The sequence below is a fragment of the Carassius gibelio genome, chromosome B18 (assembly GCF_023724105.1).
Source record: "Carassius gibelio isolate Cgi1373 ecotype wild population from Czech Republic chromosome B18, carGib1.2-hapl.c, whole genome shotgun sequence".
NCBI classification, from domain to species: Eukaryota; Metazoa; Chordata; class Actinopteri; order Cypriniformes; family Cyprinidae; genus Carassius; species Carassius gibelio.
Window position 1 is genome coordinate 5303680 of NC_068413.1, and position 144179 is coordinate 5447858.

General features: G+C 36.3%; 4 protein-coding genes and 1 pseudogene across 16 annotated transcripts in view; 2 read left to right on the forward strand and 3 right to left on the reverse strand.

Annotated features, from left to right (window-relative positions):
- Positions 1 to 11886: 11886 nt before the first annotated feature.
- Positions 11887 to 21019, reverse strand: LOC127977086 (RNA-binding protein 28). Its single transcript, XM_052581773.1, has 19 exons — positions 20462 to 21019; positions 19595 to 19762; positions 19394 to 19515; positions 19218 to 19293; positions 19012 to 19104; positions 18726 to 18797; positions 18533 to 18572; positions 18254 to 18447; positions 18021 to 18084; positions 17802 to 17911; positions 17639 to 17712; positions 17414 to 17549; positions 17220 to 17284; positions 16276 to 16431; positions 15100 to 15249; positions 14393 to 14467; positions 14049 to 14290; positions 13850 to 13967; positions 11887 to 12564 (listed from the first exon to the last, which is right to left on the reverse strand). Exons 1-19 carry the CDS (start codon positions 20625 to 20627, stop codon positions 12427 to 12429), a joined length of 2259 nt encoding a protein of 752 aa, XP_052437733.1. The 5' UTR covers positions 20628 to 21019; the 3' UTR covers positions 11887 to 12426.
- A 22011-nt stretch (positions 21020 to 43030) lies between these two features.
- On the forward strand, positions 43031 to 108846 carry LOC127977121 (protein-methionine sulfoxide oxidase mical3a). 10 transcript variants are annotated; one of them, XM_052581818.1, is made up of 49 exons: positions 43031 to 43457; positions 59224 to 59601; positions 59746 to 59953; positions 60384 to 60500; positions 60663 to 60764; positions 61882 to 62037; positions 62482 to 62582; positions 64606 to 64863; positions 65291 to 65406; positions 66126 to 66252; positions 66782 to 66875; positions 67011 to 67037; positions 67415 to 67562; positions 69734 to 69930; positions 70069 to 70187; positions 70264 to 70335; positions 71234 to 71410; positions 73137 to 73223; positions 74234 to 74317; positions 74929 to 75039; positions 76029 to 76121; positions 76678 to 76797; positions 77127 to 77225; positions 77416 to 77526; positions 78163 to 78261; positions 79072 to 79179; positions 79837 to 80023; positions 80754 to 80851; positions 81021 to 81111; positions 83465 to 83660; positions 84641 to 84873; positions 85971 to 86060; positions 87388 to 87564; positions 88286 to 88348; positions 89459 to 89536; positions 89927 to 90040; positions 90261 to 90343; positions 90460 to 92320; positions 92918 to 93012; positions 93104 to 93322; positions 94172 to 94222; positions 95591 to 95698; positions 95823 to 95916; positions 97186 to 97236; positions 97909 to 97959; positions 100641 to 100706; positions 105173 to 105272; positions 106914 to 106987; positions 107079 to 108846. In XM_052581818.1, the coding sequence occupies exons 2-49, from the start codon at positions 59326 to 59328 to the stop codon at positions 107261 to 107263; spliced, it is 7572 nt and encodes a 2523-aa protein (XP_052437778.1). In that variant the 5' UTR covers positions 43031 to 43457; positions 59224 to 59325; the 3' UTR covers positions 107264 to 108846. The 10 variants fall into 10 exon arrangements, with proteins under 10 accessions (XP_052437778.1, XP_052437769.1, XP_052437771.1 ...); XM_052581809.1 differs by lacking the exons at positions 93104 to 93322; positions 97186 to 97236; XM_052581811.1 differs by lacking the exons at positions 93104 to 93322; positions 97186 to 97236; positions 100641 to 100706.
- Positions 108847 to 112224: 3378 nt separating this feature from the next.
- LOC127977087 (tetratricopeptide repeat protein 38-like) lies at positions 112225 to 121499 on the forward strand (annotated as a pseudogene).
- tspan33b (tetraspanin 33b) lies at positions 121129 to 130842 on the reverse strand. The gene is made up of 8 exons (XM_052581819.1): positions 130747 to 130842; positions 128970 to 129027; positions 128747 to 128874; positions 128102 to 128176; positions 127248 to 127343; positions 126424 to 126552; positions 123414 to 123575; positions 121129 to 121197 (listed from the first exon to the last, which is right to left on the reverse strand). Exons 1-8 carry the CDS (start codon positions 130840 to 130842, stop codon positions 121129 to 121131), a joined length of 813 nt encoding a protein of 270 aa, XP_052437779.1.
- Positions 130843 to 132570: 1728 nt separating this feature from the next.
- LOC127977529 (tetraspanin-9-like) overlaps positions 132571 to 144179 on the reverse strand; it is a 175839-nt gene continuing 164230 nt past the window's right edge. For 3 of the 4 annotated variants that reach the window (XM_052582435.1, XM_052582434.1, XM_052582432.1), the window contains 4 exons: positions 142928 to 143029; positions 142693 to 142824; positions 141267 to 141350; positions 132571 to 138808 (listed from right to left, as the gene is read on the reverse strand). In XM_052582435.1, coding sequence (XP_052438395.1) covers positions 138737 to 138808; positions 141267 to 141350; positions 142693 to 142824; positions 142928 to 143029 — 390 coding nt within the window. In that variant the 3' untranslated portion in view covers positions 132571 to 138736. Of the gene's footprint in view, positions 138809 to 141266; positions 141351 to 142692; positions 142825 to 142927; positions 143030 to 143848 lie in introns of those variants that run through there. The other variant, XM_052582436.1, reaches the window with a different exon arrangement.

The window sequence follows — 144179 nt, forward strand, 5'->3', positions numbered from 1 at the left end:
GCCATCATGCAGAACAGTTTTTTTTTTCTTTTTTTTTAAAGAACAACCAGAAGCGGCTAAGATCAGGGAAAAAAGGTATTTAAATTTTTCATAAACCAAGGATCGGAGAATATCAGTTAGTAGTGTAATTCAATATTCATATTCATAAGTGACGCTATTAAACTCAATGTAATGCCTGACAGAATGTGAGTTAGTTGCTAAAACTGGACTGTGAGTGCACGTGATGCGAATGATGACAGGCAGGAATACAAACATGTGTGGTGATATATAAGAATACGATGCCTTTACGATTTTCTTTTGAATATTTCATTAAACATACGTGCTTAATGCCATTCAGTGCACATTTAATACATCCACAGCTTTTATTCGTACTATGTTTAAGTATAATGATCAACTGACCCTGATGGACCAGCCAACAACAGATGCTTGTGAACGCACGAGACATTTTGTTTGGAAAAATGTGCAGTATTGTGAACAGGTCGTGTGCATGGCTTTACATGTGTGTTGGAGGCGTGTAATAGTAATTGCTGCTGTCATTCAAATGTGGGTGCTGGAAAACGGGTTTTGCGTTATTTTCCTCGTTCGTTCTCATGTGTAGGGCGTTACCGACGGGTTCAGCACCACAGACAGTTCCCTGACACTCCGGCACATACACACACTCCATCAGTCACACACGCTGACACGGAGTGAGTAATTCTCATCATGCAACATCACACTCCTAGTTTAAATAAGAATGAAAAGATATTGCTTGTTCATATGCAGACTAAAGTCAAAGTCAAACAGTAAATCGCTGCTTCCCAATCATATATATGTAAATCTTAGTGGAATAATGAAATAGATGTGAAATGCAATATTGCACCTTTCAGTGAAGTAAAACTAGTCATGTGTTATTCTTGCAATGCTGTTCAATGTCAAAATCTGTTTATCACTGATCATCACTTTGTGTTATTGTAGTCACAAAAGAGAATGCTGAGATATTTGACCATTTACAGTGCAATGTAAATTACAATTAAAACCAACTATATATATATATATATATATATATATATATATATATATATATATATATATATATATATATATATATATATATAGTCATAAAAGCAAATGGAACAATCCTTTTAATCATCAAATCAAAGATTGTTCTACTACATAACTATTGAGGCCTGATCTACAGTAGTGGTGTTTCTCAGCAGAACTAGATTCACCTACCTTTGTTACACCACACCTGGGAAATCTTTTAATGTAGTCTTTATTATTTTAAAATCTACTTTTTAAAGACAAAATATGTTTCAAAGAGAGAAGTTATCTTTGGATGCTCTTTAAACATAGCATACAAAGTGTCCATCATGGTTTAGTTTAACCATTGTGTGTAACTGATGTAAATGAACCTTACCTTTATTTCACTCTGTATATTTTATCAATAATAAAATGACGGCTGATCATACAGCATTCTGTTCATACATATCTACCCAGAGGGGTTCAGTCTTAGTTAGTGTAACTTGGATCAGTACATCTGAGACTGTATGGAGTATTTAAAGTTTTTATGAAATTTATGAAATTTCTCAGTAATAATGTTAAGGGGAAAAAAAATAGAGACAGCAAGTATCCTAATAAAAAGCAGTATATGCATTTGGCAGAGTGTCAGAGAAGAGTATGGCAGAGAAGTGACTTCAAGTTATTTTATCAGACACAGAAAAGACATAAGCCTTGACATTAAATAAATTACACTTACACATTTATTTATTTTTATTTATTTATTTTATTTTTTATACATATGTCACTAACCTGTACTAAGTAATGAAAGTGTAAAAATGTTTGGTGTGATAAGCCATGCCTCTTAAAAATAAAGGTTTCTAAATCAGGTTTTCACAGCGATGACATAGAAGAACCAGCTTTGGTTTCCTTCAACTCAAAAAAAAAAACTTTTTTTTCTTAGTGTGAAGACCATTTTAATAATCTGAAGAACCTTGTACTACTATAAAGAACCGTTTGTGTGGCGGAAAGTTTCTGTTTCTTCTTCATGGAACCATCAGTACCGATAAAGAGTCTTTATTTTTAATATAAGCAGGTTACACTGTTGTTCCTTGATTATAGTCAGTGCAACAGATACAAATCTTGTTAAACCCTTTTTTGTTTGAAAAAGCCTCTCATTCGCATTGTTTGTTCTGTTGTTCTGTCATATAATGTTTGTAAAATATCCCAGTATTTACAATATAAATGTCCCAATTTTCTCATCTTTTGTGCATACTGGTGGAAATAAAGATAACATTTCATACATAAATACTCAGAAAAATGTTTTTAGTTTGTTTACAAGACCGGTTACACCTCCTCCATAAAGACTCTAGAATAAGAATGTTGTCACTTTTTATTTATTTACTTTTTTATAGTGTTGTATTTAACCAAGTATTTGGTTATCAAAATACACCATATTTCACAAGATAATGTTCTCTAGACGAGTTACACACCAGCACTGCATGTTTCCACTGCAATGGGGCTGCTAAGTGTGGTACAATTACTGCACACATTGATCATTTGTGCTTTATGTGTTTCAGATGAATGGACGACTTGTTTCACTTCTGTTGCCAGCTCCTTTCCCTCTTTACCTCTCTGTCTCTCGTTTGTCCTTCACGGGTCTTTTTGCGGTCTGGGCTTGCTGTTCCAAAACTCACTAGTCAGGAAGCCCTTACCCCAAAAAGTATCTGTGTGGGGTACTGACCTCTGAGAATGGGATTTAATATCTTCTTTCTTTTGGGACTGAGGGTTTGATCTTTCTGATACTTGATTTCTACTCTTGACATTTAAACACCTGATCTATCTATCTATCTATCTATCTATCTATCTATCTATCTATCTATCTCTGTCTGTCTGTCTGTGAAACATTTTTCTACAGGATGTACAGTTCACTTATGTGATATGTTCTTAGACATCAAAACTTACTGTTGTCTATGCTGATTTGAAGCATGTCTTAGTATGTTATGACAAAATCAACCACATGGTGGTGATATTGTCCTTGTAATAATAAGAAAGTCATTTTAATAACTTGTCCCATTTTGGATAATGAATCACATCGTGTCTGTCAGCCTTCTAAATCTCAGTACTGTGGTGTGTGTGTGTGTGTGTGTAAATCTATTCAAGCTTAAAGGCCTGTCATAGAAAGTGTATCCTCTGGTTCATTCAAACAGTGTTGTCTGTATGATAATTATTGTTTATTTTATATTTAATGATTAAATAATTAGACACAAATATTGTTGGACAGTAGTTAAAAGATTTACGCAATCAAACTGGTCTGAACTGTGTAGATAATTGACTCTTTTTTTTTTTTTTGACATATTTTATCACATATTTATTTTACCCATTATCACAAGCAGGTCGTCCCACCCACAAGCCCACATGATTGGTTGAGCCAGATGTTTACAAACTGGACAGTTCATACAAAAAGTGCAAAGTTTTTTTCAGTGTTTCTGTACATTAAACAGGTACGGACAGGATTGATTGATTGATTGATTGATTGATTGAAAATGTAATTTCTACATTTATTATTAGGCAGTTTTTGTATTATATTTGTAATATCTAAAAATGTTATTTTAAATATATTATATATTTAATATTTACAGTAAAAAATATTCATGGTTTTTTAAAAGTCTATTTTGGTCAACATTTCACAACAGTTTAGATAGTTTCCAGAACTCAATATAATAAATCCTTACAGAGAGTTGGCTGCCTGTAATATTTACTCAGCATATAAATAATATTAACAGCTTCCGAGTTTTGAAACTTTTTTTTTTTTCAGTTATTTAGGGTTAACAAGGTCAAACTGATACTGAACTGACAAGTGACAGTGTGTTACTTTTTCAAGCAATGTTTACAATCCATGAGCTTTACCACATCAAATCTGGTAGCGATTATGACATTCCTAAAAGTAAGAGCTAAAATATTGTCGTGATGACAGTGATTTTGGAATGCTCACATGGTTCAGCTGGAATAATGCGTGTGGTTGCTGGAAACCACAAACCTGGAGAAAAAACATAGCATGCATTTTCTGACTAAGAGTAAGACTTCATTTATTATTCCCCAATAAAACTCAACTACTTTTCTTTTTATTACTACACTGTCATACAGTTGCTTTAAAAAGCAGCGTAAAAGTTAATGTATTACCAAAAAGTCAGGGTTATAAAAAATGACCCCATTGACCCCTGCTGGTTAAAAGCATATATATATATATATATATATATATCACTGAATAATGCTGGAAAAATAAGCTTTCCATTGATGTATATTTTTTAGGATCTGACCATATTTGGCCGAGATACTTGAATATTTGAATATATCTTCATGGAACATGATCTTTACTTAATATCAAAATGAGTTTTGGCATAAAAGGAAGATCTGTAATTTTGACCCATATTGCTACAAATATACCTGTGCTGCTTATGACTGGTTTTGTGGTCCAGGGTCTTACTATATATATATATATATATATATATATATATATATATATATACCTTTGTTTATTAAGTAGGTTTTTTTTTTATATTTTAAACAAATTCCAGATAAATTCACTTGAGAAGCAGCACTGCATACAATTGTTAGTGTAAAAAGCCTGACGGTGCAGTAAGATAAAGTACACTTTCTCTGAATTAATTGGAATATAAGATTAAATACTCAAAACCTCTTAATACTATAAACCGCTTTAATTCATTCCAAATATAACTTAACCCAGTTGTTTGTCATGGTTGAGAAAAGTTACTTTGTATAAAAACATCTAAATGACTACTTACTTACTGTAAAAGTTCAGCCAGTGCTTTTTCCATTGTGGGTCAATTTGTAGATTTGGGTTTATATTATGAAGCAATAATTTTGTGCTACATTACTTATGTTCATGGGGGACTGAAAAGGTAACTAAACACATCATTTCCTGTCCTGTATGACGTGAAAAGACGGAGTAAAGCTCGGCAATGATGCCAATCAAAGAAATCATTGCCCAGTCTCAGGCTTTTATAATGGGTCTCATGGCTCCTCTTTGTTTTTCTTTTGTCACACTTTCCACACTCTCTCGCTTTCTTGTAAATCTATATTATGGATATCTTGTGAGCAGTTCTGAGAAATGCTTGGCCAATCCAAAAAACTTCTTATGCCTTTCCAGAATCAACACGGACGTGATCTCAAAGCCAAATTGTCTCTGGAATTTTTTAGCTGGTGCTTTGACTGATTTTATCAACGATTGTCCGGTTTTAATCAGTTCAGTATGTTGATTCAGAAGATGTGTGGGAGGCTGAAAAACTCAGTATAATTTAAATTGATATAGAGATGTTCTTTGCACATCTTAACTGAATGGAGTGTTTTCCATTTCAGTACATTTATATTTGCATAGACGCTAACGTAAATATAAAAAAAAATGTTTTTGAGTTTGTAATGGGGGATATACCAGTTAAAGTATCATGATACCATGTTATATTAGTGAGATCGCTCATTTGTTTTGTTAGACTCTTGTTATATTCTTTAGTTTATAGAATTTCTTTTTAATGTCTTAAATGCAAAATTAAAATAAAAGGGTCTGTAGTATAAGAATAATCCAAATCCAATTTTTTCTTCTTTTGAGTTTCATGTAGTATTGCAAAAGTTATTTCCGAATTTAATTTCTCACAACCATTTTTTTATTCCATGGGGAAAGAAAAAAAAAAACAGACTTTGAGATAAAAAGTCACAAATACCTGTCATACACTATGCTGCCAGATGGAACACTGAGCCGAGAATAAATCAAAAGAGTCTTTATTAAACCAACATGGGGAACAGGAGGAAGACACATTTACTTGACTGGTTGACCCGACCAAACTGAAAGGACTGGGGCTTATAAAGACAGGATAATGAGGGAACTAAGGAGAGACAGAAACTGGGTCACAGGGGCAAAAACACACAGACTATAGACATTACATTGCTTTCGGTTTGAGTCAAAAATGTACAAATAAACCATTTTTAATTGTGAATTGTAGTAGTTTGATTATGTTAGGACATTTAAAATCATAAATTAAGCTACTACATAATGAAGGTATTACTAAAACATTATGGTATGGTTAGATAATATTATAGAATAGCATAAAAATACTATGATTTATGGTACCCATTCAGAACCATATGCCCATCATCACTGAACCATAGTAAGGACTGTAACTACAGGTAATTTACTCTTCTTCCTTTTTTACATTGTCTGCTGAGCCACAGTGTGTAAAAATATACAGTAATGTTTTGTGTGTAAAATCTGAATGACGTTCATAGCAGCATTCCTGAACAATCTGTGTTCCTCTCACTCTCAGTCTCTTGAGACATAGAGAAAACTCCAGCTCCAGGAATAGAAACACACATACAGTTAACCCCCCTGAATACCAGAAATAGCACACACTACAAGAATAGAAATATTTCCTCTGTGTCTTGTTCGCTGGATTCCCGTAAAATTGGCTGTGCGTGAAGAATCACGCGTTCATTATGAATGGCGGAAACTGGGTGTCAGGTTTAAACTATGAGTACAACACAGAGCATATGTGACGCAACATCTGGTTAAGTGTAATGCTAATGTAAAAAGAGAGTCTGAAATGGTAAATGCATACACAGCTGCACATGTTTAGCTGGACGCATGTGGCTGATCCTCCGGGGAATTGCTGTGTGCTGCTGGATGTAGAGTCAATAATACATACTGGTGAGGACATTTCCCAGTGGTTCGTTCCATTCCAGCAAGTTAAATAAATCATTGCATCTTCCTCCCTTTTTTTCTGTGGAAACAAAACTTTACTCACAGCCAAAATTATCGGAATCCAAGTAATACATATCTGAAAAAGATGTAAATATTACTTTTGCAATATTACTTAATCTATCTATCTATCTATCTATCTATCTATCTATCTATCTATCTATCTATCTATCTATCTATCTATCTATCTATCTATCTATCTATCTATCTCGCAACAATATTTATAGAGCACATTTAAACACAACCAAAGTGGATTGCTCAAGGTTGGGTGCTTTACAAAGAATAATAGGACAAAAAATAAAATAAAAAATAAAAATCACACTTTAAACTCGAGTCGAACAGAATGCCTAATTCACAGCAAACTGTGTATATATGGAGTAAGGAATACAAGATTAAAAAAAGCAATGTTTTTCTTGGACCAAACAAAATAATTTTAGAGTTGTTTTCATTTAGGTGTAAGAAATTACTTGAAAGCCATAACTTAAGTTTGTTTAGAGAGTATACGTTATTACGCCATACAGGAAACTTAAGCTGGGTATCATCGGCATATAGATGAAAAGAGACACTATGTTTTTTGAAAAATTGAAGCCAAGGGGAGCAGATACATGGAAAACAACACAGGCCCAATGATTGAACCTTGAGGAACCCCACAATCAAGAGGAATGACAGAGGATGAGTAATGCCCTAATCAAACAGTAAAACAAATACTTGAAATACAAATAAGAGCGAAACCACCGTGTTGTGGTCAACAAAGTCAAATGCAGCGCTTAGGTTTGAGATACTATCTATCTATCTGTCTGTCTATCATTCTATCTATTATTCTATCATCATATGTATCCTCCTTTAAATTGTGTCGTTTCAATGCATTTTATCCAAACTGTTGCAAAACTCAGTCACAGTGTATTCATTGTGGGGGCTCTGATAACTCGCTTGCAAGTGACACCACAAGAGATGTACATTACGACAACCTGACCACCCACAGTTGGGCAGTCCCATGACTCACAACACCAACACCTGAATATATAATATGCTAGATCAATCTCTATGAACCTGGTTCCTGGAAGACCCAACACTGCATCATTTGAATGTGTTTATTAACAGACACACCTGAATCTACTGATTAGCTCATTAAAGGTGAATTGGCTTTGTAAACTAGAAGGAAACATTGCTGATGTGCAGTTTTGGGTGAACAGGGATGCTAAATAATGGCAGTGCCATCTGCAATGGTGGATAGCCAGGAAAGTGAAGCTCTTTATGGGAGCTTGCTGTGAACACAAATCTCACTGCCACACCATAGTTAGCTAAATGAAATGACTGTGAGATTTCAAATCTCTATATATAGGTTAAAAAAAATAATTTAGACATTTCGACATTTGATTCCTAGTAAAAGGAGTAAAAAGGAGATATAACAGTTCAAACCAGTTCATCTTGTGAAAATGGTATCACAAAGTTTAGAACTGTTGTTTTCTTAGTGTGAAGAACATTTTAAAAATCTTAAGAAGCTTTTGTGGAATGCCAGAGTTCCAATAGATGTCCGGTGAACTTCATGGAACCATATGCCAATAAAGAACCCTTTTTTTGTATAGCGTGTAACTGGCACCAGAACTGGTCTGTCTAGTACTTCTTCTGTCTATCTAATTTGAAACCTTTTGGGTTTAATTCATACAACTGCAGCTTTACATTATTACAATATTTATATTATTTCCCAGATATTCTCCTCTCCATCTGTTCAGCATTCATTGCTATATTAAATGACACCACGTAGTTTCTGGCCCTGACTGTCAGTGTTGTAAAGCTACTTTTTAACTGGCAAAAGACCAGCAAGAAATTCATGCAAGTCATTTCAGCAGGGAAAATATTTCTCTTTATTGCACTGATTAAACTAATAATACTACATGTACTAATATTTCCAAAGTCTATACACAGTATGCATTTGTATAAGAATCTACTCAATAAGAGGATATTAAATTGTTTTATTAGTTTGGAGAGTTCCTCAACGAAGTGCATCCCTTTGGGGACAATTCTGTTGTAAGACAATCTTCTTGTTTTACAAGCTACAAATCAAAGTGAATTGTGTCGTATCCCACCACAGTTACCATGTGATCAGTATGTTTTACAATGACAAATATTTGTAGTACATGCATGTGTGAGACGGGTTTGTGTTGTGCATGAGGTGCCAGCGGAGGTGTTGTCCCACCTCATGCTGTTCTGCACTGGGAGAATCAGGGAAGGAATGGCTGAGGTGATTCACACATGAGTCAACAGCTAGCAGCTATATAAGCCTGACCACTCATGGAGCCTGGTCATCATACAGACCTCAGATCGCAAAGGTAAGACCCCTTCGCTCTCTCTCCACTCATCTGCAGCTCTGATACTGTACACTGGCATTCTCACTAATGATGTGGATTGTATCCTCTGACTTTGCATTTATAGCCTTTGAATTGCTATTTTTATTATGGAGAAACTAAGTTTAAATATTCCACACATGGAATACAACAATGGTTTATAATAGGGGCAAAGTGTTTTGGGGGGGAATTCACCAGATATCGAAATCCAAACTTGGGCACAGAGGCTGTCATTTTGTATATTTGGAAGTGAGGTTGAACATGGCAGAATGCTTAATTGCTTTATGTTGCACACTGAAGAGGCCTGGGATTTGCTGACATGCTCATTGTGAGGGATGCAGGCAGCTTTCATGTGCAAGGAATCCACTTTTTATTGTCGTATCATTTTATTGAGTCTGTTTTAATTGGAATTAACAGTATGATTTAAGAGAATCTGATGTCAGAGATTAAATGTCTTGTACAATCCTGATCAACAAAAATATCAAGCCAGGATTTCAAGATTGCTCAATGATTAGACACCGCTTCAGGACTAGACAGAAAATACACTTTTGTAGTAGAATTTTACTACAAGTGATGCATATTTTGAAAAATTATGCATTTTTCAAATAATTTGTGTTCAGGGGTGTGGATTTAGCCTAAATTAAGCTGTTATTTTATAGAACTAGTTAGTGAGGAACCAAATCCATTCGCTTTGTATATGCACACTATTATAGTACTTTTATTTAGTAAGGGTGTATTAACAGGATGCATTTTAAAAGTGTTTTTTATAAATAATTTAAAAAAAAATATTAAAATGTTTATTTTTTATATAAAAAAACCCAAAACATTATATATATATAATAATAAAATTATTTTTTTTTTTCATGAAATTTGGGGGAGGGGGGCAAATATTCCAATAAAATATTTGGAAATAATTGTTAAGAGATCTCTTGAGAAGCAAATCAGCATAGTAGAATGATTTCAAGCTGTGACACTGATGACTGGAGTAATGGCTGTCAAAAGCTTTGAAATAAATTACATTTTAAAACTTACTGCATAATTATCATATAATTTAATACGTTTACTGTTTTTACTGCATTTTTTATTAGATAAATGCAGCCTTGGTGGGCATACAAGACTTCGTTCATATATGTATATGTAATTAAGTCATTTTAATAAATCAAATTAATGCTTATTGCTTTATTTCAGTAGGTATTGCAGCTCTGTTGCAAAGTTAAAGACCACTCAACACAGGAAGCATGTATTTTCCAGCTCTTCTCTACCCCTGCATTTTGGGCATGCTCGGTCTGGTTCATGCCACTCCAGTTCATCAGGACAGCCTGAAAAACTGGGTCAAACCACAGGCAGAGACCATCATCCTCAGAATCAAGGATCACAATAAGGTAACCGGTTAAAACTCAGTGAACTCGTTTGCAAGGCTTCTGTTCTGTTAAAATCAATGAGATGACTCATATAGCCATGCTCATTTGTCTCTTCTCCCACAGCTTAAACTATCTCCAAAAATCTTCATTGATCCAGAACTTTACCCTGAGGTTCCTGCTGATAAACCCATCCAAGGTCTTGGGTCTATCGTGGACACCCTAACTACCTTCCAGAAGATCCTGCAAAAGCTGCCCAATGGGCATGTGAGCCAGATGAGCACCGATTTGTTCACACTTCTGGGTTACCTGAAGGATAGAATGAAATCCTTGCGTTGCACACTCAAGGAGCCAGCTAATGACAGGTCACTGGACGCCTTCTTGGAGAACAACGCCACCCACCCCATTACTTTAGGGTTCTTGGCTTTAGACCGACTGAAACAGTTCATGCAAAAGCTGATAATTAATCTGGACCATTTGAAAAGCTGCTAATTTGGTAGCATTAAAAATATACTATTTATTATATTTATTTAAAACATTGTATATTTATAGTCCAGAGCAGCATTTTGGCAGATATTGATATGTACAAATTTATTCCCCTACATCAAGCAGGGAAACTAAAAACGCTGTCGCAAAGTCATGACATGCCGAACAATCTATCCTTACTACGTAAACACTAGCAATCTGATGCCTGCACACATTGCCATGTATTACTTCATGTTGTCTGCAGGATGACATCAGCATTTGTGGAGCGTGCTCAGTGATGTCACTGTGTTTACCAGAAGCAACGAGGTCAGACTCTGCTGGGAAGCACAAATCATGTTCCCAATCTTGCTGCAACACCAGCCTTGTACACACTCAGAAAAAAGGTACAAAGTTGTCACTGAGGTGGTACCTTTTCAGAAGGTATGAATATGGACCATTATGGTTCTATGTACCTTTAAGGTACTAAGATGCACCTTTTAGTAGTAAATGAGGAGTGCCCCAGTGATTGTTTCTGTCCTTTTTTTCCTCTGCGGGTATCGGGGGGAAGGGTAACTCATATTTTCCTACACAATATGAATCTATGCACTTTGAATAATATCCTTAATATTGTTTTGTATTTTGTGTATTGATGCATTTTTATATATATACATATAAAATGTGACTAATAAATAAATTATATTTTACATGGACACGTTTTTAATATGGCTCTGTTTATGCCAATGCAGTTTGCATATGTTTGTGGTCATTGCACTTTTCCATTTCCCAGTGGAACCAAAAATTAAAAATGCAGCTTTGTTTTTAAAAGATAAATCTATCAAAAACAGGCTTTCTTTCACTATACCGGTCCTTTTTAAATATTGCATTAAATATTATTAGCTGAGATTCAATTTATTTTGGCCTTAAGCAACCCTGCTCTACACATTTGAGTCATATTAAAACACAATCTGCAGTGTTGGATGTTAGTATCAATTTTTTTTTATACAGCAATAAAAAGTTTTGTCAGACTTTATCAACAAGAGTGCATTACATAACTTATTTGACAAGGGATGACAGGAATTGGCCACTGGCATTTAAATCCGGTCCACCTGTTATCAAAGTTTGAGGAGAGAAGTTAAATAATGACAGCTAAACCATGTAGGTTAAGTCCATATTGACAACAGTTGGCAATTCATCCCGTCTTTGTCCTGTTTAAAAAAACTCTGTGCCAGAGAACAGCAGGATACATGAAACTTGGCGTGGAACTCTCTTGACAAACATATGTAGTTCAAAAGACATCCCCACAAAACAGTCTGTTACAGTATGTACTGGAACCATCTCTGCATTCTGTTAAATCCATAAAGGAAATACTTCTGAGGCAAACAAACATCATCACATGGTGAAAAACTGACTTTTTCCAAAACTTTTAAAAACTCAAAGAGTCAAAAGTATTCCATTTAATCCTCCTCTGAGAGGTTTTTAAAAAATTTTCACATGTTCTTTCAGTCTCACATCTTCAGCTGAACCACTTGCTCTTTTTGACTGCAGTCTTAGTATTTGATTTCCCCATTAGTTTCTTTTTGTACTGGTTCACCAGTGTGTCAAAGCGGACATCCTCTCTGTTCTGGAACTTTCGTTTTGCAGGTCTGCTATTCTGCAACAGAAAAAATACACACAATAATTAAAACAGACAACAACGAGTTAAACTGGTGGTATAACCAAAATGTATACATCTAATACTGTTCAACACCACGCAAATCCATTCACTGGGTGTTGATGTTTGTAAATGCAGCGATTAAAGACGCCACTGTCAGCCGCTTCAGAGTTCCTGCGGGACAAACTGGTTCTCTAGGAATGACCCTGCTGGCTAGTTCCTAGAACTACGTGGTGCAAAAGTCCATTCATAAAGAGACTTTACTTTATTACTGAATTAATCGCACGTTTGAGCGAATTGAATTAATAAATCAATGACTCAAAGACATTTACCACTACCTGCTGCCAGTTTAGTTTTTTATTTAGAGCATCATTTCATTAATAATAATAATAATAATAATAATAATACATCATTAAAGGGATAGTTCAACCAAAAATCATAATTTACACACCCTCATTTCATTTCAAACCTATATGTTTTTCTCTCTTTTGCACAACAAAGTATTATGAAGACTGTTGGTAACAAAGCTGATTTGGTTATCAATGACTTTCATTATATGAACAAAATTCTGAGATGTTTCTCACTTCCTCTCTTTTATGTTCCATAGTTTTTATTAAGCCGCTGTAGCCTAAATGTTTATAATAAAATAAAATCTTTCTAAAGCTACAATTTGTAATGCCTACTTGATACTTTCTAATTTAAAAAAATAATAGCTTTAAATTATATTTAGTGGTTAATATTACCATATTACCATGTCCCCAGCAGTACTGAAAAGTCTTTCACTGGGCACAGAGGTAGATTTTTGCCATTTTTGCCAGCAGTGGAAATCGCTGCTGGTTTGTCTTGAACCACTGAAGAGGATCCTCTCTAAGAGGAATCAAAAGCTCACCGAAAAAACAACGCTTATCTCCACGTCAGCACCCGATGTGACTAGCTGGCTCTACATTGCTATGGTATAAATCGTCCCAGGCGCTCAAGATTCCTCAACAGTTTAGTTTAGGAGTGAACTGTCGGGCCTTGTTCCTCCTCATATAAAGACCTTCACGCAATCAACGGCCGCGTGACATCGACCAGCGTAGCGCAAGCCTAGGGTTCGGTTTGGTGAAAAATAAAAACTAAGGTTTGGCCGAAACCGAACCCTGTCAAAAAAAGCCCAGTATTCGGTGCATCCCTAATATATATATATAAAACCAACATTTTATATAATAATAATATTTATTTCTATTAGGTATATCATTTATTTATACAATTTAAGTAGCGATCTCTCTTCAACTCTTTGGCTTACCGGTTTCCTGTTCTCGCTGGATTTCTCGATGAAAGTAGACCCCTTTCTCTCTTTCCTGCTGGGCCCTTTCTTCAGTTTCTTGGGTTGTACCATCAGTTGTTTCCCTTTATCACGTTTCCTGAGGAACATTGTGAGGGTCATTGTACATGATAGTTTTTTATTGTTGAATCAATGGTGCCTGTTCTGTTTTGAGTTGTACCTGATCTTTGGGCCTCTGTGTGAAGGCATGTGCAGAACCTTGGGCCGTTTTTTCCCATCCTTCAGTTCTACATGCTCCACCTCTGGTTTGGTCATAAAGCCGCTGTACTGGCTTCCTTGTTCCTTCTCCTGTTTAACAACATCAGCTGCATTTCCTTTGCTCAAGGGTCCTTTCTTCCCCGAATGCTGCTGCGGCAGCGGCAGTTGCTCTCCTTTTTGGCTACTGCCTTTATGGAGTTGTTTCTGTGGAAAAACATCAATTTTGACAGTTTAATTTAAGCCATTTAATTCTGACATTTTCAAAACGTCACATTGATTGGAAACTAAGATGCAGCTGAGCCTCACCTTGCTGTTTTCCAACCGAATGGCTTTAAGTTTCAGCTTTCTTCCATCCTCCAGAGAAAACTCCACTATGGGTCTCTGACGGGAACAACACAGGAAATGACATCATCAAATATGAATACTTCACCACTGGTCTTTCTCAATCCTCAGATGTTGCTCAATGCTAAAATCTTTTTCTAATTTGTAAGTGAAACAGCCATGAGTCTTGGCCACAAGTGCTTGGGAATAGAACGATTCATCTTATTTTTGAGAAGTTACATTCAATACAGACCAAAACACATTCCATTGAGCGTCAGAGGAATGCATGATTATAGGATGTGTGGAAAGACTGATAGACAAAATGTGATTCGATCTGTTCTTTAGTGGATTCCTTTGTCCTCTTTTGCAAAACACTGAAGGGCCACTGCTGTGAAGCTGGCAATAAAGCCCTTAATAACAGGCCCTCAAAGTGTGTTTACACACCAGCAAGCTATAGCTAATATCGTCTAATACCGTTTTCTGATGCAATGACCCTGAACATACTTCTAGGAATAAGACAAACACCTCGGTGGCCCGTTTGTCTTTCTAGGAATAATTCAATTTGATAGAACAACAAACAGGTTATCAAATATCCCTTTTTTCTACCACTTCTCTCAGCAAACAGTGAGAATTTGTTTCCAAATAAGGCCTGATTCTGGGATTTGAGCAACAGCAAATTTTTGGTGGTCTACCTTTTGGGGTCCAAAGATGTCTGGGTTGTTGTTGAGGTGACGAAGGGCTTGTAGAGCATGCTCATGCTCTTTAAACGCCACAAAGCCATATCCCAGAGACTTGCCGATCACCTGACCACGAATAGGCTTCTTGTCATACATCACACGGCACTGTAGGCACATATATATATATATATACACACAGAGAAAGAGACAATCAGGAATTCTTGTTAAATATGCAAAAGTTATGCACAAGTTAACAAATACACTGTTATGCAGTTAAAGATGATGTTGGCGATTTCAGTCAATTAGGTAACACAGGGTTTCTGCAGGTTTTCTTAATGTAAATTAAAGGCTTTAAAAGACCTTTTTAAATTTAAATTAAATTTAAAATTATGCATTTAGCAGACGCTTTTATCCAAAGCGATTTAGTGCATTCAGGCTATCAATTTTTACCTATCATGTGTTCCCGGGGAATCGAACCCCCAACCATGCGCTTCATAGCGCAATGCTCTACCAAATGAGCTACAGGAAAAAATCTAAAATGGAACACATTTTTCAGTATAGCCTCTCAATGTAAAGCTTCAACGTTTGAAACTACAACCTAGGTATTGATCTCAATTATGTTCAAATTTATTTTACACACCAAAAAAACAATCTCAGATTCCAACCCCTAAAATATGGAAATAACCATTACTGTACCTTCTGCTCGCACTACAAACAAAGCTATGTTCTTTATCAGTATTTTGTCGTTTTCCAGTGCAAAAGACTCTTACAACAAAATAGATGTAGTCTAAAAAGCTTTTCATTTTCTGAGAGTTATCAAAATGTAAAACATTAAAAATAAAAAAAAGTTATGATTTAAATTGTATGATTACATTTTAGAGTTTATGATCAAACAAGAACAAATATCTGCCAATGGGCTCAGAAAAATCTACTTCAAAAGGAAAACATGTTTTAATGTACGATCAACAGAAAACTACAACGATTGAGCCTTTTAATAATATATTTTTGGATGACTAACTAACACACTAGACATTGAGGATCCTGATCCTAGTCAAATAACATAGTTCTGCCCTCTAGTGTTACTAGGAAGAACTGTTAGAATAATATTTTATTTATTAAACATCGTTTTGAATGTTGGTTTGCTATTAGTTGTTTTTTTCTAGCTCTTGGAAGAAGAAAGCAGTACTTTACCTCAGTGATGCGGAGCCCTTTCCCACCAGCAGCAGAAACGCAGAGCTTCTGAAGTTTCTGTTGATCCATATTCATAGGCAGGTTATGAACACATAACCGTGTTTTAGACACATAAATGTTCATGTCCTTTAACTTTGCCCTTTTCAGCTCCTCAAACTGACAACACAACAAACAAAAAATGTGTTAAACAGAAAGCATGCAGAAGAAATAATACACTTTGGCCCCCTTTACATCTGGCATCATTATAAAGCACGTAACAGATAACTTATGTTTTATCTGTCAAAATGAAAGAAAGCATCTTGCATTTTAATTGACAATTTTAAGTGTAATGTATAATATGTATGTGCCATCTCTCATTTCGAGTGGGAAAGTGCAATCAGATCTCAAAAATAACAATAACAAAGATTATACAGCCACCATCTGGATACAAAGTGCTTATTAATGCCAAGTTTAAAGAGAGCCTTTTATTTTCTCAGGATTATGAACGAGAAACAGCTTGCAGTATTGATTTGGATTTATAAAATTCAGTGTAATTATACAAATTTTAATTGAGAATTATTTTATTTAACTGAAAGATGAAATAAAACAAATATTAGAGGAAAATTTAAATAATAATAATAATAATAATAATAATAATAAATGTCGCCTTGGCACTAAAATGAGTTACAAAAATGTCTAAAATTAAAATGTGACTAAAAATGTATTAAAGCCACATAAAATATTTGAAACTAAAAATAAAAAAGCAAATTTACTAAACTAATAAAAAACATTTAATTGACAAAAAAAATTACTTAAACTAAAAATTACATAATTAGTTAAGTGATCCATTTAAATAAAATTAAGGAATTAAAAATAACAATAAATACTATTATATATTATACATTACATTAAATTACATATACACACGTATATAAATATACATACATAGATAGATAGAAGATTACTCTTGTTCTCTTGGCCAAGTCCGTTTCTGAAACTCCCTCTGCAGACTTGGATCCAGGACGAATCACTGGAGAAAGTTCAAGAGGTAACGGGTTAAATCAGGTGCACATAGGCCCTTCACTGCTATTAGCTAACTCAATTTAAGCTCTGTGATTGGTCAGCTGACTGGCAGCATTTTGTGACTGGCTTTACTCACAGCCCTCTCTGGCGAGGTAAAGGTTCCTGGAGCCTGTGTGAGTTTTCACTTTCTTGTCCTTGAATTTGACAGCGTCTTCTCTGTTTACTGCAGGCAGAACGTTCAATCTCCGTCCATCAACCCTAATGCCACCGAACTGAAACACATATATCCATCAGCACAATAATCTGTTTACTGATATAATACAGTATAAGTCTAATAACAGCTGCAGGACAACAAACTCACCTCTTTTTCATCTTCAGCAGCAACTATACATTTGTCTGCCGCTTCTTTACCTTTGAACTGAGCAAAAGCACAACCTACACAGACAGACATGGAAAAAGAGAGAATTACTTTAAAGAAAGAACTCTGAATCCAGACAGGCCAGGGTTTTGATGACTGAAGCTACCTTTTGAATATCCTGTGTCTACGCTCATCACCACACGGACGTATTTTAGCTCACCAAACTGCAACAACACTTCTTCCAAACCCTCTTCATCGATGTCAAAGGCCAGATTTCTAACAGGACCCAAATTGAAGATGCGTCAATAAAAATATGAATTCCTACATTAAAAAACATGTTATTAATTAGAAATACAACAAGAGAAGTTCCTTATATGATCATCACCTGATGAAGATGGTTCTTCCCTCATTCACATCTGAAGGAAGCGGGTCTCTTTTCTTTGGAGGAGCTGAGGGAAGGAGATTTATAGTCATTTACAGACGTGAAAAAAAATTGTTAAAACCTTAAAGGTTTATTACCTTAAGGTAATAATTTTCAAAAACAGAAAATATAATTTACTTCTGAATATAAATTAAAAATACAATTTCCATCATATACTAAAACAATAATACTGTTACTTTTTCCCTCTTTTTCATCAGAGTCGTCATCATCATCTTCAGGTTCACTGACATCACTGTCTGAATGCTGAGATTCAGAGTCGTTTTCTGCATCATCCTCTTCACTACTATTGGCTTCATCATCATCATCATCATCCTCGGATGCCTCTTCTTCTTCTGACTCAGAGTCATCCTTTTCTTCCTGTGATGTGGGCCTTCACACAAGACAGACCTTATGTTAATTCCACTGAATTCATCTAAATCCACACACTTTAGATTAGCTGCACTTCCTATACTTACTTTTCCTTGGCCTCTTTTTCTTTCCCATCATCTCCTGCACCTTTAGAATTCACATCCTCTTATTTGATGGTTCCTAAAAGATAGCCAGATACAATTCACTACAAAACCTAGAGGGTTGATGCACTTTCAAAGCTTTTCACAACTACATCCACATAAAGAAGTGATGCTGAGTTTAAATGAAAACACACATTACCAGCTGCTCCCGCTGATTGGTTGGCGAGATACTTGTCTTTTGCAATGGCCCAGTCCACAGCCACCTGTCTGTCTGTGAGAAAGAATTCATATTGTAAAGCTAGAACCTTTGAATGATTAAGATTTTTTTCACGTTTTTGAAAGAGGCCTCTTCAAGGCTACATTTATTTGGTATACAGAATAACCGTAATATTTTGAAATCTGATTGCAATTTAAAAATCAGTTTTAATATAGTTTAAGATGTTATTTAATTCTGTGATGGTCTTCAGTTTTAAGAGAAGACTCACCTTTGATCTCCTTCAGGTTCATCGATGCCAGAGCTTTTCCAGCTTCTGTCATATTCTTAAACTGCACAAATGCAAAACCTCGCTTCTTTCCATCTGCACAAAGACGATGGCATCAAAACAAGGTGGATGGCTGTATGAAAAAATGGTTTAAATAAGCTTAGAAATACTTAGAAACAGTCAGATGCACTTGTTGGACAAGCGTTTACCTGGTTTTAAGGGAATCTTGGCCTCCATCACTGTTCCGTACTCAGAGAAGATCAGTTTTAAATCATCTTCTTCACACTGCATATAAAGCACATCAGTGCATGAGCCAATATCACATTTCAAAAAGTCAAAACTAGGCACTTATCATTTATACAACATCAGAATTTAGTTGGCTTACCTTAAAACTGAGATTTCTGATGATCAGTCGAGCTTTCAGTTTGTTCTTTTTTATGCCTGTACTCTTCACAGGACTTTTGGTTTCTGTCGGTTCATGCTTTGGGTCCTTTTTATCTTCTGAATCTGCATCAACAGTTCAGGTTAATTTATAAAAGAGTGTTAAAAACAATCCAGGAGTTAAATATAAGCATAAACATCTAACCTCCTTCTGTTTTTACTTTCTTCTTCTTTTTCTTATCATCAGGTTTTTTCTTGGCCACGGTTACAAATATCTTCTCGCCTTCATACTCTCGGACTTCTTTTATGGCCCGCTGTGCATCATCTTCCATTGAGAATGTAACATTTCCAAAGCCACGGCATTTTTCAGTCTCTGCAAACAGCACACATAAAATTTACTACTACACCAAATTTAGATCGATACTTTAATTTCACATTTGTGATACATTTTTCTTCTCGTGTTTGATGGGTTGAAAAACAGTAGTTGATGAACACTACCATTCTAAAGTTTGGAGTCACCAGGCTTGTTTATTTAAGAAATTCATTTTTATTCAGCAAGGACTCACAAAATTGATAGTAAATGCATTTCTAATGTTACAAAAGATTTCAATTTCAAATAAATGCTGTTCATTGAACTTTCCATTTAAAGAATAAAAGGTATCTATCATGGTTTCCACCAAAATATTAAACAGCACAGATGTTTGCCGGATTGATAATAAAAAGAAATGATTTTTTGAACATCATATTAATAGTGGAGCTGAAATTCTGCCATTCAAGGATTACAATTTTTTTTATATACTGAAATAAAGAAGTTATTTGACAAATCACAAATCCTGAAAAAAATAAATCATTATTTAATCTCAACAAAGGGTATAATTTATATTAAATATTGGTTTTGTTAGTTTTTACTCAATTTCTTACATATTGCCGGCAACCCCTAATTTTGACAAGTCATTAGGTACCTGGTTATTAAAAAGACAGGTGCCAAAAGATGAAGAGAGAGAGAGAGAGACATTGGTTTGTTCTTTTAAATAACACTCAAACCACTATACTTTAAAACCGTTAAATTTACCTCTGTCCCGGACAACAAAGCTATTCTTCAGCGGTCCTACTTCAGAGAACAGCTCAGCCAGCTGTTGATTGGTGGCTGCTGCAGGTAATCTCCTGACAAATAAAGTGACTGCCGGCATTTTCAACACGAGTTCAGCTCGACTGTTCTTCACAGCAAGCAAACACATCTAAAACAGCGCTCTTGATTACAGACTCGAGCAGATATTCTTATATACAAGTCGCGATAACACAAAAGATCATATAATGTGAATGTCTGTAAACAGTGCGATAGCAATAAAGCACGTTTTCTCACATGCTGATACTCTACAGGAAGTTGTCATGGTGGGGATTCTTCGTTTGTGTGGCACTGCGCGCTAAATACCAACACTGACGCCTGCGGGTCTGGAGAAGAATGATTTTCCGAGTAGAGATAATACCATGACATGTCAACCTCAAATAAGACACAAACGACTCGTGTTGCATATGTTTGTTAGTCGAGAAACGGATCAACTGACTGACCGAAAAGACCCGGATGAATATTTGTATGTACAACTTTTTTACTAAGAGTTGCACGTTCCTTTTACTGTCTATGGGTGCAAGTAAGAACTTTTCATTTAATTATAATTATTATCATCATGATTGTGTTTGCTGATAAAAATGTATATATATTTTAGATATTTTTTTTTAAAGGGGAAAACATCCAGACTGTGGCTAGTTCAACGGAGAACTTCTGAAAACAATTTTTACAAATTTGATGTGCACCTACTGCGTGCTAGTTATATATATATATATATATATATATATATATATATATATATATATATATATATATATATATATATATTACATTTATTTGAAAAAAAGAGTCAGATTCAGATGCTTTTAACATTAAATCTTTCAGCTTTGTGCTCGTGGTCACTAGAGGGCGACAAAATCCATTAAATTTTGGCATGATTTTGCACACTGTAGGATGCATTTAAAAAAAATCACAGATGGAAGTAATTATAAATGTTTTTTTTATATAAATGTATTAATAACTTTGTTTTGTAAAGATATTGTTTATGTAATTTAAATATGATATGGCAGACATAAATACCTTAGAATTTTCCACAAGTTTAGTACACATTAGTTAATAGTTTCAGATTCAATGTTTGTCTTAACACAAAATAGGCTACTTTTATAGGTTACTTCTCTTTTCATTTGTTTTGATATAACTGATCATCAGACAGACAGCATGCTTTGTCCTCTTGTTCTCCTTTGTCATCCTTTCCCCGTAATCCCGTCTGGTAAGTGTCTTAGCCCAAAGTGTGGGATTATCTACCTCCGAAGGACAATTACTAAGATGTGTGCGTAGTGTGTTCATTAAAAGGCTGCTGAGGGTTTCATCATCTTCAATGTGGAGGGGACAAATGCATTCACATTACACGATGGTCTTTATCTGACCTTGGAGAACAGAAAGCAATAGAGAAAAGAGAGAGAACTCACCAGCAGAGAGAGTGAGAGAGACCAAGAGACAACTGTGACATAGCAGAGCTGGCTCCAGGCCCAGTCACACAAGTGCCCTGCAGAAAGGATCTTACAGCACGCAGTGTGATGAGTGTGTTTTCTTCACTTCAGCACACACCCGTCTGTAAGTATCAGCACAACTTTCTTATCATACAGTTTGCCTATCATGTGTATTATTTATCTGAACTCTATAAGGCAGCAAATGATTAATGAAGGAGACTGTGGTAATGCTGTGGATTGGGTAGCTGCATTTCATTGGTTTAAATTGAGATTCTCTCCACATATAATGATAATTTGCTCTTTTTTTAGGCTGTGATTAGAAAGACTAATTCATGTCTTCATAGTGCAGGTTTCTGTGAGCTGGTACTTAGAGTAGACTGAAGGTGAACACTCACAAAATGGTTTTTAAAGCATTTCAGAGTATAACCAGAATGATTTGTTGTGGAAATACACAGAAAATGACAGATTTTCTGTAATTAGCCTTGAACATCACTATAACGTTTTGTTATACTGCCAACAAATTCAGATAAAATTGCAACATTTCGTAAAATGTTGGATATAGGGTTTAGCAAACCTACATTTAGACAGAAACCCCAAAAAATGCTTTGAACATTTTGCAATTCAGAGAATTCAGATTCTATACAGTCTGTTTCTATGTAAAACAAGTTTTATCTTAATGAAATGCTCCAATATCATGGTCATACATTACATCAAATTTGACCATATTAATTGCTTAATGAATGTTGCTGATCTTACTGTTAATTAGTCATAATAATATTAATAATAATATAAAATGTATGGACTGATGGAATAATAATAAATAATTGTTTTAAACAATAACCATAAACTAACCCATTTTTGTTTTCTTGTTAGTGATATAACTGTGTTTAACAGCTAAAAATGTGTTGATGGTTTAGAAATGCTTATGGATGAAAGCATAATTGTTTGATGTTAAATGAAGTACATTTTGGTATGAAAATTATTAGAAAAACAGCTATTGACTCACCACATTTAAAATAAACTGCCAGGCAATATGACCGTGGGTAAGGCATGTTCATGTGTAGATTCATGTTTTCACTGTTTATAGATTTATGTAATATTGAGCAGGATACTGTCGTGCTCCTGGTGTTGACGCAGATTCTGTAAATGGGTCATACAGACACTCTCTCTGGTGGTGCTTTAAAATAAGGTTGTAGGAGGGGAAGTTATGAAAGATATTTTTCTTCCGCTGAATTGAATGACAAGACTGCATATCGCAGAGACACAAACACAACAGTGCTAAACACAGAGGAGAAACACAAAGAACACACTCTCATATGAAGTCTATCTATCTGAATGTAGACTAAGGCTACATTTCTGAATGACCTTGTCGGAGGACAGCAGAGCAGGACAGTGGGATACTGTATGAACCCACGCTGGCAGTGTGTCGAGTGGGAGAGTTCAGACTCATGTGATGAGGGACTGATGAATACAAATGATTTCTTTTCACTGACTGAATCAACCCACCACTACAAACAGCAGAGCTTTTTATTGCCACTGTTGGTAGACCGAAAATGCTTATTAAGCTGCCCTAGTAACTTTATCTGTGCTTTATATATAAAAACAGGTTGCTAATATAGTAGACTATATAAAAGTGACTTGCTGAAACTGAAATTAATTTTAGCTCGAGTAATATGGTTAGTTAGTTACAAAAATCATTAATAGTACATTGTTTAATAATCATAGTAATTTGAGTTTTGTAATGAATTCTAATTGTTCTTTATAGTATAGGCTAATATGAATTAAATGGTCATAGCATTCGACTAATAACTTATTGTTTGAATGTTGTCACTGGGGTGCAATGACTTAAAATGATTTATTACAGTACTGGTGATGTGAGCATCAGTGCTGTTTCTCTAATGACAGCTTTGCTGTAATACTGAAGAGCTGAAGAACAATCATGTCTACAGTACTGCATAATGAACACATCTGAGGGACACACATGCATCAGACAGTTGGTATTTTATTGAGTACAAAGAAAATATAGATGATTACAGTTGTTATAAATTATGGCACACAAATGGTGATAGCATCTTGAATGATGTATGAGCCTCAGTCAAGATGTGTGTGTGTTTTTGTGTCTCTCTCTGTGTGAGGGATACACTCCTCCAAATCGTTTATACCAAAGAAAACCCATGGGACAAACACAATTAGCCTTAAATTCACACCTATAGTCCCATAATGTCTTGATCATTGTTAGTTATTGTGTGGGCATTTCCTGGGACAGAGACCATATGGAGGGTCTCAGTGGTGGATGGAGGGTCTCAGTGGTGGATGGAGGGAGGGTGGGTGTTTACACAAGCGTCTTATGAGTCATCCGACATGAATCTGCAATAAGCGTCATTAACAACTCAAACCTTTCTATTATAATGTCTAATAAGAATTTGCTTTAGATGAGAGGAAAACCTCATCCTAAACTGAATGAACCACATTCCATAAGCCACATGATCGCTACTTTAAACGTGACACTTAGAATTATGGTACATTAATGGTGTCGGCAAGATCAAAACATAGAGCGACTGTTTCTGTTTCTCGAAACATCGAGTTGTTATTGAACAATGTCAAATAGTCTACTTGAATTTACAGGGTCATAGCAAACAAAAACTTGTTTTACCCATTTGTGAATGTGAGTTATCAGCCTCTCTAGATAAGATAATATATTTTAAAAGCAGGCAATCGCGAAATAATGACAAGAAACGTCTTTCTGTTGAGTTGTACGTACATGCTGACGTCACATAAAAACAACATACAACAGACCAAAGTAGTTTGAATCACGAACATGATTCAAAAAAATATAGCGCGACCAGTGTAATTAGATTCAATTGGAAATGATTCTTATGAGTCGGTTCCATTTAGTGAATCAAAACGCCAGTGTAGTCTGATTCCCATTAATTGTTAATAATCATTAATTGAATTAATGATTCTTCGTGAGCTTGTATTTTATAGTAAATCAAAAGCATACAGCAGTAATAGTGAATTAGTATTTTTATTTTATTTAGAATTATATAAAGTTCATAATAATAATGGAGGCCTACTGTATGTGCGCTAAAGCACTAATTAATGTAAGTTACATGTTATACAGTATAACCGATATATAGCCTATAAAAAGAACAATTTAATTCCATTTGTTTCTGTTGTGCTGTGTGTGAAACTATGCAGCTTAAAGATTTATGTTTTGAATGTCAACACAGACGGGACTAGACTCTGTAAGGCTGCTTTTTCCAATTGCCTGTTGACGTGGACAATTCATATTTCATCCTCATCTCTGCACTAACCAGATAGACATATTCTTTCCTTGCCTACAGGCCTTCCTTTGCGCCAGCATTCATTCTCACAAACCCCCAATTACCCTGCCATAACCCTGTCTGTGGCCATATCTTCTACAACTCCGAAGCATTAATCATTCCATGTGGCCGATTCCTTTGTCTGTGGGTCAGTTTCAGATGCCAGTGCAAAGCCATACGACCACATGGAACCAATTTTTATTTGTATTTATTTATTTATTTTTGTCGGTAGAGATTGATTGTGAACCACTGGCTTGGTTGTGACTTTGCGGCAGAGGCCACTTATCCAGAGCTGCAGTAATGTGCTCGGGTTCAAAAGCAGGAGCTTGATAGAAACCAAAGCCATCTCTTATAGCTTATCATTATGAATTAAGCAGCAGATAGGGGATATTATCATATTACAAGTCCATAATCATGGGATTAAATTCTAAACCTGATGAATTGTGGGCATGCTTAGGTTTCAGGCTGAATCGAGCTTTGAGGTTTAACTTGGACTTTTCAAGGTCTGATTCACCCCTAGCAAAGTCTGAGGAAATTGAATCAGACATCTTTGGAGAGTGACAGTTTAATATTGTCCAAGTCTTCCAGGCACACAGCGGGTTGGAAAGGTTTTGTCTGGTTATGATGATGTCTGTGTAAGCAGATCATCTGTGGAAACGATTTAGACTGGGTTTGAGTGGACACAATGTTAATTTGTTTACTATGGTTTAATGCAATCCAGAAAAAGCCTTGTTCCCGATCCCCAATCAATAATGTTATGTTTTTGCACTTGGTTATGCAAAGGGGCATAACCAACTCTCAAAGAAAACAAATGACTTCTGTTTGTTATGTTCTGCATGATATGCAGTTTCACTTTATTGAACATGTTTTCCCACTGAAAAAAAAATTCAGCAAGATCAAAATCATAGATAAATAATAAAATAAAAGAATCTATTTATAAAATATTATATAAAGATAACTAAATGCTGTTCTTCTTGACCTTTCATTCATCAAAGAATCCTGAAACAAAATTCACAACTTCCACAAAAATATTAAACAGCACAACAGTTTCAACTGTGATGATAATAAGCAATAGTTCCACAACACAATCAGCATATCTGAATGATCTTTGAAGGATTGTGTGATACTGAAGCTGGAGTAATGGTTGCTGAAAATAGACTTCTTTCAAAAGCACTAAAATGTTTATGTCTTTTTTCCACCTTTTTCCTGCCTTTTATTGCCCCACATGACTTGTGTTTCTGTTAGTGTGTAGTTAAGAGGCATTGGATAGCTGTGGTGAGTCAGGGCCAGAAACTTACTTCTACCATTGAAAGCCTCAGACAGGGGGCACTTTCTCAGCCAAGGACAACTCCAGAGCCAGTGCTGGGACTGTCAGCCTCTGCCTCTGCTGGCAGGACAAAGCATCGTTTACTGTGTGCACAGCATGCATGAGCCCATAGTCTTATGAAATACTAAATGCTTGTGCTTTTTACTCGGTAAAATGACTCTCAGGAGTTTGTGCGGTTGACATACCTTTGACTTTTTTTTGGCACACAACAGATAGCAGTGAGTCATGTCGACATCACCTTAGGTAAGGTCGGGTGAAGTTGGTTTTAGTATCTTAAAGGGAACTATGCAGTTGAGAGACACTTTTTCATAATTATACAAGTGTATTCATTGATAAATAATTGTTAAATTTACTAGCCATTTGGACTGAAAATTGTTTCTATGACATTGTTTCAGTGCAGTGTATATTTGATATACTGTACTGTATTTAAAAGCAAAACATACATTTTGCATGGATACTGAAAAAAAATGGCAAGAAACATCTTTCTGTTGAGTTGTCAACGAGGTAAGTACAACATAAATGACCAGTTTAGTTCAATTAAAAAACAAATGAGCTGGATCTTTTTAGTGATTCATTAACATACAGAATAAGCACAAACAAGGATTTTTCATTAGCTGGATCTTTAAAGTTCATGAACATATAAATCAGCATCAATGTAATAATTCAGTCCCAAAAGAATGACTCTTATGAACTGGTTCTTTAACTGAATCAAAAACATACAGCATGATCAGTGCAGTCTGATTCCCAAACAAATTTACTTTTCATGATTTGATTTTTTTTAGGTAAATAAAAAGCATATACAGCAGTGATAGTTTAGATTGATTCCACATCAAATGACTTTTTTTCATAATTAAATCACTTCATACTTTATGTACACTTTGTTTGGATGTTGCTAAATTTTAATAGGCTTGATAAGAATTTACACCAAATCTTAAAAATCTACACCGCACCAGTTAAATTGCCTTCTGTATTAATATTTTGTAATGGCCTCTGTGTTTTAATGGTAGTCAGACCAAAGTCTTACACTCTGACCCTGTAATGTTTGCAAACTAATGACTACATTCTACTTAATGCATGGCCATTAACTCATAAAGCATTATCCTGGGTGCCTGAGTGAATACTGAAAGGAATTTTGTATCTTTAAACAACTGGAAAGAGCGTTTGTAATTGGTATATAGCAGAGAGGTCAGGGCTGGAGCTACAGGCACCAAACAGTTGTTCTCCTACAATCCCACCAAGATCACATTTCACGTGTGTATGTTCTCTTTATTGCACCAGCCTTGCTTTTACATATGCACATGTGCGCTTGTTTGTGACATAGGTCATATGCTTTATGCAATGCATGATTAAAAAAGATCCTCGCTCTAATAGATACACAATTTCCACTCTCCACCCACAATACATGAGCCACTCCAACCTGACATCTTTACTCTTAAGTATCAGCATCTGAGGAAGGTACAATAAGATCAGATGATGAAGGATTCCAGTGATGTAGACAGTTAAATGGGATCTAAATCTGATTCACACACCTTGTTGGTCAATATCTTGGTTGGTTATATTTCATCTACAATTTCATCTTTAAGTCAAGACATAAAAACTAATATAAGAACTAATATAAAATAAAAACGATTAACAAACACAAGCTGAGTTTCAGAGTTTCTAAGGCTATAACTCGCGTGAGCAATGTTGATTTCTGGAGTGCATTCTGAAATGTGCATGCTCACAAATCCTTTCATTATAACACACGAATTGTAGACATTATGAAAGCTTCATCGTGCATAGATCCATTGTGTTATAACAAAGCTTTGTGAGATTGCGATGAACTGAGACGTCATCTTTTTAGAGATGCTAAAAGCAGCGCTATTTGCTGGTATTCTGCCATGCAAAATCATGCACACAACAGCCTATTAACTTCCTAATAAAAAAAAAAAATGATAAGTGTTTGGTGAATGTTGATGCTTTAAACACAAATATTTATTGCGAGCATTTATGCTGGGATTTCATGCAAATTTAATGTAGCCACAGAAAAAAAGTAACGTAATTACAACTAATAACGTTTGAAATGAAGTAATCAAAACAGTAACGTGATTATTTTTAAAAGAAGTAATTAGTAATTTAATTACATTTTCAGAGTAACTTGCCCAACCAACACTGCGATTCAAAAATGAGTTTTCATTCTATGCAGCCGTTCAGTATCTGGATCTTTACAGAGATTCTAATTGGATTACAAGGGAACTAAAGATTCCCATCTTTAATCCATGATTGCTCACATTAGGATGATCCTCTTACTATGTTTGCTGTATCATTTGGTTGTCCTGACAAGTCTATGAACAGTTTTGGCTGGGATACCTGCTCTCTCAATGAGTGCTCTGGGTTAAGATAGGCTTTTTATATGGTGGATTCGATGTCTGACTGTCTGATTAAGATAATTAATGATCATTTGGAGACAAACCAGATTTGCCTGTGTGTTTAGAATTATTTATTTATCTTTTGTTTTTTATGAGGAGGGAAGGGATGAATGTTTCTTGGAACCGGACGTTGAGCACAGCATGTTTGTCTGATGTCATATACAGCGCTGTCCGCCAAGTGTGATTCATACAGAATGATCAAGTCACCTCATAAAACCAAACCTCTGAAATCATGTGAAAAAATATCTCACACACAAAAAAACTTAACTAATTCAAAAGGTGATTTTGTGAACATTCTTTGATCGCTTTGTTTCATATTAAGAAAGTGAATGCCTCAAAATAGTATCATATCAAAAAGTGGACCATAAAACCTGTGCATTATATTTTAGGTCTTCTGAGGTGATATGACCAAAATAAGGCCATTGTTAACTGATAATTGTCTCTTCCAGTGGGCTGTTAAGAGCTACGATTGGTGAGTTTCCTATTATATTCATATATATCATATCTTTCTGATCACGTTTCTTTAGAACACTTAAAGTTGAGCTTTCTTACTTCCATCTGTAATTTATTCCAATACTTGGTTGTAACACACTGTGAAAAGAACAATCGTGTTTTATAATAAACAGACACTATTATGTATAAAAAAGTGTTTTCAGCCAACTAGAACACTGTTTGTGCTAAATACTCCAGTCTTTTTACAGTGCTTTAGACATCAAATATAGTTTGAATATTATTATTATTATCCCATAACGAGAGATTTGTGCCCTATTAAAAAGCAGGAATTACATTTTAAGGTCTCCTTAGCTGGCTGACTCATATCGGTTTATATGCATATTTCGATCATGATATCATGTGTTTTCATGTTACTGTTGCAGAACATGTATATACAATTCAAATCTGCTTTTAATTTTCCAAATTTAACCCATTTGGAAGTAATCGTATCTAATGCACATACTGTATCCGAGGTCAAACTGAATGTTTGAAATCTAGTTGCTTCATTAAAATCCTATTGCATGTGTGAAGGCTTGTAGTTTTCATTAGCATGTCAACTCAGTATTTTGATGTGGTGTGTCACAGCTTTAAACAACTGGAACACTTGCCTGTGTTGACCTGGTAGTGGTGTGTCATGGTTATTTTTATGTGGGTTTAACTCTATGTACACTCATAAGACTGCAGTTATTACATGGCCTAATAAAAAGCCATTTAATTATGTATAAAATATACAACAGAGAACACTGCACAGACTGCGGTATCCCACAATGCAGTGCACTTTACTTGACCTTGACCAATGTGATGTATTGAATCAATTTTTGTATCATTATCTGATGGAACTGCCCAAAAGATATTTTTTTAGACCAAATATTTTAAATGTTATTATATTTTAATAATAATTTAAAAAGAAATAATACATTCTGTGCATTTTAGTATATATATTTGAGTGTGTACTTTAGGGATCTTATGTAAGAAAGATGAATCTTTTAAAGATTTAGTTCACCTAAAAAAGAAAATGTGCTCAGCTTCAGGCCATTCGAGATGTAGATCAGTATGTTTCTTCAAACAGATTTAGAGAAATGTAACATTAGTTCAGATGTTCAGCAGTGGATCCACTGAAGTTTATGGGTGGTGTCAGATCTAAATGATGGATTTGTTTCTTACAAACTTGCAGCTTTTCACTTGAAAAGATGTTAAATGATAGACTGGAGTCATGTGGATTATTGGGATGTTTTTACCAGTTGTTTGGACTCTCATTGACGGCACCCATTCACTGCAGAGGATCCACTGGTGAGAAAGACAATGATATATTTCTCCAAATCTATTTCAGTAAAGAAACAAACTCTTCTAAATCTCAGATGACCTGAGAGTGAGTACATTTTAGGCAAATGTTCAGTTTTAAGTTAACTGTTTCTTTAAGGAAAGACATTCTTGGTTGTAAACGTTGATTGAAAACAGTACGTCTTATTCTATGTATCATTGGTAGGCAATGACTTAATCTGAAAATACCTCTGTTTCTTTATCAAGCAAACAGCTGATCATCTGAAACAAAGGGTGTGTCCCAGCATTCCCTCTGTCCGATGCACTGATGTCATGGCATGTGTTGAGCACTGAGGGTATGTGTGTAATCCTGTGCTGTTGGATGGTGTGCAGTTTGTTTGTGTGTGTGTCTGTGGTGTAGTAACTCCAGTGTATTGCTGCGCTGCATGCTGCACAATGCTTTCTATTCTCTGCCAAGATAGAGGACAGTATGATGGTGGACTTGTCCTCCCCTCTCTCCCTTTCGTCCCTCAATTCTTGTTTAAAAAGACCCTTTGTGTCCACTTGAGATCACATGTCACAATATTTGAACAGCTGCAGTGTGTGTTAGTGTGTGTGAGGTGGAGATTATGTACAGTACAACGCTCTATCTACAACTTTACAGTGATGTACAAGTTTTTAGTCCAAAATATGTTTTGCTTCTCGTTTGCATTTAAGATTTTTCAAGCTTTGTATGCATGTTTATACATGACGTTATCATCCTGTAATCAAGTACATTTCGTTGCCTGCAATTACTTCTGAATGCTTGATTTGATTATTGTGCATTTGAGAAATAAACATTGACTTGACTGATGGAATGTAAAATTATTGTTTAAAATTACTGGCCCTAACAAAACTTAATGCCAGGAATAGTTTGCACAAATATTCTGTCATCATATACTCACCCTAAAGTCAATACAAGCCCATATATGATTGTGCCAAGATTCGGAATCAGGACTCCCGTCCGTAGCATAACAGCGCCATATATAGGCACATTGCCCACAAGGCTATCAGCACCTGGCGTGATAAAATTTTAAACAGAACATATGTGACCAGTCTTTAGTGTACATTTTTGGAAATTGAGATAAATAAGCTTTCCATTAATATATGGTTTGTAAGAATAGGATGATATTTGGTCGAAATACAACTATTTGAAAATCATCCCCTTGAAGTTATGGTTCTATCTGCATTCCGAGTAGTTTTGAGATATTGAGCTTCAAAGTTTTTGCATTCCATGCCACTGCGTAGATAGAACCTTATTGTTTTTTTAAATAAAAATCCCATAATGTATACAAAATAAAATAAAAAATCTATCACATAATGTAAATAAGTTGTCATAATAACAATATGGAAATAACTCAATTTTGACAAAAATATCAGATAGAACCTTATAATTCCAAGGGGACGAAATATGGAATTTGAGAGTGCAAAAAATCTAAATATTGAGAAAATCCTTAGCAAACCATATTACTTATTAAAAATAAAAATGTTCTATATATTTATAGTAGGAAATTAGCAAAATATCTACTTGTAACATGATCTTTACTTAATATCCTAATGATTTTTGGCATAAAAGAAAAATTTACCATTTTGACCCATACAATGTATTCATGGATATTGATACATTACAAATATACTAAAGACTGGTTTTGGGGTCCAGGGTCAGGGTCTGCTGAGAGCAGGAAAAAAGAGGTCACCCAAATTTTGCAATGCACTCCGGTTCTATTCATCCAAACATAGAAGCTTATTTAGTACATGTATATTTAAAAAATAATTCACAAAATTTAACTGATTCATTTTAATTAATTATTATTTTTTTCTTTTAATGACATAAACGGGCTGACATTTTTTTTCCCTACTTATGAAAGTCCATAAGCAGAGTCACAAGAATCCTGTGGCTTGTTTACAAGAAATGAACAAAGTGTTTTACAAGCTAGCTGAAACTTTCATATAGACTGCTTGACTTGACCATAAACTGTGATTTAGGGTCATTTTGTAACTATTGACAGCTAAGTAGCAATCAAGTCTCTTTAAAATACTGCTTGTGTTCAAATGTAGTGGCAGCTATTGACAGTGTACTACTTATGTAAGAGTGAATCAAGAGACGGAGGAGAAGACTGGCTACTGGGAGGGTGGACGAGAGGGTGAGAGAGTTTCAACTCATTCAACAGTGAATTGAAGTGCAATTAAAATGCTGTGAATGATCAAACAGAGAACACATAGTCCCAAGAGGGCCATTCTTTAAAAAATGCCAGTTATTTCAATCTGAATACAGGCAAATACTTTGTATTTGTGTTTGTGCTTGCGTAGGCATGACATAAAACATCATTTCGGTTGGCCACACAAAGCAACGATCCATCCAATTATATCATGTGTTTTGACAGGGCATAATTAAAAGTGACTGTGTTATGTAACATATTTTGCACTGAATTAAAGCAATGTTTTGTAAATGAATAGTCTGAGAACCTGTGCTATGTTGTATATGTTTATCTCAAGGTGTCTATATATATATATATATATATATATATATGTATGTATGTATGTATGTATGTATGTATGTATGTGTGTGTATATGTATGTATGTATGTATTTATCTATGTATGTATGTATATACACACACACTACCAGTCAAATTTTTTAAGAATTATTTTCTTCTTATCTGTTTTGAAACTGTTACAGATTGATGACTTGATTGAAAGTAAGTCCTTGTGAGCCCAGATTTTGGCAGGACGGTTCTGCCAATCTGATATTGATCTGTAGCCATGATGCAACCGTCTTTAAATCAATTATTGTCCTCACAGTCTTAAAGACAGTCTCACCCTGATCAATACTAACCAATCCCAACTGTCTTAAACAGTGGGATGTCAGCATGTAGTCCAAATGAAACAACTCATTTGTTGTTACAATGAACATAACAGAAGGACTCGGACACTTACAGTTTCAGTGCTACTAATTATATTCCTTTACTCTTACTTTTTATGTAGGACAGTTGCTTATAAATGATGACATTTGCGCAGCCCCTTGAATCCTTGAAATCTCCTTTAGAATGACTGTCCTAGAAAAATGTGGTTAAATTAATTATCAGCTTGAGGGCATTGTTATGTGTATGAGGAGAGAAAAAACATTTGGAATGATGCATGTTCAGTTTCAAGGAACTCTGGCAATGTTTAGGAAGACATTTTCTGACATATCCAGATATTTAATTCTGTATGCAATACTCCACAGACTGTAATGATGATCTGTCTTAAAGTAAGAACACAAACAGGACAGGAGATGAGAAGCCTGTACTGTTCTGAACTTGATTAGGAAATCTTTGTGCAGGTTATTTGGTGGATTCCATCAGAGGAAATTAAATGTTCATGTTGTAGGTCCACTCAGACCTGCGTTGCTTATAACAGAGAACTTTTGGACCCTTTGACTGGTAGACGATAGGCACACTTAATCTTACCAGAGTGATCCTTTGGATATTTTTTATTTTTCTATTATTTACTGCTTCCTCTGACTGTCACTTTTTTGTCTGTCAAATCTCCTGCAGTTCCCTCATGAATTCCAGTTTTGAAAACCCTGCATTAGATATAAAATACCAAGCAAATTATACTAGAGCTTTTCTCAGAACTTACCTTTTTTTAATCAACTGGTCTTGAGAGAATTTTTGCATGGAGTCAGTTCCTCTCAAGTTCACACAGATGCCGTTGCAGAATAGACACTGGTGTTCATCATATTAACATGAGAACATGTTCCACAACCTTTGCCGACTAGAAAGCATCCAAGGCTTTTTGTCTTCATCTTCATCTTCAACATATCTATTACTTCATATTTTGAAATCTAACAAAGGTCACTTTGTGAAATGTGTTGATTGAAAAGTGTGTATATTTATTCTACGTAAATACTACTTGTTTTATGATTGTGTCATTTATTGCTACATGTACTTTTACAAGTTGTTTGACACAGACCCAGGCCCCTCGCACAATTGTTTGATTGACACTAGTGTTTTACCTTAGACCCACTCTGAGTGAGCTGTCATCAATCCGCCTTTGTTTTGACACTGGAGCAGGTGTAGACAGGGTTGTCTCCTAAGCGATTGAGGTTCCCTTAGGAACCTCCTAATGTTTGTGTGTGAATCATCCGTGATCCAGCCTCACCTACAGAATAAGTGAAATCGCCTTTACTAATGATGCGCTAATTAGCAAGTTTCATGTTGAAAGCAGTTAAAGTAAACAGTCTCTCAGAGAGCAGCTCGAAGAGAGGGGCGGGGTGAGATAAGCTAATTTGCATTTAAAGTGACATGCAAGAAAATTGCTTGCTATGAACAGAGCTGTTTTTGACAGGGTAAAAACTGTTATTCATCAATACCACTGAGAAATTTTAAGCAAACCATGTTACAGACTTTTCATTAAGGCCCTAAAGAATCATATCAACTTGTGGAAAATGGCCATCCGATGATCCCTTTAATACATTTTCAATTGTGGCATACAATTTTATGTACAATATGATGTCGGTTGTAGTTCTCAGTCTCATTGTCTCTGAAAAGCACTGATCTGAGGACCAACATGTCCAGAGTTCTGCTCTGTTAGTTTGATATATGTATCCAGCTCCACCCACTGCTCAATAAACATTCTCGTAAATGGGATCCGTGATGATGAGCGCAGTGACTTTAACATGCAACATCATGAGTCACGGACTGTTAAGCTTTATGCAGAGAGAAACACACTTAGACACACACACACACACAGGCCTTGTTTACTCTAAGAAGGACAAAAAGGGTGCATTGCAGCCTGAGTATGGTCTAAATCGGGGCAAATGCAACGTCATCTCAACTATGACCTTTTAAAGCAGCAGATTTGGTCTAATGAGGAGTGATGGATGGTGTGGAGGACAGAGAGAGAACAAAGAGCTTAAGCAGGTTCATTGCAATCTATTGTGCTTTCTCAGCATGAGAGATTTTCTTGTGGTTATATTTAGTGTGTTGTAATGTTTATTTAAACAAATAGATTCCATAAGATATTCTTTAACTGTACTGATTTGTCTGTAAGGTTATCAAATGTTATAAATAGGGTCTTTTTGTATTTTGATAAATATTTGTTGGCAATCACAGATTAATCTGCAGCTAGTAATATTGTTACGCATTATTTTCTTAGCCGTATGCCCATTGCTATCTGCCAGAGAGAAATAGAAGCCTGATGGTGTTGACAGGTTCTGTATTTTTTATTCATGATTGAGACAAACCTGGCCAATGGCTTTAGAGTAGTGGGATAGACGTCAATACATAATGCATGAAAGAGGAGACACTGGTTTGGACATCCTCTCTGATTCTGTTGGACAGCAATTCAGTGGGAACAGAAAAACAGAAGAACTTCAGCAGTGATGTTCACATGTCAGATCTTTTTTCAATTTAGGCTCAAATCAACATTTATTTATTTAGTTAGTTGTAAAGTTGTAATAAGTTGGATATTGTACAGTCAGCTGGTAATGTTTAGAAAATAAATTCTGAAAGGAAGGGATACAGACCAGCTTTGGAAAGTGTGTATTTTAGGTGCTTTGACTGGATAAAATCTTTAATCACATTTTACCTTTCAGAATAGTTTTCAATGAAGTTTGCCATGTGAGTTTACCACTTAGATCAACTTCGGCAGCTTTATTTATTATTGGCTAGCTTTGGCAGATATTTTTGTATAATGACAACAAAAGTGTATAAAAGTTCTAAACAACTAACTGCACATTTTCTCACATTTCTCACATTCACATTTTTCCAGCATCATAAATAATTTAAACTCAAATAAATCATACTTTGCGTCTATTTATTCATTTGGTAAGTACTCAGGAAATAGATCATATAAATCAATATTATGTCTTGACAGGGGGACCTGCATTCCTTCATTTCCTTACTGTTTCACAACCCTGGACCGATCCGAACCCACAACTCTCCCACTACAATGTATGACCACCGCAGCCATATCTTTTATGTCTTAGTGTAGTCAAAAAGCCACTTCCTACAAACACATTCAAGCTTTTGCAAACCAAGTGTGAAGCAAACAGTAAGCAAACAGTTCCACAGTGTGTAATTTTTTTTTTTTTCTGTTTTCAGCGAGGCATTTAAATGACTTTAACAGCTCTGCTTTCTGAGCGCAGTTCAGGTTTCCTGCCTTTAAAAGTACCACAAATCTGTAGCTTTTTCTTATCATGTAATAGCAGCACTTAAAAGCGTAGTTTCATCTACGTAACTGTTTTGGCATTTTGTCCTGTGTAGAAATTGTTCTTATCTTAGGCTAAAAAAGGCAACGTTTCTGTGAACTCATTCAGTAACAGGTAGCTCTATGTAAAGCTCTTACTTACCATCATCTGATAAAAGAATAATCATTCATTTATTGTTACAGGCCCTATTTAGCTACAGGTCACAAAGGAACAGTTCATGGTATTGGTCACAAAAAAGTTCACCAGATACACACGTCACTGTCTTCGTAATTTTGTCAGGACATAAAACCTTGCAGACTAAACCAGACATGAGCCTCTGCACCTTAGTCTATTTTGAGTATGTGTGTTTCATTTCCCAAACTATTCAATCCTTCTTGAATACAGGATGTAGGGTGCATCTCCATGTCCAGGTTAAAATTTGTGTTTATATATAATTATACATATATATATATATATATATATATATATATATATATATATATATATATATATATATATATATATATATATATATATAAATATACATACACACACACACACACACACACACACACACAATTAATTAATTAATATTATTATTTATATAGTGTATAACATCTTTTATTTACAAGTTTATTTGTATGATTTTATACATTTCTATAGGTTATTTTTAGAACTGTTAAGATTTACATTGTGAAATTATTTTCATGGTAATCAAGTACATTAATTCTCATTACTGTAATATATTTTATAAATGTCTATATCAGAGATTATTCATTTTTCTCATCATTCAATTAATTGCTGAATTGTTGTAAGTCATTCTATTGTAGTTTATTCATTAAAATAAATGGATATTATTTTTTATTAAATGCATAAAAAGAATATAGTAATACTGGTACTTCAATAACAGGCTATTTAAATAATATTCAAATAATTTAAATATTATCATTTTATAAATGTAATAAATACATTTTAATAATACATCGACGGTGTTGATATTATTAATAATATATTATTTTATTATTAATATATAATATTTTATTGTATTATTAATCATATAATATATAAATGTTTATTCATGTTAATAATTTTTATAAAAAAACTTGATTAAAGAATAACTATTTAATAACTATTAAAATGTTTGTTTAATAGTAATGAGAAATTTCTTTGGCATTATGCTTATTTTTTATGAAAAGATTTATTCTTTATTCATAATAAAAACAAATTTTCATATATATATATATATATATATATATATATATATTTATTTATTTATTTATTGTGAAATATGACCTGGCCATGTTCTTGACAGGTTTTGCAAAATCCACCCACATATAATTCAGTCTTCAAACACCAGATATTACACAAAGCTATGCAGCATATGCAGGGTACAGTGTGCTGCTTTTCATATCTGCACTGCCTACATTTGCACACATCATAAAATATCTCTCACAAATCTAGTCTGGTGAATAACGGCACTGCATCTGTCCAGTGTCTGTAGTGATTTAAATAACCTCCCTCGGCATGAGTGCCTGCTCATGGCCAGCGGGTCAAGCTGCCGCACTTGGGAGGGTGCAGGAATGCCTGGCCGTCTTGTTGTGTGTTATTTCTGTATCCTGGCAGTCTGCTGCTGGTACATTTCATACACGTAAGGCGTGCTTAACCCCTGCCTTCCCTCAGATCACCACACCCACCTCAAAACGCCCATTGTGTCTTCACAGGGAGGATTTTCTTTGTAAACCAGTGACATTGTAGGGAGGAGGGGCCACCGCCTGCTTTTGCTTTCCCTCCTGGTCATGTGACACATTCCCCTTCTAGTAACCAAAGCAACCAGCACTGGTCCAGCCTGTATCTTGCTGTTATGAGAAGAGGAGGAAGAGAGAAAGAAAAACCCCAAATTAAACACACTCTTCCCAGCAGCTGTCAGAGATCACAGTAAGTGCCGTTCACTTGGCTTCTTTGCTTTGACTGCGTACTGCTTAGTGTGCGTGCTGGTGAATAAATAAGAGGAATCCTTACTGGCTGCTTTGTTGTGGTGGATGACATCATTACATATATATTTAAATATGAGATGCTGCATGTGCTAGTGTGCTATGCTAGTTAAACAGGGCTGCAAATAAAGATGATTGTCAGAGAGACTATTAGAGAATATTATGGGTGGATCCCTGCGACTACGTTTTCATAACCTGGGATGAAGTCTCAGTGGGATGCATGCTTCCCATTAGCTTTTTATACGCCTCTCTGTTTTGTACGGTTGTGATGGAGGAACTGGGCCTTGTGTGCGCTGTTTAATTAGCAAACCTACTGTGCCAAATACAAGCAGGATTCTGGGTCGCCCTGTTCTGCTGTAGAGCATCCATAAGTGGAACGTCCTTGTGGTGCTGGAGGAGGATTCAATGTTATTATAATGCAGAGAGATCTCGTTATCAGTAGAAGACTCTGATTGGAGGAGAGTGGAGGATAATCTGATTATAAAAACATGAAGAATGAAACATAAGATATTATATTGCATTTAGGTAAACAGGATATGGGGTATAGGTACATAATCCAATAAAAACAGAAGGCATATTACAACAAATGAATGTCTGTATGATCAATGCATAAATTAGTTAATTGTGCTAATCTTTGTAAATCATTTGCATTTTATGTAATTTTGCAATAAGTATCTGTAATATACTGACAAATGTTTTTTATGGAATAATTTCTGCTAACTCTTAATAGAGCTGACAATAACTTCTACAAACAAAAAACACAATGTCAAAGCATAAACATTTCTTTTTAAATTACTAATAAATTTTTCTGCTATTAATTTTATGATAATTCATTTTAATAGTTTATATCAAATTACTAATACAATGACAAACTATTGGAATCATCCGATCTTGATATTGCTTGTTGTAGACCTCAATGGTTTCAAATGCTACTTTATCATAGTAATGTAACGGGATATGATTGATAACAGTAACCGTAATGTTTGATGTCCTGTTCTATTGACTTTTCATTAGAAGTGTTTGTTTTGTCCTCCTCAGTAAATCACATAAAGAATGTTGCATCTGTAAATCTTGCTGTTGGTCCATCGTTTCATCTTTAAAGACAGCCTTTGTTTTGTTGGGCTTCTTTGTTTTACAGGAACACAGGCATTTCTTTGTGGAATGCAGTGTTTGGATTCTCTACCATAAATTATTTTCTTTGCGTAACACCAAACAGGTGTAGACTGTCATCGAGTCATGAGATGAATTATGTGTCTAATAACTTAGAAATAATTCATTTAGATTTTAGGTTGAAAGTCCTCAAATTATCCCTACGAGCAATAATGACCTAATTTGTGCTGACGAAAGGATCATTATTACTAATACTCATCCTTTCGGTTTGGGATTTGGGACTAACTTCATTTGATAATTTTGAAACGTAATGAGTCTCTGCATTGTTTGTGCAGTAGATATGAATTTCTTACACTCAGACTTACACTGAAACAGGGTTAAGAGACTAAGATTGTTTCGACTTGGGCCAGTAAGTAAGCAGCCCCTCAGAACACCCTAGTAAACACACAGCAATGTCCTAAATAAAATCTAGTCGAAAACCTGTAGTGTAATGCATTTTTGAGGAGCACCACAGGAATGTGCTAAGGAATCTAGAGAAAATGATGCTATCTTTCCAACTGACTTCACTCCCGAAGAATGTTCTTTTCACATTAGTTAAGCCATGAAATCTGGCCAGGATCTGGGAGCACTCTTTAAATCAATCTAGAAAAGAAGGTATACTTCAATTTAGTTGAGACAATTTAAGTATGATTGTAAATCTATTACTTTGGAGTTAGAAACTGTTAATATGAATGTGAATTGAAGGTGGGCGGCTTCAGATTTGTGAACAGGACTAATATATTATGGAGATGGTAAATGTACTGTATGTACAGAATGCAAATGTTTTTTTGTTTTTTTGTTAAAGATATCTCTTATCCTCACCAAGGCTGCATTTATTTGATAAAAATATTTGATAAAAACAATAGATTAGATTATAATCAATAATGAATAGATTATCAGATGAAATGTATTCCTGTGATGAAAATTGAATTGTTGAGTTTTCAGCATCATTACTCCAGTACAGCTTCTGTTGATGGATGGCAGATTTAGCGTTGCAGTACAGAGGCAGGATAAAGCTCTGGTTGATGTTTTTGCTCAACATAGAGAGATAAACTTAAACCATCTGCACTGGAATATATGCAGAAAGAAAGAAATAAATTATGGCACATAACCTCGGGGAGTAGTTTTGGCTTACAGATCAGTTTTGTGTTACTGATTTTCATAGCCTGAATCCTATCTTTCAATTAAAACATAATGGCAGATTGAATGTGCAATTTAAAATAGACATTATATAAAAAAAGTTACACCCTTCACCTTTAAGGCTCTGCAATCAGTGCTCAATGTGCTTTTTAAGTGGGTGTTCAGTGAGTGTTGGTGTTAAGAGCTGATAGTATTATAAGAACTCAGCACTCAAAGAGAGGAACAGTGTTTTCCATTTATAGCTATACAATCGCATACTTAGAAACACCTCAAACAGTTGTACATCAACAGATAAGTGGATATTTTTATAATGCTATCCTTGTCTTTGTCCTTTTAGTCATGTTTAAGAACATTCACTATTCCCTTCTGTCATTTCATTAGGGGGCATATTCATAAAAGTTTTGTTTTCTGTTTTATAGAGGTCCTTGCGGAGCAAAATATGTTCATAACATTTGTTTGCTTCAGTTGCATCCTGTGAGCCATGATTTCCCAACAGTCTTTTCTAAAATCATCTGGCATTTTGGGGTTCTTTGAAAGAAAAACAAGTCCTACTGCAGTATGTTTATTTTTTTGTGAGTTCCAGATCTTTGCTTGAGGCCTGTCAACACAATGAATCCAACTCGCTTTAAGTCTGTCGGAAAAATAAATACAACTTTTATAAGATGTCCTCGCCTTTTCTGGGCCTCTATTTGGTTTAGAAAACCATCAAGGAACCAAGCCTTTGTCATTTTCATAGACTGGTTGTTGGATGAAGGGACACTGAATTTTCTCAACCAGCTGGCATTTATAACTCCATAATACTGGGCAAAATCACAGGACATAACCGCTGTTAAAACTGTAAAAGACGACAGTGGCTGTCCTTGCCCAAATAGAGCATGCTTTGCTGAATAACACACTGTACTGTTGCAGTAGGGCATATGTTCATATATCAATCCCCTGATTCATGAAACATTTTATCACTGAGAAAACTTTTTTTTTTCTGGACAGATTTATGAAATGATAAAATGAGATCCAAAATGCCCTCTGTAAAACCTTGAATGTTAGTTTAAAGCAGTGATCCTCAAATCTGGCTCAAATCAGGTGTGTTTGATTAGGGTTGAAGCTAAACTCTGCAGGAAAGTGGATCTCGCGAGCCAGATTTGAGGATCACTGGTTTAAAGTTAAGAATTCTAAACTTGTCTCTATCCATTGATCAGATTTCTGTTCTGGAAATACACACACATTCTGCACATTTAATTCAGCAATGCCTATTTTGCACTTTTAAACATGCCTTTTCAGAACACTTGCGAATGCAAAACAATTGCCATAATTAACTGTGAGTTAATCAACTGTAAGGATTGGGAAGCATGGTGATTTTAGTTAAATTAACCTGTGGTGAAAACTAAAATTTAAACAAAAACAGCAGAAAACTTTAAATAAATAATATATTGTTTGTCATAAATCAGGGGTGTCAAACTCAATGGTAAAAAACTTCATAGTAAATTTTGTGTTTGGAGCAGGGTTGGAACAAAACTCTACAGGGCTCCAGCCCTCCAAGAATTGAGTTTGACACCCCTGTCATAAATAATTAAGTATTAATAAATTATGAATAATGAAAAATTAGGTACTATTGATCCTAAAACAAATGACAGAAATAAAGAGAGAACAAACACTACCTAAACAGAAATGAGGAGTCCCAAATAATGTTTAAACCTGTGAACGACCTTGCCTGGTGACGTCATTTGAGAAAGCCAATCAGATTAAACTGTGGTTCTGTTCCGCCCATTGCTGCCAGGAGTAGGGGGGTAAAGCCAAGAAGTGTACTTTCTCAACTGTCGTGCTCTTACGGTGAAATGCAGAGGAATAAATTCAACATCGACTGAAAGTGATACTTTATTGCATCGTGGACTGTTATCATCTGATACGTGACTGTTTTCTCGTGAGAGCAATATTAAGGTTGGATTTGTTTCCTCCCCCTCTGCAGCTCCATAGTTTGGGATCCTCCGTCTCTCGCGCGCGCCTTTCTGCTGCTGCAGTATGAACGGACACACAGGCGGACCGATTTAGTGCACGCGTATTTCGGTTAAAATGTTTGGCGCTGGAATGGTGTTTTGGGAACGACTTCAAGACTGACACGTGGAATGATAAATAATGTCACTGCTTTAAAATTCGTTCTTGGGAAGTGCACAGGCAAAAGCGTATTCTTGTTTATTATTGGATCCATGAAATAAAGGTAAGTTAAGCACCGACTGCGGTGATAGTTTATTAGAAACGGCTTCTTTTGCTGACTGATGGCGTGAAGTCCGACTCATTTCAGCGAACCGGTTCTTTTGAACAGTTCGTTTTAAAGAACCGGGTCAAAAACCGATTCATTAGTTTTTACGTCATTGTGGTTTAATTGTTTTCGATTAGCTTTTGTTTATTAGCGTGTATCCCAGTTCAGTCATGATTAATCTCATAACAACGAAGTAATTTAGAAGAACCTAGCCCTAACACATATTAACATTCATATTGAAGAAGCAGTTCACGTTTAGATGTCTTGATTTACTCGCATGTTTAACTATGTCAGACCGTACATATAAATTAATTTGTATAATGCTTGTTAGTGTAACCAAAATATAAAATAAAAAAATGGCGCAAACAAATGGTGGTATACTGCCTGTGTGCAAAATGTGAAATGTGATATTTGGTGAATTATGCATGTGTTTGTTTAGAGTGCTGCATTCCATGCAGGATTCCATGCAGGAGAAATGTGTTGTGTCCTCACTGAACTAACCTGATAGTTAAGTTTATTGCAGCATCACCTGTGCTTCTGAAAACCTCATCATGCTGTGATGTTTGCCCATGACCAATCATGAGATAATGCAAAACTTGACAATGATTTGAGACTCTATAATCTGACGTCTGTCTTGCTGACCCACTTTTTCCCATTACATGAAGACTAACTACTTTTTTTATTTATATTTGTTTTATGTTGATATATAACACTGATGCATGCTGTTTACATGCAGTCAGTAAAAAAAGTTAGTTCTTTTGATTGACTGGTATTTCAGTATGGATTGTCTTATGTTAACGTTATAATTTCTTAATATTATTGAGAAGTAGTTACCTTAAAGTAGCAAATGCACTGATGGATGCTTTTTTAACATTAACCATCCTTGCGTCTTTGTTCACGGTCAGGTCAGTGAAAAACCAGAGCGAGAAGACTCTTTTGCTGACTCAGCTCAAACCCAGCTGATTATTTTGGCATCTACACCAGGCTTAGATTAGATTAGATGTTTGACTTTCTAACTGCAGCAAACAGTGGGAGAGAGAGGCTGTTTGTTTTTTTGACCTAGGACAGACATGAAAAGACTGAGCTAGATCTACTCAACTGTGACCAGTTAAATTAAATTTAGGTAACATTTATCAATAAGAAGACCCAATAGATTGCCTTTATAGAGGTCAAGCATGATTTATTGACATCAGAGTTCTCCTTTGCAGGCTGGCAGATCATGCTGTGGGCTCTGAGTTGGCCTTAAAAGGAGACGTCTACAACTTTCGGCTATAGACCTATTGTTTAGGGAGCTGCACTAATTTAAAAAGGGAATTTATGTGTAATCTGTGTATTATCTATCTATCTATCTATCTATCTATCTATCTATCTATCTATCTAAAAAGCAATAAAGGTTGATCTTAACATACAGCATTTGTGCTTAATTTAATTGTAACTTTTTTTTTATTTTGTCCTTTTAAAGATTTCGATTTGTGAAGTTGTGATTATGCTATGATTATTCTGGAAAGTAGAATAATGGCTAGACTGATCAGGCATATTTTCTTAACGTTTTGATTTATATGTGGTATCAGAGATACGAATTGATATCTAGCTTTGTGCAAATCTTATCACTTTTTAGGGAAAAAGTGGATCACGTAGCACACACCCCTTGATGTACTTTTTATATGCATATGGGTGCAAAGGGAAGATGGAAGTGGTTGTCTTCAGATTGACGGGGGCTCTTGGACCTCTAATGGAAAGAACAGCCTCTGCAGCTGCTATGCAGTAGATTATTTCATTAAACTGGTTTTAAATTAGGAAGACTGTATAAGCACTTCCTCTAGTTTGCTGCCCACGGTGTCTGTGGACTTTTGAACATCGCTGGAATCTAATGAGTCACGTAAGATGCCAGAGATGTTAGTCCGGCGTGGTTTCCTGTGACCGCTTGAGTGCAGTTTGAAGATGTTTGCCTGCGTACTGCTGGAATCATGGGAAATGGCAGCTTTTTGCTTTATGCTTGTGATATGAGCAAAAACCTTTGCGAACTAGATAACAAAATAATGTAGTTTCTATTGAAATATCAGATTTATGTGAAAAGGATGTTTGTCCAGGAATGAGTAATGTGTGGTTGTGTTTTTCAAAAGACCTCTGAGCCAATGATAATCAATCAGTGTCATCAAAGTCTTTTTTGGTTTCAAGGAACCTTTCATTTTTCTTTAACTTTTTTATTATTATTATTTTTATTATTAAAATCCAGACCCGCTCCACATAGCAATTATTCTCAATCAATGGCTTGGGTTTGGGCTAAACTCTGTCTGTCCAGTCCGTGGCAGTAATTGGGAAACCTGTTTGGAAATAATCCTTGTTTTTTTTTTCAGTTTTGTTTGGTGGTGCTTGTGGTGCAAAGTTTAAACACAGCCACTTTAATCTACACTCTTTTAATCCATAAAAGCGTGTTTTAGATGACGTCATCCTACTATGCTGTACTGTACTGCATTGAGGTCAAACAAAGTTTGTCAGCTGATTCTGCCAACTAGCACATGATTACTCCCTAAAAGCCTTTGCATAAACTCTCTTCCTCAATCTGCAGAACTCTCTGAGATCAGAGTAGAAATCTGATGCTGTTAGAATAAGATTAGGAAAGATGATGTAATGTATGCATGTACACACAGCATATTCAGGACAGGACATTAGCTCTTCTGGCTATTTATTGTCTATACACTGCATTAGGTCTCAAGTGGTTCACAAATGCTAACATTATATTAAATTAGCTTATTTACCAGCTCAGCCTCAAGTTTCACTTGTTCCTTTTGTTTGCCTTACTAGCTCACCTAGAAAATTGGCACAATTTTCTCAAACTTGTCTTTCAAAGCCCATGTGACATTTACTTTCATGGAACTCTGAAAGTTATAATCTTTGTCCAGCTTGCGCTTTTCAGTGGAAGCTTGTTTCCACCATAGAATAAAAAATTAAGGTGACTGCAAATTCAGAATCTCAAAATGTAAAAAAAGTCAGAATTGTGAGAGAAAATGTTGGCATTACCTCACTTTTTTATTTTATTTTTTATTCCATGGCGATAACCGAAAACCAAATTGCGAGAAACTCTGAAATGTTTGAATTCCAAAGAAAAAAGTCAGAATTGAAAAATGTATGTACATGTATATTAATAATTTATTTTGTATATAAATATATTTAATATGAAATTTTTCTTAAATATACATGCATGTGTGTGTATTTATATGTACATAATAAATAAACAGTAACACACATACACACAATAGTTTGACAGCAGTGGAATTTATAAATTGAAACTGCAAGATATAAGCTAGAGAAAAAAAAAAAAGTCTGATTTGACTTCACCAGAAAAAAAATGTCAGAATTGATGCAAAGTATACCATGGCAGACACTTTGCTGTTCTGCAAAAACTCCAAGGGCATATTTCTGGTGTTCTGTTGAAGGAAGTTCATCAAACAGGGTTTGGAATGACTTTAGTGTGAGAAAACAATGACACAAGTTTAATTTTTGTTTGAACTGACTGTTTTTAAAGTTCCCAGTGAACCTGTTTTGCCCTTATCTTAAAAACAGAGAATAGGTGGACAAACTCTAGGCCAGTCTATTCCTCAGCATGCCTGCGTGTCTCACTCAGATAAGATGTTACAGTGCCAGGGTGCCGCAACACTCAGCCCACATTCACTTCTAACGACTGGCAAAGGAATCTTCCTTCCTCTCTCTGCCGCCTCCTCATCCACACCTCTTAAGCGACCGTCTCCACACATGCTGTTTATTTGGAAGAATCCAGAGAGACACAATGGTGATTTCCTTCATGACCCAGTGATATTGGTTTTGGCTACAGGCTTCGCTTTCTTTGCCACTATATTTTTGCTGTGGAACTCTTGCTTGGAGGAGTTTGTTTTGATTTGCTGGATTTGTTGAGTCCGCTTTAATAGAATAATGTCTCATACTTTTTTATGTATATATATTCTTGTCACACTTAATATCAATATTGGATATGTTTTAATTGGAACTGTGATGTTCTGGATGTCTGGCGTTTGAAAGCTGGAAATTCAGAGCGAGCCACATTTGAAGCTTAGTTTTAGTAAAAGTCTTTTTGGACTGAAGTTTAATTTTCTCTGAATAACTGTACTGTGTTTTCATAATATCAAGTGCTTTTTTTTCTAAAATAAAATCCCATTTAAGCTCCCATAATTCAACTGTAATGTTATGCCAGATATACAAAGTGGTATTATATTTAGACTTACTTTTGGCTTGCAGTTATCTTAATGAGTATCGTTTAATATTTACTTCTTATCTCAAAGCGTGTGTGTGTGTATATAACTAATATAGAAGTGTGTGTATATATATATATATATATATATATAATTTTTTTTTTTTTTTTTTTTTCTTGGAGCCTTCTTCCTTTTGAGTTATGGGAAATGTTACTGCTTTAACATCACAGGTGCTATCTGTTTCAGGTTTGATTTGATTTCATGAGTGCTTTTGGGATAGTAGTAGTAGTAGTGAGTCTTCCTTTTAAGATCAATTTCCATTATTTTTTTATTTTTGCAGTATCCTTGACTCCACGAAAGAAGCTTTTATTTCACCGGTCACCTTTAGTTATATGAAAGTCTATTGAAGTGTGAAAGTTTTGGGTTACAGGCCTATTGAAGATCATTTTGTATTCCATTCACACTTTGGGTCCACCCTTTTCATCTGCTTGGTTGGTGCAAGTTCCTGACTTAAGACCAGTTTTGCATTTTTTGTTTCCCACTTGGACCATGGAGGTCAGTCCTCAACCAGGACTTCAGGAGAAATGTATCCTCGCCCCCTTGGCGAAATTAAAGGTGGTGAGAGATCACAAATGTTGGAGTAACATGCATGTCGAAGCAGGAAAGGTTTCAGACTGCAGAAGCTTGGTCAAAAATAAACTTTTTTGGAATTACTCATGAGCTCCTTATTTTTATTGCAGTCATGTTTCCATGTTGTTATTTTTCAGAATTAAAAACGTATTCTCTTGTAATAGCCCACATTTTAAGGCGGGCATACACTGTGCTATTTTGGCAAGGTACCAACTCACACTGTACGAATAGATTGCATGCGATGTAAAGCCAAAGCTCACAATTTTTATGCGCTCACTGTACGGTCCGATCGTCGAGTTGCGATTTGACTTCTCACACTATACGTGTGGAATCAACCGAATCAACACGTAGGATGCTTCAGAACCCAGATGTTTGTGGCGTTTTCTGAATAAACATGCTTTCCCGGAATAAACGCACTGCTTTGGTGATATGCGCAATTCTGTGTGCTGAAACGTGCAAAAAAAGGGCATAGGCATATCTAGATGCGCAGGTGGCTCGAAGGCCGTGGCCAATATGGTTTATCCATTTTGCAAAGTGAACTGGAGGTAAGCAGGCATTTTCTTCACTCTTTTTTTATTTTTCTTTGCCATAACTCCACAAGTTTTCCCTCCATCACTTCAGTCCACACTACACGGCGTGTCACCATGGTTTTGTTTATGGTTTCGCGCATGCGCAGTGAGGGAAACGCGGAAAATCGGTTCGTAGGCCTGCTTCAATAGTGCGATTACCTCATGAGAGGCGACCAAAATTTCTGACATGTCAGAAATCCATCCGACCAACCGATTGCTGATCGGGAGAGGTTAATTGCCTCTCGTTTCCCCTTGTACACTGCACAAACACTGCACGACAAACGACGCATGAAAATGCTGAAAATCAGCCTGATCCGAAAAAGAGTCGCACGAGTCAAAATTCTGCTCAAAATCGGATGAAAATTGCACAGTGTATGCCCAGCCTTAGACCCAAAGATGGAACTTGTTTTGAATGGGTTATGATTTGTTAGATATTTTTGCAGAGAAAGTACTATCGTATGCATTCTCTCGTAGTCAAATGTATAATGAATTGTAGCCAAATATTGAATGAACCTGTATGCAAGATATGGGAATGTTTAGAACAGGGGTGCCCAACCCTTTTTCTGGAGATCTACCGTCCTGCAGAGTTCAGCTCCAACCCTGATCAAACACAACTGAACCAACTAATTACAATCTGAAGGAGCTCTTGATAATTACAGACAGGTGTGTTTGATGAGGGTTGGAGCTGAACAGGACTAGGGTTGGGCACACCTGGTGTAGAATGTCTCTGTTTGGATTTCTGATTTTTTTTGGGGGGGGCAGCTTTTGCCTAGGGGTGAGCGATATGAGATAAAATTGACATCACAATATTTTACTTTACACTGTCCAGAACCAGGCGATATCAGTATTATATTGCAATATGAGAAGAGAAAATTTTATTTTAAATTTTTTTTTGCCTATCGCTAGAAAAAGTGAGGGATTGGACATAAGCCTGCAATCATAAATGTAGTAAACATTTGTGCTGCTTAATATTTTTTTTGAGGAAATATTTGAATATTTGAAATTGGTCTTTGTGTCAGAGCGCTGGAGTTTGTCAGAAATAGAAAGGGGCATCAGTTTACTGTCATGGATTTGTCGTGTTGTGCTGAATCAACAGTAGAGAACTCTATTAATTTGGTCTGTTACGATGCTCTATGTATTTGATTACTAATGCCGTAGTCATTTGCAAAGCATACCAAATATAATAAAGCTTTATAAATGCAAAATTTTAATTCATGAATATATAACCGTATCCACACTATAGCAAAATCCGTATCATAGAACAACATAACACCGGTAGTCACTTTCATACTGGTATGGCGCCCACCCCTGCTTCTGCCTGTGTTTGCTGTAGATTAGCTGTCAAACTAGTACAGTTCCTTCTAATGGACTCTGGATGTAGTGTGGTACACATTGAGCAGTGTGGAATTAAGGTGGTGATTGCAGATGCATCATGATTACAATAATTATTATACATAATTGTGAGATGGAAACTCTTAGGTTAGAGCTACTCAGGGCTGTTTACATCCTCTAAGATTATTTGTCTCTATGGCTGTTCAAACAACAAAATGGATTCAAAAAATATAATATTAGCTGCAAAAATGAATCTCTGTATTCCCTTGGAAAATTTTGTATGTGCACCAAATTACACTGGTTACTATACTGTTATCAATTAAATATGTGTAGTCTCTGCCTAACAAGCTTGTTGGTATGTCTGTTATTTTATTTCTTCCATAATGTCACAATGATAAAGTGAGAGAAGTTGTAAGTCTGAAAGCTAATTAAAACAAGTTAATTTTGATTTCTCAGTGTTTTCAGGTTTATTTTATTTGTTTGAATGAAGTACTGTATATAAAATTTTTATTACCTTTAACTCTTTGGTTAAAATAATTTACACTAAAATGAAAAACAAATCAATCATTCTATACTCATCCTCATGTCATATTTAAGTAGTTAATTTTAAATCTAGTTAAATTATATGTTATGTATGTTTAAAATATTAAATAATAAATTTTGGGGTGCTTGACAGCTCCAGTCCCTATTCATTGTAACTACCATAACAGTAATAACAGTTTCCTTTTGTGTTGCACAAAAGAAAGTCACACAGTTTTAAATCCAAATGAGATCGAGTAAATGATAATGACATAATTGAGTTTTGGGTGAATGGTTCCTTTAAGAAGTCTAACTTTCCCATGTAATCCGTGATCGTAGCAGTTTGGCGGTATATATCATTAACGCAGGTAAAATCCAAAGCTTTGGCAGGTCTGGGTCAGTCACGACTGTCACGGCCCTGCTGTCTGGAGGCTTGTTTACCCTGCGAGTCGGAGTTAACCCCACCCTCAGCGCGTGGGATTAGATCATTCACTGGATTACAGTCCTGTCTTTTTCTGTGCACAGTCATGTATTACAGTTACTACTGCATCTGTTTACTTTGCTGTAGTGGGAGATGGTATGCAGGATGACACGTGGCTGTTTCCTCAGCCGGTTTCAGTCTGAAAGGTGTGCCTATGAAACCTAACAGACAGAGTAAACTTGTTTTATTGTGGTCAAATTACATTGCAGAGCTTATAGAGTCTTAAACAGAAGTTCTGTTGCTCTCTGCATCATACAAATGTTTTCCATTTCATGAATGTAATTCTTTAGTTATGAACAACACGGAATCATAATTTTCAAATTTTTACCAGGGCATTAAACATCTTTGCACCTGGCTGAGCATGCCCCATAATTTCCAATATTAAAGTTTTAGATAAGATATACAATTTTGGATGATATGCTTCTTTCCAAACAGTTGGCGCACTAAAATAACTGCTGCATTATTAAGCCTAAAAGCAGCATGGAGCAGTGGGGAAATAATAATCACTGTTTCCTTTGCCTTGAAATTTATTGTGTAATTTGTGGTTGTTGGTCAAACCATCTGGAATTCTAGCAATCTGCACAAGTTTAGCAAAGATTGCTGTTTAATTGTAATGTGCCGTGTGTGTGTGGTAATCTGTGTGTTGCAAAAGTGTATTATTTTATTATTATTATTATTATTATTATTATTATTATATTTTTTTAAGAAAACTTTATGCAAAATTATTTGTATTTGTTCAGTATCTTGGTTGGGATGCACTCTTTCTTTATATGGATCAACTAGGGTTGGGAATCGAAAATTGGTTTCAATTCCAGAATCGGATAGGTCAGGAATCGGATTCTTGTTGTAAAATTAATTTCCGATTCTGCCTGTCGATTCCTGTGTACGCTTTTTTTCTTCATCTGTTGGGACCTGATCTACTGATCTGCCAGGACCTTTCTCGCTAATCTAAGTGCTCCAAAGCTTGGGTACACTTGCGATCAGAAGCCAAAAAATCGAAGTATAATATATCTGTGATAAGCTAAACATGTTACAGGAGAGATGCCACCACCAACATGACAAAGCACTTTAATTTAATAGATTGATAAAGATCACGAACACGAGTGTCAAACACCAGTGTGATGCTATTCCTAAATTACAATGATCACCTGCACACCACTCTCATTTAATTTTAATGAAACTTGTGAAAAAGGTAGATTTTTTTAAAAGTGGTGAGAACAAATTTGTATTGTTCTGGATCTCTGCAAACATAAAACTGCTTTTTTTACAGGGCATCCCATAGATGCTCTGATTCATTGTGTAGACATGAGATGACTCCCAAATAACTGGGTCAAAATCTGCATATATTTGTCTTTAAAATGTAATCACTCTAGAAAACAAACTTAGAATTTTTCAGTTAGGTCTCATGAAAAAGCATCTGTTTTCTTGGCACACATTTCTGTGGTGGCATATTTTCTTAATGAAGTGTGTGTCTCTGTTTGTGGGACAGTCTGTGTTTGTGAGCCGTGACCTTTTAATGATGTTCTTGCTGGTATGGAACATGATAAACTGTGGAAAGCTGATTGATGACAGAGCATAAGTCTGTGTACTCCATGATCTGTGGCATAGACAAACATATTTGATTTGTTTAAAGGAACAATTAAAAATCTGTCATGTCAATCTAAACCCCGCTGCTATTTTTTTCTGTTACACATAACAGCAGAATTTCTTTCTTTTCCATATAATGATAGATCAAGCTCCAAAATTTATTTTTGTATCACAGGAAAAAGTACAGATTTGTTTTATTAGCCTATCTTTTATTATTTTATTTTTTTTCTCAAACTCTGTATTGCAGATTTCTTAAATATTTAATGTCATTGTTTTTATGAATTGAGTTTTCTCTAGTTATTGCATTTTAAAGCGGAGTTTATATTTGTTTTAGCAACATTATGTTATAGATACATTATATTTAGCATTTGTTGTTTGCTTGGCCTGACAAACTCAAACTTGTAATTCAAATGGCAATGCCCAAAGATTCAAAGCACAGATGATACTCAAAGAATGAATCAAACTATTCTACTCAGTCACTGAGCTGTAGTGGATAGTGTTCAGATGGTAATTATGGGCAATATTATTAACACAGTCATTTTTGTAACTCAATTTGAAAGGATTGGCTAATTCTTAAATCAGGAGATTCACAGCTGTTGCCATTCTTTTAAAAGAAGAAAGGAAAAGCAGATATTTCAGGTGGATAATGGCCTAGTTTGCCTCACCTACATCAGTTTGATTTGTTTACCTGCCCACATGCGGCTCTGTTGACTTGGAGCCCCTCCTCCTTCATTACAGCGTGTGTGTGTGTGTGTGTAATGATGTCATGCTCCTTTGCTGATGTTTCCATGGCAACAGCACTCCGTCTCACCTGATTGTCTGGAGGGAAAGGCATCGTAGGAGGAGGAGACATCACATCTGCTTGATAAACGGCACAGCCTGATGTTTTATGTGCTGCTAAAGGAATCCCCCTTCACTCTCAAGGTCAAACAAAGCCAAACAAAGAGTAAAAGATTTGAAATAGATGTGCAGGTTCTTTCTATGAGACAAATGAATGGGCGATACATTAGGAGTTGTCATCTAACACAATAAGGTTGCTATTTATTTATTTATTTTTGAATATCTTGAGATATGAGATGAGCTTTATGTCTCACTGGCTGGCTAGTACCTTAAAATATAACCACGAAATTATGGAAAAGTAACGGGCATTTAAAAGACGCGTGGGCCCTGTATGAAACCGTATTAACCCCTAACTAACACACAGAATGGACATGCAACTGTAGTATCATTATAGTATTCCCCTCTCTTATGTAATTTAAGTAAAAGTCTCAAGTCCTCGTAGTTTAAAGCCCTTGCTTTACAATCTAAAAAAAATCTCCCACGTCTCCAAACAGGAAGCATACAGTAAATATATGAGGTCCCCACAGGAAGAAAAGTGTGGAGAGAGCTTTAGTCCATTCAGACATGTAATGTGGTCTATATTTAGCCCAGAGTGTCACATAACCTTTCCATAAAGTTAAAAATGCTCTCTGTGTGGTGTGTGTTTTAGAAAGTGTGCTTTGAATTGAAACGGTCTGTTTGGATTCCCTCTTGTGTACACAGTCACAGGCGAGTGAAGGTGGATTGTATATTTATCTGATTGGTTATTTATGCAGGTCTTTTTGCTGTAAAGTAGAATGTATTTGTGATTTATTGTTTCCGTATGTCATGTTGTCCATTATGTCCATTGTGCATGTCCATTATGCTTATCTTCTGTTTTTCTCATGTCATACAAAGTTCAGTGCATATTCATAGCAGTTATATCACTAACACAACATTGCTGAGTGATGAGGGACAGATTGCTGTCTGAAATTTAATATACCTCTAGTGGCAGACAGGTCAAACCATGGCAGAAATGTGAGGCGTTTCCTCTGTGAAAAGAGGCATTGGATTTAGACCTGCATTCAGTTATTGCAGCTTCTTTTTAGGATTGTTCATATTATGTTATACTGTAGCTTTAACATGGCTATAAGGCATTGCACCATTATGTAACCTGGCTCTTTATCTTCCCATGAGTCAGTGCTGTGAGGAACAAGCTTTTTAGTGTTGGTTTGTTGCAATCTTGAGTATTTAAGGATTATTTTTATGAATGAATCCAGCTTCTTCACCAAGCTGTATTAGAAGTTATAATTATGGATAAATATTTGATTGTAAGCATTTACAGTTTGGTCAGTTTGGTTTTTTTTTATTATATATTTTTTTAATCATAAATGACTTATTGATTCATCATTAGGCTAGTGCCAAAAAGTGCTGCAATATCCTCCACAAAATGATCTCCGTAGAATTAAACCCCATGTTTCAGAATATTTGGATGGTTGTAGTTCCGTGCACATGGTCATGCTTCCTTCTCGGCATGGAGCCAGTCCTGAATACAATCCACAGAATTCCATAAAAATCTCTGCAGACTTCATGATTTTAACTGCTGTTGTTTTCAAAGTTCTACACATCCCTGCATCTTAGATTTATTTTCAAAGTCAGTGTTTTTTGTTTTTTATAATCCATTTAACTTAAATCAATTCCGTATACTGCTTTGTCCTCTATCATCAGCACAGGAAAAGTATGCAGATTCTGACAAAAACAAAGTTAAACTTTTTACACCGATTAATGTGCAAAAGACCCATAGGTATCACTTTACAATAAGATCTTGTTAGTTAACCTTAGCTACATTTTCTACCGAAGTTATTAATCTTTGTTAAAAAACACATCTTAGTTCATGTTAACTCATTAAATAACACAGTTGCAACTTTCGATTTTAACAATGTGTTATTAAATATTAGAATATCTAAGATTTTTCAATGTTCAGAAGAATTTTTTTTTCAATGGCAGTTTGTTATAATGAATTTAACTGATGTTAAATTATGAAGCCCCAATGTAAAGTGTGAACGAACAATAAAGAATCAAAATGCTTTCAGACAATATCTAGGGCATGTTTTAGTCCAGATTAAAATGTAAAAAATTATGAAAATGAATAGCATATTTAGTCTAAATATTTAAGCATTTGGCACTGTGTTGAACAACACAGCAAATCCACAAATCTGAATAAATTATTTAGAAAGTAGCCAGCTGCTTTATTTATTGGGTTTCCAGGATAACGGCTGGATTTTCTGCAGTTTAGTGCCATCTGCTATCAGAGAGTGAATGTGCTTTCATTTCAGTGAGTCTCTCACATGTTCCCCCTTGTACTTCCATGCATGCTTGTTTACATCAGTGCGCACACACTCTTTTAAGCAGCAGTGTTGTGCATTTTGACCAGTTGATGGGAAAAGTATTCTTAAAACGCATCCCAAATTCTGAGTAACTAATAATGTATAATTATTCTCAGTATTTAGAAGTGGCCATGATAACAATATCGGGCATATTCATTACTGTGATGTATCGCATTACAGAATACCTGCACATCTCTAGTTGTAACTACATGAGGGCTTTAAACAGGTTAGTCCGCACTGATACATAACACAGCTGGGTTCACATGATATTCAGTGTAACCCAAGCTTTGCTGCTGAGGTTCTCTGAAATCATATACATGCCGAGGTTCTCTGCTTTCAGGGGCTAACAGAATTTAAAGCCACATGAGGACAGTCAGCAAAAAATTAAAATTATATTTGTCCTGTAAGGGTCAATTTCTGCATACCCTGCAATAAAACAAACTATTTTTCTTTCCATAATTCAGCAGCTTTTGTTAGATAAGCTGTACTTTGAACGTCAATGTATTTCAGTGTCATATTTGTTTACCCGACCGCTGCCTTGCAAAAAAGTTCAACCCTTTGAAGCATTAGTGTAGTGTCATAGAGTAATGGAGAGAGGAAACGGGTAACCAGATCCATCTGCCTCAGCAGTGCATTCACACGCCTTTCCAGTGATCAACGCCAATGCGACAGCTGACTTGTGTACAGAAATGTACAGGACAAAATACTTCATGACTTTGAAATCCATTAGTTAAATATGAAAATATGAAGTCTTTGTACACTTCATATGCTAATAGGCCTGTCTCCATTGTTTTAGAATCAACTGACGACGGAGATATGCGATTTATAAATGTTAGTCAAATATTCCTTTTCAGTCAGGGAATTTTAAGTCAATCTAAAAGGCTAATATTTACAGCAGTGAAAGGAGCGTGTTTTCACAGCACACTAAAGCTGGAATCGAGTGAAAGGGCCCTCACACTAACCCTTCACCTACCTTCCTTTTCATCAGCTTTCTGTGAGGTGGAGATTTCCTTCATCTAGACCACACCTTAGCAGTGTGTGAAAGTCTGAATTCATTTAAAGGGGAGTGTGTGTGTGTGTGTGTGTGTGTCCTTGGCCTTGGCATACTGCTAATTTGTGATATTTTAGATGTTCTATTTCAGTGGCTGACAGTTAACTTTGTGGCCACTTTCAGTTGCAGATTGAAAAAGTCTAAATGTGATTCTTTTGATTAGTTAGAATTATGTATTCATAAACTTTTTTTTGATTACTCCACATTCTTTTTTCCTCCACTTCCACAAATCTTGCTTTAAAAATATTATTTCTGAGCGTTTTCATGCACACTGTTGCTGAAATGTTTGGTCATCAGCATTTCTGGGCTTTTCCCCCTTTGTTGGCAATGTCAGTGAGATCTGGTCTTTGTCATTCTGTATCGAAGAATGCAACAATCTGAGAGACGCATTTGTGAGACTCTTTCTCACCATTTAAATCCAAAATAAAGTGTATTTGGTTGCTTTACATGCTTTACAATTGCCAATTCTTGACCAAAACAAGCTCTAAAGAGGAGCAGGATGACAAAGGTTTGGTGATGCAAGACTATTTCACACCTGATTCGGTTTTGGTGTCAGCAGTAGTTTTTGTTATTCATGCAGTACTGTGGCTGGTCTATCATGTCTGGGGTGTCTCTTTCACAGTAGATGCATGAACTTCCAATATTACAGCATTTCCTGTTTGGGTTGCTGTGCATTCATTAGACTTGCTGTGGGCACTGTCTCCGAGATAAGGGCATGGGGCATTCTCGGCTTTATTAAAGTTTAGTATTAAGTCTTTATTAAAGCTTCTAGGTTCTTTAGGCTATGGGAAATTTTCCAGACAAGGTTTTGGCAGTCCACTCTGTGGTGATGAAAGGTGTTAACTTTTAATGGCAATGGCAATTTTATTTATATAGCACTATTTACTACAACCAGAGTTGAACAATGTGCTTTACAACAGAATAAAAACTGCAATAAAACAATTAAAAGTAAAAATCAGTAAAACCAAGAGGAAGGGGGAAAGAACCTACATTATAACATGCAACAAAACATAGGACAAGGAAAAAGAGTGCTAAACCAGAATACAACTTAAAAATGGCCACAGACAAAGCCATTCTAATAAAAGTGCAGATCATTTCAGAGTCTTGGGGAAATTGTAGCAAAAGCGCGATCATCAACCCTGCACGCCTGCCTCATCTTGGGGGTTTTAAAACCCGTTTTATAGACATGTTTGCATAACTGTGTTTATATCATGCTCTTACCCTTTAGAAACATAAAGTTATATCTTAAAGTCCTCATGAAATCAAAATTGATTCCATTTGCTTTGTTAGTACACATTGCTAGACTTAAGGTGAACAATTAATCTATGCAAGTTAATCAACAAAAAAAAAAGACTTTGTCTTGGTAATCTTTAATCAAAATAACAACATTTGCTTCTGCTCTGGAATGGCATTCCTTCTGTGATGACGTCAGTTTGATGACTTGCACAGAATATCCTTAACCACGTCCCTCCAACATTTAGGTTGCTGTGAGTGTGAGTTGGAGACGAGGAACACTAAAATAAAACCCTGCCCTTGATTCAATATTGTATTTCAATTGAATGTACGTCACTATACTGAAATAGGTCGGCAGCAACTTAATCCTGTAATAATGCTTGTTTTATTCAGAGAGTTTAATTAAAATGTTGTCATTTATCACAGACTAGACTTGGCTTTGTTCTTACCTCCCTGTTTAGATCCATAAAATGATATTATTTTGTCTGATTTAGTTTTTTATTCTAACATCGTTTCTGCAGATTATTGGATAGTGAGGTATGCCTGTTTAAATAGTTTGTTTCTGAAACATCTAAACCAGGAAGCTTCCATGTCTCTCCTTCTGCTAAAGCCATGCTTATTTAAATGTTATCATCTCTTTATCATTGATGAAAATCTAATAAGAAGGCATAGATGCACTCTGCAGATTTTCGTTGCATTTTCTGCACTTATTTTTAGGCAAAGTCATCTGAAATGGTTAAAAAAAAAACTAATTGATGTGCTCCCATTGATAATTAATAAAACATCTTTTTCAAAATAAGCCAAAATATTTAATACAAAATTATTATTTTTTTACTTCTGCGTAGTTTTTTGCATTTCCACATGTGCCACAGTGATGTATATATAAAATGTGATACATTTTGTTGTTTTTTTTGTTTGTTTTTTTCATTCAGGGTGAATATGACCTATGGCGGAAGTTGAATCACAAACAGAGAGACTCTGAGTAAACTGGACGGGGCCTGTCCCATAATCCCCACTTGTTGGGTCAAGGGACCATGGGAGATGGAGGTGTCAATGTGGTGGGAGAAGGGGTGAATCAGTCCCATGTGCTCTTCGACCGTTTCGTCCAGGCCACCACCTGCAAAGGCACTCTCAAGGCTTTTCAAGAGCTTTGTGACTTCCTGGAACTCAAGCCCAATGAATACCGTGTGTTCTACCACAAACTCAAGTCCAAGCTCAACTACTGGAAAGCCAAAGCTCTCTGGGCCAAGTTAGACAAGCGCGCCAGCCACGAAAAATACAAAAAAGGAAGGGCCTGTGCCAAAACCAAAGTATGAAAGTTTCCCTGGGGTGAAAGAAAGTGTATTGGTTATTAGTTCTCAAACTTGAAATGTTCTGGTATTGCTTAAAATAGATCCTTTAAGGACTTTGTGGCTTGATAATTAGGTTTTTACCCCTTATGAATTGTTTCTCAGTGTCTGATCATTGGAGCTGGACCATGTGGTTTGCGTACAGCCATAGAGCTGGGCTTCCTTGGAGCCAAGGTGGTTTTGTTGGAGAAGAGGGATGCATTCTCCCGAAACAATGTGCTCCATCTTTGGCCTTTCACCATTCAGGATCTGAGGGGTCTTGGAGCCAAGAAGTTCTACGGCAAATTTTGTGCTGGAGCCATCGACCATATCAGTAAGTAGTATATCAAACTGTTTTTCTTTTAGAGAGAAATTAACTTTGACATCCAGACATCCATTACACATGACCGCTAGTGGACAGCACAAAACGTAGATGGGTTATACATACATTGGAGACTTTCAATTACTCAAACCACCTTCCGAGGTGTTCAAGGACTCCCAGTAAGTGTATACTGATTCATCCCAGACGTTAAATAGCCACCTACTCATGTAATCATTGTGGGATGTGTTGGGGAAAACCTGCCAAAACAAGGTCATTAAACTTTGCCAGCAAGATAGAACAGTTTTGGCCAAGAAGAAAATAAATTGGACTAGTGAAAGTGATGCATCTAATCAGGGGAACTTTTCTAGAAAGCTTGTCTATATTTTAAGTGGATTTTAATACCATGTATTAATGGAGTGGTTTTTGTAATCTCTTACTGCAGGTATTCGTCAGTTGCAGCTGATGCTCTTAAAGGTAGCTCTTCTCCTTGGCATCGAGATTCACGTCAACGTGGAGTTCAAAGGCCTCATTGAGCCTCCAGAAGACCAAGAGAATGAGAGTAAGATCAGTTTCTCACGTCCTTTCTGTGCTAGAGTTCAGTAGTTCCATTCGTATGTTTCTATTTCCACACAAATACCAGTAGCTCTAAAGAGCCTAGGCATATCCTGACCGGATACCAAGACTTGTCTGTCATCGCTGAACATGCTGTTGGTTTTTCCAGGAATTGGGTGGAGAGCCGAGGTCCACCCCAGAACACATCCAGTCAATGAGCTAGAGTTCGACGTTATAATTGGGGCTGATGGGAGGAGAAACACGCTGTCAGGTAAGAATATAGCACCTCATATAAAATCATAATTGAGAATGTCCTCTCTTTGAATCTTTAGTTCTTGTCTAGACAGGAACAAAAATAATTAGTGGTGCTTGCCTAGGTATTTGAACAAACCTCAGTGTGTAACTTGTCCTGCAGACATGAATGACATCTCAGATCATGCAGCTATTCAGCAGAAGTGTGCTTACACTTGAATGAATAAACTTGGCAAATCAAAAATGGGTGAAAAATCTTGTAGACTTGCACTCATTCAGATGTTTGTAGTACATTTTTAAGATTTAAATGGTTTTCAAATAAATCTCTTATCCTCACCAAGGCAGAATTTATTAAAATTGTGTAATATTCTTACAATTAAACTAACTTTTCTTTTTTGGAAAATATAATTCAATTCTGTGATGCAAAGCTAAGTGTTCAGGATCCATTACTCCAGCCTTCAGTGTCACATGATCCTTCAGAAATCATACTAATATGCGGATGTGAAGTGAGTGGGGCAGGTCATTCCACCAGGAGGTACAGTAACAGAATGGAATGACCTCTAGTGAATTTGTGCCTCTTTGGGATGGCACAGTAATATGCCCTTCACTTGCAGAACGCAAGCTTCTGTGCACATCAGTCTGAAGTTGTGAATTAAGGTAAACGGGGGTTTGTAGGCAAACATCAGTCAATACATCGCCTTGCATTTTATGCGAGCAGCTATTGGTCAGCCAGTGCAAACTGATGAACAGAGTTTGGTGTCCCTTTTGATCAGTTTAATGTGTCATTAGCTTGCCTGTTAAATGAGAAAAAAAGAAGAAATGAGTTACTAAATGGTGTAATGCACATTTTAAAAATGACACTCATTGAGTTTCTGGTCACTATATATGCATAGGATGGATTTTGATAAAAACACTAACCACTGCAAACCAACACATTAGAAACAATCAGTGTCTTCGTAAAAAACTGGCAGCCACCTAGTTAAAGGGTTGTGGCCTTTGCATGGGTCTGCAGCACTCACCTTTTTTTAAAATGTGTAAAATCCAGTTTTTAGTCATGGGAAGTCTCTCCGATCTGTTGATGATCTGCATAAATATTTTGGCGTTCATATGTATGAATGTTTATGCTGTATCTCCAGGTTTCAGGAGGAAGGAGTTTAGGGGCAAATTGGCTATTGCTATCACAGCTAACTTCATTAACCGCAACACGACTGCAGAAGCAAAGGTGGAGGAGATCAGTGGAGTAGCCTTCATCTTCAACCAGAAGTTCTTCCAGGACCTTAGAGAAGCCACAGGTACAATAAGCACTCTTATTGAATATATATGTCAGACTTTGATGTAAGAACAGCCGCTACAGCTTATAGCTAACAGAATAACTCTTATTATACTTTTAGAGAAGCTCTTTTGGTGCTTCTAGAAGATCCAGCAGTGTAGGAAACAAATACTTGAAGAATCTCGTAATGAAGAGCTGTCCCTGTGCTTTGTGCTGAGTTGGCAGACTTTGTTGCTGTTTTCTGAGTTGTATAATCACTGTTATTCTTTTCTTTCTCTCTGTCCTGTTGATGGAGGGAGTGGGCACATTATCTGCCGCACAGAAGGAATTTAATTACATCTGTGAACGGATGCAAACAACTTCCTCTTTCTGTCTCTGTCCCCCATTTTTTTCCCCTCTTGATGTGCTTTGTCACATCTCCACTTATCGCTCATTTAGTCTTTTCTCTTTTGGTTTGCCTCCACAGGAATTGACCTGGAAAACATTGTCTACTATAAGGATGACACGCACTACTTTGTAATGACTGCCAAAAAGCAGAGCCTGCTGGAGAAGGGCGTTATTCTACATGTGAGTGATCAAAGAGTTTGACTAGCACCAGTTTTCTTACTAATCTCCACTCTTTTATTCTCACTTCTCCCTCCCTCTTTATCGCTTTCTCTTCCTGTTTGCCTTTCTCTGTCCCTTTGTAAAGTACTAGCACACCTCTGCTCAAGGCAGATGATTAGAAATGCAATACAAACTTGAATTGAAAAAACAAGCACAAACAGCTGAAGCTTGTTTTAGCTGGCCGGGTTTGTTTTAGGTGGATTTTGACACTTTTCTTAAACCATCTAAACCCTGCAGAAACATCTGGTTTTAGGTGTCTTTTAGGTGTTGCATGCCAAAGTACCATAGCTAGAACCGCTAATTATTATTTACTACCTTTCAAAGGTTTGATAAGTTACGTTATTAATTATTTGAAAGAAATACGTTTTAGGATGCATTACATTTATCAAAAGGCATTTTTTAATGTTGAAAAAAAATTATATTTTTGAATTGTGTTCTATAGTGTTCAAAGAATCCTTAGAAAAATCGATCATGTTTTCCACTAAAAAAACAGTTTTAAACATTTGATAATAACAAGAAAAGTTTATTGAGGACAAAATCAGCATAAAATATAGTTCTGAAAGTTAAGGTGTTTAATTCTGTCTTTAGGAGGCCACAGGAGTGTAAATAATCATTACTTAGTGCGGACAGTCTCTTCCCTTTTATTCACATTGAGCTCTTCTGCTCTGTTCCCAGTACTGCCAAGTTTGTAGAATCATTAACAGGGAGCCTCAGTCCCAGCCCTCTCTCGCACACTCACACACAAACTCTTGCATAATACAACTGATATAATGATGCACCGTAATGATACCAATTAATTTAGCCAGACAGGTTGCAAGAGAGGGATGCTTACTGTGTATTTTGCATTGTCACTGGCCAAAACACTGCTGTTGAATATGCAGGATTACGCTTTAACTGTAATGGTACTCAGAATAAAGCCATTTTAAATGAGTGTCCGCATTGAGAGTGCTATCCCATTACCACACCCACGGCCACTCAGGACTGAATTATATGCCTCGTGGTGCTCTTCGGTTGCAGAAAACTTTGAGCGTAGTTTTAAATCAAAACCGCCTTTTTAAAAGTTTTTTTTTTATAAATGTTTTCCTCAGTGCCAAAAAAAATAAATAGTTTGACTGTTTCTGTTAAATGCCGTCTTATCAAAAATATGCCACAAACCTCAAAACTTGTCATAATATATTTTATTTAGGTAAAAAATACAATGTATATTTAATTACCGGTATGTTAATTTTTATAAATGATATAAATGATAATCTAAAACTGCCAGTTGGTGGTTGTAAATGTCTTTTGAGTTAAAAATTCAGCTGATTAATTCAGTAATGAAGTAAATGGCTCTCTTTATGAATGGGCCTTTGAATAATTGATTCACCTGATTTGTTCAAAACGAGGATTTATTCAGAAACTAACCACTTTGTTGCTTGGAGATGCACAACAATTCTGTGGCTTTAGGTAATATTTTTGTTGACAAAACGGAGAAAAAACAGACAATATTGTGTTTAAAACAACAGATTTTGGAACTTAAGAACTTTGTTTTTACTGTTGTATAAAACCACTTTTGCACTCGTGCTGGACAAAATCAGCACTTGTCTGATACTACTCTAGCTGTTGGTGTGATATCGCTTATTGTATAATATAAATACGAGACAAACTCATACAGGGGATTTTTTTTTCACCAATATCTTGAATTTTACGGCATAACTGCATTTGAGTTGTTGCCCTGCATCATATTTGTCAAGTCAACTGTATTAAATGTAAGATGACATACAGATCTGAAGGCGGAGCCATTGCGTTAACGGCGTTAAAATATTTGAATCGCATTATTTTTCATAAGTTTAAAGCGTTAAACTGACAGCCCTTATATATAATATGCACGCATGCATGCATACATACACAAAATGTAAAATACAACATATACAAAATTCAAGAAAACACATTTTAAATAAATATTTGTAACAAATTGTATTGCTTTTATACCCGTCTTATACAGGACTATGCCGACACAGAAATGCTGCTCTCCAGGGCCAATGTTGACCAGAAGGCTCTGCTGTCCTATGCCAGAGAAGCAGCAGATTTCTCTACCAATCATCAGCTTCCTAAGCTGGACTTTGCTATCAACCATTACGGTCAACCTGACGTTGCCATGTTTGACTTCACCTGTATGTACGCCTCAGAGAATGCAGCGCTCGTCCGCCAGCGCAATGGCCATAAGCTGCTAGTAGCCCTGGTGGGGGACAGCCTTCTAGAGGTGAGTGGAAAACCGATGTGGAGGAGAGAAATAAGATGGTTCATGAAAGAGAGTTTATTTGTTAAAACTTCCTTTAATAGAACCAGATGGTGTTTTTCCATGAAGTTCCGCAAAATTGGCTTTTGCCGTTCTCCAACATCTTTCTTCGACACATTTAAATTTATGAAAATACATTTTCTCACATAAATCTGAAACCACCACTTCAGAAGCCGTGGTAATGAAAGCATTAAGTTAAAACAACACACTCAGTAACACTAGCTAGCCTGCGACTGTGAGAGCATTTTTTCCATGTTCCATACAGAAGGTGACTGATTTCTAATATGAAGTGTATAGCTGTTCATTCTCAGCCTTAGTGTATTAGAAACAAGTTGACTGATGTATATATTTTTGTGTGTGTGTGTGTGTGTGTGTGTGTGCGTGTTTACAGCCATTCTGGCCGATGGGCACTGGAATAGCAAGAGGCTTCTTGGCAGCCATGGATGCAGCGTGGATGGTGCGGAGTTGGGCTCATGGAAGCTCCCCTTTGGAGGTGCTTGCTGAACGGTAAGACATGCTATGCACAGAATGGAATGCTGTTTTTAAAAATGGCGAACAAGTGTTCCTGAGGCTCAGTGGTAGAGCATTGTGTTAACAGCGCAAAAGGTTGTGGGTTTGATTCCCAGGGAACATGTTAGTCAAAAAGAAAGTCTAGCCTGAATGCACTGCAAGTCGATTTGGATAAAAGCGTCTGCTAAATGCAAAAATTGACTAAATGTAGATATAGTATGCATTAATAAGGCTTTCAAAAACATGGTTGTTGTTTTTCACGTGATATTGGAAATATGATGATGGAAATGTATCCAATTATTTTGCATTTTTATCTGATTTGTCTGAATATTTAAACCTTTGGCGTACTGTAAAGATAATATGAGTAATATGATGTTATACCAAACACATCCAGAGTGATACAGAACTTATGATGAGGTTGACTGTGATTGTGTCTTCAAACTGTGCAGTAAACAGCTCAAGTCACTTAAGGCTGTCATTTACTGTGGTGCTGGTTTTCTTCCTGCACTGTTATTTAGCTGCATACTGCAGGGTAATTCACAGTGGTAAAGCATTTTGTATTTAAGCAGCGTGTTTGTGGGGAAGCAGAAGTGTTTTACGAGCAAGTAGCTTGCATGATGTCTCTAGGGTCTCATCTTGAGACATCACTAAAGGGATGAATGCCAAAATGAAGGGAATTTGGGTCTGAAAACAAGCCCGGCTCCTTTGGGTTTCAGGGAAAGTATCTATCGCCTGCTGCCTCAGACGACTCCAGAGAATGTGAGCAAGAATTTTAGCCAGTACAGCGTAGACCCGACTACACGGTACCCCAACATCAGCCTTCACCAAGTGAGACCCAACCAGGTGGGTTTATGCACTATGACCGGTCAGAAAACACAGCTGCAAGTTCTCTCTCTCTCTCTCTCTCTCTCTCTCTCTCTCTCTCTCTCTCTCTCTCTCTCTCTCTCTCTCTCTCTCTCTATTATACTGTACATAATCATTTGTAATATCATGATCCCTAAATTCACTTTTGGTATTTAAAATTAATATATAGCTTCAATGTTTTTATTTTTTATATTGGCTATTTATCAGTTATTGGCTATAACAAAAAAACTAACAAATAAAAAATGCTTATTTGTCCTTATTTTACTAATTTGCTGTACTTATCTGCTCTAATTTTAATATTGGTGTGTTCCAAAATGTAAACCATGTATCGCATTTTTTTTTCTTTTTACAATTTTTTTTTTTGGCTTTTGAGTAAATAATCTGTAAATAAGTTAATTTTGTGAACACTTCATTTGCTCTCACTTTTTGCACATATTGCCATTTTATCTGCATTCTGCATGCTTTCTAGATATTGGCGATATTAGTTTTACAATATAAATGTCTGCAGGTACGGCATCTGTTAGATACTGGAGAAACCAGGGATTTGCGTGTCGACATGGAGAATGTGGTCAACTCTTCAAATCCTAAACTCACCAGAAATGGTTGGTAGATTTAGTATTGCATTATTATTGCACATCAGCGGTGATGCATACCTTTTCCATGTTTTTATTTAGTATTTCCTTACATTGGATAGTCTCAAATGTAAATGTGTATAATTTGATTTATTTTCATCCTAGAAATTCTGCTTGAGAAGCAATTGCAAGGTAATTTTGTGGACGACTCTAATCCGAATGCATGATGTTCTATAGGCTTCTACATTTCAACAAGCTTTGTACGGTTTATTGTATGAGAAGTGTAACTGACATGGAATGGAAAGTTGTCCTGGAGCGCTTTAGAATTAAATGCAACTATGCACTAACAAATATTTGTGGATTTTCTCAAACTGAGAACTGTTAGCAATGCCGTCGGTGTCTTGAATGTTTTAGAACCTCTCAAAAGGGAATTAAATGCACCGTGAAAGTTCTTCAGACTCTGCTCTGGTCATGTGACTAACTCCTATCCGATTGGATGTTGGCGCATTCCGTTACTGAATCTGCACATTCTTGCTTCGGCACCACTTGACTTTGCTTTCCCCCATCAGAGTCCATCGTGCGCTCCAATAAGCTGCTGAACTGGTGTCAAAGACAGACGGAGGGATACAGAGGTGTCAGCGTGTCTGATCTCACCATGTCCTGGAAGAGCGGCTTGGCCCTGTGTGCGCTCATCCACCGATACAGACCAGACCTCATGTAAGTGCAGTATGCCACATGCTGATCCCAACAAAAGCTCTGTGTTATTATGGTGCTATATTTAGAGATGCAGGACTAGAACACAAACTCTGCCTGCAGAGAATCAGAGATTCAGTTCATGCAAAGAATAAATAAGCTTGAATCGGAAAAGACGTGCAAGTCATGTGTGAGTAGACAGGAGATCAATTCATCATCTACTGACCCCTCATGTTATTTCAAACCTTCACGACAAAAAAGTTATTTTGAGGAATGTGGGTAAACAAACAGTTTTTGGTCCTCATTGACAGCCATAGTACTTTTTTTCCCTTTTATGGAAGTCAATGGGGACCAACAACTGTTTGGTTCCTCACGTTCTTTAAAATCGCTTCTTTTATATTCAAAAGAAGATAGAAGCTCATACAGTTTTTAGGTAAATAATGACAGAATTTTCATTTTTGTGTGAACTGTCCCTTTAAGCAGTGGAATATGAGTTAGCAAAAACATACATAGTGCGCCTTCAAGTGATAATGTCATTGCTTATATTAAATGTTTCTTCAGCTGTGATAGTTAATTTGTCCTCACCTCATTACTTTTGATAAGATATTTATAGCTTAGTTTCTGTTTTGTAAAAGTCCAGGAACTTGTGCTGTAGTTATTCTTACTCTGGGCTCTGTCGCATAGAACAGCTGAGAGCCCCATTAGCTATTGAGACGCACATTAACATTATCATAACTGTCCATTAGAACAGATGCTGAGTGACCTTTAAAAGCTTTTGCTTAGGAGTAGTTTGTCAGCTGAACTAGTGTGCATTTGTGTTTGTAAAGCAGCATTAGTGGAAGTCTCTGAGGAGGATGCCACACGCCGACAATAGCCTTCTTCAGTAGCTCAATCCAGATACTTATGCAGTGTATCAGTTCAGTTTTCTTATACATACTATAGGAAGTATATTTTTCTGATAATGTTTATAAAATAGACTGTGTGAATTGACCCAGTTGGCAAGTTAAATTTTAAGTAGCCATTTCTCTAGTCTTCAGAGTCACATGATGCTTCAGCAATCATTCTAATAAGCTGATTCAGTGCTCAAGAAACATGTCTTATTGTTTTCAATGTTGATCTTTTTGCTGCATGATTTTTATGTTGGAACCACTATATATTATATAAACTATATGCAATATACTATACAAAGTTTGCGATTTGTGTTTAAGAATATTTTGAGTTTGAAACGTATTTTAATAGAATGTTTAATTTTAAATGATATTAGACTACGTTTTTCCTCAAAAAATAAATAAATAAAAACTCTAATACATATTTTTTTTTAAAAAGGTCTCTTCCGGAAGAACTTTAGAATTTTTATTATTGATTTAAATTGAAAGATTCTGTATGTGTGTGTTATTTTTATTATAATTTTTTTAAATCAGTACTATTATTGCTACTTGTATGTTTTTTAATAGTGATTGCTTCTTGAGAATATGTTATTATTGTAAACAAAAGATTGAAATTATACTGTTAATGTTGCTATGAATGTAGGCATTGTTGCTGATATGGCTCTAAAACATAAATAACATTATAAATGTCTTTACCGTAACTTTTTAGCAATTTAATGTCCTTGCTGAAAAAACAAAACAAAAAAAAAAACACTGACCTGACACCAAATTTTGAACCATAGTCACTATGATGTGGATATTTTCAAATATAACTTTTTTAAACAAAGTAGTAGTTCTTTGCTAAACTATTTTATTTTTGATGCTGAAACTGATTTACACTAGTAGATTTGCACCAGTAAAGCAACCTTTAATGATGGTTGCCAGTTTGACACACTATGAGCAATGAAGACTGACTTTGGAATGCAGCAAAAAAATCTACTTTAATGCAATGCGGCGTCCAGCAGTTGGAGTCCAGGCAGTGACGCTTGTGTGATCCACAGCCTTATGCAGTTGTATGCAGCAACTGAGTAATAACTGCTGCTGGCAAGCAAACAAAACAGCACTCGGTGTGAACAGCCCTTGAAAATTATGTTCCGCCGTTCTTGTGACATTAATGATTCAAGGATGTATTAAACTGCTTTGTAAATCATGCTCTTTATACAGTATGTGTGATATCTGGCGTCATGGTTTCAAATCTTTTCTAACTTGCTAAAGAACATGGTTATGGGATATGGAGAAGTCTCATGTTGTGACATCTTGTAACTGCAGTGACTTTGACTCATTGGATGAGAAAGACATGGAGAAGAACACCCAGTTGGGTTTTGACGTGGCAGAAAAAGAGTTTGGGATTTCTCCCATCATGACTGGGAAGGAGATGTCTGTTGTGGTGGAGCCTGACAAGCTCTCCATGGTGATGTACCTCAGCCAGTTCTACGAGATGTTCAAGGACACTGTGCCACCTGGTGGTGAGTTGTAGATCTACAATAATGCATCCAGAGAAACTTGTTGGGAATTAGGAGTGTTTAGGTTTATTTTTTAATTTTTTTAGCATGCATTTCATTCATCGATTTTAGTAATTATTATTCCTATTTTTGTGTTTTCAGAAAACCACAATATGAGCCCTGAGGAGAAGGCTGCGTTGATTGCCAGCACTAAATCACCCATCTCGTTCTTCAGTAAACTGGGTCAAAGCATCGCTATCTCCCGCAAACGAAACCCCAAGGTAGTCAAGTTTCTTTCTGATACTGCAAAAAGAGTGATTCTTGTTATCTCAACTTTTCCTCTCAAACCCTGTGTAGGATAAAAAAGAAAAGGAACTGGATGGACTGGGGAAAAGACGAAAGACCAGCCAGACTGGACAATCAGAGGATGTAAGGCCATATCTTGCTGGATCTATGGATGTTCAACACTGTGTACAGTTAGGTCCATATATATTTGGACACTGACACTATTTTCGCAATTTCACCTTTGTATACCACCAGAACAGAATTAAAAAAAAAAATCAATAAAGATGAATTAGAAGAGCAAACTTTAAGCTTCAATTCAAGGGATTGAACAAAAATATATTAAGGAATGTCTACCATTTTTATATACAGCGCCCCCCCCCACACACACACATTTTCAGGGGCTCAAATATAATTGGACAATGAAATACAATCATATATAAAATGTTAATTTTGTCCTCCATGGATGTCCAATCCTTTTTATATTGCTGAGCTCACCTTTTTTTTCTTTCTTTTTTTTTTTTTCTTCTCAGAATATACCAGACTGTTGGTTTGGGCCACACTTAATGTCCCTGCTATCTCTCTGATGATGGTTTTGTTTGGTTTTTGAAGCCTAACACTCGTCTATTTCATTTGTATGGAGAGATCCTTTGACTGCATGATGTGGGTTCAGAGCAACAATTTCCAAAAGCAAATAGCACACTTAAAATCAACTCCAGAACTGCTTAATTGATAAAGAAATAATTAAAGAATAGCCCACGTCTGTCCATGAAACAGCTTAAGAGTCAGTTGTCCAATTACTTACGGTCCCTTGAAAAAAAGGGGGGAGGTATTCCTTAACCTTTCATTCAATTTTGAGTTGAATACCCTCAAATTAAAGCTCAGAGTGTACACTTTAAGCCCATATTCATATAACTATGTATAATTAATTGAATAGGTTTTGGTAAGCAGCTAAAATAATAAAAATTGCCTGTGTCCAAATATATATGGACCTAACTGTATGTAGTTGTCTAAATCCTTTCATTCCTGTTCTCCACCATCACAGGAAGGGTCGCAGAGGGTTAACAGAGACGACAGGCCGTCTATAGCGACTGCTCTGGCAGAACGTAAAATTGACTCGACTGCAGCAGCGAACAGCAACAAAGTGAAGTCGATGGCCACACAGCTGCTGGCGAAGTTTGAGGAGAACGCCCCGACGCAGTCCACCGGTCTCAAACGACAGGTGGGTCAGAATTTGTGTTTTTGTGCCTAAAATGACTATGGACTTTCATTTGTGAATTCTTAAAATAACAAGTGCAATAAAGCATCTTTTTCAGCAACACTGCTTTGTTGGAGCAAAATTTGCAACAATATGTTTGTTGTTCTGCAGGAATGTCTGGCTGACTGTACCAGTGATATTCTTATTTTGAGTTAGCTTTATTTTTATATTTTCAGTTTTTATATAGTTTAATTTTTTGTTTTGAATTTTACTAGTTTTTCTATTTTACTTTCATTTTTTAATTGATCAGTTTGTTAACAATAACACTAGACTGTATATTATCCCTTCAATCTGTAGAAACATAAGCTAAAAATGAACCTTTACTTACCAGGAAATACCACATGAAAATGACTACTGATTTTTGGTCAGCAGTGTTAGAATATCATGTTGTGAATCAGCGTTCATTTTTTTTTTTTTTTTTTTTTGCAATGCTATTTATTTATGTGGGAAGCATAATAGCACATGCGGTTATAAAGACCAGGTTTGTTGATCCAAGCGAGATGAATCTAGTCATAAACTGCTGTTACTTGATGCTTGAAGTGCACAGCATGGTGGGATTGTTTGAAATGATCAGGTTTATAGAGGAAAACTAACTCTGATTCATGCTGTGATCCATTCTAATGGAGTAGGCAGCAGGAATGACTGGCATGGGCGAGGATTTGGGAGCTTTTTATAGGAAGCGAAACCCTTTGTGCTCTGCAGCAATGTGAGGCTGATGTGTTTGACACTGTTATCTACTGGAGCCATGCGAGATAAAGGGTTATCTATATACTACCATTCAAAAGCTTGGGGTCAGTAAGAATTTAAAAAAAAAAAATGAATGCATTTATTCAGAAAGAATGCAATAAATCAATGACAGTATAAAGTTGTCAAAAAATGCTCTTCTTTTTAACTTTCTATTCAAATGTGACCAGTCTTAAATTTAATTTTTTAAAGTGATTTTTGAAGATCAAACATCATCTGAAAGCTGAATAAATATGCTTTCCATTGATGTATGGTTTATCTGACAATATTTGGCCGAGATAGAACTATTTGAAAATCTGGAATCTGAAAATCAAAATATTGAGGAAATTGCCTTTACATTTGTCCAAATGAATTCTTAGTAATGCATATTACGAATTCAAAAATACATCTTGATATATTTACGGTAAGAAATTTACAAAATTTCTTCATGCAACATGATCTTTACTTAATATCTTAATGATTTTAGGCATAAAAGAAAAATCTGTAATTTAGTTGTTTTTTTGGCTATTGCTAAAAATATACCTCATTGATTTAAGACTTGTTTTGTGTTGCCATCCCATTAAATGTAATTTATTAATTATTTTAATTTATTAAAATGTAACCATATTTCTCTTACTGCTTAAAAGCAGCTTTGGTGAGCATAAACAAAACTTTGAAAACAATCTGAAATCTTACTGAGCCCAAGCTTTTAAACGGTCGTGTTTTTCTCAGGTGTCTGTGGTCTGACTCATTTGGATGTCTGCTCATTCATCTGTTTTCTTCTACTTCCTGCATGAATTAGTTTCAAACTCAGTGCCTGGTCACAGTTCAGTCATTCACTTTCAGTTTTTCTGCATGCCTATCCTAAATTCTCATTTCTGTTCTTTTCCATTATCTTTCTCACTCCAATGGATGTTAATGGATTTGGAACTTCCTCTCTTTTCATTGGTCACTTCGCTGGTTACAGGGGGACTCCATGCCCGATCTGGGGCTCATACTGACCCCCTCTCTGAAAGAGTCAGTGCGGCTGGCTCCAGTCCCTGCATGGAGGAAGGTAAAGAGTGTAGTACAATCCCATGGTCATAGATCCCACCAACCTACTTTACCTCTCTACTCGTCCATATTTGTTATTGTCTTTGTGACTAAATGAGCTGGATCTTAACTAAACTTGTTATATGTCTCACATGTACATGTTTCTTCATTTAGTCTTAATGCTGTTTCTGTCTGTTTGAGTTGAAGTAGCCTTATAGATCTTATATTTGACATGAACAAAAATTGAGGTCAAAAGATCTCAAAAAGATGAAATTGAGGTCAAAAAGATGAGCAATTCTTGTTGCCATACTAAATTGGTACCCAAAGATAGTAAAGCTGAACGATTTACACAGAATTCATTTTGCTGTATACCTGAGTATCTGTCATTGTCATCAAAATATAATCTTCCCTAAGTACTGCAAGAAATCTAACAGAAAGTACTTTTTTCCTTTTACAGTTTTGTTTTCATTCATGTCACGCTAAATGTTACTGTTCAGAAGTTTGTTCAATAAGATTCTTAAGTTGTTTTTGAAAGTTCTCTAATGCTCACCAAGGCTAAATTTATTTAATCAAAAGTACAGTAAAAACCGTAATATTGTGGAATATTATTTAACTTTAAAATGGCTGTTTTCTGTTTTAATAAAGCTGATGTTTCAGCAGCCGTTACTCCAGTCTTTGTCACGTGATCATACAGAAATCATTCTAATATTGCTGATTTGCTGCTACAGAAACCGTTTTTTGTTATTATCAGTGTTATTATTACTATCATTATCAAAACATTTGAAAAATAGTCTTATATCACATTATAAATGTCTTTAATGTCTCCTTTATCAATTAAATGCATGCTTGCTAATTACAGGTCATTACATAAATACTGTACAATGCAATACTGACCCCAAACTTTTAAAGTCTCTAATTGGGTTTATTAAGATCAGTTGGTGAGCCAAGTTTGTCTCCATTCGTTTTAATGCGAGAACTAAGTGTGATTGGAAAAACATGACGCCTTAAATGTATCTTTATGCTTGTATTCAGAGGCGCACACAGTTACAAGAGCAGATGAGTTTCCGCTATAAAGAAAGACTGAAGTGTCAAACTCTCCACATCAAACAGGAGCAGGTATACCGCTGTAGAAAAGAGCCATTGCTTTTACATTTATCATATAGTGTCCTGTGTCCTTCCTTGTGTAGTAAACGAGCAGTTACTGTAGTTACTGTAGTCCCATGAGCTGATTATATAGTCCCTTGTGTACTTGTCTTCTGTTGTTAGTTTCCTGTTTGACTAGACGCGTTCATGCATCGGAGACCTAGAGGCATATCTTTCCACACTGTGCTTTGGTGCTCTTTGTTTGCATTTCCAGTTTGATTGAGACGAATGAGCCGAATCGCTTTGCTTATTGTTCTGGTGCTTTGGTATTCCTCGTTCTCAGATTGTAGGAGTTCAGATGTGGTTTTGCTAGCTTTGTTAGACATTCCATGTGCATGGGAGGTCTGTGTGTTTGTTAAGTGTCACTAAAGTCACTGGGTTTGATTATCAGCTGTGTTTTTCTGCTTCTCTTTGGTCACTGTTTGTTCTCTAACACAACGTTCCTGTCTCTCATCACTGCGGTTGTGTTTGTGTGTAGTAGGTGATTGGATGTTTGGATGGTATTATCAGGTTTTTTTAATACGAGGAGTGTGTGAGGTGTTGCATTTATGTGAACAGGTTTCTCCTCTCTCGTCTCTCTGAAGGCCAGCAGCGTGACTGAGGTCTTGAGGAGCTGCCCTAAGAAAACCATTCTCCTTTCTTCTTCCTCACCCTCATCTTCCTCATTCTCTTCATCGCTTCTTCCACACGCACAGGTGACACTCTCCTGTCTTCCTGTACTAACCTCAGCATCTCTCACAGGGGCTGGTTTTAACAATGTCTGCTATTGCAGTCTCTTGAAATGAGTTTTTTTGTCTTGATCAATGTATTGAGCAATCCTCCTGGCATATTAAACATTTTTCATAATATACTCCAACAGTTTGATCTCTGTAAGCAATTGTACAAAGAGCACACAGGAAAAAAAATATTGAAAAACTTCAAATATACTTAAAGTAGATTTAAGGAGAAGTAGTAAAACTATTTTGACACTATTATTATATGACTTCATATATTCATCCATCATTTTTTATTTTTAAATAACTTCATGCTCCAGGCTTGATTCTGGCTCACATCAGGCTTTTATAAAATAAAGCAAATATGCTGATTTGGTGCTGATTAATAAATTTTTTTTTTTCTGATTAATCAAAATTTTATCCATTTTTTTGTTAAATTTTTTCAGAATTTTTAGACAAAAAGTTCAACTCCATTTTTTATTTTAAGCATTATAAAGTGTCTTTTTTTTGTAATTTTGATAAATTTATTGCAATTTAATTATTACATTTAGTTTATTTATTAACCATCATATAACCATGTTTTTTTAGACATGATTTCCTTGTTTTAATATTTTAAGCTTTGGTTAAATATTATATTGAGTATTTATATATAATAAAACATTTATTATTCAGTCAGTCTTGTCCGTTTTGAAAGTATGTATTTGCACATCTTTACACATGACCAATTTACCTAAACCTGAAATGGAATTTTTCATGCAGTTCTGAAAAACCAAAAAGTTGTGATTGTGTCTTATGGAGTTTGATAAAGTTGAAATTGCATTTTGGTTGGCATCAGTTTAATGAAAATACTGGAATGGACCACCATGCTTTCGTTGCATTTTTGTGTTACTCTTGTAGTTTTGATTGTTCGTTTAGTCTGAGATCTTCTAGCTAATGATAGGGTGGGACTGATTTATGTCTGTTCTTTGCAGCATAATGTTAACCAGTCAGAGATAAACAAGTGTAATGGTGGTGATGATGATGATGAAGAGAATGAGATCCAGGACCCTTCAATCTATTACAGGGTAACCATGACATCTGCATGGGGCTTTCCTCAAAACTTTGCCAAAAAAAAATCTTTTGAAGATTTGTAACTTCCATTACATCTTCGTGAACGTGCATGCATGTGGGTTTGGAGAAATTCACTTCACTAAATTTGCGGAATAAACTTTTTCAGTTTATTTATCAATGGGTTTTTCAGGGTAGGAGTAAAAGAAGGTCTGTGATAAATATAAATTGATGATACTTGGACCTTTTACTCTACAACATATATTACACACACACATTTTGTGTTAAAAATGAATATAACTGTTTGTTTGTAACATAATATTTAAGGTGTGAGTGTGTACAGTTTACATTGTACAACAAAATGTCCAAGTGTGAGTTATGTTTAACACAGACAGGCTATATTTCACTCATGAATTGGAAAACTCTGTAATAAAAACCCAAAGGAAAATTTCAAGGGAACCCATGAAGTATTGGTCGTCTGGGGTTTGAGGTCACTGCTGCAGCACTCTACAAAACTATACGCAGATAAGATTTCAAACCCAAAAAGAGTTTCATCAGCCTTTCTGTTTATAGGAAGATAACCTGCCTAATGTGGACAAACCAGAGCCCATGCATATCCCTAACATTCAAGAGCGAATGGACACTCTAGTCGCTAGGTTTAAAGGCAAGCCCGACAGGAAGGACAAGCCACAGGTAGAACCATTCGTGCGAAAAAAAAAAAAGGGAAAAAAAGCATGCTCTTAAAGGGGTAGTACACCCAAAAATGAAATTTTTCAGCATTTCTTCACCCTTAAGTTGATCCAAACTACTTTGAGTTTCTTTTTTTATATAAGATATTTTGGTAACCAAACAGTTTCTGCTGGTGGAGTAAATTACAGGAATAAATTTTTTGTTTAAAGTAGTTTAAAGACAATAATGACACCAAGTTGTGGCTTTGAGTTATCTTGAATATTTATGCCTTTTGCCAAACATATTGAATGTAATAGTTATATTTTTATTCCCTCGCATCTTTCTTTGTGAAGGTTATGAAAAAGCCGTCACAGTTCTTTATTGAGCAGTGGCTTTTGACCCACGGCCTCAGTCCAGAGCAACCATTCTACCCTTCTGACCCCCAGCATCAGGTAGCCCTGTCTGAGCATGGAGAGATACCTAAAACACACAGTTCCTCTAACCTATGATGGTGTGAATGCTTTATACATAACTCTACACAACTAAAAAGGTCTTTCCTAATGGATTTTATTCACATTATTGGACAAAACAGTGATATTCCTTGTCCTAATGTTATGACTTAAGACTGCATCTCTCTCACAGCAGAGGGAGATTTTGCGTTCTGATGATCACTTGCCTTTACACATCCCCAGCATTCAGGAGAGAACCGAGAAGTTAGCCTCTCAGTTTAAAGACAAACCAGCAAAGCCAAAGGTGAACTCTTAGCACCGGGTGTCCTTATTTTTATTTGTATTTTATTTTTTCATGAACAGCCTTAAACCGTTGATGGATTTTAGCAGTTAAGTGGTCTTTTGGCCTCATCACAACATAGATCACAAAAAAAAAAAAAAAAAAAAAAAAAAAAAAATATATATATATATATATATATATATATATATATATATATATATATATATATATATATATATATATATATATTCTAGCTTAAAGCTCCTTTTCATGTTGTGTTCACAGGTAAAACAGTCATTGTGTTCAAATCCCTCTTGTTGCTTATTGTTTTAATAAATAGTTATTTTGCCAGTAATTTATTCCTGTTATGGCGAAACTGAATTTTCTGCATTGTTACTCCAGTCTTCAGGGTCACATGATCCTTTAGAAATCATATACTTATTTACTGCTCAAGAAACGGTAATTATTATTATCAAAGTTGAAGTGTGTAAATTCTGAAGGTGCGCCTTATAGTGCGGAAAATACGGTAACTTGCTGTATTTTCTTTTAAGATTACAGACTTCTAGTTTTCTTTCTTTTTTTTTTGTCTACCTAATAGCTGTTTCTGTCATCTTGCCTTTACATCCCTCATCTCTCTTTCTGTCTCTACCTCTTTCAAAGTCTAAGAAAAAGGCTTCACACTTCTTCACAGAGCAGTGGTACAGAGCGTGTGATGTGAGCTCTGTTAGCCCTCTGCACTCTCCCAGCTCTTTCCGACAGGTAGCAACGATGCATCTAGTGACTGCTGTGTTCTGGAGTCGTGTGTTGGCATGGATGTTTTTCTAACACTTTCAGACACACTCGGTTACTGGAGGAGAGCTGCCATTCTGTACATGTCTGAGGTGTCTTTCGTGTGTGTAGCTGACAATTTTGAAATGCAACAAAAATTGACTGTATGTTGCCAAACATTATAACATCGCAGTTTGCTGGATCTGACCTATATTCATGAACTGCATAAAAACTATTTTTGGAAACTGATCTGCATGTTCATACAAGATTGAAATATTGAATTGAATTTGAATTTAACCTGCTTCAAGCAAGATTTTATAAAGTCCAGGAAGAGTATTTTAGGAGATGCTGATAAATAAGTTTGCATCTTCACATATATATATTATGTTGAAAAGCCTTCAACATAAAATTAATCTGTTTATAAACAGTTTAATTTTATGTTGAAGGCTTTTGTTTTAATTAACAGTTTTTTTTCACAACATGACTGCTTGGTTTTGAATTGCTCTAAGCATGTTATGAGGTCAAATTTAAGTGAGATAAAAAGTTCAACCTAACAGTTTTCCTTGTAACTTGTTTCTCACAACTTGACTGCCTTAAACCTGTTTTAGCACTTTAAATTGATTTGAGCTGAATTACACTTTGTGCCTTCTGTCATCTACACAAATAACCATGCAAGAACATCTGAATTGAACTTTTATTTATTTCACATTTTCCATATTCGTGAAAATTGCTACAGCATCTCGCTCGGGTTTCAACCATTTATGCTTTTAAAAACCTTTTTGTTCTGTTCACCATCTGTAGCGCTATGTAAAGATGTACACAGGGGGTGTGAGCTCACTGGCTGAGCAAATAGCCAATCAGCTTCAAGCTAAGGACGACCCCAGGCCCTTGCTTGAGAAAAGGGATTTGGTAAGAAGTATGGGTGGTGTTGCATTGGCGTTCATGATTGAGACTGCATAGCTCATTTTTGCTTTACTACATGGCTAACTTGTAGTACTGAGAATCACCAACTCTCTGTGACCACATTGCAAAAACCATGATTCAGTGCACTGGTAACTGGATCAAGACACTACAACAACAACCGGACAGGAATAACACCTATGAGATTCAATATAAGGCTAAAAAGTTGTTCTGTTTCAGAATTTAAATCCATGTACTCTTATACTGCAACAGTTTTGTTTTTTTTCTGTAAACTGCTATAGTAGTTTAGTATTTTTCTTTCTTCTAAAATATTTCATTTTTATCATTTCTAAATTTACATAATTTAAAGAATTTGAAAGTTATTTTTTATATGTACTTTTAAGGGATGTAGTGTCAATATTGGGAAATAAGAACACCCAGTTGTGTAGATTTACAGATTTGATTCATTTTTAAAAACTATTGACTCTGTCATGCACCTAACTTTACACAAGAATCGGGTCTTCAGTTCCTCGAAGCACAGTAGATAATACATTATTTTGGTGCATGCTGTCTCCCTTTTGGCAGATTTTTAAGCACTTAGGTCCTTGCTCTCACTTACAAAAAGACCTGAACTAGCATGTCTCGTTCCTGTCTTCCTCTATGCAGGGTTCCTTGCGAAAGGAGTTCCCTCAGAATATTGGCGGCAGCGATGTGTGTTTCTTCTGTCGGAAGCGCGTCTATGTGATGGAGCGTCTCAGTGCAGAGGGAAAGTTTTTCCATCGCAGCTGCTTCAAGTGTGACTACTGCGGCACCACCCTCCGGCTGTCCTCCTACGCCTTCGATGTTGAGGATGGTATGAAATCAAAGCAGAATTAAATCCCCCTCCTGATCATGTTATTCATACTGTAGCTACTTATAGGCTATTTTTTCTACATATAATCTTGTATTGTTATTAACTTAAAGGATTAGTCCATCCAAAAATGAAAATTCTGTCATTAATTACGCAACCTCATTTCATTCCAAACCAGTAAGACCTTCGTTCATCTTCGGATCACAAATTAAAGTATTTTTGATGGAATCTAAGAGTTCTCTGACCCTGGAGTTCTAGATCGCAACACAACTGAAATGTTCCTAGACCCAGAAACATAGTAAGGACATAAGTTAAAACTGATCATGTGGCATCAGTGGTGCAACTTCAGTTTTCAAGTTCTTGTGTGTTTGGAACGACTTGAGGGTGAGTGAGTAATGACAGATTTTTTTATTCTTTGGGGGGGGGGGGGGGGGGGGGTGTTGGTGGTGAGCTGTTTTGATTAATGTATGCAGTTTCTTTCATTTCCTGCTTGCTCACAGTTTGCTGTCATGCGATGTGCTTTGTGACCAACACAGTGGGATATTGTTGTGTGAGACAGAGGGACCGTTTCTCTACATCAACGCTGCTTGATTATCTATGAGCCATTCTGTACACTCCCACGTGGTGTAGTTACAGATATGCATGTTAGGCGGAAAGCAACCACATTTGTTGCATTTTGCATTTGATAAATCTCTTCATTTGAGTTCATTTGTGTGTGTTTTGGCTCTTGTAGGAAAGTTTTACTGTAAACCACATTACTGCTACCGACTTTCTGGTCTGGCACAGAGAAAACGGCCTGCGCCTGCTGCTGCTGCTCCCGCAAACCCCAAGGTACTGACGACTTCAGCATCTGTGTTTAGGGAGAGATCAATGTTTTGTTTTTTAATTTAGTAATTTAGTAGTTGTAATTTAGTTGTTTTTTTGACACTTTTTTTTAACTATAATGTAATAACAAAAAAAGCTAATATATTCAGATGTTTTTTTGTTGTTGTGATCATAGGAGCCCCAGGTGTTGGCGGTAGCCCCCAACACAGTGGACGCCCCAGGTCAAGCCAGAACTTCTCAGGCCCCTGTGGAATGCCAGCCCTCAGGTACCCGCCTTTCCTTTTTAGGCCTCGTCCAGAGCCTCTCTCGAGGAGTAGGGGGCACGCTGCGCTCGCTGCGACGAGCGATGTCTTGGACCCGCCACCAGGTGGCGCACAATCCCTTAGGTTCTCCTTTTGTCCTCGCCTACTGCGTTTATCTGCTCTCCTGCTTTACTCTCAACATCCTGCTCAATATTCTCTAGCATGACCCCTTCCAGCCTATGAGCTTATCAGGGCACTCCCTGCCCGCACGTGCTGTGATTTCGAGTGATATTGTGCTTGTATTGTGTATCCCTGATAATGTCACAAATGATTAACTCATGTGTAATCTACTTGGCTGTATATAATATGTATAATAATCCGACTGGTGCAGCCTAATTAAATCTCTTTTTTTGATTATGAGTAAATCATCTGGGCATTAAAAGCATATCAGCTGAGTGTTAACTACTGTTAATTAAATACATGCATAACTTAGAGCTTTAAAATGTGTGAAGTGACTTCTAATAATCAATAACATTCTTACGTGTAAGAATAACTAACCTTTTTGCCTGCATGCATTATAGTGTTATTGTCTGTTTTGGTTGCTCTCCTTTCTGTCCTTCCGCTGTATAGATCTGTGATTTAGGTGCCTTTAAGTTTGTGATTGTACTCATTTCTGACATGTGCCCCTTTTGTAACGTAGTGCTCATATCAGTGCTTGTGATTGGTGGACTCTGTAAGCTTTACCTTTAACCCCCTCCTATCAGAGCAGCTTGTTGCTGAGCTAGTGCCTGCATCTGTGCCTGTGATTGGTCTTCACTCCCATCAGTACTTGCATTTCTGTCCCAGTGTTTGTTCACCTCTTAATTCTCCTCTGCATAGTACTAACACCACTGCCCGTGTGTATCACTGAGAATGATTTACAATACAAAACTTCCGGTGAGTTTGTGCTACTTAGGATAAAATATATAAAGTGTGAATGGTTATAGTGATTTTATTGAAAAGTTTTAGCTAAAATAATATATTTATCAAAGAAATTTTAGAGGTTTGATTCTTTTAATTTTTCAGTTATATTTCACCTAAAAATAGCAATAAATAAATAAATATAGAAACGATGTTTTGCATAAAGTAAATAAAGCTTATTTTTTAGAACTGTTGAGATGTTTTGCATTTTGACGTTTTCTTAGCTTTTATTTAATGCAAATATATAAATAATAAAGATATATAATTTATATTACTGTTATGCCTAAGCAAATGTAAAACATTGCATTTATTATTAATATATCATCTAACCTGTTTATTTGTTTTTTTCATCGCAGTACTGAAAGTTTTATATTTATGGTTTATAGTAGACTAAGACTACAAATAGTTGGCTTTAAAACAGAATTCAGTTTCTTCATGCAAATCTTTTTTGGGGGAAAATATGGCTGAAAAATGAAGAAAAAAGAAAGTAGAATGTGTCAATAAGAATATTTTATTTATTTTTACTCTTCCTCTAGCATTCGGGTGATGAGATCAGATTCATCTGGAATCATAGATGTGCATCAAATGAACATGAAGCACTATTTTATTCTTGGGGTCTGTCACTACATAATCACTATATGAGGAACATTCGTTATTCATTCGGAATACATCGGTCATAATTCAGTTATGGGTGACTTTTTTTTTCCAATCGATTCTTTTTATATGGATTGCATGCTTCATCTCTCTAACCACTTCCACCAACACAGTGTTTTCTTTTTTTTCTTTTTTTCTTAAATGTTCTCAGTGGTTTGATTTGGGTTTTGGGATTTGCGTCACTGGAGAGCCGAATTAGTCATACACATGTCCACCTGTTCATTAATGTTAAAAGAGTTCATTAATATTAAAACCAAATTTACTTTGCTTATCTGAGATGCTTTAATAGGAAGGGAAAAAGGCAAGGTAACCATAACTTGTATTTATTATTAAAGGACATATTTAAAATATGTTACTGACATGATATCTAAATCTAGTTAAATCTAGAATTTATGTGGAATCATGACGGCCAAATATTGCTTGTGCAAATAAAGTTAAAAGGTTATCACTTTAACTGTGTTTGTCTTATTTTTGGAGTGGAAATGAATCCCTGTGCAGTAAAACAACCCTAAAAGAAGGTAGGCTGGGTGGACAGTAGACCGAATAAACTTCAAATCTGTATACATCTCTGGATTGAAGCCTTATGAGTTTAGCTTTAACTAAATCAAGAATGTATTAGTTCTAATTCTGATTATGCAAATGTTATGCTAATTACTACCATGATGCCTCTACATACCAGCCCGGCGCCTCTCCATATTCATTGCATATTAACTATTTACATTAGTGAAATGTTCCATCTTCTCCTGTTTTCTGTCCATCACAGTGACTGAGGTGAATGGGGTTACAGAGCCCAGCGTGGCCAAACGTCTTAAAGGGACTCCTGAGAGGATCGAGCTGGAGAACTACCGTCTCTCTATGATGAGAGAGGAGGAGCTGCAGGAGGTGCCCGAGGAGACGCTGGCCGAGCACAACCTCAGCAGTGTGCTGGACAAAGCCACCGACATTGAGGAGGGATCCAGGTATCGCTCATCTTATATCATGATGGCTGTGCAGTTCTAGCGTGTTTCTATCATGTGAACACCACTAATTATCAGTCATTTTCAGCCATTACTCTATCTAATGAAAACGGCGCTTGATCATTAGTATTCCTTGGTACTTTACTAACATAATTCTGCTATAATTAAAATGTGACAACAGTGTTTGCAGTTTTTTAATTAAAATTTTCCATGCTCTTTAATTCCTGTTTCACATGATAGAAAAAACTTTTATCTAAATTTGCCATATGGTAATTTGTTTGAGAAATGTGACTTGAAGAACAAAGACGGGCTTCGTATACTATTGGAGTTTTCTTTTTTTCTTCTTATTTTGTAAACCAGTGTTCTCGCTTGGAATCAAATCTTTAAAATATAAAGTGTCCTAAATAAACAGTCTTATTGTTCAATCTTATGTCATCCTGTTCTAGAATTATCTTGAGTAATCCTGTTATTTCAAACTTTTTTTAATAAGGTTTTTTTTATTTAGCAAGGATGCATTAAATTGATCAAATGTGACACTAATGTTTTTCTTTTTTACAAAAAATATATATTTTTAATCTAATCTAGCTCTCTATTCATTTCAGAACGTATGAAAATTTACTTTACATTACCTACAAAATTATTAAGCAGCACAACTGTTGTCAGTATTGATGATAAGAATGTTTCTTAAGCACCAAATCAACATTAGAATGATTTCTGAAGGAATGTATGGCACACTGAAACTAAAGTAATGTTGCTGAAAATTTGGCTTTCTATTAAAATAGAAAAATGTAATCACAATATTAAATTTCTGCTGTATTTTTAATCAAATGGTTTGGTTAGCTTAAGACACGAGATTTTTTTTTTTACAAATCTTACCAGCCTCAAAACTTTTGAACTGTAGTCTAGGTAACATGTTATTTTTTGAGCAAAAAGAGCAACCAGGGGTCATTTGGTGGTTTTTACACACTTCTCCATCCCTACAGCAGCTCAGAGTCTGATATGGAGGAAGAGGATGAAGAACCAGAAGCGGCCGGTCCGTCTGGTCTGGGTGGGGTTCCCTGGAAGGAGGCAGTGGAGCTCCACGCTAAACTAAAGGGAGGACGCGACCCTGGGGCAGCAGAAGACGATGATGGCCTTCATGACGGAGCGGTGAATGAGGACGAAGAGGAGGAGGAAGATGAAGACGAGGAGGAGGAAGAAGAGGAATCGAGTGATGGTAAGCTTCGCGTCAGTGCTGTTAGATTCATTGAACTTGTGAGGAAGTTAAAAGTGTGTCTACACAGTGAATAATGGATGTCCTGGACAGAATGTCCTGCTTGATGGCGGTTCATTTGATTTTAGATGGAAAACTTGAAGTAGCTTATATTCTTTTTCTTTTTAGAATATCATTTTAAAGGAATAGAAAGACTGTAATGTGTTTGCTCTGCAGAGTCTCATTTCCTCTGTCCACTTCATATCATCTTTATGTATGTGGCGTCTAGCCCCTCCTGAATAGATATATGTTCACCAGTGTTGTCTGCTGTCTCATATTCACACAGAACTTCTAAAATTAGATTTTCTCTTTGAGTATGAGTCTTTCAAAATGAAAAGTATAAGACAAAAGGTTTCCCAAGAGATTGCTTCAGCTCCTTGTACGCTGATATCTCATCAGTGAGACGCTGAATCATTCAGCTCTTCTTAACTTGTTCATACTAATGTGCCAGTGTTACTAGGCTTTTCAACCTTCTGCATTTTCAGATCTTTACGGCATCTCTGGCAAATGAACTAGTTTTCCTTTTCAAACTGTGTCTTGTATTCCTCTTTTATAAAAAGAACCTTTTATAACTTCCTTTGACAAACTTTTTATGGTGAAATCTAACAAATAGCTAAGGAGTAATTGGAGATGGACCTTTGAATTGTTTAAATTATCGAATTATGGAGCACCTCTCAACCAGTCACAATCATAGACTGTACAATACCATGGTATAATATTTTTTAGACAACAATATATAGTGTTTGTATTGTACTTCATATTACATAATTCCAAAGATTTGCCATATTTTGTCAGTTCATAGCTTTAACGCAATAAAATAAATAAATAAATAAATAAATAAATAATCAAGTCCACACTGTAGCTGATACTACTGATGAAGTCCTCAGTACTTCAGTCTCTGAATGTTATCGAAGGTTCCTTGTTCTGTGCATCATCCTGTTCTGTGACAATATTATTTTTCCCCTCATCTTTTGCCTGTCACTTGTCTCTTGATCCTCTGCTCCGTCTTTTCCATCTCTGTGTGGATGTGCTTGTGCTGGGGTAATTGTATGGGATGACAGCGGGAGAGTATTTCCCCTGGGACAGGGAGCTTCAGGCAAGTCTTTGGTTGGAGAATCTCACAAATGAAGAGGATACGGGTATATTTAAAGGTAGTGATGCCTGTGGATGCGTTTGGCTTTAGCAGACGCCAATACCTCATAACTTCACCAGTAACTAAAGAATTATTGTACTAACACTATTTGCCTGTGTTTCTCCTGCTTACTTCATCGTTTTTTTTTCTTTTTTTGTAGCTCTAGATGTGTTTTAATTTAATACATCTGTGAAGCTTTTACCATTAAAATAATTGTTAATTGCTTTCTTTTTCTGTAATGTTGTTTGGGGTTGAGATGGAGTGCATTCACACCACCTTGGTGTTTTGAATGAGATTTTTCAGGGTGTTTTCACACTTGCTTTGACAGTTTGGTCTGAAACTGAGCTTATGTCATTAACACAGAGTATCACTGTGAATACTAGCGGCATCTGTTTATCACTGTATCCGAGTAACAGGAAGAGAAGATGCTAGCGTATATGTTTTATTAATGATTTTGTTGTTTTACCCAACCTTAAAGGGATAATTCACCCAAAAATGTCACTGTGTATGACAGACTTCTATGGACATAAAGATATTTTGAAGAATATTTGTAACAAAACCATTTTGGTTACAATTGACTTGCGTTATATGGACAAAACAGACATTTCACATTTTCTTTTATGTTTCATGGAATAAAGCCATACAAGTCACACAGGTTTGGAATGAAATGAGGGTGAGTAAATGATGACAGAATTTTCATTCCTGGGTAAACTCATTTAGCACACAGAAAACAGCATAAGCATCTGATCTAAATGTATTGAATATAATGCATGCAAGAATGAATGAAATATCTGCGATGAGATGGAATGATAAATGCAATATAGGCCTACTTTAAGGAACAAATTGTTCGTCCTGGCTGTGATCCATACATAAACCATCACCCAGACTACACTTTCAAGCTGACTTGGACAAAGATTGCGGTTTCACGCCAGCTAAATGAACTGAACACTTACATCAAGTGTACTCAAGTTTGCACCAAACGGTTAAGTGTGAAAGCACCTGGAGATCTGATTGTTGCCTTTTAAAAATTGCTGTCATATATGAAGGAGCCTTTTCTAATGCATGCTACTTTTAGTATGTTCTGAGTCTGACTTGCCACTTTACGGTCTCTTCTAAACCATAATGTTCTCCTTTCTTTTTGTCTTCTTCAATGCGTCTGTCTGACTGTTTATGGCTGCTGAATCTCACTCTCACACTTTGCTGCCCATGGGGACTTTTTGTGGCCTGGACCTTTTTACTTTTCGAACAAATTGGATTTTCTGTTCCTGATGTGCTAATGGACTCGCCAATTAATCCTACAAAATGATTGTGTCACCTTAATGGCTACCCGTAATGCCACCATGCAGCTAGGAACCTGCAAATCCAGCAAGCCATACATCCAGTAGACCCTTTGGACATCCAGATAGACAACCACTGGGCATCCAAACATGCTGAGGGGCTGGTTGAGGGCCGCTCGATGTCACCCTTAGGCTCTCAGCCCTCGCTGAACAACACCCAGCTCACACAGCCCACCTCCTCCACAGGTAACCCCATGTGGAGGAGTCATACCTGGGCCCTGTGGCTTTTGGGGGGTAGTCAATAGTGCAGTTTACACCTGGTGTTAACATGCATCTCATATGTTTTTTTTGTGTGTGTAATTGGATTTCAGGAGTAAAATTTTTTTCAAGTTTGTTATTGGTCGAGATTGTATGTTTAATATGCATGCTCTTTCCTTTTTTAAAATTTAGATAGCCTTTGCCATAATCTGTTGTAGCACTTAAAGATAATCTTTAAAAAGACCAATCTAAATTTTAGTAGTAGTAAATCCCTGCTAGTATTTATTACTGTTCACTTTTGGCTGGATCACTCGAGATGAATGTTACCAGGTGTAAATGAGATTGTTGTATGTTTGATTTGCATGCGTGATCACTTTTCAATGTGAAATTTTATCTGGTGTCACCCACAAGAGGATTTAGCTTGCTTATTGTACTTTCTACAATCTTTTATCTTGCTTTAATACTTTTTATATATCACACTATGTCATTGCTGTGACATTATGTTGACCTTTTATGGGTTGAGAGATTTTTTTTCCTTATGTCTCACTTCATCAACATTGTGGATATTGGGGCATTGCTAACAAAGTGAATGCTCCTTTTTCTGTTAATTTATTTTATTTATTCTTGAATGTATGTGTTTTTATGTTTTTTGTGTTTGTGCATTTCATGTACTTTTCCCCATTCTCATTTTCCATTGGTTTACTTGTAGCCCCTTCCCATAAATCCATGCGTCATGAGGCTGTCAGAGCCTGGTTGGACTCGATGTCTGGAGGTAGAGAAGAAAACAAGTCCAGCAACTTATATTTAGTGCTAATACATACACACACCAGTGCATGGCAATACTATTAAACACTTAACACCACTGCAATCATTGTTGAACATTGATTGCATGTTAAAACATCACATGCAAATACAAGCTGACGCTACTGCATGCTGGAGTGGCGAGACGGTGTTTGGTGTGATACTGTAGCTCTTACCCTTCAGCTTAATCCAAACACACTGACTAATGCATGCATTTGACATGTTTCCTTAAGCATTCTTCTGAAATAATACAAATTATAAATTGTACTTAAAAGTAAAACAAGAGTACAAAAATGTTAAATAGTCATACACACAAGTTTTTGTTCCAGGATGCGTGTGGTGCATCTATGGAGGACACTAAGTGCTTGTTGACATAATTGCAAAGCACGTCACGTCAGCGCAAGGCCACAGAGAGGTCAAAACCAAATATAACTAAAAACATTTCAGAGTATTTCTGTGGTTCACAGAGATGACACATAGAAGATAAAACAGCCTTGAGCCCGTCACAGATGTACAAGAAGGAAATAGAGTGGAAAGGTTGCATACTATTCTGAAGCCTGCAAAAAATCTACTCAAGTTCAGAACTTTTGTCTGCATTATATCTTTAAATGAATTAAAAAAGTGGTGGTATGTGGTTGGGGGTGTCTAAGCTAAGTCTCCCTCTTTATGTTCAGTTTGGTGTCATTGCATTTCATTCACAACTCTTTACTCACTCCTCCTCAACAGCTGGTGATTTTGAGCCCAATCCATTTGTATTGCAAATGGATACATGCATGTGTTTAAATACTAATACCATTTGTTTATTTCTACATTTTGTCATGTGCACTCATTGTATGTTTACTTTTAATGTTCCCTCAAGACAATTGTTTATTAGCTACATGATTGATGCATTCTGTGCTTTTTTCTTTTTTTCTTTCTTTTTTTTGCACACGTTATTCATTATTTAGCTGTTTAGTGTTGCTTACACCATCTGCACATTGAAGGTCTTCTAATAGTCATGAGTATAGTTTAACAGATTTTACCTTTTATTTAGAGTTTTGCCCAACAAATTCAGCTTATTTTTCTTCTCCTGTGATCCCAGAGCCCTGTGAAGAGGAGGATGACCCAGAAGCAGAAGCAAGCAGTCCTGACTTTGAGCCAGGCACTGAAATAGATCAAGGTTTGTCAAGTCCATTTTTCTATTTACTTGCTGTGATATCATTATGACTTCAGAAAGGTTACAGAGTTAACTTAATTAATCGATAACTCCTTTCCTAAATATAATTAGGTTAACAGACTTGACATTTGAAGATTGTTCTGTGCTGACAAATATACAATAAGTTAGTTACTTTTAGTTGTCCTTGAAAGGTTTGTTTATAAAAAGCTTTCCCTTTTTGTAATATATTTTGATTATTTAAGAAGGCTAAATAGAGTTGACACAACCTGCTGCTTTTTTAATAATACATTGTCTACAGAAATTAATATAGACAACATGGTTACTTTTTAAAATATATATTTCCATGTATTTTAAACTGGCTTTCACACTGTTTTAATTTGTTTAATGTCATAGAGGACATTCCCTTAGATGCAGAGGCTGAAGCTTGTTCACATTGTATAGATGAAATTGTAACGCTTCCAGTGGATAATGGCAAAGCAGAGAGCCAGGAACATGTTTCTAACACTGGTAATCAGAACCTCATCATAATCATATAAATCCATGCCTTTTCCGTTTCTGTTTGAGACTGATGATTGCAAATGTTCATGCACTTGCATAACTTGCGTCTCTGAACACATTACATCAATGCCTTGCTTCATAATTACACAGGAATTGATGATTAAAATCTAAAACACAAGGGATTTTTGATGTCCATCAATGTTTTGGCTAATTTTACTTTTCCTCACAGAGAAGACATCTGCAAATCCAAGGGAGTTGATTGTGGACGTCGTGCTGTCTCCAATCCAAAAACCTGCTTTACCCATTGAAGAGGTAATATGAGGTTGTGGGATCAAAATGTCTCCGACCTCACTTTTTTGCTTGGTATTTAAAATTATAAAAGCCACTGCATACTATAATATTCTACCATTCCTTTTCTCTTTCTACAGAGGAAAGAAGTCTCTCCTGTAATTCTAGTTAAATCTCCAGGTGCCCGTTTTTTCCCTGAGCCCTATCTACCTGATAATGTCAAATCGAATGTTCCCCTTGATGCTGAAAGTCGCCATTCTCCTGTTACTCAAATTGTTGCGCCATCGCCCATCTGTTCCCAACCTGTTTCACAACCAGAGACTGCGAATCCCAAATCTCCTGTCCAGCCCGAGCCTTGTGCCTGTTCTCCAACAGGTAATCCTTTATCTCCAATATGTACTCAATCACAACCCTGCCATGAGCCACCCTCAGCCCTCTCCACAAGCTCCCCTGTCAGGACTCAACCCGCCCCAGCAGTCACTTCCACTCCTTTGGCTAAGCCTGCTTCTGAGAAGAGAACCAATGAACCCTTGAAAGATTCAGTGCTTGAGGAAACCCCTGTCAGGAAAACCGACCTCATTGAGGAGTTCTGGTTAAAGAGTGCAGAGATCAGAAAGAGTTTAGGACTCACTCCACTGGATCGAAGCAGAACGACAGTGGAGAAGAGCATTGTGAGAACTCCAACGTCTGAATCATCATCTCCAAAGTCTTACTCCCCAGAGGACTTTTCTGAAGAACTGAAGCCTACTTTCACAGGCCGTTCTATAATACGCAGGATTAACATTACCTTGGAGGGTCAGGTTATATCTCCCGTGGAACCTAAGAGTAATGGTTCTGAGAAGAAAGACTTGAGCAGCAGTTCTGGGTTGGGTCTTAATGGAAGTGTGACTACCAGTCAGACAGCAGCTAGTGACAGCTACAACAATTCTGATTCTACCATGCTAACCCCTCCTTCCAGTCCCCCACCTCCTCCACCTGAGGAGGAGACAGCTTTGCTCCAAAACAGAAGGCCTCAGGTGTCCTGGGACAATCTCCTTGAAGCCACAGAGGAACCTAAACCTGAGACTCCACCCTCTAAACCGAAGACTCCAGTTAGTCCTCCTCAACCAAAACCAGTCACGGCTCCAGTTCCACACCCTAGAACTAACCCACCTGTTGTTATGAGGGTAAAGGAACCAAATAAACCATGCCGTGAAGAGGTGAGAAAGTCTTTTGTTGAGTGTGTAGAAGAGATACCATTTGCTGATGACGTTGAAGACACGTATGATGACCGCACTCCAGACAATGGTCTGGAAAAGTTTTACACCCCACCAACCAGCATGGTCAACCGGGAGAAACCGCCTTTGCACTTGGCGCTGGCAATGGAAAACGGCAAGCCTAACATAACTGATGGAGTTTCCCGGACAGCAAAGGTTTCCCAAGATTTTTCTCCAGAAGCCAAAGAGATTGCAGAAGAGCGAATGCGGGCACGAGAAAAGTCTGTGAAGAGCCAAGCTCTGAAGGACGCCATGGCCAAGCAGCTTACTAAGATGAAAGAATTGGATGCTGCCAAGGGTGCTGTGGCAAAAGCAGCCTGGAATGTTCCTGAGCCAACAGGGAATAGCAAAAAGCAATCAAACACAACCAAGGACTCTGCAGTGAAGGCTTTGGAGTCCAAAAAGCAGACCGACATACTACCTGACCGTGTCTTCACCACACCGACCAGTAAGAACGTGGACAGTTCGGTCACATCTTCAGAAAGCTCAACAGGGGGCAAAAGCAAGAAGCGCAGCTCACTGTTTTCTCCACGTAAGAACAAAAAAGAAAAGAAAGCCAAAAATGAAAGGCTCTCTGGCACAGAAGAGACTCCACCCAAACACAAGTCCCTGTGGAAGGCGGTGTTCTCTGGCTACAAGAAGGACAAAAAGAAGAAAGACGACAAGTCATGCTCAAGCACATCTTCAAGCTCTACAACTACAGACTCTGGGAAGAAGAAAGAATCACCACTGGACAGGTCCTCAGGTCAGCTATAGGTTTTTCATTTAAACAGCTCCCCCTTTGTCAGAATTTATCCTTCTCTATGCTAGCTCTGTTCCAGAATCTAGTGTGAATCCTAAATAGCCAGCTCCTTTTCAAGACCGCATCATAAACTTAATTGAACCTCAATAGTGACCGGTGGTTGGATTCAACTCGCAAATTATTTAATTGGAGTCTACTGTTAGCATATTGCTAAGATAATGTTGTGAAACAAGCATGGAAAAGTACATTGCACAAGATATTGTGTAAATTATTATTATTTTAATATATATACATTGAGCTAGTATTATTAGTACTCCATGGTGTTGATTGAATAATTTGTTGCTCTATTATCAGCGTCTTGCCTCATCCAAAAAATTTAATGTTTCCATTAATTGTCACAGTGCAATCTGGGTTTCCCTTTTTTCACACTAAGTATATTTGTGATGCCACTTTATAATTTGGTGACCAGTAAAACGGCTCACTTCAGATGCTAATGGGTTTCGTTAAAATCTTACAGAATGTTTATGGAACTTACTTTTTTTCACCCAAGTATCTTTCAACTGGTTATTTAGGAAAGTTCTCTCTAATTTACTGATGTAGATTTAGGTCTGAGGAGAAATCTCAGCTTTTCTGAGGACTCTGATCTCTCCTGTGACGATGTTTTGGAAAGATCCTCTCAGAAGTCCAAGGGTGATGTAAGTATATCATATTTTTTTCATTTGAGTCAAATGTATGTTTTGTTTTTCTGTAGTCTTAAATTTGAATGAAATCTTTTACTCTTCACAGCACAATATGGACCTGTTTGACTTGGTATCAGATTTGAAAAAAGAGAGAATTAAAGAGGAGAAATCCAAAGAGAAGGATAAGGACAGGGTGAGGGGAAAAGGAAAAAGAGTAACAGAGAAGGGCAAGGAAAGGTTAAAAGAGAGGGAGAATGAAAGAAGAGTCAAAGAAAAGATTGTGAAAATGAAGGATGTGCAACAGGAGAAAGGACAAGAGGAAGAGGTATTTGTGATGTGTTGCACAGCAGCTAGAAGCTACTGGGTTTCAGAAAGAACATGAATGCAACACGATGCTCAAAAAAAAAAAAAAATTATTAAAACATATTGAACAGCATTCTGTTTCATTCATAACCTGTTAGAAATTAAGTATCTTTTGTCTTGCTGTGTTTGTGTGACGGTGAATAGAGCGTGTAGAAGAACAAAAAATCATGGTGTCCATCAGAATTCATAGAATAAGTTATAGTAGGCATTTTAGAGTGCAGTGTTCATCTGGCTTTCATAACTAGTCTAGTTGTGCATATAAAGCTGTTCTCGTGACACAGGTAGTTTGTGGTGGTGTTGTTGTTGCTGTTATTATTGTTGTTTTTTAAGTGTTCTGTTTGTCCAGATTATGATTTTTTTTTTTTTTTTTTTATTATTATTATTTAAATTTAGTGTTGTGGTTTCTCAAGACAAATTTTCCTTTGGTTAAGTCACTGATGCAGTAATGTTTTAGTATGTACTCTTACCCTCTATCAAGTCTTTTAGGGTAATCTTTTAGTCCAAAAGGTCCAAAATTAACTTTTTGCCACACTTGCAAATGATGGGTTTTTTTTTGTGGGGGGGTAGGTGGGTTAATATTTCATGTACTGTCTATGAGAATAATTTTGGTTGGCAGATGTTAATTTTGGACCCTGAGTGTAAATGCGTTGCACAAAACACGGTCAAGTTAATTTCTACTTTTGCACTCATCCCAGCATCCTTAAATGTTAAGTCTTGTGTTTGTGTGTTGCCGTAGAATCCTGATTTTGTTTTTGTACATTAACCATTCTAATCGCATAATATTTGTTTTTCTTTAATTTATTTTTCTAAGTCTGTTTATGTACCTCATGCATTGGCGTTCAAGAGATCGTATGCCACAAAGGTAGTGTGTTCATTCATTCCCATTGGTCTAACCGTTTTACGCATGTCATATCACACCGTCAAGCCTAACCTCTTATTGTTGGTCAGAGTATGTTTGCTTTATTGTGTTACTAACCGTTTTCTGCGGCATGGTGAAGGCTAAAGCGCCCCCTTTCTGCTGGAGGATGTTACTGTATCACATGACATTTTCAAAAGGCTTTCTGGCTGTTTACCTGCATACTGTTTCTATTGTGTACCTCACTGGTTTACATGCAACTTGTTTTTCTTTCATAGCTTCTACTATACTTTCTTAAAGAATCTCTTCAGTCAATATTTTTTTCCATGTCTAACTTATACTTTATTGCAATTTATTGGCTGTGTGCAATATATCACTGACTACGTTTACAAGCTGTTAAAATTCGGGTTATGGTCGGGTTAAGGTCACTATTTGGGTTTCTGAAACATTCGGGATAACCTGTTTACATGCGTGAGCGGAGAGAGTTACTCCTGTATACATGGAACGTGTAATCAGTCGCCAATATCACGATGTAAACGACGACGCACGGTTAGCGTCTGGACGTAAGACGCAATATGCCATGTAATTTCCGATTCTTCTTCCTGTATCCAAAGACTCAAAAGACCAAGATTCCTTGCGAATAGAACATGTGCAGAACACACATTTTGATGGGGATATGCCGAAACGCATTTACAAGACCAAGTATTTGGGTTAGAAAAGGGGTACCCCAGGTATAATATCCCGGTTTTTAAAAACCAGGATATGAGCATATCCGGGTTTTTGCCGGTGTTTACATGGCCGTGCGCGACCGGGTTATTGCTAATATCCCGGTTTTGAACGTGTTATTGGCTGCATGTAAACGTAGTCACAGAAACACACCAACATCTATCTATCTATCTAGTCTTCAGATTTAAAGTTTGAGTTATTTTTATTTTTATTTTTTATTAAATTGAGTCAATTTTTTGTGCAAATTTTAGCTTTAGTAAATGTGTGAATTGTATTTTTTTAATGGAGAATGGAGTACTTAATATACTGAATAACTTAAGTGTTTATTTGTTGAATTTCCAAAAAGACGCACACTGTACCATTATTGTGATAAGTTACTTGTACTGTGATATGCTTGATTATTATGACTTGATTATACTATGACTTGATTATCTAGAGGTGCTTTAGAATTGTAAGTCAGAAATACTTCAGTCTGTTGTGGTAGTTGTGTAGCTTTGACATTAGGCTTTGTCTTAGACTCTGCTGTAGTCTTCTATTACACAAATCCCTGCCGTAGACATCCATGTGATGCCAGACAAGGATCCATCTACAACTGGCCTGGACATAGTTTACAGAGCACTGGATCTGATTTTTAATTTCCTGTTGCAGAAAACATACACGGAAGAGGAACTCAATGCCAAGTTGACAAGAAGAGTACAGAAAGCTGCACGGAGGCAGGCCAAGCAAGAGGAGCTCAAGAGACTCCACAGAGCCCAGGTGAAAGCATACTAATGACTTTTTCACACAAGGTTGTCAGAAAGCTGAATTTCCGCCATTAGCTTGCAGAAGAATAGAGTGTGAAATTAAAAAATTAACTAGAAGCTGCTTTTTGATTCCTCAGATCATTCAGAGGCAGCTGGAGCAGGTGGAAGAGAAACAAAGGCAGTTAGAGGAGAGAGGTGTCGCCGTGGAAAAAGCATTGCGAGGGGAAGCAGGTATTTCTCTCTTTCAGTCTCTCTTTATTCCTCAGATGAGCTGCTAGGGCTTAAAGCCGTGGAGCAGATCTGCATAACTCATCCTTTTCTATGTAGTTATATTTTGACCTTTAGGTCAGGGTTGCTTGCCGTTTTTTTTCTTTTCTTTTCTAGTTCTAGCTTCAAACTACAGTGCTGAGTTTATGCATCATTTTCCATGAGATTAAAAGCATTTTGTTAACTTGGGTTAGTTAGTATTCTTAGTATGGATAGTAAAGTAATTCCTTTTTTTTTTTTTTTTTTATACATGAATCTTGCTAGAAGCTTTTATATCATTACTAAATTCATATCACTCTGTTGGGTTCCACACTGACATAACGTTAGAATTACATTCAGAATCCCCATGATTATGGAAAACCTGGATATGTCAGGGAATTTTAAAATTGTGATGTCCAGGCCTGGAATAGGCAATTATAATTATTAAAAGCTGGAAAGACATGCCACAATCATAGACATTTTGGTAGTGAAGATTTTTTTTCTAGTTATGCTCCACTCTAAATAATTCATATGCCAGAATTGCTTTTTGAGCTCTCCAGTTGAGCTGCAAATGAATCAAGGCATATGTCATTTTCCTGGACACATTTTTACATTTTAAAGTTTTAAGTTATTTAAATCTACTAAGTCCAAGGGTTTGTACCTGACATACAATTGTATCTGCCCCTGCAATCTCAATTCTAAATCCCTATTCACTAGAAGGGTCTTCAAGAGTATTTTAAAGTCTTTATTTGAAAATGCTAATTTATGTGTATATATACATATATTAGAAAGATTTTTTTTTCTCCAAATACTGCAGAAAATATTGCAAAAACTGCAGTATATAATGCTTCTAATAAATTAGATAAAGGAATTGCGACAATTGTGACAATACCACTGCTGTTCTTTGATTTCATGTTTTCTGCATTCAATTGCACATGACAAGCTAGCAATAATTAGCATGTTCCTTTTGATGGGTGCTACAGTAACAGCTGAGAGAATTACTAGAATCGATTTCCTTATTCGATTCAAAGAAAATGGGTTCCTGTTGCAAAATGTGAACAGATAATATTAACACAATCAAGTAGCTGTAGCTGTAACAAATTAAAATGTATGAAGTTGATTTGTAATTTCCAGACAGGCAGTAAAAGAAAACCTCTGAATTATGGCCTCCTCTCTCACCTCCCCCTCTCCCCTCCATCCCATCTTTTAAATCTAGTGTTTCTTAATCTCTTTTTATCCTTTACTCTCTCTAAGGGTTGTATAAAGGTTCTAGTGTTAGTCCAAAACAGCGTAAGAGGCGCTCAGGTATCCATGGTGAACTCTAGTAGTTGTTGTAGTCGTCTCGGCCTATCGTGCCATTCTCATGCCGAACATCATCTCTCCTGGTCTCTCCTCACGTGTGTCTCAACTGCATGCCCCGTCAATCCGATCACGCCAAACATAGATTTGTATGCTGCATCACTGGATGTGAAATTAAAAACAATATTATAGACTGTTTCTTTGGTTTTGGATCTATATTATTCCGTTTTGTGAATCCTAAAGCATCCCAAGCTACAGTAAATGCTATATTCATGTTTTGTTGTTTAGCATAACACACATTAACAGGCTGTACAGATAATCTGTAGCATTTAGGGTTAAAATGCCTGCTATATATTGAATAAAGGGAGCTTTAGTTACGTAGATAGGCATTTAAACAAGGGTTTTAGATAGATAAAGATACTCACACTCCAGAGTCTGATGTGTCCCTTGTGGCAGAACACTGCAGTTCAACAAATCTATGTACTCATCTACCATAACAGGACATGCAATATAAATACAATTAACTAACTACATGTTTACATGCCAAATAACAAGTGTGTTGAGTGTGTATTCGGCATATCTTGTACTATGTGAGCGTGTGTGTTTGTGTGCAACATATGCATGACTTGAAGCTACTGGCTGTGTGTGCAGTAACATTTTTCTAATATATCCTTATAGACTATTGGGGAGAGTCTAATTACAGTGAGATCCTGGATTTGCATCTGGGCGGTATGTATTTCAAATCTGTTGCTTGAAATGGACTAACATCTAACGCGCTCTCTTTTCCCCCTGTACTTACCGAGTCTTCTTTTGCCTAAATACTGTCATTTTATCCTGCTTAATGTTCACTTTATGTAATTTATAACATTTATGAAATGCTTATAGTTTTTTATAGTTTTTATTTTTTTTTCAGATTTTTTTAAATTCATATTTTAAGAATGAACTATAATTAGTTGTCATTTATATTTTCTTTCATATACGTTTCGAATTTTTTTTGATTTTATAATTTTTTTTAAATGTTACACATAAGCAATTATATAATCATTTAATGTATTTTTTTTTTTTTTGTTTTTTTTTTTTTTTTTTGTGACAATCATAGGAATCAAAGCAAAAATATATTATTTCGTATCAGTTTTTACCTAAAGATGGCTTGCTTGCAAATAGCCCTGGCATTACATTTGCTTTCGGTTTTAATCTTAGTTTTCAAACTAAAAATGTGCTATTAATATACAACAGCATCTGAAATAGGAAATGCTTAAACAATCAAATAAAAGTTTGCAGTCCTGATTAAGCACCTCCCCTCTAGCCTTTTGTAAAGCCTATGGCTGTCTGCTTTACCCACCAGCACATTAGCTTTAATATTTTCCACCCATACCTGCTCAGTTGCATAGGGGCCCCGGGCCCCTAGAGATCCCAGTGTTCAGAGCATCATTCCTCATTGCGATTGATCCCATCATGTGTGGCTCATCTTCACTGCGTTCCCTGACCTTATATCTCACGCTGTGGATCTGTTGAGTGCTTGTTTGAATGAGTGTATTGTCTTGTGGCGTTTCATTGATCAGACTGTGAAGTTCCAGGCAGGCCATGCCGAGATCACGCACGCAGACAGGAGATCGAGTGGAGCACTGTCTGTCTGTTTTTTTTTTTAAAGGACATTGAGGCATTGTTTAAACCATCTTATGAATCTTTTTCAATGCAACAAGATTCTTAAATGTAGCATGCCAAAAATCGAATGCAGTGTTACAACAAGGGTTATTTTAGGTGGTAGTCTTTACGTATGCTATGAAATAGTATTGTTTAATTAGGAAACCCAGGTAAGTAAAACATATTCACATTTTATAAACGTTCTAGTAAATTGTCTCAAGACGTTGATGGAAAATTTTTTTATCCAAAAGCAAGCTAAATTCATCAAAGTTAGGATGACTTCTGTTTGGCGTTTTAATGCTGCAACCCCATAATTGCTTCTTGTGGCTAAATTTTCTTTCATTTTTTGTAACAGTTGCACAGAGATTAAGTGGCTAATATGCGAGCTGTTCGCTTGGATTGATTTTCCTGTGAAAGTGTTTTTTTTTTTAATCATAAACTATTTGGTGGCAGACCTGCTAACAGTTGGAGGATTTCTTGTAATCCGAGCCCAAAAACCCTTTGCATAATTACTGTCAGCATTCTTAGGCCTAAGCCATCTCTTGGCAGGAAAACTTGGTTGTCTTATCCAAAGCAATATAGTTGTCCCCATTCTTGTAGCCAATTAAATAAAACTTTTGAAAGCTTTTGTTGATTTCTGTGTAACTTTGCATCAGTGTGCGTTTGTTTACGGCCTGTTTCCCATGGGTTGTTTCCATGCATGTCTGCATAAGAATGTGAGCTTGTTGCTTTTCATGGATAATTAGTTCCCTGATTCTTCCCATAATTGCACAGGATGAGCCAGCGATATGAGATGATGCGATTTAAGACAAATACTCTGTACATGTTAGATTGAAACGGATCCTTTCAATGAAATGCCCTTTTTAATGTTTATTTGTGTTGATGAGGTCAGAATATGGGTCACTTATGTAGAATAGGAAACTGAATATGTCCTCAGCCTCCACATAAGACGGTGTTGTAGAAGTGCTGATTTAGTTTCTGAATGCAGACGAGGTTGCAGTCAAGCTTTCAACAGTTGCGTTGACAAACTCCTCTGTTGTGAATTACATGACATCTCATCCAATTGGTTCAGCATTTTAAAGACTATTCTGTCTTCCCAGCTTTGCAGAGCATTGGGAATTGTACAAGGATCTGCCTTTTAATTTATTCCACTGGTGAAATCCTTTACTCTGGTGACATTCATTTGACTTTTTTTTTTTTTTTTTTTAGGTTTGACACTTAGCATATAGATTTATTTCCACATTAGATGTAGTGAGAGGATTGAGAAATCCAGGAACATCCCCAACGATTATATAATAATTCAACCTTGGCTCTTAAAATCCAAATTTTCTAGACCTCACTTTCAGGAGAGCTAAAGCTGCATACTGTACTTCTTTGATGTAGCCCGTGCAAACATTAGGCTTGCTCTAAAGTCACCACTTATTTGTCCCCAGTAGTACACAGAAGGAAAAGTTCAAAGAGTAGCTTGATATTTCACCTCTCTTCCTCAGTTCATTCATGTTTGCGCTCTGTTCTGTGTCGTTTCCCCCCAATATGTTGCATCGCACTGCTGCTTTGAGTTTCTCCCCAGAGTTCTTTCTCTCCCCAGAGTTCTTTCTCTCTTTAATTTTGCTCCTCACTTTTTTTCTCTTCCACATCTCTTTCTTGATTTCACCCTTCTGGTCACCTCCACCACTCTGCTCACTCTCTCTCTCTCTCTCTCTCTCTCTCTCTCTCTCTCTCTCTGCTATCTCTCTCTCTCACATTTCTATCCTGTGTTGTGGAAGTTGAACCCTATGTCGGGACCCCTCGTCGAAGAGCCCTGTACCTCTGCCCCTGCTGTGCCCCTAAAGGTAATGTAAACCCCGTCATGTTTGCCGCCGGCCAGCAATGTTACTATAACAACATGGCCAGCGGCATCACTTTGACAATCCACTGGACCTGTGGAGTATTGCTTTTGCCCTTACAACTACAAAGTCTACTCCTCTCCCCTGCCCATGTGTGTCCAGGCTTAGTGAGTTTCCCCCAGCAGATTGCGTGAGTGCTTCTGATGTACAAACACAAATTTGTAGCAGCAGTAGGGCTGGATGATATTTTAAGGCCTCTTGCCTAAAATTAATGTATTTTCTGTAAAATGTTATAAGACTGATATTTGGTTTTATTTATTATTTAAAGCTGCAGTAGGTAACTTTTGTAAATATATCTTTTTTACATATTTGTGAAACCTGTCATTATGTCCTGACAGTAGAATATGAGACAGATAATCTGTGAAAAAAATCAAGCTCCTCTGGCTCCTCCCAGTGGTCCTACTGCCATTTGCAGTTACGTACCGCTCCCGGTAAGAAACAACCAATCAGAGCTGCGGTCTGTAACTTTGTTTGTGTTCAAAATGTAGAAAAAGTTATATAATAAGCGAGTACACCATTAATCCATTGTCCAAACCGTGTTTTTAGCTTGTCCTGAATCACTAGGGTGCACCTATAATAAGTGTTTATATTCGGACTATTTTAGATTGCTTCGGGGATACCGCGGCGGAGTAACCCAGTACCTTTGTGATTCTTCATAGACATAAACAGAGAGAAGTAGTTCCGCATACGATGTTCTTCCGCAAGACGCAAGCAATTCTGTTTATTAACCGCTAGAGCGCCAAAAGTTCCCTACTGCAGCTTTAATGTGTTTTAATATATGTTAATATTTTATGTAATAATTTATTATTTGCATTTGATTGGCATTTTTTATTTAGTGGTGGTATTAATTAGAATTATACCTAAAGAAAAAAAATCATTTTTTTTTTTTAGCAAAATTCTTGCCTAAACGCTTGTTTGCATTTGCCTTTGGCATTACATGTACTTTCGGTTTTAATGAAATGAAACAAAACAATAAAATGTAGCAGCACATATCCAAAATGCTTCAATAGTCAAAAGTAGCTAGGTGTAATAGATGCAGCATATTTTATTTTATGTAGTTGCCAACAGATTAAATATGCTTTAAGCAAGAAGCAACATTTGAATTTTTTATGCACAAAAATAATAATTAATTAATTAATTAATTAATTATTATTAATTGTATAATTAATTAATTGTAACAAACAAGAATACTATGCATTTCATTTTGAAACTTGTGTATGTGCCATTCAAGGATTTTCATGAACCGTTAAATCCCAAATAAAGTGTTAAATCAGTATTTGAGTCAGGAAATTTTAAAGAACTGATTCAGGAGTGTTGATCAAATTTGCCCTCACTGTCAGAATGGTATGCTATTAAAATTCTATATAGTCAACAAAAGCCACACACGTGGTAAATGTTTAGTATATCACCCAGCCCTCAGCAGTAGCAGCATAGCTTTTGGTTTCACATATCAAGGATTTACTTTTATTTTCTCTACACTTATTCTAGACTTCCTAAAGAGGATACGCATTGCATGAAATGCGTTTTTAATTAGTACATTAGAGCAGACATGATACAATGACAGACTGTGTTTTTTGGGGGAAACTGCTCTGCTGACTATGAGTGTGAAGTTAACAGCATGATTGTCATTTGCTCTTCCCGAGTTCTAAAACTGTCAGCGTTTTACCTGTCCCAACCTCACAGCTCCTTTACAGAGCTGTATCATAGACTATATTCACTGTGTTCATATGTTTCCATAACACTGATTTGTTATGAAGGATAGCATGTGTTAGAGGAACACAATAGGAAAGTGAGGTCTCCAAACTTGGCAGTCTTTTTTATGTCTTTGTCATACCATACATTCAAATTTAAAGTCAACATGAGATTAAATTAAATTTTAGACTCTTGGACTTTATTCGAATGTTATTCCAAGGATTTATTTTTTTCTGCTTATCGGAATAATGACTTTATCTTTCCTTTTCTGATAAAACAATCAAGGCCAGTAGGTTGGGGAAAAATAATGTTGCACAAATTATTTATAAAGCTGTTGTTTTGTAAGTAATGCATTATTAAAAGACCTTCCAGCAATGCTTTAATTTGATTAAAATGTTTGCTTTAAATAGTGCTTATTTTTATTCCTGTTTGATTTAATAATAATAATGATGATGTGTTATTTTACATTATTATGCATTATATATAATGCATAAAAATATATAAAATAGTACTAATAATTTTATAAAATAATTACTATTACTGTTATATCAGGTTTCTGATTTATTTCATATTTAATATATTTGATATTATGTACAATGAGTTATAGGATTTAATGAATTTTAAATTGAGTTTTCTCTATATGTTGGGTTAAAATAACAGTATAAAAGTAAAATGGTAGCATAGGACATTTCATGTTGACTTTAAATGCAGCAGCACAAAATACAGAAGTTTGGCAACATTGTGTTTTTTGTCAGTTTGTAATCTGGTGTGTCTAACTATGCCTGTGTATAACGGTGCCCTTTTGGCACAACGTTAGCATGGCTGTTCTACGACTGTTCTAACTGTGGTTCTTCTTTCTCTGTTCCTCTTGGGAAAAGCATGGGGCTGAGTGTGGGTGAGGCCACTCACAGTGCGTCCCTCTGGATAAGTTTAGCCTCCCTGTCCTCTTGTCTCTGTCTCTCTCTGTTTTTATGTCTTAGGACCTCTACTTTGCCTCTGTGTGTTGAAACAGTCAAGGCCAGCCACCGCGAGCACAGCCTTTCGATTTATGTGTGTACTGTCTTTTTCCCTTTTTTGTTGCAAGAGCCGCCTCTCTGTCAGCTAAGTACGTCATGCTCCATCCAGGTTTGCCATGCGATGGCTCATCTCAGCGCTTGGCTTCACTTGTGTGTTTATGTATGTGCGTGTAAGGATGGGAGATGGGGTTTTCATAGATGTCTGGGACTGTACTAGCATGGGCTGACATGTAGTTGGTCCCACATGCAGCCGGTTGACAGTATTCTGCTTTGATCATGGACTTCAGCACATGCCATGAGGCTTTTTACCTCATGCAAACATTAGAGGAACGTGTAACTGCACTGCAGGTAAAGAATATCGAGTCATGAGCTCAGCCCAGAGCGCTTTTTAAAGGAATGTTCTAGGTTCAGTGCAAGTTTTATCTGCAAACTTTTGCCGCATAATGTTGATTACCAAAGAAAGTTATTTTGACTGGTCCTTTTTGTTTTTATAATAAGCAAAAATTGTAGCTGTGTTAAGGTACTTACAGAGGGACACTAAAATTAACAATAAAGATCAAAGCTATTTTAAAGCCGTTAAAAAGCTAGTGTGATATTAGTCATTTCTGTGTGGAATGTATCCAGAAATATAATAAATGACATTTATCTAGAGAAAATACTTTAATAAAAAAATATTTAAATTATTTGTGTACACGCGTCTCTCTCTGTGTGTGTGTATACAAAACAAACTAGATTTGTATTTATAATCTTATAGATTTATGTATTTTTTATTTTATATATATATATATATATATATATATATATATATATATATATATATATATATATATATATATAAGCAAAATACAGATTTAAGTTTTAATAAATTCAAAAATAGTATTATTTGAAATAGAAATAATGTATTAATTTCTTTATGGTCGATTAATTTAATGTATGCTAATTGAAAAAAGTAAAAAAAGAAAAAGAAAAAAACGCACCGACAACATCAAAAACTTTCGAACTGTCACATCATGTTATCTATACTTATTTATATGTATATATTATTTGTAAGAAATAATAATTACCAGTTAAAGTAGCTAAAGTTCTTGAGCAAAGATACAATGCTTTCTGAGAGGAGTCAAAATTAATTTGTCAATCAACAATTTGCCAACCTTGCTGTCAGTAGAGCTGAACTTGTAATGAAACTGGAACATTTCTTTATGATGTGCCATTATTATCGCCATGGCATTGGGCTAAAATGGTATACAGTTGGGTAACTTGCATCATTTTTTGGAGGAAACCTCCTTGGAGCAAGCTGTGGAACCCACAAAGGTAAAACCAAGTTTAGATGTTCACCTACGACATTCCCTTGGATTATTGGGTAACTCTCATAATTAATAAACGTAGTCTTGCAAAAGAAGATTTTAAAGTTTGAAGCAATATCCACTGCCTTGAAAAAGACCAAATGCCTCAGAAGTCCAGTCCGATCAGCATTGATCATGATATGCTGTCCAATCAGAAGCCATACCTCCACGCCATCCTCTGTGAACCCGGCTGGCTCGACCTCATCACGGTCTTCCACATTTCCACCCTACTCTTGCCCTGACAAAGACATCCTGGCTTGGCTGTCATCGCATTTGCTGTGTGGGTGTCTGTGTCAGGTCTGTGTGTCAGCGAGTGGTTAACTGCCAGGTTCCTCATGCTTCTCCAATGTGTTTCTTGCAGGAATGGGTAAAAAGGACGATCCAAAGCTGATGCAGGAATGGTTTAAATTGGTCCAGGAAAAGAATGCCTTGGTGCGCTATGAATCGGAGCTGATGATATTGTGAGTAGACGTCCAATTTAAGCTTCAATGCCCATTTCTCATTTCATAATGCTCTTTAATTTTTACTTCATATGTTTAGTCTATCTACATTAAGAACTTTTTCATACTATACAAAAAATAAATAAACCAGAGCAAATTTGATTTAGCTTAAAAAAAAAAAAAAACTTCTCAGTGTCCAAAAATCTATTACAATCAACTCATTAGGGCTGCACGATTAATTGAACGCGATAAACTTGGAACGCACATTTAGTCAGTAAAGCTGGTTCTGTGATTAGCAGTAAATCTCCATCACCTGCTTTCAGGTGGAGCAGCATTTACTACACAGAGCCGTAGATCTCTGACATCTATGCAAAATCGCATTCATAATCGCAGACAATATAATTGTAGGATCATGAAACCTACTAATTCGTTCGTGATTGACAGCTGTTTTTGTATCTTAGTGAACCATGGCTCTGTGTAGTAAATGCTGCTCCGTCTGAGAGCACGTGAAAATACCACATTTAATAACGTTTAATAACTCCAAATTCACTTCATAACATCAGTCGAGTGTTTAAAATAATTCCTTCTGTGAGATGATATGGCTTCTTAAACAGAATACTTAAGGCACACAATATTTCATTGTATTCTAAGCAGTGATAAAGGCGATGTCAATTAGCATTTCATCATAGATATTATAATTCTTATAATTTTCATCATAAGTATAAGATAAACCATATAATGCCATTGTCGTGTGTTTATTAGTCACGTTGAATCAATGAAAGCAGTTAACTTTTTTTTTTTCTAATATTAACGAACTCCAGTTTATTGTCTGGAGTCTGGATGATTTTATTTCATTGTACAAAAGGAACAAATGTCTTTTTAAACTAGAACGGATGGTCTCTAACAGGCAAAATTGCTGTAGGCAACGACATGGCACTGAAAGATTATACCAGATGCATTTATTTGATTCTGTTTGTTCTGTTTACATTGTGTGGATATGAGATGCAATTACATAGTGACTGCCTCAAATGCAATCAACTGTGCATCTTTGTTTGCAAAGATGAGCACCAAATGGCCCATACATTCAGACAAAAGACAGTTTCATCAACAAAATGCAAATTACAAAGAGACAATTTAATCAAGAAAAGAAGAACTGCTTGTGGGCTCTCCATATGGACATTTTTCAGTTATAGGCTGTATCATATTTTCATCAGCTCTGAAGTTCAGTCGGTCAGTATTGGATATGTAATCGTGTGTGTGCTTGTTTCTAATATTTTCACATTTAGATTTTTTCCCAAATGTAGAATCTTTAATACACATTATTTAATAAGACTTTAGAATGTAATCTTTAGCCTATCTCAAAATTAATAATGTTCATTTTAAGGTTGTGATGCCTGAATTCACCTGTATCATTTAAATTGTAGGAGTTGAAACTTTATTATTTTAATTTAGACAAAATAATTTTAGAATTGTCCATTTAGCAGATGGTTCCTTGATATCCATGTTACATTATCTTTGATCATCAAAGATAATGTAACATGGATATCAAGGAACCATCTGCTAAATGGACAAAGATTTTTCAAAATACTTCATACAATAGCAATAGTTTAACAGTCATTTGTTCTCTTCCATTTAATTCTACTCCCCCCTTCCTCTCTGCAGTGCTCGGGAGCTGGAGTTGGAGGACAGACAGAGTCGACTGCAACAGGAACTGCGAGAGCGCATGGCAGTAGATGGTACTTTGTATTCCAGTATACGCCTGATCATGTTTTAACACCAAAAAAAGTGAAACGCATTCTTCTTAAATCAATGTTTTACTCTCTGCAGACCATCTGAAGACCGAGGAGGAACTTGCGGATGAGAAACAGATTCTGAATGAGATGTTGGAAGTAGTCGAGCAAAGAGATTCTCTGGTGGCTTTGTTGGAGGAGCAGAGACTCAGGGAAAAAGAAGAGGATAAAGACCTGGAGGCGGTGATGCTCTCTAAGGGTTTCAACCTCAACTGGGTTTAACATAACAACGGCGAAATGCTTCTGACCTCCAGCGATTCCCAGTTTCACTGCAGGGAATGTAAAAAATTGCAGAAAGAATCGGTCTGTCTCCCACTTCGGTTTTACTGGGCATGTCAACAACGTTTACAAATCCACTCATGAGCATGATGATGATGTTTACGAGTTCTCCTGGCATGACTCAGCCAAGGCATTGGCTCTGTGCAAGATGTTCTCTCGTTCAGAATGGGAGAAAACTTCAATTAGCAGATATATTTAGATCTTTTTTTTTGGCCTTGAAAAGGGACATATCAATCCTGCTGACGTTGAGGAAGTCTGAGACTAATGATCCTACAGTACAAAAAGCCAGTCTTGTTTTTCAGAGAACGTCTGGTCAAACAACTCTTAACGTTTTCATGGGCAAAAGACGTTTGGATTTCCTATAATGCGTTTTCTACCTTTGACTACTGACTGAAAAAGTTCAGCTGTTTTCTCTCCCTTCGCACACTACTCTCCTGTTTAATATAACGCACTATTAGCATCAGACCTCCATGCAACAAATGAATGAAGTCTTCAGGTGTTGTTCACAGATAAGCATTTGATGGACTTCTGTAATCGTCACAGACACCTTTTAGTGACCGACACGTGTTGTGTTTGTAGCATCGACAATTGTACAATTTTAAAAGCTGTAAGTAGCCACCATATTAGAGATATTGTCTCGATGTTACGTACTTCACTGATGTTGGTTTCCATTTGTCTTGAATGGTGTTACCATACTTATATCCTAAAATCAGTTTACAATCATTTAGAATCTAGGAATATCTGATACTTGCACTATAGTTTACATAAAGCAGTGAGGTGTGTGTATATGTATAAGTATATAAACTTCCTCAGTGCAGATAGTTCATTAGAATATACATATACACCCAATATGCATTGATATACAATCAAATGCATTATGCATTTTGTTGGTTGGTCAGTGGTTTCAAGAACAGTTAAGGCACCCACAGCTTTTCGGACTTTTAGTATCAATGTGATGGAGAAATAGTGCCCAATTTCACATTTAATTGAAATTCACAGATTTGGAGCAACATGCCTTTTTTAACTTCTCATGCAACAGCTCTTCTCATCCATAGTTTTCTTATCTTTGCAGAGTGTGTTATTTATAATTGTCTTTGTAAAGTTTTATATCACATAAAATTGTTCCAGCACTGTCGACCGACACCAGTGCTGATTAACAGCGGGAGCTCGTAGTTATGCTCGAAACATCAATATTGCATATGAACATGCCTTTTTCCTAAGTGTATATTTAATTTTAGTCACCATTATGCTGTATAGATGGGCACAGATTTTTTTTCTTTCTTGTGAGTACAGATAACTGTGAATGAATACATACATATGGTCAACCATAGTTATTTAGACTGTAAAATGTTTGACAGATTTTATGGTATATTTATTAACGTGTGAAAACTGTATTATATGTAAAGTAAATGAATCCTAATTTTTAAAAATATGTTGGCTCTTGAAAATGCTTCATGTTGCTAATTTGCATATAGGGTATTGGATGTATGCAGAGGCAATAAAACAATGCAGTTGTTACAAATGAAGACTACTGTGCTCCAAAGGGTTTTTTTTCTACAGACATTTGCACTGCTTAATCTGCAGGCTTTATTCACATTGACGTTTCAAGTTTTTTTTTTTTTTTTTTTTTACATGTTGGTGGGCTTTCAAAAGCTGAACCATTAAGACTGTAATATTTGCATATGAATTTTGAAGTCTTAATTTGAAAAAAAAAAAAACACGTATATTTGTCTGTCTTGCATCATTTGCATAGTTCATTTTATTTGTTAATTTTGCAGACATTTACCCATTAAGCATTTCAGTGTTGGTCTGTATAGTTTTTACCTAGAACTTTACCACCATTGATTTGCAGCTTTGATTTACTGGTGTTTGCTTCAGGAAATGGAAATCTTTTCAAATTCATTAAGATAATCATTTCAGAATTAAAAACACAATAAAATACATATAAAAGGCAAACTGTAGCAAATATTTACCTTTGGAAGTAGGGAACGTGCAAAAGTTATTTTGTTTTATAAAGCAAAATAGCCCACCTCCGATTTTCACTTTGGCGCAGTGTAGCGTTCACTGTCAGGAGAAGACCATGGCGATGGGAAGTCCGATTCATTTCAGCGAAGAATCGGTTCCTTTGGACAGTTTGCTAACAGCTCAATGTACTGGTTCAGAAAACTAATCGCTGCAATCTTATCACGTTTCCTGACATCTTGGCATATTATTCTCTAAAACGGTGAAGTACCACATTTTCGATTTACGTACGTTTTATTATTTAAATGTGTTTGTTATAATGTGTGCCCCAGTTCATTTTACTACAGCCATATTTCGATTCATAGGGCCATGTAGAACCTATAAAACTATTCAGTGTGCAGCTTGGCTGAAAATATTGTTAACCATGCGAGTCGACGTGTTCGAAAAAGACAGCTGTTGATTCAATTATACCGTTCAGTCCGATTCGTGAACGAAACATTTACAGCGGTGTAAACCCAAATGATTCATCGGAAAGATCCGAGTTCAAAAGGCTGAAGTTCAAATTTTGCATGTTGTCCTGCACAATATACATTAACGTTAGATATTGTATTGGGGGCACAAAGCTACTTCAAGCAATCTTTCTAAGCCAACAAATTTCAGTTACACTTCATACAGACAGCGTAACATTTCTGTTGTGCATGTGTAAGTTAGTCAGGAATGGAAATCCTAAGGTCTGCCTCTGTCCACCTTCAGCAATGAGGCCTGTACAATATACGATGCTATACTGTCTCAGGTACATATGCATATGCTGATACTGATAACTGTGTGTATTTGTATAACTAACCTCAATATTTCTGTCTCTGGTGATCAGTATGTGTCCTGGCGTAATAATGCAAGTATCCCAGAGTGCAGTCTGGACGATGGGGCGGGGCGACACGTTGGGGCGGAGCGACACGTGTCGCCCCGCCCACCTCAGCGGTTATTGGTTTATGATTAAGATGAGCTTATTGGTGTACAGATAAGTGACGATTTTACAGCTTATTGGTATAGAGAATTATGACGCTATTAGCAGGATTGGAATGCGGAAGTAGACACTAAGATGAATAAACTTTTAATATAAATTAAAAAGTGAATATACATGTTGTGTTTTTGCATTTATTGTTGCATTTCCACAACATCCCGTATAAATACAAAGAGTTTTGGATTACGACGAACAGAATAAAAATAAATGGTCTACTCCCTCAATGGCTGTAGTGTAAGTTAGACGCTACCTCGACATTACTCGCTGGTTTGAAAATGACACGGCAATATTATGCGAAGCATGGTTATGTAGATAGTCATGGAGTACCTTGATTTATATATTCAAATAATATATACATACATATATATGTGTGTGTGTCATGTGTGTAACAAATTGTCACCAGTCTCTGAACGTCACCAATAATATTCTGAACATTCCCTTGGCCCCTACGAAAATTTACTATGGTTCTGCTACAGTAACTATAGTAAAACTATGGTGTTTTTATAATTACAGCTCACAGTAATTAATGTGCCAAAAATATTTTTACTACAATAAATCCATGGTTACTTTTTGCAAGGAAGGAACTATACAGGTTCTAAAGAACTTGCCCAAAAACACTTGTTACTTTCTGTTATTTGTTTTCTGAACTGCACTACTGAAAACCTCATTAATCCTCACAATCCTGTCACAACTAAACTAAGAATCCATTATGAGCAATGCATAGCAAATCGTGTTATCATCAAATATGAGAAACCTTAAAGAATGATAGACTGATGTAAATGACTGAAACCTGTTGTCATGCACGTGTTTTCCATAGCTTTTTTATTAAAACATTATACAGTGCAAAGTTTAATTTTAAATTACATCAATTAATAATCAAAACCAGTTGATCTCAGCCCATTCTCTATTTCCCTTCAATGAACTTAACACACAAATGTGTTTCATGCCGCAAAAAAAAAAAAAACAGTCCTTGGAACAAAATCCTGTGTAAACAAAAGCCCAGAAGATCACCACGCCGGTCTCTTCCCTTTACCCTGGTGGGTTAAACTTGAAAAGGGCTCTGCACTGCAAGCGTTCCCTGATGCTGTACATCCGTCTGAACTCGTTCCGGTCAGGAGACAGGAGGACAATTCTTCCAGTTGGCCACAACTTATAGTGTAAAGACAAAATACATGAAAGATAATAATAATAATACAAAAAAAGTTTAACAGCCTTCTACTACAAAATTAAATTGGAGAATGAGCATTAAACGGGGAAATCTTACTCTCTAGCCAGGCAAACTGTGCCACTTTCCGAAAAACTTCGGAGCACAACCCTAAACCATCTGCAAACCAGAGAAAGTGTCAAATATGCAGAGTCACCCGCCGACAAAATAACTTCCCTGAGGATTTCCAGTGGAAGCTGTTGAATCAAAAACATACATAGGTTTATTTATATATGTATATAAAAGTTATTAAACATTATATAAACACTGAATACAGACAACCGTGCTTTAAACAAACTCTCATTAAAAACTCTATAGATTGTCACAACTGCATACTCATTCTTTTATAATAACACTAATAAAATGTTAATATATACAGTACTGTGCAGAAGTATTAGTGTTAGTATTTTCACATTGAAAAACTGTTTTAAGCCAATTATTTATATCTTTTGCTGTTGTGTGTCAGTAGGATATATTAGTTTATATATATTATATATTAATATATATATATTAGTTTACATTTCCACACATTCATTTTGCCATTAATTGTAATAATCCAGTGAGATATTTGTATATATTTGTATGCATGATCCACATGAAGATCTTTTACATTGAATATAAATATTTCCAGTTTTCTCAAAAACTATTGGTCCTAAAGACATCAATCAAAGTGTAGACTGTGTAATAGGTATTCCCCCGGAGAATGAGCACACAAGCATGCTTGTATGTCTTTTTACAACGGAGGAGTGGTCACTGGCGTGCGGTGAATAGCGAAAAGTGTACGGAACATGGTTAGTCTACGTTAGGTATATTGCTAGATATAGTACAGAGTAATGTTTCATGTAGCAACATTCAAACAGCTACATACATTTGCGGAGTAAAGCTGTCCAGGAGAACAGAACACCACCACCTCCTGATCATGTCATCCTGAAAAATAATAATAATAATATACACACAAAAATCATGCATGTCTGTTCAAATAACTTGACAAATGTGATGCCATACCTCTGTAAAATCGAACCTATGAACTAATGCCATGTACAGAGTGTACTGTTACAATCCACAAAGAACAATAAAATGAGCAATTTATAACAATTATTAACAATAATTATTCAAATTGAACATACCATGGATAAATAAATGATCGAGCATCGCATTTCATATTATAAGATATTTACACAACCACTTTTACTCACCTCAAGCAATCAACGGAATAGCGTTATTACTCTGCTGCTGTAGTTGCCACCGTTCTGTTTGTTTCAACGCAAACTGCCCCCTGCTGGCTCGGAGGAAAATGTCAAAGGCGGGGAAAACAAATATGGGCGGGGCGACACGTGTCGCTCCGCCTCGAAGTGTCGCCCCGCCCCATCGTCCAGACTGCACTCTGGGGTTACTCTAATAATGAGACACTGGGAGGAATAGAAGGCTGTATTACAGCCGTCAAAGCTGCAGACCCGGACTTTGGTATGTGATTGCAACACTGAACATTGTAGTCTGTTAAAAGCCAAAAAAAAAAGTTGTAAATAATAAATGGTTTCGAGATTTCAACTGTGGTATTCTGCTATCACATTGTTTTTATATCCCTCCACAGGGATTTCTTAGGTATTATTTAAGTATTTTTGTGTCTATTTGGCAAGTAGCCATGTAATAAGTGTGATAATGTGCATTCAGCTGGTCATTATCGTACTATAAATGCCTTCATGCTGATAGAAGCCAGCCAAGGCTTTCCTAAGTCCTCATTAGTGTCTTCTCTCTGTGCTGCAGTGATGGGTCATGTGATCTCCACTGGGCTGGAGCTGGTGGGAACAGGAAGTTCAGTTCTGCGGGATGAGAGATTGGCCAGCGCAGTGAGGAGGGCTGTGGAGTTAGCCAACACTCAGGAGTTCACGTCTAGAGAGAGGAACCACGTGAAAGCTGTGGAGCTCTTCTCTAAAGGGTGAGTGTATGAGAACATTCAACAGGTGACGACATGAACGTTACACATCCGGCCACTCAGTAAAATAATTTTCTGTATTTTTTTTGTATGCCGATTTTGCAGCTAGTGTTGTAAATGGAGGTCTTTTTCTGATTCATTTTAAGCAAAGTTGCCTTCGGTGGGCAGTTATGAATTGGTTCTTGTAAGAGTCATGCTCACTTGTATCCTTGAGCAGAAAAGAGTGTGACTGTCATATGAAAGTTTAAGCCGGATTAAAACTCTTGAATAAAGAAATCTTATCTTCATCTTTTAAGTTGAAGTACTCAAATTACATTTAAAAAAGGTACATAGAAATGTATAAATAAATAAAAAACAGTTAAAACTTCAAATAAATTAAAATGACAATATATATATATAAAAAAAAGATAATTAAACATGAAAAATACTATAATAGTATATACATGGTTCATACATACTATGAAAATTGTAGAGTCACACTGAAGGCATCAAGGGCTATTTGACCGAGAAGGAGAGTGATGGGATGCTGCGTCAGATGACCTGGCCTCCACAGTCACCGGACCTGAACCCAATCCAGATGGTTTAGGGGTGAGCTGGACCACAGACAGAAGGCAAAAGAGCCAACAAGTGCTACGCATCTCTCGGGGAACTCCTTCAAGACTGTTAGAAGACCATTTCAGGTGACTACCTCTTGAAGCTCATCAAGAGAATGCCAAGAGTGTGCAAAGCAGGAATCAAAGTAAAAGGTGGCTACTTTGAAGAACCTAGAATATGACATATTTTCAGTTGTTTCACACTTATTTGTTATGTATATAATTCCATATATAATTCCACATGTGGTAATTCATAGTTTTGATGCCTTCAGTGTGAATCTACAATTTCATAGACATGGAAAATAAAGAAAACTCTTTGAATGAGAAGTTGTGTCCAAACTTTTGGTCTGTACTGTATATATATATATATATATATATATATATATATATATATATATATATATATATATATATATATATATATATATATATATATTCCTCACAGGGTGATTATGAAGCAGCTTTTAAGATTTTTGATGAGCATTATATTTGCTAACCAAGAAGTGGCATGGTACTTCAGTGGCTTCCAGTATAATTCCAATATAATGTTTTTTTTCTTCATATCATGATATAGCATGGTATTCTTTGACTTGTCAATATCAAGGCACAGCGTTCAGTGTATATCAAAGATAGATAGTGACATATGATACCACCTGTAGTACCACCACACTACTTTTTTTTAAAGTGTAGAATACATTTTGCAGACATGTGGTGAATGTAATTAGTCACACCAGGGGAGAAGTGTGAATCCTGTCATGTGTTCCATATGGATTGTGACGGATTCAGGCTGGTGAAAGTTGAACTGACGTAGACAGGACTCAGGAGCATATGGGTGCAGCAGGTGCATTTAGTCAGACAAGTGAAGACAAGGCACTCTTAAAAAGAGCACTTTATATTTAGAAAGTTGTTAAATGAGATAACACGCCTTAACACATTTCATAAGCCTTTAACAAAACTTACATAACTTAAGTTCAGTTATATAAATCCCACTAGTATTGGGATTTTACATGGCCAGAAGTGTGTGACCACAAGAACATCTCTGTAATTGTTGAAAGTGTGAAGGTGTACTGTCGTACGTTGTATCTTGGATTTGGAGATTTACTTCCATTAAGAACACACTCATCAAGGATTTTAGGTAGAGATGTTGGCTGACATTCTGTGTGTAAACTCATTCCAGCGGTGTTCAGGTCTGGGATTTGTGCAAGCCAGTCAAGTTCTTTCATGAAATCATTCTAGTTTGGACTTATGTGTTTGCCAACTATGCTTAAAGATAATACTTATATAATGTCTGCATTATATTTAAAATGATGGCCTTTACATACTCCATATGCTTGATTTTATGCGCCTGTTCGCAATTATAGCTGCAATTGTCAAACCTGTTGATAATAAAGAGGCATCCATATATATGGAATTAGTTAAGATTATTTATCTGATTATCTTATTATTCAGTATATGACCCGTCAAAGTCATATAATGTAATATTTTGAATGAAAATTGAGATGAATTCAGTTAAAGTTACTGGAAATGTGACATTTGAAACATTTCTCCAGGTTTCTCGGTGCAGTGTGCAGTCTGGAGCCATGCTGGACGTCGTAGACTTGTGTTCATTGCTCGACTAGACTAGAGCTGGAGGGTGAGACATCATCCAGTCTCAAAATAGAGATTGAAAACCGTACAACTCACTGTTTCTGAGCAGGAGCAGAGAAATGTGTCGGTTGAGTCTAATTCTGGTTGGAATCCATCAACAGCCAGCGCATGCTGAACACATTTGCATTTGAGCGTTTAATCAAGGCAGGTTGTGTCTGAAGTCTGCGCTGGAATATAACATGTGAATCTGCTGTGTTGAAAAGCCCTGATGTGATGTGAAAAGCACTTGAATGTTCTTAGGCATGCTTCTGTATCTTGAAAACAAGTGTATTTTAGTAAAGAACTAGACTGGTGAAAACAGCAGATGGCTGGGGTTTAAAATGTGGGCATTGCTTGTACTGTAAACAACAGGACCGGGCTATTGCTAAACAGAAACAGACACCTGAATCTGTTATAAAATAATAAAATAGCTAATCCGCATTAGCACAAAGAAAAAAAAAATATCTCAAACAAATTAGCATCTCTCTCAAGTGTAGACATAGCAAAAGTACTAATCAAAATATTTTTTGCAGTCAAGTTCCTTGGAAAGGCTTGAAAAAAAACATGGTTCCTTGTGGGAAATGTAGTTGCAGGGAGAGACATTTACAGTGCAATCTGTGAAGTCTCGCCGGTCATCTAGAAGATATTTTATGAGATATTGTGACATTCCACAGAGAAGATAAATAGAAGATAAAGGGGAGTTCAACCTTTCTGCTCTTGATCTTAGGGTGATCTGGTTTGAGAAATGGCTAACGTTACTTAAAACTGTTCCAGCTCTTTTTTATTATTATTATTATTTAGCTTATTTATGGGCACAGCTGAAGTACCGAATGTCATGATCTATTTTCAAGGATGCGTTTAAGGTCTCTGCTGAAAAGTATAGTCAGTTTTTATAAAGCTTTTCACAAAACAAAATACATTTTCAAGCAGTTTTACAAAAGCACTAACCAGTATGTACTGTAGTCATTTTTATTTAGAAAAAAAGGTTATTAATAAAGTAGCCTTTGAAGTTCATTCTAAAGCATCTGAAATTACAAACCATGCAGATTTAAAGTTTTTTCTTCTGTAAATAACTCTAAAGAGTTTTTATACCATGCTAATTCGCAGGACAGAGTTCACTTTAACTTTGGTTTGCCAACATGAACTTCCCGCTCTCACGTATTCACATCTGTATGAATGAAAATGGATGGAGTGTGAAGTCTATCGTGACTGCACCTTGAGACATCTGGAGGGAAGCTGGTAGCAGCCAGTGAAGCGTCCCTCTCTGTCTGGCTGGTTTTGCTGCCTGTAGGCATGGTTCAGAAACGCTGATGAGCTGGGATGGGAAACTGGACGTGTTGCATTATGGTTGAATAAGAGGCAGGTTTTTGTGCTGAAATGCACCCAAAGTGGTACAGCTGTTTGTTTGTGAGTATAAAAGGTTTTTCATTGCAGGTGTGAGTGTGAAGGACCGCTACAGAGAGCTGCTGCAGGTGACCCAGCCACATACAGAAGACCACACTTTACTTTTCAATGACCTTCACTTCCTCATGGTTTCCCTGGGTAGCAAGGAGACTTCCACCACTCGGCACCTGCTGGAGAGTCTTCAGGAACTAGCTAAGTGAGCCGCAAACATTACATAACCCACTCAAGAGATTACATTACAGCCAGGTTCTGCTCACGGGTGGGAGTTTGTGGAGGCCGAGTTGTGGATGGATGTAATGTGTCTTCAGGCTCCGTGTAAGATTTCTTAGAAATGTCCCTACTCTGTGGAAGACTAGTGTTTTCAAGGCTGATGCGCTGCATGCATATTCATTCCAATTTGTCATAGCAGCCAAAACAAACGTCCAGGAAAGGACGTTTGAACACCGAGTGTATCGAAAGTATCACAGAGCACAAAAATACATTTCTTGTTAAGATGCAGTGTTTTATAAGATAACATGATGGAGAAGAGTCCTCTGGGAGCTGTATTTTCAGCACAGCATCTGTTCAAAGAAAGGAGTGTTTTCACAAAGTGCAAAATTTTTTCTTTAGGCTTTTGGTAAAAAAAGACCATACCACCTAAAAAATAATAATAATAATAATAATAATATAAAAGGCAGTTATTTATTTTTTTTGTACTGCACAAATGTATGCTGTGAAAAATCTAAACATTATAAATGTGTCAAATCTTTTTTTATATCAAGGTGACACTATTTCTACTCAACATTAGGGTAATGTAACAAAGCTGTGGCTTAATATATAAATAGAATAAAATCGTTTTGATTTCAAACGATTTTATAAAGCAGAATGAAGCCGTATTAGGGGCTGTTCACACAGAATCCTACTTTTCCATTATTTTTCTATGTAAACACGTGGTAGACATATGTGTTTGACCATTGCATAAACAGCAAACAACATTCTCTTCTTTAATGAACAAATACAGGAGTCAGAAACATCATTGAGAAGACACAAACCTGGATTAAACACGCGATCAGTTTGCAGTAAAAAATGATAAAACAGAATTCACATGAGTCCATTGGTTGACAACAATTGGACATTCCCAAAACATGTGGAGAAAAGTACCTGATGATACATTATTACAGATATGGCAGTTATAGTTCGATTGTAGTTTCATTTTGAACCTCTTGTAAGGAGTTATGTATGCTCTATGGATGAATTTGAAATGGCAAAGTTTTTAGAAGTTAAGATTAGATTAGACCACACATTCTCCTGTCGATCGATAAATCAAAATCTGTTAATTCACAATTCCACATATGTTAAATAGAAAGAGGCTTTGCAGTGTGATCATTAAGTTTACTATATATTAAAGAAACAGATGGCCGACCAGAGGGTGGTGCGATCCAGTTTCACATATGATGAGGAAATGGGGGATGCCCAGTGAACTCCATAGGCCTTGAGAGCATAGCGAGAAAATAAAGAGAAAATATGATGATGCTGGTAAACAAAACTTAGTTCTTAATTCTAGAAGCGAGCAGAGTCCTTGGTAATCATAAGTCACCACAAGTGTTTATGCACAATGTAGACCAAGAGGGCTGGACAAATGGCTGATTTCCACACACAAAATGTAAGTTGTGTCATAAGGGTGTGATGTTACAAAATTTGAAAGTTCCTCCCATCAGGCTTTGCACTCTTTTCCAGATCCTAATAGAATTGGCCACCACAGTTTAAATTTATATTTATCATTTTTATTTCCTGTGCCAACAAATCAAATATCTTGGAGCCTATGTGGTTTAACCTTGTCTGCTTCGATTACTCTCCATGAAACTTTAAATTGAGGATTGACCCAAGTATGAAGAGCCTTCAGTTGGAGTGACCAAAAATATAATTCAAAATTTGGCACAGCCAATCCTCCTGAAAGTATAGGACACTGCAATGTGGCCAGTTTTATTCTGGGTTGTTTACCATTCCAGATAAACTGGGAAATTATGGTATTGATCTCCTGAAAGTACCCTGGAGGAGGGGAAAGAGGCAACATAGAAAAAAGAAAATTAAGCCTAGGAAACAAAAAATTGTGATGGTGGAAATTTTGCCTTGGAGAGAAACTTTAAGATTATTCCATCTTTGAGTATCACTTCTGATCTTTTACTAAAATGTTCTTAAACTTGTTTCTGGCAATTTTATGAATGTCTTTATATATGGTAATACCCAAATAGATTAAAGAATCTATATGAATAAAATGTTTTGAATAAAAAATCAGTTCACATTCATGCTTCGGTTAACATACATTGACCAGGGTCTCGCAAACTCCAAAAAAGTTGTATTTGTTGTACAAGGAATGACTAAATGATGGCAGAAATGTCTATTTTAACACTTCTCCTCCTTCAGAAACCCAGTTGAGAACCATCAGCTCCAGATAGCCGAGCGTGTGGAGCTGCCCATGTGTCAGGCTCTGCTGGAGTATGAGCAGGGAAACTACAGTCAGGCCGGGGAGCTGCTCGAACCCATCAAAGACCGCTTTGTAGAGATAGGGGGCAGTGACGCACAGGTCTTTCACCACAGTACTACAGTATACTACGCATAAGATAATGAGTGTTTCCATTCTAAACAACTTCTTTATTTGTTCTTCTGCAGAGAGATGTTTTCAGTCAGCTCCTTATTTATGCTGCCATGAGGTCTGGAGACAAAGAACACCAACAATCTGCCAGGTAAACATTGTGTTATACCCTTCTAAGTGAAAAAGAAAATGTTTTCAAATAGCTCATTTGTTGTCTTTTTTTCAGCTTTATTGCTGCACTTTAAAGTAAAAAATTTGAAAAGATGAGATCAAATCTTTAATAATAATAATAATAATAATAATAATAATAATAAATTATGTTATTTGAACAGGTGTGTTCATATGTCTGACAAAGTTACAATAAATAAATAAAAAATATCACTTAATATTTTATTGTTTCCAAGCTGATAAAAGTTGTTAACTGAAGAGAATAATAGATCAAAAGCCATCGCCTTTTAAAAAAGAAAATGGGTGAAAATCCTTTTCGTTCTTTGAACTGGTGGTGAACAAAGGCACACAACAGAAGTGCACAGTTATTTGCATGTAGAATTTAATAAAACTGCCATACAAGACCACAGGTTTCCCATTAAAGATGAATTGTGTTGTCAGTTGATGTGCTAATTATAACCGAACGGTCTGTGGATTCCAGGTATTTCTGTGTAATTCAGATTTAAAGAAATGTACATGTTGCATTTCATTAGTATGCAGTGCTCATGAATCCAAACTCTTCCAAATCAGAAACTCCCAAATGTTCTGCACAGTTTGTGCATAAAATGAAGTGCATGTGACTATTTTAAAATGCTTCTTTCTGACAGAAATGTTCTCCTGCGGGGATTTTCTTGGACTCTTTCTAAGGAAGCAGGTGTTGTGTGTTTTTGTCCCTAGATGCATGCTGATCGAGAGAGACTCAGTGCGGCCAAACTCCCCGCTCACAGACCGGCTGATCCAGAGAGCCCACTCCTTACATGTTTAAATTCAGACCCAATTCCCTACACAGTTAATAGCCTGTTCTCTGTTGGTTTAATTACGGGCTGCTTTCCTAACACATTTATCTGTAGACACCAGATCAGAGAGCCTGAGTACAGCCCAAGAGTTTGCACTGAACAAAGTCTTGTGTTTAATGGGATCACTCCTCCAGCAATGTTAAACTGTTAGTCGGTCTCTTCCTCCTACATCACAAGACATATATAAAAAAAAATTGAAAGTCTTTGAAAAGATTTTCCTTTGCATTACGTGTTAATCAAATCTGAACAGTAGGCATGCAACAAATGACCATGATTATTCAATGCTGTGTGCCTCCAGCCTTTTGAATTTGTAATGAAAAACTTGTTTTTTTATCAAATAACAGAAAAATGTAAACCAAAATAGCAAATAAATAAGAACTGGCTCCAAGGCATAGTGAAATGAAACTGATAGGAAATTGTGCTGTGAGAACAGTCAGTGCAGGATGAAAGCATGAGTTTGGTGGCACTGCAGGTGATTGTCTGCTGCTTCTACATGACGGATCCGATCTCTTTATGGATCTCAGAAATGAGGACCTGAGACAGAATGATGCCTGCGATCTGTAGATCAAACAGAAAAACTGTGTCAGGACAGCACTGTGCATGGAGAGAGGATAGCGATTTCAGTTTCAGCCCAACACCCACTGAAAAATTCATGAATGGAAATGCAGTTCATTGCATTCAGTGATACGGGATACGAATGCACAACATTCATTTCAAAAGGATCACGATCTTAAAAGACGTTATATATATATTGGAGATGCGTGGATTAAATTTGACTGTCTTGGGAATGTGTGTATAATTCAGGTTGTCTGTATTTATATCCTTAATTATATTAAAAAAGGTCACACACAGAGAGATAACATGCTTCACTGATTTATAATGAACAGACACTATATTGACAATTACTTTGTTTCTGCTCCACCAATGAAAATGGTTTCTAACAAAGCCACAGCAGAATGGACCATTGTGATTCTCTGATCAAAGTTTTTTTTTTTTTTTTTTATGAAATCTGAATGGTTGATCGAACAATTGAAAAACTTGCTCGCTCACTCAAACAGGCAGTTGTTTTATTCTGAAAGGTTAAGTTTAATGTATCACTATGTATGAAACGTAAAACTACAATGTAAAACGTCATCTTTGCGGATGAACATAGTGCCGGTCACTTGATTTGTGCTTCGGCTCCGTTGTTTTGCGCGGATGAACCTGATGAAGTGAGGTTTTTACTTGTTGAAAACAAAGTTACTAAAGTTTGACAATGCTGACACTACTCATAACGATTGCGTTTCATATCAAATGCGGCAAAACAGTAATAACGAAATACTTGGCTATTTAGAACTTGACATTGTAGCCATTATTAACAGTTTTCAAACCTAGTCGGTGAACTGTAAACGTGATGCTATGCTAACTCTGATACTTAATGTTGATTCATAGTTTATTACAGGCACTCTAGCCTTCCCTTTTTGCTTACAAATGCTTTTCTTGGAACCTTTTTTTTTTTCATGCTATAACTTTCCACTGAATATTTAAACCTGACCTTTTTATTTACATATAAGTTTGAGGTTTCCAGAGATCCATCATGACAGCTCTAAAACACAAATAATTGTTATAGGCTAAACTAGTGATTTAGGTAAAAACAGTTTGGCAGATGGGTTTGCTGTTACAGTATGTACTTATTATTATTTTAGTGTTGTATATCCTACATTAATATAAAGGTTAACGGGACAGTTCACCTAGTTAAACATCTACTAACCCATAAACTGCTACAAACCTGTATGAGTTTCTTTCTTCTGATGAAACATGAAGGAACATATTTTGAAAAATGTGGGTAGTTGATGGTCCACAGTGATTAGAGTGTTTTTCCTCCATACTGTGGGAGTCAATGGGATTGTATAGTTACCCATATGTTTCTTCATGTAAAAAAATAAATAAAAAATAAACTCATACAGGTTGTAAACAACTGTTATATATATATATATATATATATATATATATAGTGTGAAGTGACATTCAGCCAAGTATGGTGACCCATACTCAGAATTTGTGCTCTGCATTTAACCCATCCGAAATGCACACACACAGAGCAGTGAACACACACACACACACACACTGTGAGCACACACCCGGAGCAGTGGGCAGCCATTTATGCTCCGGCGCCCGGGGAGCAGTTGGGGGTTAGATGCCTTGCTCAAGGGCACCTAAGTCGAGGTATTGAAGGTGGAGAGAGAGCTGTTCATGCACTCCCCCCACCCACAATTCCATCCGGCCCGAGACTAGAACCCACAACCCTTCGATTGGGAGTCCAACCCTCTAACCATTAGGCCACGACTTCCCCTATATATATATATATATATATATATATATATATATATATATATATATATATATATATATATATATATATATATATATATATATATATATATATATATATATATATATATATATATATATATATATATATATATATATATATATATATATATATATATATATATATATATATATATATATATATATATATATATATATATATATATATATATATATATATATATATATATATATATATATATATATATATATATATATATATATATATAATTTTTTTTTTTTTTTTGGTGGATCCATTAAATATTTATTGCTAAAGAAGTAATATTACATTACTATTCAGTACAATGTTTTTTTGTCTGTGCAATAATGTTTAACAATCCTGCTATACTGACCAATCAGCTCCCATGATCTGTCTGAGAAACCGAAATCAAGTTAAATGTTACCTGTGGTAAAGCAAGACCCAGCGTGAGTGCCCCAACTAACAGCAGGTGAGATTCAATCCATATTACAGCTCTGTCTGCACAGCCCACCGGATAGATCGATTTAGTGGTGTCCAGGTGGTCTTGTGTTTGAACCCCAAAGCCACACATGGTGTTGATCACAGTCTGAAATAGTACCAGATGTTTTTAGTCTATAAGCAGCAGGGGGCAGTAATGTTATAGCCTCATTCTAGACGTTTGCTTAATATACCTCATTTTAAATCCATAGTGTACAAATACAAACATGATTAATTATTAGGATTGCTAAAACAAGCAGCACTATTAATACTATGCATATTTTTGCCATATCTGGGTCCAGAATATCATCTGAGGTGGTTTAGGGAGAGTAAGCAAACATCTAACAACCACAAAAAACACCTTAGCATCTTAATAACAAGGTAAAAAAAAGAATAATAATACTAAACCTGCGCACATTAGCAGCTGTCCTGATAAGCAAACGTATTGAGAGATTAGTGCTTTTGATTCTGTCGTTGATGATTATTCTCATCTGGCATGCACATTTTTAACACCTACCAAAGCCTGCTAGATTTTCTGACTTGACTGCATCCTACGTTATCTAATGGGTCAGGGCCGGTCACTTCCCCTTAAGCTTTTTACATCTCTTTTACCACGCAATCTGAGGATGTTGAATTCCCTTTTGTTTAGTGGGCTGCAGATGTAGAATGCAGGTCAAGTTCACATCTGCAGACGTATGCAGTTTTCAATTCAATGTTTGCAGCAGGAATTTCCTTAATGTGTGGTTTAATCATTCATCACCCCATTTCTACAGAGATTTCACACAGCTTGCAGTATCCATAACTGATAACTGACAAGAAACCTATGTTTGCATCTGAAAGATCATTTTAATGTCCAAAACGGGATAAAATATAACTTTTAACAGCATTTATAAATATATTTTGTTGATGGTTAAACGAACGCATGTGATCCCTCCAGGTCTCCCTGAAATAATGTTATGATTCATTTTCATATCACTTGCGCAGATGTTATTGTCTACATGTGAACATCTGTTTGGATGAATCACCGCATTTTCTGCCATTCTTTTCGCTTCAACAGTACGTTTGAGTACTGGAAAACAATTAAACCTGTAAACCACACAGCTTTTCACTCTCAGCGTCTTTAAATGTGACACGGCTCCTTGTTTTTCTTCTGTTTTTGTTTGAAAGAATTGCATTTCGTCCGCTCTGTCCTGTTTAGAGTGTGTTTATCCAGCAATCACCGTAGACATTTGCCAAGGAAACAGAGATCATAATATTTAGGTCTGCCAAGGAGTGGCTCTAAACCTGTGATCTATGTTCTGTTTGGGTATCTTATCAGCATTTACACACGTCTCACGGATTGAATTGGAGCACACATTTAGCATCTCAGCCAAGCAGCTGCTTTGGACGTCATGCCAAAATGGCACCGCTCGGTCATCCGCTGTCTTGAGAGGCAAGAAAGCAATTCAGAACTCATAAATTCTCCTCGAGCTGCCGCTGTGACAACGGTGTCGGAATTGAAACTTTGCATTACTGATACGTTTGGTAAACCCAATCTGTTTAACTTCACAAAGCTCTTACTGATGTGATTATGACTGGGCTAATTAGCGGCACAGGCCATCATCGTTAAAGATGAAGGCGTAGAGGAAGGGCAAAGGCTGTCTCAACACTTTGAATCCGTCTTTCATGGCACTTAGTGCAATAAACCAATGACCACATACAGTTTTGTTGAGCTGATGAGATGAAAAATAACACAACTTTGCCTTTGCACTAATGTTAGACTACAAAGAGTGAAACAAAAGGGGAGGGATTGTGTTCAAATAAAGGATCAAAATGAAGGATCGCTGTATAACTGAACTCAAATTTGACATTTTCTGTAATTGTGAGTGCATGGTGTTTGCCTTTGTTACATTTACTGGATTTGCAGCGGCTAAAGCGTTCTGAGTGGTTGTTAGCATGTCACTATGTGGTTGCTAGGTTCTGGTTGGTTCCTTGAACAAGGACCAGCAAGTCTTTGATGTACATAGCTCCAGTCCTTTTCACGCTCAATCCGTCCACTAGTTCAAAATTGATTCTAATCTTTTAGAAAAGACTTTAAACTTCTGAATTATGTTTTGAACTTTTAAACAAGTTTAAAATTTCAACTAAGAGTGAGCTATGAGCTGTAGTAATACTAGTACAACCTTTGTAACTAGCACCACCAATTCAACTTATGTATGCTTTAGGTCTCCATTTAGAATAAAATAATTAACAATTAATTTAATACTTTTATTCAGCAGGGATCAAAAGTGACAGTAACAATTATATAATGTTGCAAAAGATTTCAGTGTCAAATAAATTTACATTCTTCTCCAACATTCTATATATATATATATATATATATATATATATATATATATATATATATATATATATATAATCTAAACAATCTTGAAAAGAAGTTTCATGATTTCCACAAAATAATTTAGCAGCTCGACTGTTTACCAATGATAATAATAAGACATATTTTATGAGAAGCAGCATATTAGAATGGTTTCTGAAGGATCAAGTGACAATGAAAACTGTTCTAATATAATAAGTTAATTTAAATTGAAATAATATTTCACAACATTACAGTTTTACTGTATTTTGCTTTGGTGAGCAAAAGAGACCTCTTTCAATAACATTAAAAATCTTACTGCTATTTTTAGGTCATTATGCAGAGATGATTATAGATAATACAGTTACTGTACCAAGAACATTTGAGGGAATGTTTTAAATTTGAAGGGGGGAAACTGGGGAAATATAAAACAATATTGTAAAGTTAAATTTAATTATAATGATTTAGAGCTTCAGTCGCACCAAAGTTATTTCAACTCATAAAGTGCCATATGAATCCTCGCTTCACAGACAGACCTCATATCTGCTTCTATTTCTATGTCCGTTTTCATTTTGGATATTCATAAGTGCAGATTAAAAATCAGGCGCTTGACTCTCACCTCTCCTGGTAGAGGAGTGCAGCATGAGAAGGGAACCGCGCATCTCTCATTGCTGGGGTTTGACGGGGTGCAGTTGAAGTAGAGGTTCCAGGACCAGTCGGTGTAGTTGTTCCAACCACAGCATTTGAACTGGAAGGAGAAGCAAATCGAGTGAAAGTATTTTTAGACACATATTCACCTTGTGTCTGATAGACCCATAAGAATTTTCCTTAGCACTTTATTTTACAGTCCTGTATGTAATAACTAGGTACTAACCCTGAACCTACCCCTAAACCTAACCCTACCCCATGTAGTTACCTTGTATTACCAAAACTTTCTTAGATAAATACACTGTAAGTATACTATAAGTACATGTTAGTACATGTACCGTAAAATAAAGTGCAATCGAATGTTCACTATGAGAAAGACAAAGAGGCAGGAGAACATACTGTGCGTTATCAGAGAGTAGAACATTTTCTTATTTAGAGAGAAATGCATGTGTTCAAATTACCATTACCAAACAAAAGGTAGGTATAGAATATAGTATATACAATAGTGCACCAAACAGTGAAAATTCTGTCATCTTTTACTAACCTTCATATTTTTTATTTAAAAAAAAACAAAAAAAAAAACGTTTACAGTATGTCCAGATGACCACTTAAAAATAGACAAAAAGGACAATATATATTTTATGCAAAGATGCATTAAATTGAACAAAGATGAAAAAAATAAAATAAAGTAAATTTTGGTTGTAAAATGCAAGACTGCTTATGGTGTCTTGCATGTTTTCCAGTTGGCCTGATGCAGAAAGAATGTACAGAGTTTGCGCGAAATAACACCCATACCTCTTTTTGGATGTAGTCCATTAGGTTTTGAAGGTCCAGGTCATCTCGATAGTGCACAATAGCCTTTTTCACGAATTTCCCCAGAGCATCGCGTGTCTGTGAACATGACACTTCATACAGTCTAGCCACCAAGTACATTTCCATACATACCTAAAAATCAAACACTTCCATCTGGGTTGTATATGCATGTGTAATTGTGCTACGGGAGACAGGTCGACGGTGCTAATTCACCATGGCGGCTCTAATAGCATATGCTTTAGTGTGGTAATTAACTCTTGGGGCCCTCCTGAGCTCTGCCTCTGCCCTGTCAGTTCCTCTAATGCTGGCATGTTCAAGCACCTCTGAATGTCATTAACAGGAAGCCTCCATCGAAACAGAACATTTGGTTCCACTTTGATGTGGCAAAGCTCTTTAATCATTAAGCAGCGACGATGCTTGAAGCGACGTCATTAAACTGCCCTGTTTTACTGTGTGCGCTGTGTTCTGACGGTGAAGAATACTCGATGGGACCTTCTCCTGGACTGTAGAACTTTAGAACTTAGGATGAGGTAATGTTAGAACGATAGGAAACTCTATAGTGGGAATTGGCTTTAAGGATAAGATGAACAATGGAACTGAATGTTGGATTGCTTTTAAATCGACTGGCTATCCCACGAGATGGACTTAGAGACTGACAGATGAGTGCTAAAAGAGGTTAACCAAGCCAAAGCCTAATGTTTCAATTAATCTTTAACAACCTGCAGTGTGTGAAAGTCATAACAATGAAATATGTTTCATATGATAGCCCGTATCCTGTATCAGTGCTGCAGAAATCCTGTCTAGTTTATACACTGAAGTTTCAAGTGAAAGCCCACCTGGTCCGAGTAGAAGAAGCCCAGGATTGCAATGACCATTTGGGTTAGAAAGACCAGGGTAAGACTAAAAGAGAACTGGAAAGGAGCAGGAAAGAAAACAGAGAAAACTGCTATTTAAATAAGTGATCAAATTAACTGATGATAACAGATGTGTTGGGAAGACCAGGACTAGTTGTCAAAGTTTGTACACCAGTGCATTTTTCTCTTTGTAGTTTCCTCTTTAAAGACATGGCTACTGATATTTAATTAATATTTAGCTTTTATTTTTATAATTTAGATTTATAATTTGTATTAGTATTTTTTGGGGTGTTGCTATTTTATTAGGGTATTTAATAGTTTTTTTTTTTTTTTTTTTTTTTACCTTTTCATAATTTTCTTTTATTTATTCCCAGTCTAATTTTAGTGCATAAAGTTTAATTTTTTTTTAGTTAATTGCATTTCAAGATTTTTTTATTTTCATCTAATATTTATGTTAATGTTTTTCAAATTTATTTGAATTACCAACTTGTTTTAAATAGCTTTAGTTTACAGCTTTAATAGCCCTGATGTGACAACTAGTGCTAGTCTTCCCTATATATGTAAAGTGTAATTTCAACTTGTAAGTCACTTTGGATAAAAATGTGAAGTATGTGCATTATTGCTCACAATTTTGAGGAGCCGTATGTTTTCCCGCAGAGCTCCGATGCATCCGCAGAAGGTGATGAAGAACATGACCACCCCGACCACAATGAGAATCACAGCAGGATCAATGAAGAACGTGTCACGCACTGCGTCTGGGGAAAAAACCCAGAAACACTGCTAACCTCTCGACTGATCCACACACATCGGCAGTTTAATCAGAGGTGAGGAACACACAACACTTACATACCTGTAGCTTTCTGAACTTTGGCATATACTCCAATAGCTACAATAAGAAGAGAAAACACCTAAAAATGGATAAATAAACATAAATAAACAATTGACATGAAATAATCAAATGCTCATTGATCGTTCAAAATAGGATGGTGTGTGTGTGTGTGTGTGTGTATATATATATATATATATATATATATATATATATATATATATATATATATATATATATATATATATATATATGCAAACACAAACATTCTTGCACCAGTTGCTTATAAGATATTGAAACCATAGCTCAGAAATATGAAGTTTGTAATGGGAAAAGCTCTAGAGTGTTTTGACACTTGACTTGATATTGTTTTATATAATGAAATCACATTCAGACATTTAAAGTGGTTTTATATTGGATTGTTGGAATTTATTTTTTGGATTACATTGGTTTCTTCATATAAATATATTATTACTGGTTATTATAATTATTTTAATCAAAGGCTGCATTCTCAGAGCTAAAGGGTAAGAGTCTCTGAGCAACAGCCTGGTCCTGAGACCCTGTTGGCAGTGCTGGTAATATTGCTGCAGTCATCATGTGGTACAGTAGAAGCTTTTTGTGTGTCTGAGTGCCACTGCAGTTCCATTATGCAGCTGAAGAGTCTTCCGCCTGAGTTTATAAAAGCAGCTGAATCTTATCATCTCACTCCTTATGAGTCAATGACAATACTCTGAGAGCATCTCTGTACTTAGCTTGCCTATGAAATATAAGGAATCCGGTTAAAGAGCCATTCAGAGGCTTTTTTTGGTGCAGAGGAGGAACAGCCACTCCATATATGTGGTTTTGTGCTTTTCTGAAAAACCCAGCAAGCCAGTGCGGCTGGAACAAAAGACTAATGGATTATGCCGTCACATTCGGTCCAGAGGGCCATCTGTTGTGCACAAACATCGCTTTAGCGTGAAAGGGTGTGATTTGGCAGTGCTGTTCATATGAACACAAAAGAAAAAGTTTCCAGCTCACAAAAGACAATTAATGGCAATCACATTCCGCAGATCATGTATTTTCAACGAGTGTTGGCGATTTGAGTGACGGCAACTGCTTGTAATGTGACAAAATTCAGCAGTGTTAAAAATGATTTGAATGCACAGTGTGTGGCTTTTATTCCATTTCCATTTATTTTAATGTTGAATTATTTGTCAGAAAGGTTTAGTTTTTGGTTTGTTCAATAATGTCACCAAATTTAGACGGCTAACAGAAAATGTTTTGCTCAAACTGTTATACTCATGGAGGTATATATATATATATATATATAGTTTACTGGAAGCTTGAGTCTTGAAGAAAAGCATAATCCAAGGCAAATTCTGCAGCGTGAGCAATTCACTTGATTCTAAATGGCAGATCTGTGCAGGCTCAATAACAATCAATGCACTGATAAAGCAAAACAAACTCTACGAACAGAAGAACAAGAGAACAGATGCTTTTGTTTTGATTGCATGTTTCTTTGGGGGATTCAAGCCTTCAACTGAATCATATTCTGCGATTACAGGCTGAAGAGTGGTATTTTTACTCTTTTCATAGCAATACAATTCCTTGCAATTGTATGCAAATAGAGTGCTCCGAATTGAGTCGTGTTGTGTTGAAAATATCAAGGTTGCAGAACAGTTGTAACAGCGAGTCTGTTGAAAAGACCAAATTACACCCCCTGATGTTTTATTCATTTCAAAGCTGGCCAAAGAGCTTAAGCTCTGCGGCCTGGAAATGCAAAACAACATTTGGAGCTGGTGTCAGAGGCCTCACTCACCCAGAATAGTAAGCTGAAGAAGAACAGGAAGTATCGAATCCAAGGGTTGACGAAAGAGAACATTTCCGTCTTCGTAAGGCTCACCTGCCTATCCATTATAACAGATTTGTAGAGGCTGAGGATTTAAAAAAATCTGCAATGGCAGAGCAGGCCTGGCCAAACAGATATACCATTTCGGTCCACAGCTATAGCTTGAAATGGACTGCAACAGCTTCTGTGCATGTGAACTGATTCACCACGTACATTGGTGTTTGTGGAAATGGCCAGAGCGCACAGTTACACAAAAGCCACCTTTGGATGCTTTGAAAGCTCCGTTCCATTGTTTTCTAACACCAGGACCGCTGGGGCAAGAATGTGCAGCTAGGCAAAACAGACAACGCTTTTCGATGTTCTAGTTTCGGCAGTATTCTCAATATGAGAAGATATAATGGTGGGTGATAATAGACAGAATAAAAAGAGACCCTGAGACTTCAGTGAATCAGACTGTCACCTGCCTGCTTCTCAGTTCAGAGCGATGATTTTATTAGTAGGGCTGCGGCAGGACTCTTGGTAGATTAAGGATTGGGAAACCAGGGCAGGAAGTGCAAGCACACCTCTACTGCTGGAAAGCCGTTCGAAATATAAATTGCCCATCGTGAAACTGCAGTTTCAGGAGTGCTTTGGGCTCTGCTGGTTGTCTGACTGTCTTTTCCCACTGGGAGCTCTGCTGTTTTTCTGGACAGCATCTGTAAAGCTCATTGAATCCTTTATTCACGAGAGCCGAAGGACAATCAGTCGTGTTGTTGAGAATCTTTCTCACAGGTTTATTGCTACAGGCCCTGAAAGGATTTTCTTTGAAAGTTTGGAGACAGACCAGTGTACTTCATGAGACGCAATACATCGGTTTGTTTGTTTCCGCCCTCATCCACAAATACACTGGGTGTATCCTCTCTGTGCCATATGGATCCAGTATAGTCTATCATAATACTCCTATTACCACATTCAGATGCTACTCCGTAGCTTTAAAAATGTACTGTAGCTATATAGTATTGATCCTACCAAGAACAGTATTGCGCTGCAATATCTAATGACTCCACTTAATGGGACTGATATATAATGCTTTCTATATTAAAGCAGTGCTTTGCATAGTTGCATAGTTTTAGAAAGGCAAATTATTTGTAATATGACAAATAATCAACAGTAAGATGACAAATTTTGGGGGGGCCATTTATGATAGTTGTAATCAGTCTTATACCATCTTGGCAACATGAAACTGAAATTTGTCAGTGCTTTTACTGGTTCCTGTATTATTTGGAAGTCAATTTGAAATGGCTCAACAATTTCATAGTTAGCAGCTGCACAAAAGTTTCCTCTGGAAAATCAATGTAATATATATTTGTTCAATCATATTTTTGATTATTATTTAGAATTATTTTTTTCCACCATGTAATATTTACTAGCTATTTTTTCCCATTGATTTTATTTTTGGGTTAACATATCCATGTCCAAGATTTGTGTGTGTGTTCACATACTGTGAGAAGTGTAACCAAATTTCATCCCATTCCAATTAAAAAAAAAAAATGCAATCAATTATTTCTGCAATATAATACAGGAACCAGTAAAACCACTGCCAAATTTAATTTGCAACATAAAAATCGAACCCAGAATTCAAACATAAATAAAATCTTATAGTGTGATCTTAATTTAAATAAGATGAAATGGAAATGCTGTCTCCATTGTAAAATGACCCATATTCTACAATTTTTCAGTCATCTAAAAAGAGTACACATAAAGGGTGTATAAAAAATAAATAAAAACAAAGCAATAAATAACATTCTCACGGGGTTTGGTAACACACTTTCCTTTATTTAAAAAATAGTAGGATTTAAAGAATGCAATTTAGTGCACCACCTAATATATTTATAGTGCTTTGCAAAATACTCCACAGGACAAATCTGGGTTCACAAGATATCTGATAACTGCCACTCACCGGGACACTACATTAAACACGTCACTCGAGAGCATATGTTTCTACAGCTTGTATATGCAGCTTACTGGTGGTGGTTAGGATGGCAGTACAAAAATACAGATATGATGGCGATTATGGAACTCAGTTACTTTTTAGATCCCTTTTTTATCCAAAGGATACCAAATTAAAAGAACATTTCATGGCAGTGTCTGTTAATAGGAGAACAAATTCAATAATCCAATTAGTTGGTCATTTAGTTCACCAATAAGAAAACATTCTCGTCCCTGCAATGCTGTCTATTAAAATATCAGAATTCAGTACCAACAAATGGCAACATTTCATTCAGATCTAATACTTATTGAATCAATAGGTACAAAAACAAAAGAAAAATGAAACATTAAAATGCAATAAATGGGTACAAAATTTGTTTCAATGACTCTTGAAAAAAATATCCCAAAATATACAATCAGGTGGCATGGGTGTGCAAGCTTTTCGATGTTCTGGAGATGATGTTTCTGGGCCTTAGAGAACTTAACTTTCTGAAAAATTCATTAGTATTTAGCCAATTAATAATTAAGTTTTACTTTAAAATTGCTAAAAACTATAATGTGACTTTCCATGTTTCATGATAGTATCCACAGATAAAAATGCAACATAAATGAATTCTAATCTGAGATTAGAAAATTAAAGAAAAAAAAAGTTTAATAATGCAAAATCTTTTCTTTGCTTAGCACACCCTTAAAATCAATATGTGACACAATATGTGATAAAACGCATACAACAATAAACAATGTACAAAAAATAACAACTAAAAAAAGGACATTACAGCACTTGGAGTGTCAAGCACTGAGATTCTCTCGCACCTTTAGATACTTGACAGACATATTAGACATTTAACAAAAACCAACATCGTCGTTGCATATTAAACAGATATGCCCCAGATATCACAGACATTTGCAACGGTATATGAGATGATCCATAGTGAAATGTTTATGTACATTAAGCTCGACACAAATGCTTTGCAAAAAAGAAAAGCCGTAAAAATTATAATTGCTGATGCCAAACTGTTGTTGGTTGTTCAACATGATATTGTGTCCTTCAACACTAACAACTCGACATTTAACTATTACAGATTTAAATACACAATGTAGCCTATAACAGTGGAAAAAATATAAAGGAAAAATGGGTATTGAATACACTAAAAAGAAAAAAAAAAAGAAGAAGAATAACAGTGAGAGATGGATTTATGGACATCTTTCAAAAATTAAAAACATTGGAACAAGGACCAAAAAAAAAAAACTTTCCAAACTCTTAAACAATTCCCAACCTTGGAAAGCTTACACACGGGATTAGTTCACAGGATGCAATTTTGCAGCTAAAGTTTGTAAATCAGTCAGATAAGAGGCTTGGGACACGTCATTGAAGTTTAGTGCGGCGGGGTTAAAGACAGTACACTGAGCAGATGGAGCGCATCAGTGCAAACCTAATCAGAGCTAGTATTGACTAACTCCATGGTGTTCATGAAGCAAAAATGGGTTTGAAGCCAGACCACCAGGCGGAACACAAAAAAACATTTTCATTTATGATGGTAATAATGTTGATTGTGGCCTACTGGAGACAGGCTTGCATATTAGAAAATTTTCTTGCATTGTTTCTGTTTGCTAGTGGTGATGAACATGCGGAATTGATAGAAAAATTCTGTAGATTCCAGTCCTCATGATACAAAGGCCTCATAACACAAATCCCTTAAAGTCAACATGAAACACCCTTGACAACCCATTTTACATCTATAAAGTGACACATTTATTAGTAGAACAATATGTTCATTCATTAAATTAAATGTAGGTTGGGACAGGATTACCAACAGTAATGCAACTTTTTCAAATCCCTAATTACTGTAACATTTAGAAGCTAACCAACATTTAATGAATGCTTTTCCTATTGGTAAAATATAAGAATGGCATTACAAAATCGTAACCTAAACTGGGGTTCTCTCTCTCTCTCTCCCCCTCTCTCTCTATATATATACATAGTACATGTTGTCAATTTTGGCTTCATGTTGACTTTAAATGCTTGCAGGCGGAGTATGAGTGAATTGGGTCTTGTAGTTTTTCCACTATCGTAATAAACACAGGTAGCTCTTATAGCAGCAGTTCAGTGACAGAGTTCCTACACTCATCCAGAGCAGAAGCTCTCATTCCCCTCCATTTCAACATGGGATGAATGTTAGAAGTAACTGTCGCTTCTGGTCCCAACTGTTTCTTAATGTAAAGCAATTTTTTTCTAAAATACAGTAAACAATGTTTGTGTGTCAGTGAGTGTTTGATGGGATGAGAGGTGTTATTATTTCTCTCTCCATCTCGAGTGCTCTATTACGTTCCCCTCGGTCACACATTAACAATGTAACGCCGAGCTCTTAAGGGACGACACGTAGTCTCAGTGACAGTTTGGATAGGAGACCATCAGATGACCCCACTCTGGTTGTCTCTCAGCCATCATCATGCCCCATCTTTTGCTCAGTGATTTTAAACTCCTAAAAACCGTCTGCTGGTGAACAGTTTCACTTCAAAACTTTCTTGTCAAGATGCATTTGCTTTGAAGCAAGTCCCTTTAGGCTGTGATACAGAAGCATTATCATCCCATTCAGCAGGAATGTAACTGTTCTAGCTTGATGCTTGAAACTAAAAGACAGATGGAGACAGAAAAGAGCAGAGAGAGACAGAAAAACAGCACAGGCGATAAAGCTGATGTGAGCGGAAACACTCTTTCTCTAGATAAATTATGGCTGGTGGATTACAGTCTACTATTATAACTAACACCGTGCTTGTATTTGGTTCTGCTTTGTTGTACTGTACATGGTTTAACTTTAATACTTGACTTCTATCTTGCAATGAAGCAGTATTGGCAATTTTCAGTTCTTTTGAGTTGGTATCAGTGCTAGATTTCCTGCTAGGGATACTTAAAAGAAATAGTTGAAGGAAATTTCTGTCCCCTCATGTCACTCTGTTCCCTGTGATTTTCTTCCGAAGGACACAAAAGGACAACAGACCACCAATTTAAGTCATTATCTGGCCCAGATGTAGTATGTGCTCACAGCACTTGTCAGAAAGGTCAGAACATTTCTGCAGAATTAGAACGCCCATCAATCATAAAGTTCTATAAAATTACCATGTTTAAACAGTCTTGCAGCTCAGCACATTTACATATCAAAAGTAAGAGACTCAACAAGGATGTAACAATATGCACAAAAGAAAGTAAGTTTTGAAGTGAAGAAAACTGTAGAGCACCAGTCTAAGTTATATGCCATATTACTGCAGTATTTTCTCCCTCCTTTTTACAGTTTTTAAGCAGTTTTGTTGTATAACAGAGCAGGGATAGAGAATTAAGTATTAAGAGAATTAAGTTGCGCTAGTCTACAAATGTGTGTGCGGCCACTGCACATACCTAGGCACTTCAGATCAAAGCCTCAGTGGTCAATGCCAAAATGACTGAGATGGCCAATAAAATCAAAGTCCCGAATTTTGGACTATATGTCGCACCTGAGTATAAGTTGCATCAGTCCAAAAATACTTCATGACGAGGAAAAAAACATATAAGTCGCATTTATTTAGAACCAAGAACCAAGATAAAACATTACCATCTACAGCCGCGAGAGGGCGCTCTATGTCTTCAGTGATAGACTGGTAATGTTTTCTCTTGGTTAATTTGTCTTAGGTCATTTCTCTTTGTTCATGTCATATTAATTTTGATAAATAAGTCGCACCTGAGTATAAGTCGCAGGACCAGCCAAACTATGAAAAAAAGTGCGACTTATAGTCCGGAAAATACGGTAGGCAAGGTTTACGGTTCACAGAAGCAAAACGTCAGTTTAATGTTAAAGAGAGTGAGGTAAAATGAAGCTGCAAACCATTTAATATTAGTCAACTTTTAACGATACGTTTTACGATAGAAAATTGAGTTGAGCTGAGTTTAGTTCCTTTAGAACAGCAATTTTACCCCCCTCATAGATGAGTAATATAATGTAGTGATTCAGTATTGATTAATAAAAGTCACGTGGCAGCACTGAACAACAAGTTTATGAGCTTCTGAATGTTACTTTTTGAACAGCGCGATCTCAGATCTCTTGTTTGCGAGGGGTGTGTGTGTATGTGTGTGTGTGCGCATCAATTAAAGAATAGTGAGTAAACTGAACCATTTTAATGCATTGGCCTTGTCACAGACACACACACACATTGGTGATCTGTACGGTCACACTGTATATCTTTTATTCAAGAAACTTTTGAAAAGTTTAGAAACAATTTAGAAAAAAATCATCAGAAACTATTTGCATTAAAATATTGTTTTTAAAAAATGTTATGTACTGTACAGAATGCATTAAAAAGGGGGGTCGGGGGTGTTGGCACAATGGTTAACCAGAAAAATGGCACATCATGCCGAAAGATTGCTGATCCCCTGGCATAGAGCTACATTCTTCAAACGATTTCCTTTTGTGTCCATGGAAGAAAGCAAGTCCTACAGATTTGACATGAAGGTGAGTAAATTCATTTGACTCTAAGTCTTCTGAAAACAAATGTTACTGTCTCAGAAGAAATGTGGGTAACACTTTAGAATAAGGTTCCATTAGTTAATGTTAGTTAACTACTTTCGTTAACATGAACTAAGCAAGAACAATCCTTCTACAGCATTTATAAGTCTTAGTTCATGTTAATTTCAACATTTACTAATGCATTATTTAAATCAAAAGTTGTGCTTGTTAACATTAGTTATTGCACTGTGGATTACCATGAACTAACAATGAATAACTGTATTTTCATTAACTAACATTAACGAAGATGAATAAATACAGTAATAAATGTATTATTCATTGTTTGTACATGTTAATTAATACATTAACTAACATTAACTAATGGAACCTTATTCTAAAGTGTTACCGAAATGTGCAAAATTTAACTACAGTAGGTGGAATCTGTATCATTGGGCTCTTTCTAAAAAATGTTTTGTAGGGTACAGACTTGGATTCAGTGAACAAAACATTGGGAAACAGTCCAACTCACAAAGCTCTGCCTTTTATACATGTCTCGTTTACCAACTTATGAAACCTAACACCATTTTTTTTCTTCTATTAAAACTTTGCTTCATTGTCTATGCTACATTGTTTCAGTAGAAGTTTGGTCAAAATGACCTTTCAGTGGTTAGCAAAGAGGATGTTTTTGCATGAACGTGGATAGCTTTCTGATCGGACAGTCTGTAGATGGAAAAACATTCCCTGTTTGATGTATTATACTGACATTAGATTGTGATGGTTCTCATCAGAAGGACACGTTTCGATGCGTCCTCAAACCACAAACCTTTAAATATAAGAAAAGACTTATTTCCAACACACACAGACAAACTCAAGTTCCTGGTCATGCCTCGCTAAACTCTTTTTAACGGTTTCTTCCAATCCTTAGGTGCACAAAAATGACAATTATGGGGTTGGGGCAGTGTCACTTATAAAAAGGAAATGACAAGTTTACTGTCTTGTACAAAACCGGATCATGCTAAAATGTAGCTGTTTGTTATTTACACTGTAGATGGAGGTGATGATGAGCGATGCTTTTCAAATTCATCCACCCTGAAGGTTTCCAGTCTGATGTCTTCTAGCCTCATCTGTATGTTGGGTGGAAGGTTTTACGTATTAGTAAAGCCACACAGTTTTTTGTCATTATTCTCCTTCCTGCAAACATTAGAACCTTTATTTTACGCTTGAACTAACTAGAGGAGATGAAGAAAGTCAGAGGCCTCATGGGGAGGATTCTGGCCAAGAGTCGATCCTCTCGTTCCTCTCTGTCCCCGGGTCTCTTTGGCAGATGAGCAGATGGGGAAGAAAGAGTGGAAAGGGACAGACCATGGCTGAAGTCTATACAGGATGGTAAGGTATAAGCTGGAGAATTAATGGGAAGAGGGATTGGCCAGTGGTGAAAGTTAGATACAAGAGGAGGAGCTGTCCTCCAGAGTCTGTCCCATAATGCACCAGGGCTCCTCCCTTGAGAAACGGCCTCGTTAAGCGTCATACTTCTTCCCGCTTCTGTGAATCTGATGGAACAGTGTCATGGAAAAGGCCATTCCCAGGAGCTGGAATGACAAAATCCAAATGTAAAGGTTAGTGTCAAACACACAAGCTATATGTCAGCAAACACAGATGGCTTGGGTCAATCGAGAAAAAACACTGGATATATTCCTAATTAAACACTAGGAAATTCAAAGGGTCACTGGTTGGTTGGTTGGCATATGCAGTTATCCCCTGCTGGTAGATGGGACTAGACCATAATGTGACCGGCTGGCAAAAAGTGGCTTTGTTCATTGATAGAAAAAGCTAATATTTATAGTGTATTTATGTAACAATAAACATTATTTGCATTGATGCAAACTATATTTCTAACAGCATTTATTAAGAGTTAATGTTGTTTTATTAATACGGAAGTCTCACAGTGAATTCATGTTTGTTCATAATATATTAGCATTAATTTATGCTACTTGATATTATTAAATTCTGTGAAACATTGTTCTTTACGATACCTAATGCATTTATTAATAACAAATTTAAACAGTTTTTTAATCCGTTATTTCCTTTTTAAAAATTATTAAAATGTTTTTCCCTTTGGCAGTTTTTATCGATTAAATTTTTTTTTCTTTGTCCTTTTTTATTTCATTATATTATAATACATTTGATAGCCACTGGCCTGTAAGTTAAGGTGGTAGCAAACAGATCACACTTCCAGGGCTGCGTGCATCATCTGAGCAGCTGCCGGTGGATAGCTTTCTCCGGGTATTACAGACCCTCTTTGGAAAATTGACCTCATTTTTTTTTAGAAAAACAGGTTTGGTGATGTGGAGCATAGTGTCACAGAGGTAAACGGAAGTGTGTTGCAAATACACTGACTCTTTGAAGTTCATTTTTAGATCCATCCTGATACATCAAACGCACAGCGGTGGTCGACATTCCACAGTCATTATCTTAATGCTGCAGAACCTGCCGTTTTTATCACATGAACAGGAAGCACTATCAGACTATGTGAGGATTGCATCTGATTCTCTCACATCTTTGAGCTTTAAAGGCATCACATTGCTGTTTCTTTACACTGTCAATTCCCAAAGAAACTGAACTGTAAATCTTGGCAGACTCTCACACAGACATCAGTGTGAGTCTACTGGTGAAGTCTAGGCCCCTAGCAATGTCTGAAAACTAGAGGTGCGCTGGGGTCGAAACCCACAGGGAAAAGATCCCTTCAGAATCTATGTGTTCTTAAGAGAAAGAATTACAGAACACTAACAAAGTACCATAGTCTTATAAAGCTTCCTGGACACTGTAACATGGTTCTACCATTGTATACTTTATTTACTTAAAAAAAAAAAAAAAAAAAGTCTCTTATAACAACCAATGCAGCCTTTATTTGATCAAATTGCAACAAGAACAACTGTGAAATATTACAACCTATAGTAACTGTCTCCATTTCATATATATTAAAAATGCAATTTATTCCTCTGATGGCAAAGCTGAACTTTGATTAGCTGTTACTCCAGTTTTTAGTTTTCATTTAATTGAAAATACGATTCAGACGTTTTTTGTTTTTTTTTATTCATGGAACATGAATGCTTATCTAAAATTACAATGGAATATATCAAAGTACCAATGTGCTTTGAGGTTTGTTAAAATCCCTAAGTATTGCATTAACAAGCCCCACTAATAATTTAAAATGACAAAATGCTTACAGAGCACACAGTTTAGCAACTAAGAACCAGATTATGGCTGGCTTTTACTGGATGAGATCTAAGTAAATCACTTGTGATTTTACCCCAGCTCAGTCCATGAGGAGGATTATGTGGCAAGTGTTTGCTTACAAGCCTGCGCTCACCTCTTGCTCCATACTGAGAAAAGTACTTCATAAAGACCCTGTGCACTTTTATCCTCAATAAACTGCAGGTGATTACCAAAAACAGGCTTACAAGAAACCATGGATTAATTGAGAGGCCATTTTGCCTTATCCAACATGGGCTTCTTTCAATATATACCACATTTTGTATTTCTGTCATGTGATAAATGACTGATAAGAACTTGGACTAGCTGTGAAACTGTTAGAAGACACTCTCAATTCAGTTTGCTAACTTTAAAAAAAAAAAAAGTGGCACACATGGCAATATATCTAAAACTACTGTTGATGCATGGACCATGTTTAACATGTCTCTGCCTGGTTTCTAGGAAAGAATCTGACATGAATGCAAAGCGCCGACGCAGAATGTACACACTAGACCAGGCTGAGCTGATAATCAAATACAGTGAATTGATGTGCTTTCTAGGGCTATAACGATTCGCTGCAAGACATTATGTGGGGCCGACAGGTTCACGTTCTATATATTCGAGTATCAGCAAGCCCTAATGAGCGGATCACCTTTTCTCTCCTGTGCTGACTGTGGCGGTCCACACATGCACTTCACTGTTTCAGCACAACCAGAAGAGACAGGCACGCTCATTATCACCACTGCATTTGACACGCTGAGTGATAGCAAAACCCACCAGCACACACAATCTTACCTGAACTACCAAGATACACATGCCGATGGTTCCGAGTAGGTGCTTATTATCGTCAAGCCACTCTTCAACCTTCTCGTAGCAGCCCTGGAAGACAGGAAGAGTTATTTATTTATCATCTGAGCGAAAGTACTAATACAAACAGATTGTGCCCGTTTCACTTTCTAATTTGCTAGTTGTTAATTCTGATCCAGGGAAAATGAGCTGAAGTCCAGCAGCGGTGGAATTGGTTTTGAGCACATGCTTGAGCGAGTGAGCGACTGCTGCGGCTGCATTTTCATCACGCAGTGACTGAATAAGAGCACATTCAGCGATATACTGCATGTGGCTGTGCAGAAAAAAAAAAAGACAAAACAGCTTTGAGTTGGCGGTATTGTGGACTGCTTTTCACACTAAGGCATTGAAAAGGAAATCCATTTCCAGCAAAACCGAAAACTGGTGGTAATGCAACCTACCGTACCGAAACGGCAAAACTCTTCTGTGCACATAGCCTCTTTGTCAATATTTGTAACTATTTTCTCTTGTTCTTTAAATTTAAAGCCATTTCATATATTTTGTTAGCTAGCTCCTTAACTTTTAGGGGGGTGGGGGATAATTAAACAATTAAACGGCTTGTGGGTTCAGACTAACTTGACTAAACATTGACTACAATATATCTTCCTGAGAAGGAAACACACAGGTTTCTGCATTGGAAATCATAAAATGTACTCAAACTTTTCTCTTGTGGCAGTTGTGCGAACTTCAAGTATGGCTTGTTCTGCTTTAATGAAAGGAGCTTTTGAAAAGAACATTGAGAATCCACTAAATGGAAATGTTTTATCTGCAAACACTCCATTAGTACCTCTGTGGTACCTAAAAGCTTCAGATGAAGACAGTGTGTCAGTTTGACGTGTAACATCATTTGCTGATGTACAGCTCTGTCACTTAAACACAAAAAATACTCCCTCAAGAGACCATCGCCCTCTCTACAATGTCATTTAAACATTCAGTACATCAAAATGAGTTTTCATAAGTTAAATCAGCTCCCAAAGGGAAGACATCCGATGTCCAAAGGTGAGCAGGAATTCATAAAGACACATGACTCTGGCACTTTACAGATGCACTTAGAGCTCCAACCAACAGAGATGTCTTAAATCTATGGCTTTTACTGCCTTTCTTTTATTAACAATAACTCTTTTCAAGGACAGGAAAGAGAAATAAAAGAAATCCTCTCTGTTATTACCTCCTGTCTTTTCTTTGATCCTGTCTAGAATCAGAAATGTTCTTTAATGAATATAAGAGTGGCAATTCAAACGTATTCGAATGGGGATGATTGAATTGAAAGCTGTGCATTTGAAACCGGTATAGTTCACTGCACACATCAAGACAATTAAAGGTCTGGGGAAATATGGCAACATTATCATTGGTTTAAGTGCAGGGGTCCGCTCACCCGTGTCCAGAACATGTTGGTCGAGTTGCGGCCACACTCCTGGTAATGTTCTTGACAGCAGCGGTCAGGCACCACCTTTTCTTTCAGAGCCTCGTGCCAATCTGTGTAACCAGTTACGCCACAACACTTCCACTGTCACACAGGGAGAAAATGGTACAGTTTAATAAGAACCAGGTATAAGTGTGTGACAACGTGTTCAGGATTCTTAACACAGTCATAATTTCACAAAGAGTACCTCAGCTTGGATGATATTCCAGGCATTTCTCAGTCCAATGTTGTTGTCTGTGTTGTAGAGAGCAAGGCCGTCTTTCAGGTCCTGCTTTGCATTCTCACTGACCTGTGAACAGAAGGAGAAGTTTATTAATGGAAAATAACAAACAATCTTGAGATTTACAAAATTTCAACCAGGCCACCAGAAATATTTTGATCATTCTGACGAATAATAAAAAAAAATGTGTGAGTCAACAATAACTTCATAACTATATAGAAATGTTTATACACAGTTTCATATATTTAATGGAATAGCACACTCACAAAACTGCCACAATTCAATTAATTGTACAGTTTGTAAACGTACAAATGTTTTCATTCATTTAGTATGAATAATATGTATACATATTAATATTGCAAATAGTAAAAAAACTATACGCAAGTCCTAAGAGAAATTTACCCGCTTGTCTACCCTAATAAGCCATATTTGTTTAGTCAATACCTGCCATAGGGTTCTCAACTACTACGTCTAATTAATATAATTTGCATCATTCATTGGCTGCCTCTGTGAGTACAGCGTTAAAAAACATGCCATCGTTGACGCTGGAATCACTATCATATCCCCCTCGGCTGGGGTAGGTAAATATTTAGCTAGCAGTTTTAATGAGGTGTACGATCTCACATTAGTGGTTCAGTGCACTCTGGCCCCAGAGCGACGGAAGTGCAAGGTGATTAGAGTTTGACAGAGCGGTGGTCCTGATACAGACGCACACTACATTAACATCTTTTCACCCTAGAGAAAAGACAAAACACCATATCCTGGAATCTCAGGCATATTTCAGTGAAATATAGTCTCTCACACAGACCTATAAATAAGACATATAGAGATAATATCCGCACTTACAACTTTAAAATTATGATTTATTGTCACGCTTCATATTGCTGTTGTATTTATTGTATTATCACAACATTCACTGTTTTGCTCACATCAGAAAGACTCTGAACTTTTGAAGAAAATAAGACTCTTTCGCATGATACTAGGCTGTTGGGGATGTTGCCAGGACATTGGTGACTACTTATATATATATATATATATATATATATATATATGCACATTTTGGATACAAGTGTCTTTATAAATGCATAAAAGTAAAAGTGCATGGTTCGGAACAAGTAAGAGTGATAGTAATGCTTGCCTTAGCAAACAGCACTAATAATATAACAAAATTGAAACATTCATGCTGTGAAACTTCTTTTGAACGCTGAGGGAAATTATT

What these genes read in the sequence shown, in the direction of transcription:
- LOC127977086 (XM_052581773.1), bottom strand. Translation starts at nt 20,627, where the DNA reads ATGTGTTTGCTTGCTGTGAAGAACAGTCGAGCTGAACTCGTGTTGAAA. An exon ending in CAAGATTCCCTTAAAACCAG is followed by an intron (nt 19,105 to 19,217) that starts GTAAACGCTTGT and finishes GTCTTTGTGCAG; the next exon opens with ATGGAAAGAAGCGAGGTTTT. An exon ending in GGAAGAACCATCTTCATCAG is followed by an intron (nt 17,912 to 18,020) that starts GTGATGATCATA and finishes GGGTCCTGTTAG; the next exon opens with AAATCTGGCCTTTGACATCG.
- LOC127977121 (XM_052581818.1), top strand. Translation starts at nt 59,326, where the DNA reads ATGGGAGATGGAGGTGTCAATGTGGTGGGAGAAGGGGTGAATCAGTCC. An exon ending in TTGGAGGTGCTTGCTGAACG is followed by an intron (nt 65,407 to 66,125) that starts GTAAGACATGCT and finishes TTTGGGTTTCAG; the next exon opens with GGAAAGTATCTATCGCCTGC. An exon ending in CTCAGAAGTCCAAGGGTGAT is followed by an intron (nt 93,013 to 93,103) that starts GTAAGTATATCA and finishes TACTCTTCACAG; the next exon opens with CACAATATGGACCTGTTTGA.
- tspan33b (XM_052581819.1), bottom strand. Translation starts at nt 130,842, where the DNA reads ATGGATAGGCAGGTGAGCCTTACGAAGACGGAAATGTTCTCTTTCGTC. An exon ending in CAAAGTTCAGAAAGCTACAG is followed by an intron (nt 128,875 to 128,969) that starts GTATGTAAGTGT and finishes TTTTTTCCCCAG; the next exon opens with ACGCAGTGCGTGACACGTTC. An exon ending in TGGACTACATCCAAAAAGAG is followed by an intron (nt 126,553 to 127,247) that starts GTATGGGTGTTA and finishes TTCTCCTTCCAG; the next exon opens with TTCAAATGCTGTGGTTGGAA.